Source organism: Haliotis rufescens, unplaced genomic scaffold (assembly GCF_023055435.1).
Source record: "Haliotis rufescens isolate VD_foot unplaced genomic scaffold, xgHalRufe1.0.p SCAF_12, whole genome shotgun sequence".
Classification (NCBI taxonomy): Eukaryota; Metazoa; Mollusca; class Gastropoda; order Lepetellida; family Haliotidae; genus Haliotis; species Haliotis rufescens.
This window is the reverse complement of record NW_025963802.1, coordinates 19,289,572-19,433,750: the sequence shown is the minus strand read 5'-3', so window position 1 is coordinate 19,433,750 and position 144,179 is coordinate 19,289,572. Positions and strand designations below refer to the sequence as shown.

Genomic DNA, 144,179 nt, shown 5'->3' with positions numbered 1-144,179 from the left:
CATATATACATCCATGTTATTGTATATTATTCTCGAACTTGGACAGATTGTTCGAGTTTTGTCAAACCTGACGGGTGCTCCTAACGCGTAATTACGCGAGTTGTATATTTTTGACAGTTTATTAATTTATTTTGTATTATCCCGACAAGCATGTTGGGTCTGGGTGTTTACTCTCCAAGCATAATGAACGTCCAATAAATAATTGCAAGTTACACCGCGTTGTGTTTTTTTGTCTTTTCCTTGTTTTGCAAACATTCAATGCCATGTTAAATGGTATCCGTCAGGGAGAATACCTCTCGCCTGTGTGCCTTGAAAATTTCTGAGTGAGTGTGGTTTTACGCCGCTTTTAGAAATATTGCAATAGTGAGGCACAACATAAAAAACGTAGACCCCTACAGGGAGACTATCTATGAGAAAAAAACCCTCTTTTTAGGAGGAAATACATTAGCATCTTTACATACATAAGATCTTACCATAAAGTGCATGGATGGTTGCCTATGATATGCAGTGCCACATCACAGATTCACTCATCTCCCCTTGTATAAGATGTAGTGGACACACACACACAGAGACGTGCAGCATGGCTGGTTGCCTATGATATGCAGTGCCACATCATAGATTCACTCATCTCCCCTTGTATAAGATGTAGTGGACACACACACACACACAGACGTGCAGCATGGATGGTTGCCTATGATATGCAGTGCCACATCACAGATTCACTCATCTCCCCTTGTATAAGATGTAGTGGACACACACACACAGAGACGTGCAGCATGGATGGTTGCCTATGATATGCAGTGCCACATCACAGATTCACCCATCTCCCCTTGTATAAGATGTAGTGGACACACACACACACACACACACACACACACACACACACACACACACACACACAGAGACGTGCAGCATGGATGGTTGCCTATGATATGCAGTGCCACATCACAGATTCACCCATCTCCCCTTGTATAAGATGTAGTGGACACACACACACACACACACACACACACACACACACACACACACACACACACACACAGAGACGTGCAGCATGGATGGTTGCCTATGATATGCAGTGCCACATCACAGATTCACCCATCTCCCCTTGTATAAGATGTAGTGGACACACACACACACACACACACACACACACACAGACGTGCAGCATGGCTGGTTGCCTATGATTTGCAGTGCCACATCACAGATTCACTCATCTCCCCTTGTATAAGATGTAGTGGACACACACACACACACACACACAGAGACGTGCAGCATGGATGGTTGCCTATGATATACAGTGCCACATCACAGATTCACTCATCTCCCCTTGTATAAGATGTAGTGGACACACACACACAGAGACGTGCAGCATGGCTGGTTGCCTATGATATGCAGTGCCACATCACAGATTCACCCATCTCCCCTTGTATAAGATGTAGTGGACACACACACAGAGAGACGTGCACACGCGTCGCTGTAGAAGTGCAATAATCTTGGAAGCGACGCTAAACCCTATTTTACCTCACCTAACAGCTAAACATGACATCAGGAGGAGCGAGGGGGGATTTACATCTTGATATTCCAGCAATAGGGATTCCAAAATAGCGAGTCGATCTCGGGTCTTTTTGCGTGACGAGCAAATGCTGTAACCGCGAGGCTAGTCTAGTTTCAAGAAGACTTGAGGAGTAAATTAAATTTACTATATTAATAAACGTTGTTCTGAACATTGTTGTTCACAAATATAAGGCGAAGGATAAGGTCAAAGGTCACATGTCTTGGTGCTTATATATTCCAACCATTGTCTAAGTGCTAATGTAAGATATCTGAAACTTTATTTAATCTACAGATTTTTTTATACACTGAGTCAAATGCGTTAAGGTCGCCTTCTACATTATTACTAGTCTGTCTTACAGACCCTGATACAAATATATATCAAATACAGCCCATGCAAGTCTATAATGTTTGGCAAGTCTAGATCACTGCAGTATCAATGAAAATGAAGAGAGTCACTGGGCTCCTTTTTATGTACGATATGTTCATTTCAGAGACTAGATGTCAGTCTGAAAATGAAGAGAGTCACTGGGCTCCTTTTTATTATATTTTTATTAAGATAACTGAACAACTGTTTTTATGTACGATATGTTCATTTCAGAGACTAGATGTTAGTCTACATTATTTCACTTCTATAGCGACGTACATGCACGTGTGGCTGCATGTACAAGCCCGGAATAATGCCGATTTTATAGTGCTAACCCACTGAGGGGAGATGAAATTTGGTTTAACATCGCCTCTAAGATGCTCATTGACTATACTGATACCGATTTATGGTGCTAGCCCACTGAGATACCATGCCGTACTGTAACATGAATACCCCATCAGACACAGTATACTGACTCCGAGCCGACAGTCCTTGTTTTATTCCCATAATGCCGACCGGGCAGGGTAACAACAAGTATAATCCTTTAACGTCTTCTGGTATGGCGTGGCCAGGGAATCGAACCACCCATCTTCCGCTCTCGAGTTGAGGTGAAATGGGGTTTAACGTCGCGTCCAAGATTATTGCACTTATATAGCGACGTGCATGCACGTGTATGTGTCTGTGTGCCTGCATAGTAGTCCGGACTGATGCCGATTTATAGTGCTAGCACACTGAGATACCATGCCGCAGTTTAACATGAATACCCAACTCAGACACAGTATACTGACTCCGAGCCAACCAGTCCTTGTTTTAGCCCCTTAATGCCGAGCGCCAGACAGGGTAACAACAAGTACCATCTTCTAACGTCTTTTGGTATGACGCGGCTGGGGTCGAACCCCGGACCTTCCTCTCTCCGGGCGGACGCTCTACCATTAGACCACGGAGGCGGTCTTTTCCACTCGAAGAGGTTATCCACAATCACGGACTGGGATCAGTTACTCTCTGTGGGCTCCTGTTAGACTAAAATCTAGTCCCTGAAATGAGCATATCGTACAGAAAACAACAACAGTTGTTCAATTGTCTTAATAAAAATAGGGGGCACGGGTGGCCCAGTCGTCTAAGGCGCCGCGATTCGCTGTGCAGAGTTGCGTCCCTTGGGCACGCCAGAGACCTATGATTGTGGGTTCGAATCCCGGTTCGCCCCAATTATGTTTCTAGGTTTGTCAGCACCATACCCGTGCTCGTGGGTTTCACCGAAGTGGTAAACGTCTGAGACCTGCATCACTTCGGGCTTTCCTCCCACATTAAGCTGACACGCCGTGATATAACTGGAATAATGTTAAAAGCGGCGTTAAACCCAACTCACTCACTCACTTAATAAAAATATAATAAAAGAGACTCTCTTATAGACTTGCATGGGCTGTATTTGATATATATTTGTATCAGGGTCTGTACGACAGTCTAGGCCCCTGTTGGCGACCAGTGAAGATCCGGGGTAGAATAGGTCTTCAGCAACCCATGCTTGCTGTAAAAGGCGACCTTGTTTGTCGTAAAAGGCGACTAACGGGATCGGGTGGTCAGGCTCGCTGAATTGGTTGATGCATGTCATCGATCCCAATTGCGTGAAGCGATGCTCATGATATTAATCACTGGATTGTCTCGTCCAGACTCGATTATATACAGACCGCCGTCATATAGCTGGAATATTGCTGAGTGCGGCGTTAAACAAAAAAAACAAAAAACAAACTAGTAACACAAATTTACTGCAGTAAAACAACATCCTATTTGAATCTGCCATTCTGTATAATAAATTTATTTTATTTTATTGCAATTCAGATGAATTTATTGTTTAGACTGTGGCATATTAACATAACAATCCATTTTGTGTATCATGGAAAAATGGAAATTTGTGTAACATTGGTAGCTCACCATATCACGTCTTCAAACAATAAAATGTTTTAGACAGGACTGTTTTGTTTGAATTGGAGCATTTTTATAGAGCAAACTTTAATAGCGTGTGATTGCCAGCGACCATATGTTATACACCAGGCCCGAAACAGCCGGCATATTGAAGCGAATAGTTGGCTACATGGCCCCATGTGATGATAGGAAGCGCTTTCGAACTTACGCAGGTGTATGTGTGAAATAAAAATATTTTGCTATTTTTGTTCCTCACTCCCCACCTTACTTGTTGTTGTTATTGATCCGTTTGCGTTGTTCACTATCACAAAGAACAACATTTCACCAAAAAAATAATATAAAAATAAGAAAGACAAGTTATTTTAACATTGACTGAAATGTGGATGAATGTTGACATCTGTCGCAAACGTGTTGAAGTGTTTCTCACAGATCTATTATATTTGTTCTATACATATTCAATCAATGAGCCATATATGGCCTGTAATGGCCATATCTTAGAGATTACGCAGTTTAGGTTCAGTGATATGATTTAAGAAAAATGCGGGGAAATGTCCCATGAGTATAAAACGTATATAATAATAAGTTTGTGATGTTTGTGACATATACAACAACGTTTATGGTTGGCAAAACGTTCACTGCGTGTACAACCTCTCTTCTTTGATAGACGCTCTTGAACGAATTGAACTCATGACAGCACAAGTTGGTGGTGTCCGCTCGCCGCCACGGTACACAACAGACAGTTGAGCGAACATGGGATCGGAGATGGAAGATGCATCACCTGTATGAGGCAATTGTCTGTCTGTGAGCATAATACCCGTCACGGTAACTAACGACCATCCTTGTCGAGGCGTGTTGGGAAAAGCATGTTATACATGAAACGACGACGTACTCCCCTGCCAGCTGTGGGCGCGACGGAGCGCCCAACTGTGACTGGTTCTATGTGTGGGCGCGTTGGGATGAAACCTTGGTGAGCAGGGATGGGGAATGGGGGTTTGTTCGGTTACCCTTATATTCCACGTACAGCTGAATAGATGAAAGGACCCAACAAGAATCTTTAATTAGAACATATTTGTCGTGATTTAATTTTTTCAAACCACCAATGATTAATCAACGCCAGACACAACCTTTCGTGCGTATGTGGGTTGATCGCACGAGGAGGCCATCTCACACGACTTTCTGGTTATCAAACGCAAAAACGTAAAAAAACAGAACTGGACCAATTATCACATTCATACAATATACACGTAACACTTACTGTATTCGCGTGTTCTGATAACATTTTGAACCACTGTAGCCTTTCCCACGCCCTGTTCAAATCATTTTTTATTACCGACAAGAGCAATACGTGTTTTACGATATGTGTTTTAGCATATTTTTTTTTATGATTATGGAAAGAGTTTTGTCGAAAAGGCCTAATAAAATGAGTGAGCGAATGTTGGTTTTCGCCGTCGTCGGCGGCATTACAGCTTTACCAAACAAATCCAGTGAGCATCGATCTACGCAATTGGAATCGATGACATGCATCAACCAAGGCAGCGAGCCTGACCAACCGATCCCGTTAGTCGCCTCTTACGACAAGCATAGTCGCCTTTACAGCAAGCATGAGTTGCTGGAGACCTATTCTACCCCGTATCTTCACGGGTAAGAGGACGGATACGTGCCCACGTAGACAACAACACAATTACTCGCTCATACATTAAAACTAACCTTGTCCTCCTTCAATGGCCTGGGATCTTAAGACAAGCATTGTGTACAGGGACCGATTCTGCCTAGAAGTCACATGCGTCACACGCAGAAGAACACTAGAAATACTAGATTAATATACTGATTCTAAAATACTAATATAAACGTGTAGGCCTCATCTGTGATCAAGTGGATATATATATATAATACTAATATAAACGTGTAGGCCTCCTTTGTGGTCAAGTGGATATATATATATATATATATATATATATATATATATATATATGTATGTATGTATGTATGTATGTATGTATGTATGTATATATATATATATGTATGTATGTATGTATATAAAGATATATAGATATATATTATGCAACTCCCTTGGGAGAGACAGAGGGCAGGTGTGGAAGTAATAGCGTTATAAACATCCCTTCTCTCCCAGGTTGAGGGCAGCCTCCCAGGTCTCCGACGTGACAAACACTTGCTTGATTCATGCTAAAAGCGTCCCGACTTCAGCACTTGGACATTTCTGTTTTCATTTTATCTTTCACATTTATAGGGAGTGGGTATGGTGTTGACAGATTAAGTGTCATAGTGATGGCGAACGCGATACGGCAGAATCTTGCACAAGTCAACACTATTAGCATTTTCTCTCCATTAACGTCAACAAAAAGTAAGGGGTGATACTTCATTGTGCCCTGGCCCCTTATGATTAACACCTTCATTAATGTATTGTGCATTAACAACAATATCCATCTGATGAATGTTAAAACTTAATTATCATTGACATCTGTAAATACCATTAGATGAATAATGTCAATACATAATTATATCGATTGACATTTAGAGTGGGGTTGTTAATTTAGGAAATTAACGACATAGTTGTTGTATTATAGAACTGTAATTAAAACACAAAACAATCTCAACATTTATCGGGCCGTATTTCCACATAGAACAGTGTCGGAATTCAACGTCACGTGCGCCAAAGTGGATGTATTTCTCCGCGCACGTGCGGCACGTGCTTAACTTTAGATGGCGTCGAAGAAGTCGATCCGATCGGCAAAATTAATCGCTATTCTGTTACAAGATCCGACTATTGGTATGACAACTACTTATGTCAACTGCATGGAGAAATATCAGCTGCCGCCCCCACAGTGAGTAGACATCTCTCGCCCTATTGTGTGTGGCGCACGTATTTGGAGGCGAACAATGTCGCCGGAAGTAACAAAGTAGGAGTAATGGTGGTACGTTACGAGCTGCTGAATAATGCACGTGACATGTCATTGTTTCTTCTTGTCTGTTCTCTGCGGTCACACCTGTGTAACGTCTTTATTGTAGCAGGCCCGACGACCGTAACAACAACTCGTGTTTCCGCCGTCGTTCTGATTGTAGACGTGGTCGCAAATGTAATAGCAAATAATATGAATGTATGGTATCCACATTTTCGTCATCATTTCGTTATCTTTGTACATTAATCCTATCCCATCGCTTCGTCAAAATATTGTTATCTTTGTGCATTATTCCTATGTCATTTGCTTTGTTATTATGTTGTTATCTTTGTACATTCACCTCATCTTGAGTTGTGTAAACATTATGATTTATATAATAGTACTCTATGCACTTACTAAGCGTTCGTGAAGGACCAAGACATACTACAAAGAATAAAAAGAAGTTACTCTCCATAAAAAGTGTCATGTATTCATGTTCTCCATACTTCTAAATGCCAATCAAAGAATTCAAATTTTCAGTGTTTATTTTCCATAATATCCATTTGATTTTATTATTTCTGTATACTTCAGCCTGAAACCAGTTCACTTAATCAGTTGATGATTTTATTTATAAAGAAATTAAGGGACGACGGGATAGCCTTGTTGTTAAAGCTTTCGCTCGTCACGCCGCCCAGGGTTCGATTCCCTTATGGGTAATTTGTGTGAAGACCATTCTTGGCATCCGCTAGTGTGATATATAGCCTGCAATACTAAAAGCCGGATTGAGTATGGGCCCTCAAAATCAGTAGGTCGAAATTATATTCATAAAAACCTCCCAATTTCAATTACTGCTTTACATATCAATCCTCAAAATGTTAAGCAGGTAGGAGAAATCAAAGGTGAGGTGAGGTGAAATTATATAGCGACGTGCCTGTACGTGTGTGTGTTTGTTTGTGTGGCTGCTTGTACTAGTCCGGACTGATGCCGATTTATAGTGCTAGCACACTGAGATACCATGCCGCAGTTAAACATGAATACCCCACTCAGACACAGTATACTGACTCCGAGCCGACCAGTCCTTGTTTTAGCCCCTTAATGCTGAGCGCCAGACAGGGTAACAACAAGTACCATCTTTTAACGTCTTTTGGTATGACGTGGTCGGGGATCGAACCCCGGACCTTCCGCTCACCGGGCTGACGCTCTACCACTAGACCACGGAGGCTGAAGAAATCAAAGAGTGTGGTCGGGAGGCGGAGGGAAAGAAAAACGTTTAGAGTTACCTACCGTTGTTTTGAAGTTTTCAACAGGTGTTTATTATACAGTAATTGAGGTCTGCGAAATGAACTAAAACACACCTTTTTGGAGGATTTTATAACCAAATTTAATAAAAGCGTGGCCTTAGTACTGTTGCGAGTCGTCGGGGCACGATGACACACAATCCACTAAATCGTCGATCATGACAAGACGATCCAGTTGATTCGCCCCTTACGACCGGGAACGGAGTGCCGCAACCTGTTTAAACCCTGGTCTTCACAAGGTACGTGTCAGCCGTTTCATATTAACTAAGTACAAATATGTCGTGTGTGCCCTAGACGACGGTTGCAGTTTCAAACTATTGAAATGTGCCTTGTGTTTAAAACTCAAGTTGGGGTATGGGTGGCTCTGTCACCTCAGGCGCTGCAATTCGCTGTGCAGAGTTACGTCCCTTGGGCACGCCAGGCACCTATAGATGAACGTGGGTTCGAATCCCGGTTCGTCCCGATTATGTTTCTAGGTTTGTCATTACTATACCCGGGGCGGTGGTGTACTGTGTCCGCTTGTTACACCGAAGACCCGCGCTCGATTCGCCACACGGGTACAATGTGTGAAGCCCATTTCTGGTGTTCCCCGCCGTGGTATTGCTGGTATATTGTAAGAAGCGGTTTAAACCCCTACTCACTCACTCATCACTATACCCGTGCTGGTGGGTTTCACCAAAATGGTAAACTCTGAGACATGCATCACTTTGGGTTTATTTCCCACATTAAGCTGCCACACGTTGATGTGAGTGGAATACTGTTCAAAGTGGCATTAAACCCAGATCACTCTCCAAAACTATGATAGACAGACGGATAGATATAATTTATGAAATAAGTGTTTAGACTCCAGGTGCATTTAGATATAATTATGAAGCACTCTCATTAAAATCAGATCTTAGTTCTCGCTACCCCTTAACAAAGATCTGAGGACATCCCATTGCGGGTCATGTCAGAACGGCCTTTCATCTGACCAATCAGAGCATCGCTTATCGGATCATGAAAGTTACGGTTAGAATGTGATTTTTGATCGAGCAACCTAAAAAAACAAACATACACACACACACAGGGTATTCCGAAAGACAGTTATGGGCTTTATGTCTGTATTCATACAATATAGACGATCTGTTAGCCATTCCAGAATGTTCTTTTGTTCAGTTTATATTTTTTTAATCGAGTATATGTCAGAATATGTTTCGAAGCGTAGTCGCTAGTTTGAAACTCGTGCCGTAAAGCTCGATTAAGCTGCCTTCTGATTGGCTATTGTCGACTTCTTGTCAGTCATTCAAATAGACGGTCAAAGTTCGCGAAAGGTCGATCTGACGTGACCCGTAATGGGATGTCCTCAGATCTTTGTTTTGCGGTCGCGAGAACTAAGATCTGATTTTAATGAGATTGAATTATGAAGGATAAAGGAGTAATGTACAGTGCTGTAAAACAACTTTGAGCCTTGAGTCCGGTTAACAGGGACTTTCATTTGCATTACGGCGTGAAAGATTATAGTGTGGGGGTAAGGCCCCAAACAACACGTTTACCACCGTGTTCGAACCAACGAACACGGGCATGGTGCTATCAAACCAAGAATCATATCGAGGGTGAATCAGGGCTCTTCGGCTTCTGGTCCGACAAAGGGAAGGAACTCTGCAAAACCAATTGCGTCGCTTTGATGACTGGCCATCAACATTATTTCAACAATGGTCGTAAGCAAACAAAGAAAGGAACACAATTACACGATCAAATAGGTCTGTAGAACGGACTGGCTATACGACCTTTGGGGTACCGAGATAACATGGAATCATCCTTATGTAGCCTAGTGGTTAAAGCGTTCGTCACGCCGATTCCCGACATGGGTACAATGTGTGAAGCCCATTTCAGGTCCTCGCCGTGATATTGCTGGAATATTGTTAAAAGCGGCGTAGCTCACTAACTCAAGCCCTCAATGAAGCAAGTCTAGATTTTTCACAAACTCCCATGTCACTAGGGCGCCTTTTCAATTTTAATGTTCTTGCTTGTACATTAGGTTTTCAGAGATTAAGTGAGTGAGTGAGTATGGTTTTACGCCGCTTTTAGCAATATTCCAGCAATATCACGACGGGGGACACCAGAAATGTGCTTCACACATTGATCCCATGTCGGGAATCGAACCCGGGTCTTCGGCGTGATGAGCGAACGCTTTAACCACCAGGCTACCCGACCGCCCTCAGAGATTAAGCGTTGGTCTAGTACAAATTACAAAATTACAAATACACCTTATCGAACAATCCCTGCAACTGAAATCACATTGTTGTCTTCTTTGAGAGGCATTTAGAAGTTGGAGTACTTAGTAAGGATGAGATATATGGATGAACTACTTCTTTATCATAATTAGGAGCGACGTTTCGGTGTAGGTTCTAACAATTATCACGTGCTTGATAACGGTGTTAGAACCTACACCGAAACGTCGCTTCTAATTGTGATAAAGAGGTTGTTCATCCATATATCTTATCCTTACTCACCCTGTTGTCGTTCAGGCTCCATCCCTAGGCTCCATCTGCCGTCATCATTTGTCACTCTGGTTGTTGGTTATGTTTATCTGTGTGTATGTGTAATCTCCGCAATATAATCATGTCCTACTCAGTTGTTGATCAACTGCTGTCGGACTTCCGACATGAACTGGGATGTAGGCGTCTCACTACATCAACAGTTTCAACAAACAACGAGTTGATTTTAAATGTGGCGAAAGTCATTTATCTTATTTAAGCTCAACGACGAGCTATTGTATGCATGACTTTTAAAATGTTTACCACTGTTTTAAACGCTGTATATGGACTCTCGTGACTCAATAATGAGTGAGTATGGTTTTACGCCGCTTTTAGCAATTTCCATCAGTATCACAGCGGAAGACACCAGAACTGGATTCAATAATGAATGGCTCATTTACATTCACTATTTCAACAGGGGGCACGGGTGGCCCAGTCGACTAAGGCGCCGCGATTCGCTGTGCAGAGTTGCGTCCCTTAGGCACGCCAGAAACCTATGATTGTGGGTTCGAATCCCGGTTCGCCCCGATTATGTTTCTAGGTTTGTCAGCACCATTCCCGTGGGTTTCACCGAAGTGGTAAACGTCTGAGACCTGCATCACTTCGGGCTTTCCTCCCACATTAAGCTGACACGCCGTGATATAACTGGAATACTGTTAAAAGCGGCGTTAAACCCAACTCACTCACTCACTCACTATTTCAACAATTGTATATTTAAATACTGTACATAGGGTGAGACCTTAGAAAACAATATGTCTGTTTTATAAAGGTACTAGCATCCATACAATAACGTCACATGGAAAGAATAAATAAGTTTAAATCCATACATCAAGTCCGTTTTCATTGATACTACAGCTTTGTTTGTTTGTATGTTTAACGCCGCACTTAACAATATTCCAGCTATATGACGGCAGTCTGTAAATAACTGAATCTGGACCAGACAATCTAGTAATTGACATCATGAGCATCGATCTACGCAATTGGGATACGATGACATGCATCAACCAAGTCAGCGAGACTGACCACCCGATCCCGTTAGTCGCCTCTTAAGACAAGCAGAGTCGCCTTTTACGGCAAGCATGGGTTGCTGAAGACCTATTCTATCCCGGAATCTTCACGGGTCGATACTACAGCTATTAACAAGCCAACGTAGTTGATTGTATGTACGTTATGCATATTTTATAAACGTAAAATTATGTTTTCGGGCCAATGCCTTAATTTCAAAATAAAAACATGTGTACTGCAGAATATTCTCATGATATTAACTGACCGAATAAGCCTGGTTATTTTCGTTGCCGTGCACCGATGGCGTGGAGCGTTCCTGATGTAGACTTGCACATATCTTTAAGGTAATAATTATTGGTATAAATAATAATTTCTATCTAGATTATATAAATAATAAGAACAAGTTGTCCCTATAAATTACTGGCGTGCGGTAAAGTCCGCTTTTCTAGACTTGCCTATTATTAGGATATAATTACTATACACCACTGGACTTATAATTCAGCACAGCCTTGGAGCAAGGCTTGGCTGATGTCACAACTTACCACTTGTTTGTCAGATCGTGAGCTCGCCATGCATGTAACCAGATGGAATATTGCCGGCTATGGCGTAAAACAATAAACGAACGACAACGGCTCATCGACATGCATGGTGTATTAGGGATATATGATACTGTAAGTTATATGTCTTTACATTATATTTGAAACATGTACAATAAATAATATGGTTGAGGGCTAGACTAACATTTAGTCTCTGAAATGAACATATCGTACAGAAAAAAAAAGTTGTTTAATTATCTTAATACAAAATTAATAAAAAGGAGCCCAGAGACTCTCTTCATTTTCAGACTGCAGAAATCTAGACTTGCCAAACATTATAGACTTGCATGGGCTGTATCTGATATATTTGTATCCGGGTCTCTAAGACAGACCAGGTTGAGGGCCTTTGAGGCAGATTGTCATTGAATCTAAAGGGGCGTTTGATCAGACTTTGTTGATGCAAGTCATCGTATCCCAACTGCGTAGATCGATGCTCATAATATCAATCACTGGCTTGTCTGGTCCAGATTCGATTATTTTGCAGACTGCAGTCGTATAGCTTGAATATTGCGGCGTTAAGCAACAAACAAACAAACAACAATGGGCGAAACCCATTTCTAGTGTCCCTTCAGTAGTCTTGCTGGAATTTTGCAAAACGCGGAGTAAAACCAAACTCACTCACTCACATTGAATTTAAACGTCTTGCAATAAGTTTCAAGTGAAGAATTGAGACATTTATCCCGGTCCATTGAAACGGTGAATGTTTAACAAGCCCTTGTGTTAAATGTAAATGAGTCATACAAGCCTAAATCATCTCTAACGAACTTTACACGGCTTATTTACAATCGTAAACAGGAGAAGACGGCGCTCCGGTTACCGGGACACATATTATCTGTGGAAGGAATGTTTTTCCGACACAAACGACGTGTTAATCTGGGCCGACATGACCCCAGGGTCATTTAAAGACGCGCTACCGTGTCACGTGACACCTGGGTCTTTTCTTGGCCCTGTGTCTTGTCACATGACCTCTGGGTCATCTTCAGCCGCCCCGCCGTGTCAGTGACAGGAAGCGGGAGACTTTAGTCTCGTGTTACGCCCTTGACATTCATGAGATATGTAGGTTTTGTCTACCTACGCCCTGTGACGTCAGAAGTTACCACATCCCAATGCTTACAAAAGAATTACGAAAGTTTGACGTACAATGTGATATTTGGTTATATTCATGCTTGATGAATCAGTTATCTGGTTTTAAAAAACCCTTGATATTTCAAAACCCGACAATGAAGACATACCTTATAAGATTATGAATACCATAGACTCACTGCCTTTAACTTAAGCATCTATTCTTTCGTCAATATTGTGTAACATAGATTCTCGACAAATCTACACACTTTTGCTGTATAAATGTTATCCCGTGGCAATATATGTATAATTATATCTTCGAGTTTTTGTTTGTTTGTTTGTTGTTCATCACCGCACTCAATAAATTCACCTGAATTGCAATAAAATAAAATAAATTTATTTGACAGAATGGCAGATTCAAATAGGATGTTGTTTTACCGCAGTAAATTTGTGTTACTAGTTTTTTTTGGTTTTTTTTGTTTAACGCCACACTCAGCAATATTCCAGCTATATGACGACGGTCTGTAAATAATCAAGTCAGGACCAGACAATCCAGTGATTAATTTCATGAGCATCGATCCATGTAATTGGGATCGATGACATGCATCAACCAAGTCAGCGAGCCTGATCACCTGAACCCGTCAGTCGCCTTTTACGACAAGCATGGGACGGCTATTTTTAGCGTCATTTATTTTTATTTCGGCTTAAAACCAAGCTATTGTAGCGAATGGGTCAGGGTATTGATATAAAAGAATTGAAATATAATACCCTGGATAATCGAAGATGATCTTTGACGGAATCGTCATAATTCTAATCCACTAAACATAGGCCTGGTTGTGTATTCTTTCTGCAGTCGAGATTTGTAGTTTTATATAAGTCGTAGATTTCATTAGCAAAATTACGAACCATTCATGACAGACCGTACATTTCCTAAAACGCCATTGCACCCATCTTTGTCGTTAAATCAATGATTATATGCTTTACGCACCCTGCATTTACTAATGGTTAATCACGGCAGGGGCATCGGAAAAGGCTGAGGCGTTATATCCATGAAGCGGTTCTTCAGCTGGAGAATCGAACACTTGAACCACACGGCTACCCAACGCGTCCCAGTTACTGTACGGTAGATCTTGTGAAGTTTCACGGTTTCGATATCTACTCGAGTGTTGGATTTGAGGCTTGAGACGATTATGTCACTTATAGCAAGTCGTGGCTCCTTAGGCGGTGAGCGAATGCTGTAAGCATTCTGCTATATTCCAGCTCCACCGATAAACTGGGTCAGGCAAGCCAGTGGTCGACAGCATGAGCAATAATCCACGCCATCTTGGCACGATGACGCACAAGAAGCCAGGTCTAAAGCACCGGGAACCGAGAAGCTATTTCCTCCATGGGGACTGCAGTTTAAATGTGAGATGAAAGCCGAGTTGGTAAATCGAATAAATCGATATCGGATGTGTAAGCATGCACAGTGAGAAGATACAACTGCATGTCGATTATGGAGCACTTCAAAAGTACGAAATCTAATAATTAATAAATTATGACCAAAAAGACTCATCATGTCAACATTTTCATAATTAATCTTTTTGAGTGTTTTGGTTGTGTCTCAAAACTCAACGTTTGTTATCTACATTGATCATTTGAACAGACCCCTAAAGGGAGGGCACTCTGTTGATTGGGTCGTAGAAAAAGTACACGCCTAATTTGATGGATGATAGTTTATTACTAAAGACGGTAAAGGTGATTGAAAGGCTCGAACGGAGGTTCCGGCCCTAGTAATTAATATATCCGTATCTACATGAATAAGTTAACAGTCTAAGGAAACGTTTCCAGGCCTGGTCAATTCCAGTGAACAGTATACAAGCACGTTAAAAAACCCTTTCTGAACACAAATCCAAGATGATTAGAGGGGATACGCCGAGTGTTCGCTGAATATATTAAAGGAGATAGAATTTCGGCGCACTTTCTAAACATATTAAGACAATTAGGTATTATTTATTAGGGATAAATGAAGTCTAGTACTGAAAACAAAGAAAGGAATTGAAATAGTTTGCACTATTACAATATATACATATATGGACGTTTGGACAGCGTTTCAATGTGGACATGTAAACCAACTAAACTGTGAATAAAGACATGAACAAACTTGGGATAATCTACCCAACGTTTGAACTTAACTGCTTCTTTTGTTTCGGAAAATATGTTCATAAAAGCTTGCATTTGTGTTTTTGTCAGGAGGCATACTCAAGTTTCAGTTCAAACCACCAACCAAGTTGATTGCCGATCATGACGCTTTGGGCAAACCAAAAATTACATGCACTTGATAGTTTGATTAGAATAAGATCTTTAAACATGTATTATAGTTTAATATTTATCAACAAACAACACTTATTCAAGGTCAATCCAACAACCGAGAGTTAATCGTTTCATGATGTCGGTGGTCGTTTTTAAGCACATATCGCGTGAATGAGGTCAAAAATGGATAGTCACCCTCATCATCATGAAGGCATGGTCCCTTATACTTTGGGAATGTCCTCTTTCTGCTAGTAGGTTAGACACTCTGAGAAATACATTTGTAGGGTGATCATAACTCATATTTATACATAACTACTGTTACGCACTATTTACTTTCAGATTTGATCAGGCCTATCATCCTTTCGCGCGGGTCTCTTTTGACCCTTAATTACCATTAGCATGCATACATAATTATATGTTACAAATATAATATTATAGGCATACGTTATATTTGAGGTATGTTGAAACTTTGTGCCCTGTCCCATTCTTGAATATTGACTCTAACATGGTTAAAGGGGAATAACTCTGAGATAGTTGCAGCGCACAGTGACCACGAATTTTGCATGTCGACAGGCAGGAAATAATTCCGCAGGGACAAGTTAATATCTCTGGGTTTTTTAAGGTTTTGAACTATATTTCTATCTATCTTTAGTATCAATGTATATAAGAAATGTGTTACAAAATATACCTAGCATTGCCATTATTGGAAAAATGGAAACCGACCTGTTTCTCAGACATTCCACTCAGAACATCCATTCTGCTCTTTGCAGTTACGGAAACGGACGAGGTTTACCGATTGCAAAACTGATCCCGGAATTACCCGAATGGGCACGAATTTTTCCAACTTTCGCTTTCGATTTGACGAGTCACGTGAAATTCTATCAAATCAAAAGCGAAAATAAGATTCCGAGAGAGGGCCAAACAGATATCAAATCTTGTTATGCGAACTTTGTCTGGAAGATTTTGGATGAATGTGGTAAGAGTAATGGCTTACAGACTGTTTTACTGAATCTACAAAGTAATGCACGTCTGTAAATGTAAATTGTTTGATAGGCATTACTTAGAAGTTGACGGATGACAAGATAGACACAGTTTTATGGATAACAACTTCGTTTCGGTATAGATCCTTATACCGTTGTCAAGCCGTTTATACCGTTTCATCCCACCCGCCTACTATGAACTCATCAAACAATAATCACTTATCCTGTTTATTAGCTTCATGTCCCTATTGGCTTCCACCTATGTGTTTTCTGTCCATCGTGTTGTGACAGCAGCATCCCTTTGTTGTCAACACCTACCAATGTTATCCCACTCATGTTTGCTATTGTTGTTACTGTTAATCTTCTACTGTTAATCCTCCACCTACTATATACACTATTATTGTATATTCTGCACTATGTCCCTCATTCAGTCTTGCTTGACAACGGTATAAGGATCTATACCGAAACGTCGCTTTTCACAGTATTAAAGAAGTTGTTATCCATAAAATTGTGTCTATCTTCTCTTTAAATGTAAAGTTTCATATATATCTTATGTTGACCAGAAAGTAGTACGAAGATATACACGTACCAGAAAGCCAACACATTTCTTCGCCATTCTTTTAAACAGGAAGTAAGTAATCAGCTTGGCAATATCTAAAGTGTGTAGAAAGATGATAGTTGTGAAAAAATATACCTTAATTAACAGATTATGGATGGGTTGGACGGTTCCATATTAAAATTTTATTTTTATCAATAATTAATTTTAAAAAAGTTTTTTCTGTTATATGTTTTTGTTATATCATTAACTCAAATCTTGATCATAATAAGATCATTTTCAGCTTGTCTGAAAGTGTAAGTAAACTAATGCCGTTGATGTGGTCCAGTGCTGCAATATTCACTGCGCATTTACGTCCATTTGATGTCCCAGGATCTGCTGATTGTGTTCAAGTCCCAGATTAGTCCTGATTATGAGTCTTAGTTTGTCAGCATCATACTCGTGGTGGTTGCTTTCAACAAAGTGGGCATTCTTCCCACAATCACTTGAGACTCTGATAGTCCTGAAAAATTGTCTTAAAGTGTCATTAAGTCAAAGTCCCCCTCTCCAATCTTTACAACATGACCACAGTTACCATATTGTTATTTGTAAAATGTCAACTTGTTCACTTCTGTCCCCTGCGTGTGTACCTCCTGTAACCATGGTAACACTTTTTGTGACTTCCCAGACTGGAACCTGAGGAGGCTTGTGAAAAGTGGACAAAGTATTTGTGGTCTAAGGATTATGAAAAAGGTATATTATGCAGTTTACTCAATGAATCATTATGCAATTTAAATCATCTTTTGCATGAGGTTTGGAACTCTGTTTCATGATGCAGATGCTCCTACCTAGACATAAACATGCTATTGAGCAGGATCAGCAGTCTCCACAGTGGCTCCAGGAATGAGCGGAGATAAAACAAGAAAGAGGGCTTAGAAATTGTTTTCGGGACATAAGACCTAATAGACAGCTACGGAATTATTTAAAAATACATTTAGAATTAAGAATGAACAGTATTTCAGTGCACAATAATTATATATTAGCAGCTAGTAAGAGCTAAACTTTTCTGGAGAAAATTTAAACAATGTAATTCAAAGGGACCACTAATTTTAGTGCGTAATAACCGTAGTGATAGCATATATACAGCATTTATCATATAATGGGTAGGTTTCTCGGCAGGATAAAGCCAACAGATAAAAACGATATCCGTTGGGGTCAAATGCGGATAGAGATGCAAATATCAAAGGTCAAGTAGGGACTACTTTCACTGTTTATTAACAAACATGGCGTCACCCTCATCATTCGGCGATCGAATCAGAATTAACCATCGGGAATCTGGATAAACTACAGGGATAATTGCTATCATTATCAAAAGAACAGTCTAATAAACTGAAAATCAATGTCTAACTGTAATGTAGCCAAGGCATTTTATAAGTTTTGGCAAAGTGGGAGATATAAATTCCGCGAACAATTTTGCGAGGGCACATCTGTGCTTGTAGACCTCTGCGGCTTGAAACGTCTCCTCAAATGCAAATAGTTGGATTTGGCCGAAATATGTTTGAATTGTTACCTTGTTTCGTTTTGTCGCTTTGTGTACATCTGACTACACTTCTTAACTATGAGAGGACAGACCAATGTCAACATCGTCTGACCATGGCCGTGACGTCTCATAGACTAGGGTTAGAGTAGCTTCCCTTTGACAAAGGGCAGTTACTCTAGCGGACAGACCGATGGATTGCCGCGAAAGGCAATTAAAAACAATAGTTGTTTTGCGTATATGTTGCTTCGCCACTGTATAAGAAACAGATTTCAGTTGGAACTATATTGGCTACTGTCACTGTCCGACTGACACATCACTTACCCTGTGACGTAATAAATATTAATGCGCGCATTCCAGGAAAACTCGCAATGTTTCGGTAATGTTTGTGAAAGAGGGAAAGCGATTTTGAAGCACAGAATTAAAGAATGACATTATATGATAAAGAGGTTATCACGCTTGTATGTTTGGGGATGGTAAATATCCTGTATTAGGAATAAACACTATGTATTTAGCTCGCCAAGGCTCGCTAAATACAATGTTTATTCCTAATGCAGGAAGTTCATTATAAGCATGTTTGTTATAAACATAGTTTACTGTATGTCTGGTTGTATTTCACAGTCAATATCTAGCCAGCAGTGGGCGGATCACTTAATATCACCCTCTTGTTGAACCAGTCAATGTATTTCATGATGATTTGGTTCCTCTTCCAGAAAGACCTACTGGAGAACTTAGTCAACTATCAAGATGTTTTATTTTAAATATATACCAAATAATATATATGCAAATAACAAATCACCAGCACCAGATGGTGTGGCTGCTGAATATGTGAAAGTTTCTAGGCATCTTACTGTACCTTATCTTATTCAACTTTTTCTCACATTTTTGATAGTAGTACATTCACAAGTTGCTAAGAGTTATAATTTGTCCTCTCTTACAGTCTGGATGTAAAATGACCCAACAACTATAGAAGTATTTCTCTCATAGACTAAACCTGTTAAGTATTTCCTTCAATTTTGAACAACTGTTTACAGAATTGGTGTGGAAGGCATAATATTATAATTGAATCACAAGCTGAAGGGAGATTACTCCACTAGTGACAATATGTTTTCATTGCAGGCAGTAGTCTAGAAATACACTGGTAGGAAAAGAGGCGGATTTTACTGCCTCTTCATTGACTTTTAGCAGGCATTTGACACTTAAAGACATAATGTTCTCCTTATGTACCTGCCGTCATTGTGTGAAGTTGGTGTCATATCTTTGGATATAATCAAATCAATGTCTATTAGTTCATCTGCATGTGTTAGCAACACTTAAGGTATGAGTGTTTTACTTGTAACATCAGCACCCATCAAGTATCTGTTTATGGTCCAGAAATATTTGTTATATTTATAAATGTTATGTACGGTAATGGGAAGAGAAGGTGGCCAAGGTATTACTGTTACATCTTCTATTAATGATGTGTGTCCTCTCATGTTTGTTGATGATGTGAGAGCAATGTCTGTGAACGACAGAGAAAGATAACTGTAGTGGGAAGTTTTTGTGAAGGTATTGGCATGAACGTAAATCTGAATAAAAATAAGATTATTGTGTTTAGAAATGGTGGTCCCTTAAGGTAAATGAATAGAGTGAGTGAGTATGTTTTTATGCCACTTTTAGCAATATTCCAGCAATATCACAGCGGGGGACACAATAAATGGGCTTCACACATTCTACCCATGTGGGGAATCGAACCCGGGCCTTCGTTGTGACAGGCGAACACTTTAACAACAAGGCTACCCGAACGCCCCCATAAGAAAAGTGGTTTTATGATGGCGCACCTATAGAAACAGTATCTTTATATAAATACCACGGACTTGTATTCACCCCTAAGTTAATCTGAAGTAAATCTCAGACTTGTATCACAAGCAAAGAAGATGATATATTTGTTTATGATTTCTAAAAGAACTTGGTAATATTTGTTTTCCAGATCTATTTGAGATATTTGATTGTATGATAGCACCTATACTATGTTAGGGTTTTGAAATATGGGGTGCCACATATTGTTATATTGTTGAATCTGTGCATGTTAAATTTTGTAAAGCTTGTTTAAAGGTTGATATATCTTCTTCTCATATTATGGTTCCAGGGGAATTTGGAAGAGTGTTTGACAATTTGTGTATACATATGACAGAGGCCATTAAGTATTGGTGCAGACTGTTACTTTCAGCAAACACTAGGCTACCAACACAATGTTATATTATGTTAAAATCTTTGGAAGATGTAGGCCATAATATTTGAGCAACACAAATAGAAAATATTGTTTTAATTTGGATTTGTCTGGATTAGTCAGAAAAAAATAATCCAAGCAGCCTTCATTGTACTTATTAAGCAAAGACTACATGATAATCTCTTTCAGTCATGCCAAGCATGCTTACACACAAATGTTAAGTGTTTTTTATACATGTACAGGTAGTTAGTTTAAAACCCTTCCCAATATCAAAAAGTATTTCAGCATAGGTGACCGTCCTCAACATTTCAAAACATCCTGTTCTAGACTTAGATGTTGTAATTTCAAGATGTTTTGGGTTTGTTTTTTTATTGATGTAATTTCAAGCTTGCTGTTGAGACTGGCAGATATGTACACATCATTTATGATGAAAGATATTGTATGTCATGCAGGTTGGAAAATACATTTACAAATAGCCTGTTTTTTATTAATAAAAAGTCTTCTTCTTGTTGCCACACTAAAGTTTGATAGTGCAAAATTCAATAGTGCCTTGCGGCAAACTTGAAAGAAATCTGGGTTTTTTTAATCACCAACCATGAACTGAACTGTAAATATGATCAATGAAGAAATTGTCTTATTATATTTATTGCATGGGCCCAGCAAGGTAAATGATTTGTTCCTAATTTAATTTCCATGAAAGCGACTTGGGGAACCACTGATTCTGATTTAGTGTGGAAGAACCTGTAAGGCACTGCAATTTGCTGTGCAGTGTTGAGCCCTTTTGGTTCGCCAGAAGCCTTTGAGTGCAGCCCCAATTATGTTTTCTTGGTTGGTCAGCACCATACCTGTGCTTGTGGGTTTCACCAAAGTCGTAAATGTCATAATTTCTGGCTTTCCCCACAGATTAAGCTGTAATGCCGTGTATAAATGGAATAATGGTAAAAGCGGTGTTTAACCTCAGTCATTCTTTTGTCAAGGAATACCTCTTTGATATATTTTGTTTCTATGTATATTTCTTTTGTATCTGAAAATATACCGAAGTGACAGTCACTTATGGTGTTTAACCATACTCAGTATAATATAAAATACCTAGAGGCTTAAAATGGCAAGTGTACCTTTCAGAAGGTATCCATGTAAACTTACACAGCAGTAGTGCATGCAGGAAAGTTGACTTGTTCTGTTTTGCTGGTTTTGTGATAAGTTGGAATCCAGTTGATAAATGGGCATAGGCGGGGCACAGGTCATCTTTCAGATTGACATGGGTGGTCACAAAGAGAAGGCTATATATGGTTCTACAACTTTATTAAATACATGAAGCTGATAAAAAAGAGATAAGTGTTTTCCATCATCATGGTCATGTCAAGAGAAAAGAATGAGTAAAAAATATCAAATGAATACCTTATTTTACACATTGATTTATGGTATTTTACATTTCAGAGGTCGAAGTGAGGGTTGTAATATGTGACAGCACCATTGCGTAATGGATAGAAGTAAAGAGATTCCTTCCTCTCAGTCGGTATCATCTAGACCACCAACAGAACTAAACCCTAGCTATGGAGCACCAGCTGGATCAAACCCTAGCTACGGAACACCAGGTGGACAAAACCTAAACTATGGAGCACCAGCTGGACAAAACTCAAACTATGGAACACCAGCTGGACAGAGCCCTGGTTATGGAGCACCAGGTGGACAAAACCCAAACTATGGACCAACAGCTGGACAAAACCCAAACTATGGACCAACAGCTGGACAAAGCCCTTGTTATGGAGCACCAACTGAACAAAATGTTCGTCTTGGAGCACCAGCTGAACAGAACCCTGGGAAGGAACATACCAAATCTCTCACATCAAGTCGATCTGAGATGATGAGCCCCCAAAAGGATGATGTGGAAGAAGTATCTAATATGTTGCATTCACCAACCATTTCAAGCAACACATTAAACTGTCAAGATCCTGAGCTGGAAAGTGTGAAACAGGTAGGTTCATTTGTTTGTTTGCTTTTTTACAATTTAAGAAATCCCTTTCGTTTTGCATTACTTGAACCACAGTTTGTGTACAGAAAATAAAATTCAGCAGACTTCAGGAGCCGAATACATCTTCCAGAGGATAATTGTAACCAGTAGAAATGGATTTTGATAAAAGGACAACAAAAATATTTTGTTAAAAAGATTTCAGGGAGATGTCCTCCACCAATATGGATGGTTTTGATTCATTTGTTAGACCATCTTCCAGAGGCAAAAGAGTTAACTGACTTTAAAAGTCCAGTTTCCACCCTTGCCGAACTCGGCTGGAATAACTGGACCCGATTGTAGCGCCACCAGTGGTTATTACGAGTTATGTCCCTTCTAAACCTCTCCTATGGACTCCACCATGATATTGCTGGAATATTGCTAAAATCGGTGTATAAGCGTACTCACTCACTCACTCACTCTCCTATGGACCAATCAGAACCCACCTGTCATATCATTTGCATTTGTTTTAAACAAAATGGCGACACCATGTCAAGACGATCTGATCGATAATCAAGATCTATAAAACTATAAAACGGGTCTTACACCACGAAGTGCATTACATCACGTGAGCACTTGATTAAGAACATGAAAAGTTATGGACATAATCTGTTGATGCCAAGTTGGCAGTACACATGCTTTACGAATCTTGTATTCAACTGAAATCTCCACAACAGTTTACGAACTGGATTTCGATTTTGTTGCGCAACTTTCATTGGACTAGGCATAGACTCGTTAGTCCAGCCATGTAACTCCATAATACCAGCCTGGTTCAGCAAGGGTGGAAACTTGACTATTATAGTCAGTTAACTCACTTGCCTTCGGAAGATGTTGTTAGACATGTCATCATGCAAATGTATATAGAGTTTTGATAATAGTCAAATTGGTTGCTTATAAAGACATCAAAAGTCAATCAAGTTTGGTTTAAAGGTTGTCAATATCTGTCAATATTAAAGTCAAGGTGACGTGATATTTACTAATTACTATAATCAACATGGTAATAAACTTGTGCATGGTTATTATACCCCGCCACTGAGTGGAAGGGGGATATAGGAATGGGTGCCGTCCGTCCGTCCTTCTGTCCGTCCATCCGTCACATTTCGTTTCCGGAGCAGAACACAAAATCCATGAGAGATATCTTAACCAAACTTGGCACATTGATAGGTCTAGTGGTGAACTGGTGTCTTTTGATAGTTTGGGATTTTGAAAAAAAATAGTTTTTCAAGTTTCCATGGCAACGACTTTGACTTAAACTGAAAATGGTGGCATTCCTTGTTTCCGTAGCAGATCTTGAAAAACGTATGATATTTCTTCACCAAACTTGGCACATAATGTCATCTCGCAGTATTGAATACATTTCCTTTCTTGTTGGCAAGTTCTGCATTGCTTGTGTGTATGTTCCTCCAAAAGTGGGGCGGTCGGGTAGCCTAGTGGTTAAAGTGTCCGCTCGTCACGCCGAAGACCCGGGTTCGATTCCCGACATGGGTAAAATGTGTGAAGCCCATTTGTGGTGTCCCCCGCCGTGATATTGCTGGAATATTGCTAAAAGCGGCGTAAAACGATACTCACTCACTCACTCACTCCTCCAAAAGTGTCATGAACACGGTTGTCGCTTTCACTTACTAACTTCATGCAGAAACTTCAAGATCTCTCCAAACAGCATGAATGTGAACATGTCCTAGTAACTGGGGATTTCAACTGTGATCTGAGTGAAAAACTGAAACTTGAAGATTTCTTTAATGTGCGGAAAATGACTCAACTCATTCACTCTCCAACTGGTTGTTTACTGATCATTACCAGTGCTGTAGCATTCCAGACTCCAGTCTACTACTCAGATCATCAGATGGTTGCGGCTGTACTTCTCAGTACACCACATGGTGACCCCTGCTCTCAATGTTCTCTAAGTAAATTAAGAATTCCCTTGCTTCCCTCATTATTGTTTCAGTAATAACACAACTCATTACAAATTCAACAATGTAACTGATCTTAAACCTACTCAACTGTATAAACACTACCTCCTATCCTGTATATATTCTTAACAACCATACTCTGTACTTCACTTGCTTGATAACGGTGTTAGAACCTACATCGAAATGTCGCTCCTAATTGTAATAAAGATGTTGTTCGTCCATATGTCTCAACCTTACTCATTACAAATACAGTTACGTATTCTATCATAAACTGCAGATGGCAAAACAACACCAGTAATAACTATTGTTAGTGCTGCAATTAGGACATTTGCAAAAAGGTCCAGTGAACATAGATCACAGGTGCTAATGCATTGCACACAACAGGACATGTCTTATTGGCGGGGGATATGAGTATTTCATGCTTGTTTTTAACAAGTTTATTTCATCCAATAACATCAAAATTAAAAGGCGACTGACTATATTTGTTATGATTAAAGAGATCAAATTTACATGACTTACATTGGCTTTGGATCTTTGGTGAAGGTGTGTGTGCATAAGATAGTATACATACAGTTAGTAGGCCATTAATGACTCCAGTAGGTCTGGGTCAATAATACATTCTCGTAATTTGTATGTTAAACTAATCTTTTGAAGACATGATGTAATACAAATAGTAACGGAATTGGATCAGATTCACTTTGTAGGAGGTCAGAATGACTTGTCGTGAGTGAGTGAGTGAGTTAGGTTTAACGCCGTTTTTAACCGTATTCCAGTTATATCATGGTGTGTCAGCTTAATGTGGGAGGAAAGCCCGAAGTGATGCAGGTCTCAGACATTAACCACTTCAGTGAAACCCACAGAATGGCTTTTGAAACATTTTACATTCTATGGGCTATTGTCAGTGTTGACTATTCACAAAATATCTGGACTGACAGCCAGATTGGCAACTCAAAAAATCTTTTCACATTTAGAAAATTGCCAGTCCAGATTTTGTTAGTTTAATCAGAGACCATATAATATATTATATGGTCTCTGGTTGAATGAATAAAATCTTTGCAAATGAGGATAAAGTCAGTTAAATGGTTAAATATCAACAAACCAGTTTGTCAGCCGCACATTGTTATGCCACATGCGTACAGTGCACTATTGCGGTGGTTGGAGAACATGCCAAAGCTTCATGCATTTCTCATTGGCTACAGTAAGATTTCGTGCAGTCACAAATGAGTCAATTAGCAGTATTGATATATCATCATGGCAGCGAATATAAGTTTTAAATAATTTTTAATTTATATATTTTACATAGATGGTTTAAAATATCGACATGACAATAGGGCCTGCATTTTTATCCCCCCGGCTTATAATGCCGGGGGATATAGCGATCAGCCAGTCTGTCTGTCCATCCGTCCGTCTGTGTGTCCGTAATCATTTCCTTTTCCGAGGCAGAGCTAGAAAACAGTTCAGTGTATTTGATAAAACTTTGCAAATTTATCAGTCACATACTGAAGTTGTGCCTTTTGCTATGTAGGAATTTTAGAATTTTTTATTTTTTTGTTTCCATGGCAACAAGTTGGACTTAGGTTCTATAAGAGTGGTGTTCATTTCCGGAGTGTAACTAAAAAAACGTTAAATACTTTCCAACAAAACTTTGCATGTCTACCAGGCACATACTGAACTGGTGTCTTTTGCTATTTAGGAATTTTAACAAGTTTTTTTTGGTTACATTTCCATGGCAACAAGTTGGACTTAGGTTCTATAGGGTAGAGTTCATTTCCGGAGCATAACTCAAAACCCATTCAAAACTTTCTAACAAAACTTTGCATGTCTATCAGACTCATGCTGAACTGGTGCCTTTTGCTATTAAGGAATTTTATACATTTATATTTGTTACGTTTCCATGGCAACAAGTTTGACTTAGGTTCTATAGGGTAGAGTTCGTTTCCGGGGCATAACTCAAAAACTGTTAAATACATTCTTACAAATCTTTGCATGTCTACCAGGCACATACTGAACTGGGGCCTTTTGCTATTTAGGAATTTGAAATTATTTTATTTTTTACGTTTCCATGGCAACAAGTTGGACTTAGGTTCTATAGGGTAGAGTTCATTTCCGGAGCATAACTCAAAACCCATTCAAAACTTTCTAACAAAACTTTTCATGTCTATCAGACTCATGCTGAACTGGTGCCTTTTGCTATATAAGGAATTTTATACATTTTTATTTTTTACATTTACATGGCAACAAGTTGGAATAAGGTTCTGTAGGGTAGAGTTTGTTTCCGGAGCATAACTCAAAACCCATTCAAAACTTTCTAGTAAAACTTTGTATGTCTATCAGATTCATGCTGAACTGGAGCCTTTTTCTATTTAGGAATTTGATAAATTTATATTTTTTACTTTTCCATGGCAACTAGTTGGACTTAAGTTCTGTAAGGGTGGTGTTCATTTCCGAAGTGTAACTCAAAAAACGTTAAGTACTTTCCAACAAAACTTTGCATGTGTACCAGGCACATGCTGAACTGGTGTCTTTTGCTATTTTGGGATTTTAACAAGTTTTTGTTTGTTACATTTCCATGTCAACAAGTTGGACTTAGGTTCTATAGGGTAGAGTTCGTTTCCGGAGCATCACTTAAAACCCAATCAAAACTTTCTTACAAAACTTTGCATGTCTACCAGGCACATACTGATCTGGTACCTTTTGCTATTTAGGAATGTTAGAAATTTTTATTTATTACATTTACATGGTAATAAGTTGGACTTCGGTTCCATAAGGGTGGTGTTCGTTTCCGGAGCATAACTCAAAAACTGTTAAATACTTTCTTACAAAACTTTGCATGTCTACTAGGCACACACTGAACTGGTGCCTTTTGCTATTTAGGAATTTTAAACTTTTATATTTGTTACGTTTCCATGGCAAAGAGTTGGATTTAAGTTTTAATATAGGGTGGGTTCACTTATTGAGTATAACAAATAAACTGTTAAATATTTCCTTGCCAAACATTGCAAACAAAGCACATACTTAAATGGTGCCATTTGATATTAAGGACTCTTGTTAAACACTGCTATTGAACCACATTTGGAATTTGTGTCTTGGTGAGATTTATCAATATTTAATGAAATTGAATCATTTCATTGAGAAGATGTGTGTAATGTCTCAGGATGATCCTACAGAACAGACATTTCCAGCTGATCACAAATTGATATGAATGGATATCTTATTATCCTCCGCCCAACAAAGTTGGCGGGGGATATAGAAACGGGCTCCCTCCGTCTGTCCGTCTATCCGTCTGTCACGTTTCGTTTCCGGAGCATAACTCAGAAACCGTTCAATATTTCATGAAACTTTGCAGGTCTGTCAAGTATATGCTGAACTGGTGCCTTTTGCTATTAAGAAATTTTTATTTTTTACGTTTCCATGGCAACAACATGGACTTAGGTTCTTTGAGGGTAGGGTTCGTTTCCGGAGCATAACTCATAAACCGTTCAATATTTTTTCATCAAACTTTGCAGGTTTGTCAGGTACATGGCAACAAGATGGACTTAGGTTCCAAACTCTTCTCTTTTTTACAATTTCCATGACAAGTTCCAAGTTGAAAGGTTAGGGTTTGTTTAGATTTAATTATGTCATAAATTCTGCAGCAGGGGCGGGGGATATAGCCAGGTTAGTGGCAAACTCTTGTATGTTATACGTTATTACCAAAGTCATCAGATATTTTGTTCTGTATTTTCTGGTATTTCTTGCATTTAGAAAGTTCATAAGTTGGATAAACTCAGCCTTTTCCCTCGCTCGCAGTTTTTTGTTTTCAACCAAATCAGTTTCCAAACAGTGAGATGTTCTTTCTAAAACTTGACATTTGATGGTCAGATGGTCATATAATGTTTGGTGCAAATTCAAATCAAAGTGCCTCTGATGCGAGGCAGTTTGTTATTGTTGCTAGCCACCCAACATGATGACATTTATATTTTCAGATTGGTAGTGGAGGCGGTGGCGGAGGTGGTGGTGGTGGTGGTGGGGGAGGCTCCATGAGCAAGCAAGGCAGCCAGCAACGTAACCATAGTGACGTACGGGGCACCAAGAACGTTTCCAACCAACTGGACGTTAAGCTCCATCACTCAGAAAATGCCTGGAAACCTGGCAATCAGAAGACAGATGACAAGGAGAAGACGGATGAATCCAAGACCACGGTATGATTCCATTGTACTGGGCTGGGATCAGTCTGAAGAAACAGGGTCAAATATATATCATGTTATCCGTAATAAGTTGGGGTGGTAATGTTCTTCAGGGATTTGAAGGTTGATAAGTCTTTTTTAGATTAAGCATGAATGTCATCGGATCCTTGTCACAGCCCTAGTGCTAACAGCGCTTCAGATGCGTATTTGCCTAATATATTCACATTATATAATTAATTTTTAGCTGCTTCCGTGCAAATTAACATGGAGCCCAAGGCTAAATTTTCAGAACAAGATGCTGTGCTTGGGCAGCCTCTGTTCAGTGAACAAAACATTGCCATATTCAATGCTTGTTTGAATGATCTATCAGACTGCCTATCAGTAACCTTGTCATTTTCACATGAACACGTGTATGCTTTGTTTTTCAGGATTTGTACCGCAAAGTGCGAAGTATATTGAACAAGTTGACCCCACAGAAGTTCCAGACATTGATTAAACAAGTTCAGGGCCTGGTTATTGACACTGAGGACAGACTGAAGGGGGTAACAGATATTATATTTGAAATGGTGAGACATTTGTCCAACAGCACTGTTCTAAATGCAAGGTAGCATCTGCGTGCAGGTGTCAGTTCACAGGGGGATCTTAGTCATATTACTGGAGGATGTAGTTGTCAAAAGGACAGCAATTCCGTTGGTGGCATCTCAGATTCTCCTCAGTGACAATCCTGGAATGATGACACCATAGCTATGAAGAAAATCTTTGGTGACCTGCATCACTCTAAGCTTTCCTTCCTCCCATGTTAAGTTTGTGTACTTTGTGTAACTAAGATAATGTTGAATGCCGTGTTCAATCCAAGCCACTTGCTTTTGGTTTTACTTTTACGCAAGTGTAAAGAAGCCACAGAACGTTTAAAGAAGTAGGTTGGTAAGTTTGTTGTTTTACCCCGCACTCAGCAATATTCTGGCTATATGACAGCGGTCTGTAAATTATCAAGTCTGGACCAGACAATCCAGTGATTGACATAATGAGCATCGATCCACGCAATTGGATGGATGGTTGGATGGTTTGTTGTTTAACGCCGCACTCAGCAATATTCCAACTTTATGACAACGGTCAGTAAATAATCAAGTCAGGACCAGACAATCCAGTGATTAATTTCATGAGCATCGATCCACGCAATTGGATGGATGGTTGGATGGTTTGTTGTTTAACGCCGCACTCAGCAATATTCCGGCTATATGACAGCGGTCTGTAAATAATCAAGTCTGGACCAGACAATCCAGTGATTGACATAATGAATCAACCAAGTTAGCGAGCCTGACCACCCGATCCCATTAGTTGCCTTTTACGACAAGCATAGTTGCCTTTTTCGGCAAGCATGGGTTGATCGCTGCTGGTATGTCTTGAATATTGCTGAGTGTCTCTCACGGTCACATGTGTACTTGTGTTTTAAATGCACTGTTTTCTCAGGAAAAAGTGTTTTCTGTCCCCCTTATTGGCTACTTTGATATTAATAAAGATTTAAGACATGCACTTGTTTTCTCTATTTCAGGCTATCAGAGAGCCTGCCTTCAGTGTGGTTCATGCAAACATGTGCAGATATTTATTAAACGTAAGTACCACGTTCTTGTTCATCATGAAATGCATACCAGAAGAAATACTACTCATACCTACTAAATGTATTGTTTTGAAAATGATAAAATTTTCAAAGAACTGGTTAATAAAAGTGTCATTGTATTTCTCAGGAATAATTTCCTGTCACTTTTACGGAGGAAGTTAATGTGTGCATAATTTCATTCCAGCTTAAAGTGCCCTCCGACAGCAAACAAGGGGAAACAATTGGTTTCCGTGTGATATTATTAACAAGATGTCAGCGGGAATTCGAAAAAGTTAATGACGCCCAAGTTGATCTCGACCGGAGGAAGAAGGCTATAGAAGAAGCTGACCCGGTACTTACTTTGTTTTGGGTTTATGAGGAAGTGGTCATACAGATTGAGACATTTGGTATCGGTTGAAGTTTCTTAACTTCCTGTTCAAAGGAACACATTCAATTTTCAACATCATTTGGTGTGTGCCAAAATATGTTCATAGAAGTAGCGTTAACATTTTATTTAATTTCAAGTGAGAAATTTAAAAAAATTCAAATTAATAAATTGTAAATTGATATTTCTTGAAAGTTTAAATCTACATTGTATGATGTTGTGTACAACAGGCAAACAAGAAGAAGTTGAAGGAAGAACTGGCGATTGCTGCCACCACTGCAAGGTGGAGATCTATAGGGAACATAAGGTAAGACAGGAACTTTGTCCCACATGGTGCTGCAACACATATATCACGTCTTGTGGGCTTCAATAAATCTGCTACCCTGCATGTCAAGTAGCCTACGTCCAGGCCACCATTAATCACATAGCTGTAATGTACTGTAGACCAGAAGAACGTAACAAATCCTGATTTTTACTTTTGGAAAGATGGCAGCTGGGGTTAGCACAAACTGCACTAAAAGCTAACAGCGCATTGAATATGATGCTGGAATAAAGTATGGAGGTTTTGTCTCATGATGAAAGTGGTAACCAATGCATATAATGTATGAAATGATCTAATGACCTTTCTTTTTTGTTTTTCAGATTTATAGGCGAGTTATTCAAGTTGAAAATGTTGACAGAAAATATTATGAATGTCTGGGTTTTCAAGTTGTTACGATCTAGAGATGAGGAGAACCTGGAATGTGTGTGTCATCTCCTTTCCACCATCGGGAAAGAACTCGAGTCAGACAAAGCCAAGGTAACCAAAGGAACCATGTATGGGGGGTGGGGGAACTCTAAAACATGAGAGCTGCATTGCAGTTTTAATGATAATGGCTGGGGTCAAAGGATATGTCTCCCATTTGAGTCATTTAAGCTCACGCTCACACACAAAACATTGAATAGCTCTTCAGCAAGCAATGCTTGCCGTAAAAGGCGACCATGCTTGTCGTAAGAGGCGACTAACGTGATCGGGTGGTCAGGCTCGCTGACTTGGTTGATGCATGTCATCGATCCCAAATGCGTGGATCAATGCTCATGATGTTAATCACTGGATTGTCTGGTCCAGACTCGATTATTTACAGACTGCCGTCATATAGCTGGAACATTGCTGAGTGCAGCCTTAAACAATAATCTACCTTTGTAAATTCTGATGTGATTTTTATATTTGTTGTAGACATCTGATAAGCACTCCTTTGTTTCCGGAACCATCACTAAATCAATCGGGTTAGCAACTCAACAATCTCAATTATTTTTATCAAGCAAATAACAAAAACAGATACATGTCAACATCTTTTTATGGTTGTGATGTTGTTTTCCAGCCAAGAATGGACCAATATTTCCAACAGATGAAGGAGATAGTTGCTGAGAAGAAAGTGTCCTCAAGATGCCGATTCATGCTGCAGGATGTTGTAGAATTACGAGATGTGAGTGTTTTAGTCTGGGGAAGCAATTACATGTGGTCAGGTAGCCTTGTGGTTAAGATGTTCAATTGTCATGCTGCAAACCCATGGGGATTCCAGGTTAGAATTGGTCCCTAGCAACCTATGCTGGTTGTGAGAGGCGACTTAGTGGTTTGGGTGGTCAGACTTTGTTGAAAGTGCCTTACTGTACTGCGACAACATGGATCTTTGCACACAAAAACAATTACTTGATTGTCTGGTACAAACTTGAGTGTTAACAGGGATATTGCCGGGTTCAGTGTAAAGTAACAAAAACTTTATCTTGATCTCAAACTTTTTGTCAGAAGAGACTACATGATGATTAATTCCCATCTTAAGATACACGTGGATTTCATGAATTCCTCGTTTCTGATGGTTTCTTTTCTGACAAAATCGTACATACATCAGCTTTAAGAGGCAAGTAAAGTGAAAAAAATGATTGGAGTTTAATGAATCAATTTTTGAATATACATTTTATAGGCAATAATCCCATCCCAATTAACAATCGGTTCTAGCATGTTTATTGCTGACATCCTGTTTCTTCAGTATTGTTACTTAGGTGACATCGGGTGTGGATGCTGTAATCAAATGGATGAGCAGCATAATGTATAACAAAATCAGAGGCAGATTGGGCAATGGTCATCAAGATCATTGCAATCAAAGGACTCCTCAAACACAGGAAACATATTTTAATTTGTTTGTTTGGGGTGATAATTTCGTCAGTTGGTGTTTTTTTTTATTGTTTTATGGTTTTTCCGTTTTTCAAATTTATCTTTGGACAAGCATTTGTAAATTAAGTATTAAAATCTGCAAAGGTTTTTAGTTGACTTTATTTGCCCTTTAGACCACTCACTGATGATATCATGAGGCTATTGGTACACTTGTGTTCTGACCATTCCTTCCCTGCTTCAGTGTAACTGGAAGCCCAGGCGAAGAGATGACAACCCCAAAACCATCGACCAGATCCACAAGGACGCCAAGCGAGAAGCTGTGGAACAGAACATGTTGGCAGCATTGCACATGGCAAATCAGCAACCACAGCAGCAGCATCAACCAAGACACAATAAGCGTAATTACATCTTGGGCAATCCTTGGTCAAAAACCGATAGCAGCAAACATGAGAATAAGTAATGAACAAAGGGAATCAGATACTTAGTTTCAAACACTGTCCAATAATGATATTGCTTCAGTTTTGCGAGCTTAAATATATTGTAATGTAGAGTCCTAAAATGTTGTTTTGACCAACTGCATGGTTTAGTGGACAGAGCATCAGCCCAGAGAGCTGAAAGTCGTGGATTGGTCCCCAGCAACTTCACTTCAAAAGACATTAAAAGATGGTGCTTGTTGTAACCATGCCTGGTGCTCTCGAGGTGGTAAAACTTGGTCAGTACACTGGGGTGTCGGTGTTAACTGCAGCATCGTGTCTCAGTGGGCTAGCACTATTAAACCAGCATTTGTCCAAAATAGAAAGTGCAGTAATCTTAACGCAGCATTAAGTCCCACTTTACCTGTTGCAGGTACCCGAGGCCGACCAGGACAGGGTGGTGGAGGAGGCGGCGGCGGCAGTGGTGGCAACATGGAGGAGGTTTGGAACACAGTCAGCAGCAAGGCCATTAGGAACATCGACAGAAACATTGATGTGTCCAAACTCAGGATAGAAAAGGTTATATTAGTGGCTTTGTCTTTTGGATCAGGTTGTGTGACCTTGTAGTAAAACATCACATCATTCACTTGCCGGATATTAAGGGCAGGTGGCCACTGGTTTGCCTGTTCAGGCTTGATCACTGCAGTCAACAGTGATACCGATAATACATTGAAATGGAAAGTTGTGATCAAAGTTTTGTCAGAACAGACTACATGATGATTAATTCCCATCTTAAGATTCATGTGGATTTCATGAATTCCTCGTTTCTGATCGTCTGTTTCATGACAAATGTGTTTTGGTCTGGTTGATTATCTGAAGGAACGACTGGTTAACATACCACCTTGTGTATGTAACAGAGAATATATAGCAAGTAATTGACTCTATGCAGAATGCTGATGAAAACATCCAACTGGGTCCAGCCAGGAGTTTCGGCGGCTGGGGAAGAGGCAGTAGTGGTGGAGGTAGCAGAGCTTCAAAGGAGGGTGACAAGCCAAACGCTCCTGGAAACAGGTGAGAAGAAAATAATACTATGAAATATTGCAACTATCTAACTTTTGTAGACAGACTAAGTGATGATTAATTCCCTTCTGAAATTTGATGTGGATTTCATGAATTCCTCATTTCTGATAGTCTGTATACGAACATTTAGGATATAATCTTCATGTCCGAACTACACTTCTTGTCAATGTTGGTCATCAGAATGCAGTCAATTATTTGTTTCATGGCATAAATCAATGTATGATTTCCAACTGCATTAGTTCTGGGGAATAAAACATCGTCCTCATGACATGTTTAAACTATGTTTGGAGTACTTCGGCTGAAGCTCAACATGAGTTCTCCTAGTGTTTTCATGAGACCTGAATTGCCTGTAACAAACTTTGCTGAAACATAGAACACCATTGTGTGTTTGAATAGTCATGAATCACCAGAACAAGTACCTGGTTGGTGTTCATGAGGTTGTTCCATTGTTGCAGGAGCATAGTGAGTGGCCGGGCCACCCCTCCATCCGGAAATGCAAGTAGAGAGGGAAGTCGAACACGGTCGTCACAGAAGGTGGAGAGACCAGCACCATCTATGAAGGAACTGACGGAGTATGAGATGGAAAAGAAGACCTACTCAATAGTAGATGAATATTTGCATATGCAGGATCGAAAGGTCAGCATGTTATCTGATTATTATGAAACTTGGTCAGGACCTCTACAGATATGTAAGACCGCCTTCGTGGCTCTTGTGGTAGAGCGTCCGCCCAGAGAGGAGAAGGTCCGGGGTTCGATCCCCGGCCGTGTCATACCAAAAGACGGTCAAAGATGGTACTTGTTGTTACCCTGTCCGGCGCTTGGCATTAAGGGGCTAAAACAAGGACTGGTCAGCTCGGAGTCAGTATATTGTGTCTGAGTGGGGTATTCATGTTAAACTGCGGCATGGTATCTCAGTGGGCTAGCACTATATATCGGCATCAGTCCGGACTAGTACAAGCAGCCACACGCACACACATGCATGCACATCGCTATGTAAGTGCAATAATCTTGGACGCGACGTTAAACCCAATTTCACCTCACCTCACCTGTACAGATATGTTATAAATGATCTTACATTGCTCTTTCCATTTGGCACAACAACAAACACTAGTTGCATCTCATTGAAATTTCTGGTCAAAAGAAAGAGGCTTATTGGGAAAACTATTTGACCAAATGGTTCTTTTATAACTATTCATTGTGCTTTCGACTCTTGGCTAACATGACAATTACAGTGTTTTTTCAGGAGGCTATCCAGTGTGTACAGGAGTTGAACTCGCCCAAAACCATCCATTTCTTTGTGTGTTTTGCAATTAACCATGTGCTGGAGAGGTCAAAGCAAGCTCGCCAACAGACAGGGCACCTGCTTCATGATTTGATCAACCGGAAAATCATCTCTGTCGACACCTACTTACTGGGGTGAGTGTTCTGAACCAAGCCAGATTAACATTTTTTTAAATTCTTGGAGCATAGATACATATGTACAAGTATGTTATTAGATGTAAATTGTTAAATTCAACAACTGAGCAGTTGTCAATCCACTGTAGATAGAAAATGAAATCACAATCAGTTCTCAAAACTGATATAATTATTCCCCGCCCAACAAAGTTGGCGGGGGATATAGAAACGGGCTCCGTCTGTCCGTCCGTCCGTCACGTTTCGTTTCCGGAGCATAACTCAGAAACCTTTCAATATTTTTTCATGGAGATTTGCAGGTCTGTCAAGTACATGCTGAACTGGTGCCTTTTGCTGTTAAGAAATTTTAGAAATTTTAATTTTTTACGTTTCCATGGCAACAAGATGGACTTAGGTCCCAAACTCTTCTTTCTTTTACAGTTTCCATGACAAGTTCCACCTTGGTTAAAAAAGGTTAGGGTTTGTTTATATTCAATTATGTCATAAATTCTGCAGCAGGGGCTATAGGCACGTTAGTGGCAAACTCTTGTTATGTATTAGCAGGTTCCTTTGCATATTGATGTAACCGTAACCTGTTTCAGATTGACGGAGATTCTTCTGTCAGCTGAGGACATGGAGATTGACATCCCCAAGATTTGGCAGTATCTGGGTGAGCTGATCGGACCCATGATCCAAGATGGCAGTGTTCCTCTTAGCTTCCTCAACAAGGCCTGTGAGCCACTGAAGGCGTCCGGCAAGGCGGGCAACCTCATGGCAGAGATCTTGCACGATGCCAGTCAGAGACTTGTAAGTTGCTTCAAGCAGTTGTATTTTTATGAATTTGGCTTTACATTTGGTTGAGTAAATTGGAATATGTGTAGAACGGGTCCAGATTGATTATTTCTCTGAATTATCCCACCTTGAGTCCGAAAGAACCTTTCATAAGCTTGGAATCTTTGGCAATTTCAAGTAAAACAAATTGTAAATTTGCATGTAAAAAATACTGGTGTGTATGTTTCTGAATGTGATCGAGTTATGATGATGTGCAGAGTGATGAGTTACTGTTGTGTTGTTGTTTTAGCTTATATTAAATTCAATTTCAGGGACACAAGATCGTCACACATTTATGGCGAACCAACTGCATGGACTGGAGTTTCTTTGTACCTCAGTAAAAAATCCAGCAGTTTTTGAAAGAAAAAGTAAAATACTTGATCCAGAAAACCAACACTGACCATGAGTGACCTTAATTTCATGTATTTGGATTTATGATGCTGATAACTCCCATCTTTAAATTAATGCAAAATCTGTGGAATATAATAATATGGAATGCTAATTTTCCATGACACTACTTTGAAACATATGAAGCAGAAATATTTGAGTGAGGCTGCAATAAAGGGACATAATCCAGTAGTCAAGTGTTTACCTCCCTTGTTACAGAGCCTGGAGTTCACCGTGGGCCCAGACTCGGCACCCAGCACACCTACCAGTAAAGTGTCCATAGAATGGATCAAACAGAACCTTGCAGAGCTCTTGCTCAAGCCCAAATGTGATGATGAACAGATATTTGACTGGATTGAGGTAAGGAGGACTTGTTTCAGGGTCTGTTGCCCACTTTCGGTTGTGTAGATGTCGTGAATTGTTGCAATGTGTGAAGGAGGCCATTGTGGACTTTTACAGAGAGACAAATAGTGTTCAATTGAATAAATATGCCTGCTTGGACAGTCAATTTGCCTGAGCCTCAAGCCCTTGTTCCTGCATATCTGATCACAAAGTTTTCAGTGATATTGAGCTGAGTAAAGCATTTTCTTTTAACAAAGGTTTCAATGTTATGTACCTAACTGCCTCAGATGTCTTTTTGTGTCATCTTTCTGAATCACATTATTATTTTACCAGGCCAATGTCCCTGATGAGATTACCAAAGAAAATAGATTTATCAGGGCCTTAATGACTACCGTCTGCTCCAGTGCAATATTAGGTGAGTATCCTTGAAACATCCTTAACCAATTCAAATCAAAGATTAACAAGTTCTTGTAACGTGTATAGGCATCTAAAAGGTTTCAGTTCCTTGTATAATTTTTTAAAGGCTACCAAATAATTGCAAGCTTTTGACAGGTATAATTGTTATCACATCCTGATCAATGCCCATGTTAATCACTCATTTTCCTCGTCCGTCAGCAATCTCATATTACATTCAACCATAGTCATTGACTCTTAATAACCATTACTCTTTCCCATAAACTTTTCAGGTACTGGCAACATGGCAAAAGTTGACCAAGAACATATAAAGAAGTGGCGATCCCTCCTGCAGAAGTACCTGGATCACCAGCCTGTATTTGAGTTGCAGGCTCTGTATGCTGTGCAGGCACTCGTCCACTCACTGGAATATCCATCAGGTATGTTCAAGTCTATACTGTATGGACGTCAACTTCTGACCCATAACAAGGCATGACCTTGGTCGCAATATGATGTTTAGCTAAAACATGGAAAAAGGTAGAAAGTTTATTAAATTAACAATGCATTTTCAATTATTTTTCTTCTCATAACCTTAAGTTGTTATCCATAAGTTATCTCTACTTTGTCATCTTCTAAGTAATGCGGGGTGGCCGGGTAGCCTGGTGGTTAAAGTGTTCGCTTGTCACGCCGAAGATCCGGGTTCTATTCCCAACATTGGTACAATGTGTGAAGCCCATTTGTAGTGTCCCCTGCCATGATATACCTGGAATATTGCTGAAAGCGGCGGAAAACCAAACTCACTCACTCAGTAATGCCTATCAAACAATTCTCATGACATTTGCTCAATAAATATACCTGTAATATCTTCTATGGGCATGACCACAGCATCTGGTCTATATATAGCGTTGTGAACCAGTTCTTGAATGGTGAGTGTAATTATTGCCCAAGTATTAGAGTGAACACCTGCATACATTTGTTACTGCTCCATGTTTCAGGTGTCCTGCGGACATTCTTTGATACACTTTATGATGAGGAAATCATCTCAGAAGATGCATTTAATCAATGGGAAACCAGTAAAGAAGAGCAGGAAGGGAAGGGAGTTGCGCTCAAGCAAGTTGTTCAGTTCTTTGCGTGGCTACGTGAAGGGGAGGAAGAGGAGGCTGACAGCTAAGAATAGGCTTATTATTAGGACAAACTTGGATCACAAACTGCAGTATGAAATTACAAATATGATTGTCATTGCTGTTTAAATGTGTGCACCAGAGGATGAAAGAAATGATTAATTTATGAGCTTGCTGTATAAATGTGCTTTCTACTTGTTGGAGAAAACAAAGGATCTTCTGACAGCCAAATATAACCATGGATGTGTTTTTGTTTTTTTGTTGCCATGGTCTTCGTTGATGCAGATGTTTGTTAATGCATATATCAATTATATGCATTTAAAAAATTGCCTACACGGCTGTGCATTTGTATGTATATCGAGGGAGATGTTGACAAGCCAAGGAACGAGGGAGTCTGAAGAATATTTAGAATACCTTGTTGATCTACTGTGAGGTGCTAGGCTTGTTTGAGAATGGATATGTAACACTTTAACCAGAAGCCCTGCAAGGGAATTTCAGATGTTTTTGTTTTTTTTCTTGGTGAATTCTCTGGATCATGTTTTGTTTTTTGATAATCATTCATAAATTATATACATATATCCATATTATATATAAACTGCATAATTTCATATGCAAAGTTGTGTTGGTTGAACTGTATGAATGACCGATATAAACTATCTTGTGGAAGATGATCGACGAAAGAAAAGAATATGAAATGTGCATTCTCTACAGACTATAGACAGTGAGCCTGATGAGTCAGGTAGTGTCCATCAACTTTGGATAATACAAACACTTCGAAGCCAGGACTTCGTGAACTACAGGTTATGAAACTTCCCAGCTCAACCAACTAAATGCCTCTCCAAGCTATGATGGAGGGACCCATTTGAAGAAGTATGGCTACAGCAGGCAAGGATCCTACTTCATAGGGCTAAAACCTGCTTCTTTATTTTGCATGAGCAACTTGTACAGTTTGTCACCATTACTGATGCCTGTTCTACCCTTCAAAACCATTACGGGTAAACGTTTCCCACAAGTGACTGGAGTTTATTGAATGTGGATGCCTTTGGTTATGTTTGTGTATATATTGACTACAAGAATATTGGTATGCTGATAATGGAGTTGGTTGGAATTCTTATTCATGGAAATATGGCCCATTTCCATTGAAAAGGGAAAACATAAAAAGCTATTATTCTGTCATGTTATGTTGACAATGTTCCACATGCAAAATATCTGTGAAAAAAATATTGATTATGTGAATGATACCTCAGATATATAGTCAAGAGGTATCAAATATTACAAGTTACAAATACTGAGAAATGTGAAACTTGCCTTTATTTATATTTGTAGGATTTGATAATTTAAGCTTCGTGTACTGAGTTGATAAATTGAGTTGATTGTGTGTATGTGCTCAGTGGCTCCTGAGTAATGACGAACTCATGGCTCTCCTACCAGTATCGTTGGTTGAGCTGGGCACACCTCCCTTCCCTAATGCTGTCTGTGATCACTACGAGCTGACAGGCAGCCTGCTGTGTGTGACCACCATATATGAATACAATGTAAGCAATGACAAAACGCAAACAGATGTTAATAAAACATGCCAATGACAGACTTACAAAACATGTCTTAGTTGTCTTTCATCTTTAATTTGTGCTTGTGTCTGGAGAGCAGGGGTTGCTCCCGACATGGGTGCAGTGTATATGAAGTCCTGATTGTCACTCACTTCAATAGGTTGTTTTGGGAACTGGTGGCCAAGTTGTCTAAGAGGTTCCATTTAATATCCCCGTTACGTGGTTTGTGGGGTATTAAAATGGAATCGATCCATCAAGATGTGGTTTCCGGAGCAGATGTTGAAAACCGTTCATCATTTCGTCACGAAACTATTTGAACTGGTACCTTTTGATAGTTTGGGGTTATTTTAAATAAACTAGTTATCGAGTTTCTATAGCAACAAGTTTAATCTATTTATTCACAGGTATTTACCATTGTGGGGATATCAGTTGGGCCCAGTTGAGTCGCCTAATGTGCAAGGATCTGATTGTTGTGGATCGATCACATAAACAGTTTTACAAGTTTCTTTCCTATCGAAAGTCTTGATGACCGCCTCACTAGATTGGTGAATTGAGCCGCCAGAATTGTGTGGTAGTGGGTTCGGATTCCCCACAATTATGGTTCTTGGTATTTTGGATCCATACACGAGTTAGGTTTCGTCAAAGTTGTAAACGTCTAAAACATTGATTTCCTCCCACATCAAGCCGGCAAGCTGTGATATGAATGACACACTGTTTCTGATTCAAACCAAACTCACTCTTGAAAGTGGCAGTTTACAAATATACTGCACTCACACCTGCTTGAACATATCCTTTATTTGAATGTTTTAGTACCAATGACGCTTGTGGTTGTCCAGCCTTTACAGGCTAAGGTCGATGTAAGGCGGTTGAAATTAAGAATTTGTGTCTCTGAAATACTGGGAACGGGTAGCAAAGTCGCATGAGGCGCCGCAATTTGCTGTTTCGATTTGCGCCCCTTGGGCACGCCAGAAAGCTTTGATTGTGGGTTTGAAACCCCCTTCGCGCCGATAATGTTCCCAGGTTATCAGCACCATAACCGTTCACATCTCACCGGCATTATTTCGGGCGTTCTCCCACATCAAGCTGATGCCGTGATTTAACCGGAATATTGTTCAAAGCGGCATTAAACCCAACACGCTTATCTGTGGAATACCACAAATATATTTATGCGTGGCATCTCGGGAGGGAGTCGAAATAACATTTGGTCGATTTTTGCTCTACCACAAGACCACAGAGGCGGTCTAACTATGATAGGATCATTTTAGCGATATAAAGATTTCTCTGTGGAACGGGACCCTTGACTTGGGCAGCGGACCACGGAGCATGTTACCACCTCAACAAGGTGACGGGGACATGCTTAAGTGTATTGACACCGAGCCGTATAAGTAGTTGTAATGTTCGCTAGTAGTTGTGTGCATGACTCTGGAACCGCTCCTGGCTTCTGATTGGTCGGTTTCTGTGATTACGTCACTACCGGTTTCGGCCCTGCGCAGGTCAAGTGACCTGATGACGTCATCAGAGGTCACGTGACCTGCGCAGGGCATTGTGGGTCATGCGTGACGCCACCATGACATCGCTTCCTGTTCCGATGGCGCACGCATCCAAGATGGCGGCACTTCCGGTTCCGGTTGCGCACGCATCCAAGATGGCGGCACGTCCGTTCTCAAAGTCAGCGATCTGACCCACACAAAACTGGAAGTGCGACAACTTGTAGTCTAGATCACATACTCTGTGTACCCCTCTGACAGGTGTTAATGGCATTGTGTATTTCTAGCTTTCGGCCATGGGAGCCGTGCCAATTTACCCTGGTCAGAGGGAGGCACAAAATATGTGATCAAGACTACCAGTTAACAGACTCCATTTTCGTGGAAGCCTCGGTGGCTGAGTGGGACTCATGTTGCATTCTTATAGTTTAATTTAAAGAGGGGACACGGGTGGCCAAGTCGTCTTAGGTGCCACGATTCGCTGTGCAGAGTTGAGTCCCTTGGGCACGCCAGAAACCTATGATTGTGGGTTCGAATTCCGGTTCACCCTAATTATGTTTCTAGGTTTGTTAGCACCATACCCGTGCTCGTGGGTTTCACCGAAGTGGTAAACGTCTGAGACCTGCATCACTTCGGGCTTTCCTCCGACATTAAACTGACATGCCGTGATATAAATGGAATACTGTTAAAAGCGGCGTTAAACCCAACTCACTCACTCACTCACTCACTCATTTATCATCTTTTAGTTGTAGAGAAAGTCTTGATGAAGACGGAGCATGTACTGGATGGGAAGACTATCAGAGTAAGGGAGCATTACAAGGAAACAAGGAGTCTAACTTATGACAAAACTGAGAGGACTGATAAATTGACGAAGGTTTTGGGTTTAGAGTTGGTAGAAGCAAGACTATTAATGGTTTTGAAATAACCTGAAAGCTGTGTTAAAAGTGGAAAGGATTTAGTGCCATCTGTGATGGTCAGAGCAGCATTGTATTTGAAGGTTCTAAGCGCGTCATTAAGTCTGCTGTGGAGGAGCTAAGTGATTTAAAAATGACCATATCTCATATCACATGCAGCATACAGTATTTCAAGTGTAATATACAGTATGCCACATGCAGTAATATACAGTGGTCCTCGAGCAGCGTGCGCTGGGCAGTAGCACACATTTCCTCCCCCTCTTCCCTCAAGCAAACCTCCCGTGGGGGAGTAACCAGATCACAGGTCAGGCGTGCACTGGTCAGCTGTTTCATTGGTGGCTAGTGAGGGGTAAGGGAGGCCGGCCATACATACTCTTGGGAGTTATGGGACTGCAACTTGATGAGTTATATGAGTCTTATAAGGCCAAGAGTAAGATCATCCGGATGACCACTGCACGAGAGGCATGTGGGTTGTGGACGAGATACTACGTAGCATAGCTGTATTACCTTATAAAGAATAGTATGAATGTTAGAACGAGTAATATGCAGCTAGACCGGCGCGAGCTGGCAGTTGAGATCTGGGAGCTGAACACGAAACAACTAGTAAAGCTCCCATGCACAATAAAACGTTGTGGACCCGCAGACGGAGTTGTGTTGTATAATGAAGAGTGAGTGAGTGAGTTTGGTTTTACGCCGCTTTTAGCAATATTCGAGCAATATCACGGCGGGGGACACCAGAAATAGGCTTCACACATTGTACCCATGTCGGGAATCGAACCCGGGTCTTCGGTGTGACGAGCTAACGCTTTAACCACTAGGCTACGACCGCCCCTGTATAATGAAGTGTCCCCTGGAACAACATACATTTTCTACGGCGGATAGTTATTCCGTCGCAATTTATGTTTAATTACATCCACGACTTTTGTTCGTTTGTTGTTTAACGCCGCACTCAGCAATATTCCAGCTATATGACGACGGTCTGTAAATAATCGAGTCTGGGCCAGACAATTAAGTGATTGATATCATGAGCATCGACCCACGCAATTGGGATACGATGACGTGCATCAACCAAGTCAACGAACCTTGACAACCCAATCCCGTTAGTCGCCTCTCACGACGAGCATAGTCTATTCTACTCCGGATCGTCTCCGGTCGGTTATCCGCCTCCATTATATTATTACATTTACCCTGGACCCATTCGCCACTGACGCTTTAATTCGAATGTGACGTCACCACTCTAGCTTTTTTATCACAAATTTAGCACAGCATTTACCTCGCAAATGAGTGTAATTGGATTGGACGGCTATTTTCAGCGTCATTTATTTATATTTCGGCATAAAACCAAGCTATAGTAGCGAATGGGTCAGGGTATTGATATAACAGAATTGAAATATAATACCCTGGATAATCGAGGATTATCTCTGGCGGAATCGTCATAATTCTAATCCACTAAACATAGGCCTGGTGGTGTATTCTTTCTGCAGTCGAGATTTGCAGGGTTTTTTATAAGTCCTAGATTTCATTAGCAAAATTACGAACCATTCATGGCAGACCGTACATTTCCTAAAACGCCATTGCACCCATCTTTGTCGTTAAATCAATGATTATATGCTTTACGCACCCTGCATTTACTAATGGTTAATCACGGCAGGGGCATCGGAAAAGGCTGAGGCGTTATATCCATGAAGCGGTTCTTAAGCTGGAGAATCGAACACTTGAACCACACGGCTACCCCACCGCGTCCCAGTTACTGTACGGTAGATCTTGTGAAGCTTCACGGTTTCGATATCTACTCGAGTGTTGGATTTGAGGCTTGAGACGATTATGTCGGTTATAGCAAGTCGTGGCTGCTTAGGCGGTGAGCAAATGTTGTAAGCATTCTGCTATATTCCAGCTCCACCGATACACTGGGTCAGGCAAGCCAGTGGTCGACAGCATGAGCAATAATCCACGCCATCTTGGCACGATGATGCACAAGATGCCAGGTCTAAAGCACCGGGAACCGAGAGGCTATTTCCTCCACGGGGGACTGCAGTTGAAATGTGAGATGAAAGCCAAGGTGGTATATCGAATACAAAGATCGATATCGGATGTGTAAGCATGCACAGTGAGAAGATACAACTGCATGTAGATTATGGAGCACTTCAAAAGTACGAAATCTAATAATTGATTAATTATGACCAAAAAGACTCATCATGTCAACATTTTCATAATTAAGTTTTTTGAGTGTTTTGGTTGTGTCTCAAAACTCAACGTTTGTTATCTACATTGATCATTTGAACAGACCCCTTAACCGCAGACACTCTATTGTTGGGGTCGGAGGAAAAGTACTTAGTATATTTGGATCGATGATAACTAAATACGGTAAAGGTGATTTGAAGGGTTCGAACGGAGGTTCCGCCCCTATCAAGTAGTTTTGGGTTGGCTAAAAGCGTCGGCAATCAACTTGGGTGGTGGTTTGACCCCAAAAATGCAAGCTTTTAAGAACTTGTTTTCCGAAACTGAAGAAGCATTTAAGTTCAAACCTTTATGTGGATTATCCCAAGTTTGTTCAAGTCTTCATTCAAAGTTTATTTTGGTTTCCATGTCCACATTGAAACGCTGTCCAAGCGTCCATTTATGTTTTTTTGTTTGTTTTTTGTTTAACGCCGCATTCAGCAATATTCCAGCTATATGACGGCGGTCTGTAAATAATCGAGTCACGACCAGACAATCATTTGATTGACATCATGAGCATCGATCAAGGCAATTGGGATACGATGACATGCATGAACCAAAAAGTCAGCGAATCTGTCCACCCGATTCCGTTAGTCGCCTCTAATTACGACAAGCATAGTCCAGTGCCGTAGCAGTCGCCTCGTTAGCATATAAACATATGCTACCAATATACATGTAATATAATACGAATATGTTATATTTGTAGAATAGATACCCTGCCCCTTAAGAAGTGTTTTGTACAATAAAATATATTGAATCTTGAATCTTACATGGTTAAAGGGGGATAACTCTGTTATGTTTGCAGCAATTGACTACTGTGAACACGAATGTTGCGAGGCAGGAAATTGTTCCGGACAGGATTATAGTGTTTGAAAAATATGAACTCTATTTGAATATATTGTTAATTCATTATGTATGCAGACATTCCACTCGAAACATAAGCTGCCATTTCTCTTCGAGGTTTGCAGAATCCACACATTCGTCACCACTCGCCTCTTTCCGTAAACGGAGACTTGTTCCGGAATAACACGAGTTAGTCACGAATGGATTGCACACATTCGTCACCACTCGCACCTTTCCGTAAATTGATCTCGGAATAACACGAGCGTCACGTATTATTCCTACTTTCGCTTTCGATTTGGCGGGTCACGTGAAATTGTATGTTATCAAAAGTGAAAATAAGATTCCGAGAGTGGGCCAAACCCAGAGAGACAGATATCGAATTGTGTTATGCGACATTTGTCAAGAATATTTTGGACCTATGTGGTAAGTGTAATGGCATACAGATTGTCCCGTATGTTTAACTGAATGTACATAGCAGTAATTTAATCTAGGTCTTCCAATGTGAAGTATTATATATATCTTACGTTGACCAGCAATGCGGATATAACTAGGTCAACATATTTCTTCGCCATTGTTGTAACAGGTAGTGATATCTAATTCGTGATTGTTTCGGTATATTATATCACTAACTCAAATTTAGTCGTGATAGATCATTTTAAATGATTTAAATCTGAACTTACAGTGTAAGTGAACTAATGCCATTGTGGGTGGCTCAGATGTAACGTGCTGCAATATTTACTTCGCAGTTACGTCCATTTGGTGTGGCGGGATCTGCTGCTTGTGTTCAAGTCCCAGATTTGTCCTGATCATGATTCTTACTTTCTCAACATCATACTTGTGGTGTTATCTTTCACCAAAGTGGTGTAAGCCTCAACCACCTGCGTCACTTTGGATTTTCATCCCACAAAAAGCAAAAACTGAAAAATCTGAAATACGTACCGTTCAAAGTGATATTAATGCAAAGTCCCAATCTCGAAATATATTTACACAGTTCCCATATTGTAATTATTAAAATGTCAGTTTGAACTATTATGAGGACAGTCTGTAGTTGAATGTGTGTATAAGTGTTCAGCTGTTCAGAGGATAATTTTGACGGAATCAGTCGTATGGGCGGTAACTGTCGTTTGGAATACCCAATGTTAAGGTTATTCCCACTGTCACTATCAGGATCTGATAAGCGAAGCTTTGATTGGTCGGATGAAAGGTCGTTCTGACATGACCCGCAATAGGATGTCCTCAGATCTTTGTTTAGCAATAGGAGAACTAAGATGTGATTTTAATGAGATTGCTGGGGACCTATTATAGTCTTACATGGAATCCCCACTGGTAGAAAAGGATAGATTGCTGGGGACCTATAGTCTTACCTGGAATCTCCACTGGTAGAAAAGGATAGATTGCTGGGGACCTATAGTCTTAACTGGAATCTCCACTGGTAGAAAAGGATAGATTGCTGGGGACCTTTAGTCTTACCTGGAATCTCCACTGGTAGAAATGGATAGATTGCTGGGGACCTATAGTCTTACCTGGAATCTCCACTGGTAGAAAAGGATAGATTGCTGGGGACCTATATTCTTACCTGGAATCTCCACTGGTAGAAAAGCATAGATTGCTGGGGACCTATAGTCTTACCTGGAATCTCCACTGGTAGAAAAGCATAGATTACTGGGGACCTATATTCTTACCTGGAATCTCCACTGGTAGAAAAGCATAGATTGCTGGGGACCTATAGTCTTACCTGGAATCCCCTCTGCTAGAAAAGCATGCATTGCTTTGGACCTATATTCTTACCTGGAATCCCCACTCCTAGAAAAGCATAAATTGCCGGGGACCTATATTCTTACCTGGAATCTCCACTGGTAGAAAAGCATAAATTGCTGGGGACCTATATTCTTACCTGGAATCTCCACTGGTAGAAAAGGATAGATTGCTTGGGACCTATATTCTTACCTGGAATCCCCATTCCTAGAAAAGCATAAATTGCTGGGGACCTATATTCTTACCTGGAATCTCCACTGGTAAAAAAGCATAGATTGCTGGGGACCTATATTCTTACCTGGAATCTCCACTGGTAGAAAAGCATAGATTGCTGGGGCCTACTATTCTTACCTGGAATCTCCACTGGTAGAAAAGCATAGATTGCTTGGGACCTATATTCTTACCTGGAATCCCCACTGGTAGAAAAGCATAGATTGCTGGGGACCTATATTCTTACCTGGAATCCCCTCTGCTAGAAAAGCATGCATTGCTTGGGACCTATATTCTTACCTGGAATCCCCACTCCTAGAAAAGCATAGGTTGCTTGGGACCTATATTCTTACCTGGAATCTCCACTGGTAGAAAAGCACAGATTGCTGGGGACCTATATTCTTACCTGGAATCTCCACTGGTAGAAAAGCATAGATTGCTGGGGACCTATATTCTTACCTGGAATCTCCACTGGTAGAAAAGCACAGATTGCTGGGGACCTATATTCTTACCTGGAATCTCCACTGGTAGAAAAGCATAGATTGCTGGGGACCTATAGTCTTACCTGGAATCCCCTCTGCTAGAAAAGCATGCATTGCTTGGGACCTATATTCTTACCTGGAATCCCCACTCCTAGAAAAGCATAAATTGCTGGGGACCTATATTCTTACCTGGAATCTCCACTGGTAGAAAAGCATAGATTGCTGGGGACCTATAGTCTTACATGGAATCCCCTCTGCTAGAAAAGCACAGATTGGTGGGGACCTATATTCTTACCTGGAATCTCCACTGGTAGAAAAGGATAGATTGCTGGGGACCTATATTCTTACCTGGAATCTCCACTGGTAGAAAAGCACAGATTGCTGGGGACCTATATTCTTACCTGGAATCTCCACTGGTAGAAAAGCACAGATTGCTGGGGACCTATATTCTTACCTGGAATCTCCACTGGTAGAAAAGGATAGATTGCTGGGGACCTATATTCTTACCTGGAATCCCCACTGGTAGAAAAGCACAGATTGCTGGGGACCTATATTCTTACCTGGAATCTCCACTGGTAGAAAAGCATAGATTGCTGGGGACCTATAGTCTTACCTGGAATCCCCTCTGCTAGAAAAGCATGCATTGCTTGGGACCTATATTCTTACCTGGAATCCCCACTCCTAGAAAAGCATAAATTGCTGGGGACCTATATTCTTACCTGGAATCTCCACTGGTAGAAAAGCATAGATTGCTGGGGACCTATAGTCTTACCTGGAATCCCCTCTGCTAGAAAAGCACAGATTGGTGGGGACCTATATTCTTACCTGGAATCTCCACTGGTAGAAAAGGATAGATTGGTGGGGACCTATATTCTTACCTGGAATCTCCACTGGTAGAAAAGCACAGATTGCTGGGGACCTATATTCTTACCTGGAATCTCCACTGGTAGAAAAGCATAGATTGCTGGGGACCTATAGTCTTACCTGGAATCTCCACTGGTAGAAAAGCACAGATTGCTGGGGACCTATATTCTTACCTGGAATCTCCACTGGTAGAAAAGGATAGATTGCTGGGGACCTATATTCTTACCTGGAATCCCCACTGGTAGAAAAGCACAGATTGCTGGGGACCTATATTCTTACCTGGAATCTCCACTGGTAGAAAAGCATAGATTGCTGGGGACCTATAGTCTTACCTGGAATCCCCTCTGCTAGAAAAGCATCCATTGCTTGGGACCTATATTCTTACCTGGAATCCCCACTCCTAGAAAAGCATAAATTGCTGGGGACCTATATTCTTACCTGGAATCTCCACTGGTAGAAAAGCATAGATTGCTGGGGACCTATAGTCTTACCTGGAATCCCCTCTGCTAGAAAAGCATGCATTGCTTGGGACCTATATTCTTACCTGGAATCCCCACTCCTAGAAAAGCATAAATTGCTGGGGACCTATATTCTTACCTGGAATCTCCACTGGTAGAAAAGCATAGATTGCTGGGGACCTATAGTCTTACCTGGAATCCCCTCTGCTAGAAAAGCACAGATTGGTGGGGACCTATATTCTTACCTGGAATCTCCACTGGTAGAAAAGGATAGATTGGTGGGGACCTATATTCTTACCTGGAATCTCCACTGGTAGAAAAGCACAGATTGCTGGGGACCTATATTCTTACCTGGAATCTCCACTGGTAGAAAAGCATAGATTGCTGGGGACCTATAGTCTTACCTGGAATCCCCTCTGCTAGAAAAGCATGCATTGCTTGGGACCTATATTCTTACCTGGAATCCCCACTCCTAGAAAAGCATAAATTGCTGGGGACCTATATTCTTACCTGGAATCTCCACTGGTAGAAAAGCATAGATTGCTGGGGACCTATAGTCTTACCTGGAATCCCCTCTGCTAGAAAAGCATGCATTGCTTGGGACCTATATTCTTACCTGGAATCCCCACTCCTAGAAAAGCATAAATTGCCGGGGACCTATATTCTTACCTGGAATCTCCACTGGTAGAAAAGCATAAATTGCTGGGGACCTATATTCTTACCTGGAATCTCCACTGGTAGAAAAGCATAGATTGCTGGGGACCTATAGTCTTACCTGGAATCCCCTCTGCTAGAAAAGCACAGATTGGTGGGGACCTATATTCTTACCTGGAATCTCCACTGGTAGAAAAGGATAGATTGGTGGGGACCTATATTCTTACCTGGAATCTCCACTGGTAGAAAAGCACAGATTGCTGGGGACCTATATTCTTACCTGGAATCTCCACTGGTAGAAAAGGATAGATTGCTGGGGACCTATATTCTTACCTGGAATCCCCACTGGTAGAAAAGCACAGATTGCTGGGGACCTATATTCTTACCTGGAATCTCCACTGGTAGAAAAGCATAGATTGCTGGGGACCTATAGTCTTACCTGGAATCCCCTCTGCTAGAAAAGCATGCATTGCTTGGGACCTATATTCTTACCTGGAATCCCCACTCCTAGAAAAGCATAAATTGCTGGGGACCTATATTCTTACCTGGAATCTCCACTGGTAGAAAAGCATAGATTGCTGGGGACCTATAGTCTTACCTGGAATCCCCTCTGCTAGAAAAGCATGCATTGCTTGGGACCTATATTCTTACCTGGAATCCCCACTCCTAGAAAAGCATAAATTGCTGGGGACCTATATTCTTACCTGGAATCTCCACTGGTAGAAAAGCATAGATTGCTGGGGACCTATAGTCTTACCTGGAATCCCCTCTGCTAGAAAAGCATGCATTGCTTGGGACCTATATTCTTACCTGGAATCCCCACTCCTAGAAAAGCATAAATTGCTGGGGACCTATATTCTTACCTGGAATCTCCACTGGTAGAAAAGCATAAATTGCTGGGGACCTATATTCTTACCTGGAATCTCCACTGGTAGAAAAGCACAGATTGGTGGGGACCTATATTCTTACCTGGAATCTCCACTGGTAGAAAAGCATAGATTGCTGGGGACCTATATTCTTACCTGGAATCTCCACTGGTAGAAAAGCACAGATTGGTGGGGACCTATATTCTTACCTGGAATCTCCACTGGTAGAAAAAGCATAGATTGCTGGGGCCTACTATTCTTACCTGGAATCTCCACTGGTAGAAAAGCATAGATTGCTTGGGACCTATATTCTTACCTGGAATCCCCACTGGTAGAAAAGCATAGATTGCTGGGGACCTATATTCTTACCTGGAATCCCCTCTGCTAGAAAAGCATGCATTGCTTGGGACCTATATTCTTACCTGGAATCCCCACTCCTAGAAAAGCATAGGTTGCTTGGGACCTATATTCTTACCTGGAATCTCCACTGGTAGAAAAGCACAGATTGCTGGGGACCTATATTCTTACCTGGAATCTCCACTGGTAGAAAAGCATAGATTGCTGGGGACCTATATTCTTACCTGGAATCTCCACTGGTAGAAAAGCACAGATTGCTGGGGACCTATATTCTTACCTGGAATCTCCACTGGTAGAAAAGCATAGATTGCTGGGGACCTATAGTCTTACCTGGAATCCCCTCTGCTAGAAAAGCATGCATTGCTTGGGACCTATATTCTTACCTGGAATCCCCACTCCTAGAAAAGCATAAATTGCTGGGGACCTATATTCTTACCTGGAATCTCCACTGGTAGAAAAGCATAGATTGCTGGGGACCTATAGTCTTACCTGGAATCCCCTCTGCTAGAAAAGCACAGATTGGTGGGGACCTATATTCTTACCTGGAATCTCCACTGGTAGAAAAGGATAGATTGCTGGGGACCTATATTCTTACCTGGAATCTCCACTGGTAGAAAAGCACAGATTGCTGGGGACCTATATTCTTACCTGGAATCTCCACTGGTAGAAAAGCACAGATTGCTGGGGACCTATATTCTTACCTGGAATCTCCACTGGTAGAAAAGGATAGATTGCTGGGGACCTATATTCTTACCTGGAATCCCCACTCCTAGAAAAGCACAGATTGCTGGGGACCTATATTCTTACCTGGATTCTCCACTGGTAGAAAAGCATAGATTGCTGGGGACCTATAGTCTTACCTGGAAACCCCTCTGCTAGAAAAGCATGCATTGCTTGGGACCTATATTCTTACCTGGAATCCCCACTCCTAGAAAAGCATAAATTGCTGGGGACCTATATTCTTACCTGGAATCTCCACTGGTAGAAAAGCATAGATTGCTGGGGACCTATAGTCTTACCTGGAATCCCCTCTGCTAGAAAAGCACAGATTGGTGGGGACCTATATTCTTACCTGGAATCTCCACTGGTAGAAAAGGATAGATTGGTGGGGACCTATATTCTTACCTGGAATCTCCACTGGTAGAAAAGCACAGATTGCTGGGGACCTATATTCTTACCTGGAATCTCCACTGGTAGAAAAGGATAGATTGCTGGGGACCTATATTCTTACCTGGAATCCCCACTGGTAGAAAAGCACAGATTGCTGGGGACCTATATTCTTACCTGGAATCTCCACTGGTAGAAAAGCATAGATTGCTGGGGACCTATAGTCTTACCTGGAATCCCCTCTGCTAGAAAAGCATGCATTGCTTGGGACCTATATTCTTACCTGGAATCCCCACTCCTAGAAAAGCATAAATTGCTGGGGACCTATATTCTTACCTGGAATCTCCACTGGTAGAAAAGCATAGATTGCTGGGGACCTATAGTCTTACCTGGAATCCCCTCTGTTAGAAAAGCATGCATTGCTTGGGACCTATATTCTTACCTGGAATCCCCACTCCTAGAAAAGCATAAATTGCCGGGGACCTATATTCTTACCTGGAATCTCCACTGGTAGAAAAGCATAAATTGCTGGGGACCTATATTCTTACCTGGAATCTCCACTGGTAGAAAAGCATAGATTGCTGGGGACCTATAGTCTTACCTGGAATCCCCTCTGCTAGAAAAGCACAGATTGGTGGGGACCTATATTCTTACCTGGAATCTCCACTGGTAGAAAAGGATAGATTGGTGGGGACCTATATTCTTACCTGGAATCTCCACTGGTAGAAAAGCACAGATTGCTGGGGACCTATATTCTTACCTGGAATCTCCACTGGTAGAAAAGGATAGATTGCTGGGGACCTATATTCTTACCTGGAATCCCCACTTGTAGAAAAGCACAGATTGCTGGGGACCTATATTCTTACCTGGAATCTCCACTGGTAGAAAAGCATAGATTGCTGGGGACCTATAGTCTTACCTGGAATCCCCTCTGCTAGAAAAGCATGCATTGCTTGGGACCTATATTCTTACCTGGAATCCCCACTCCTAGAAAAGCATAAATTGCTGGGGACCTATATTCTTACCTGGAATCTCCACTGGTAGAAAAGCATAGATTGCTGGGGACCTATAGTCTTACCTGGAATCCCCTCTGCTAGAAAAGCATGCATTGCTTGGGACCTATATTCTTACCTGGAATCCCCACTCCTAGAAAAGCATAAATTGCTGGGGACCTATATTCTTACCTGGAATCTCCACTGGTAGAAAAGCATAGATTGCTGGGGACCTATAGTCTTACCTGGAATCCCCTCTGCTAGAAAAGCATGCATTGCTTGGGACCTATATTCTTACCTGGAATCCCCACTCCTAGAAAAGCATAAATTGCTGGGGACCTATATTCTTACCTGGAATCTCCACTGGTAGAAAAGCATAAATTGCTGGGGACCTATATTCTTACCTGGAATCTCCACTGGTAGAAAAGCACAGATTGGTGGGGACCTATATTCTTACCTGGAATCTCCACTGGTAGAAAAGCATAGATTGCTGGGGACCTATATTCTTACCTGGAATCTCCACTGGTAGAAAAGCACAGATTGGTGGGGACCTATATTCTTACCTGGAATCTCCACTGGTAGAAAAAGCATAGATTGCTGGGGACCTATATTCTTACCTGGAATCTCCACTGGTAGAAAAGCATAGATTGCTGGGGACCTATATTCTTACCTGGAATCTCCACTGGTAGAAAAGCATAGATTGCTGGGGACCTATAGTCTTACCTGGAATCCCCTCTGCTAGAAAAGCATGCATTGCTTGGGACCTATATTCTTACCTGGAATCCCCACTCCTAGAAAAGCATAAATTGCTGGGGACCTATATTCTTACCTGGAATCTCCACTGGTAGAAAAGCATAGATTGCTGGGGACCTATAGTCTTACCTGGAATCCCCTCTGCTAGAAAAGCATGCATTGCTTGGGACCTATATTCTTACCTGGAATCCCCACTCCTAGAAAAGCATAAATTGCTGGGGACCTATATTCTTACCTGGAATCTCCACTGGTAGAAAAGCATAGATTGCTGGGGACCTATAGTCTTACCTGGAATCCCCTCTGCTAGAAAAGCATGCATTGCTTGGGACCTATATTCTTACCTGGAATCCCCACTCCTAGAAAAGCATAAATTGCTGGGGACCTATATTCTTACCTGGAATCTCCACTGGTAGAAAAGCATAAATTGCTGGGGACCTATATTCTTACCTGGAATCTCCACTGGTAGAAAAGCACAGATTGGTGGGGACCTATATTCTTACCTGGAATCTCCACTGGTAGAAAAGCATAGATTGCTGGGGACCTATATTCTTACCTGGAATCTCCACTGGTAGAAAAGCACAGATTGGTGGGGACCTATATTCTTACCTGGAATCTCCACTGGTAGAAAAAGCATAGATTGCTGGGGACCTATATTCTTACCTGGAATCTCCACTGGTAGAAAAGCATAGATTGCTGGGGACCTATATTCTTACCTGGAATCCCCTCTGCTAGAAAAGCATGCATTGCTTGGGACCTATATTCTTACCTGGAATCCCCACTCCTAGAAAAGCATAGGTTGCTTGGGACCTATATTCTTACCTGGAATCTCCACTGGTAGAAAAGCACAGATTGCTGGGGACCTATATTCTTACCTGGAATCTCCACTGGTAGAAAAGCATAGATTGCTGGGGACCTATATTCTTACCTGGAATCTCCACTGGTAGAAAAGCACAGATTGCTGGGGACCTATATTCTTACCTGGAATCTCCACTGGTAGAAAAGCATAGATTGCTGGGGACCTATAGTCTTACCTGGAATCCCCTCTGCTAGAAAAGCATGCATTGCTTGGGACCTATATTCTTACCTGGAATCCCCACTCCTAGAAAAGCATAAATTGCTGGGGACCTATATTCTTACCTGGAATCTCCACTGGTAGAAAAGCATAGATTGCTGGGGACCTATAGTCTTACATGGAATCCCCTCTGCTAGAAAAGCACAGATTGGTGGGGACCTATATTCTTACCTGGAATCTCCACTGGTAGAAAAGGATAGATTGCTGGGGACCTATATTCTTACCTGGAATCTCCACTGGTAGAAAAGCACAGATTGCTGGGGACCTATATTCTTACCTGGAATCTCCACTGGTAGAAAAGCACAGATTGCTGGGGACCTATATTCTTACCTGGAATCTCCACTGGTAGAAAAGGATAGATTGCTGGGGACCTATATTCTTACCTGGAATCCCCACTCCTAGAAAAGCACAGATTGCTGGGGACCTATATTCTTACCTGGATTCTCCACTGGTAGAAAAGCATAGATTGCTGGGGACCTATAGTCTTACCTGGAATCCCCTCTGCTAGAAAAGCATGCATTGCTTGGGACCTATATTCTTACCTGGAATCCCCACTCCTAGAAAAGCATAAATTGCTGGGGACCTATATTCTTACCTGGAATCTCCACTGGTAGAAAAGCATAGATTGCTGGGGACCTATAGTCTTACCTGGAATCCCCTCTGCTAGAAAAGCACAGATTGGTGGGGACCTATATTCTTACCTGGAATCTCCACTGGTAGAAAAGGATAGATTGGTGGGGACCTATATTCTTACCTGGAATCTCCACTGGTAGAAAAGCACAGATTGCTGGGGACCTATATTCTTACCTGGAATCTCCACTGGTAGAAAAGGATAGATTGCTGGGGACCTATATTCTTACCTGGAATCCCCACTGGTAGAAAAGCACAGATTGCTGGGGACCTATATTCTTACCTGGAATCTCCACTGGTAGAAAAGCATAGATTGCTGGGGACCTATAGTCTTACCTGGAATCCCCTCTGCTAGAAAAGCATGCATTGCTTGGGACCTATATTCTTACCTGGAATCCCCACTCCTAGAAAAGCATAAATTGCTGGGGACCTATATTCTTACCTGGAATCTCCACTGGTAGAAAAGCATAGATTGCTGGGGACCTATAGTCTTACCTGGAATCCCCTCTGCTAGAAAAGCATGCATTGCTTGGGACCTATATTCTTACCTGGAATCCCCACTCCTAGAAAAGCATAAATTGCCGGGGACCTATATTCTTACCTGGAATCTCCACTGGTAGAAAAGCATAAATTGCTGGGGACCTATATTCTTACCTGGAATCTCCACTGGTAGAAAAGCATAGATTGCTGGGGACCTATAGTCTTACCTGGAATCCCCTCTGCTAGAAAAGCACAGATTGGTGGGGACCTATATTCTTACCTGGAATCTCCACTGGTAGAAAAGGATAGATTGGTGGGGACCTATATTCTTACCTGGAATCTCCACTGGTAGAAAAGCACAGATTGCTGGGGACCTATATTCTTACCTGGAATCTCCACTGGTAGAAAAGGATAGATTGCTGGGGACCTATATTCTTACCTGGAATCCCCACTGGTAGAAAAGCACAGATTGCTGGGGACCTATATTCTTACCTGGAATCTCCACTGGTAGAAAAGCATAGATTGCTGGGGACCTATAGTCTTACCTGGAATCCCCTCTGCTAGAAAAGCATGCATTGCTTGGGACCTATATTCTTACCTGGAATCCCCACTCCTAGAAAAGCATAAATTGCTGGGGACCTATATTCTTACCTGGAATCTCCACTGGTAGAAAAGCATAGATTGCTGGGGACCTATAGTCTTACCTGGAATCCCCTCTGCTAGAAAAGCATGCATTGCTTGGGACCTATATTCTTACCTGGAATCCCCACTCCTAGAAAAGCATAAATTGCTGGGGACCTATATTCTTACCTGGAATCTCCACTGGTAGAAAAGCATAGATTGCTGGGGACCTATAGTCTTACCTGGAATCCCCTCTGCTAGAAAAGCATGCATTGCTTGGGACCTATATTCTTACCTGGAATCCCCACTCCTAGAAAAGCATAAATTGCTGGGGACCTATATTCTTACCTGGAATCTCCACTGGTAGAAAAGCATAACTTGCTGGGGACCTATATTCTTACCTGGAATCTCCACTGGTAGAAAAGCACAGATTGGTGGGGACCTATATTCTTACCTGGAATCTCCACTGGTAGAAAAGCATAGATTGCTGGGGACCTATATTCTTACCTGGAATCTCCACTGGTAGAAAAGGATAGATTGCTGGGGACCTATATTCTTACCTGGAATCTCCACTGGTAGAAAAAGCATAGATTGCTGGGGACCTATATTCTTACCTGGAATCTCCACTGGTAGAAAAGCATAGATTGCTGGGGACCTATAGTCTTACCTGGAATCCCCTCTGCTAGAAAAGCATGCATTGCTTGGGACCTATATTCTTACCTGGAATCTCCACTGGTAGAAAAGCATAAATTGCTGGGGACCTATATTCTTACCTGGAATCTCCACTGGTAGAAAAGCATAGATTGGTGGGGACCTATATTCTTACCTGGAATCTCCACTGGTAGAAAAGCATAGATTGCTGGGGACCTATATTCTTACCTGGAATCTCCACTGGTAGAAAAGCATAGATTGCTGGGGACCTATAGTCTTACCTGGAATCCCCTCTGCTAGAAAAGCATGCATTGCTTGGGACCTATATTCTTACCTGGAATCCCCACTCCTAGAAAAGCATAAATTGCCGGGGACCTATATTCTTACCTGGAATCTCCACTGGTAGAAAAGCATAAATTGCTGGGGACCTATATTCTTACCTGGAATCTCCACTGGTAGAAAAGGATAGATTGCTTGGGACCTATATTCTTACCTGGAATCCCCATTCCTAGAAAAGCATAAATTGCTGGGGACCTATATTCTTACCTGGAATCTCCACTGGTAAAAAAGCATAGATTGGTGGGGACCTATATTCTTACCTGGAATCTCCACTGGTAGAAAAGGATAGATTGGTGGGGACCTATATTCTTACCTGGAATCTCCACTGGTAGAAAAGCACAGATTGCTGGGGACCTATATTCTTACCTGGAATCTCCACTGGTAGAAAAGGATAGATTGCTGGGGACCTATATTCTTACCTGGAATCCCCACTGGTAGAAAAGCACAGATTGCTGGGGACCTATATTCTTACCTGGAATCTCCACTGGTAGAAAAGCATAGATTGCTGGGGACCTATAGTCTTACCTGGAATCCCCTCTGCTAGAAAAGCATGCATTGCTTGGGACCTATATTCTTACCTGGAATCCCCACTCCTAGAAAAGCATAAATTGCTGGGGACCTATATTCTTACCTGGAATCTCCACTGGTAGAAAAGCATAGATTGCTGGGGACCTATATTCTTACCTGGAATCTCCACTGGTAGAAAAGCACAGATTGCTGGGGACCTATATTCTTACCTGGAATCTCCACTGGTAGAAAAGGATAGATTGCTGGGGACCTATATTCTTACCTGGAATCCCCACTGGTAGAAAAGCACAGATTGCTGGGGACCTATATTCTTACCTGGAATCTCCACTGGTAGAAAAGCATAGATTGCTGGGGACCTATAGTCTTACCTGGAATCCCCTCTGCTAGAAAAGCATGCATTGCTTGGGACCTATATTCTTACCTGGAATCCCCACTCCTAGAAAAGCATAAATTGCTGGGGACCTATATTCTTACCTGGAATCTCCACTGGTAGAAAAGCATAGATTGCTGGGGACCTATAGTCTTACCTGGAATCCCCTCTGCTAGAAAAGCATGCATTGCTTGGGACCTATATTCTTACCTGGAATCCCCACTCCTAGAAAAGCATAAATTGCTGGGGACCTATATTCTTACCTGGAATCTCCACTGGTAGAAAAGCATAGATTGCTGGGGACCTATAGTCTTACCTGGAATCCCCTCTGCTAGAAAAGCATGCATTGCTTGGGACCTATATTCTTACCTGGAATCCCCACTCCTAGAAAAGCATAAATTGCTGGGGACCTATATTCTTACCTGGAATCTCCACTGGTAGAAAAGCATAAATTGCTGGGGACCTATATTCTTACCTGGAATCTCCACTGGTAGAAAAGCACAGATTGGTGGGGACCTATATTCTTACCTGGAATCTCCACTGGTAGAAAAGCATAGATTGCTGGGGACCTATATTCTTACCTGGAATCTCCACTGGTAGAAAAGCACAGATTGGTGGGGACCTATATTCTTACCTGGAATCTCCACTGGTAGAAAAAGCATAAATTGCTGGGGCCTACTATTCTTACCTGGAATCTCCACTGGTAGAAAAGCATAGATTGCTTGGGACCTATATTCTTACCTGGAATCCCCACTGGTAGAAAAGCATAGATTGCTGGGGACCTATATTCTTACCTGGAATCCCCTCTGCTAGAAAAGCATGCATTGCTTGGGACCTATATTCTTACCTGGAATCCCCACTCCTAGAAAAGCATAGGTTGCTTGGGACCTATATTCTTACCTGGAATCTCCACTGGTAGAAAAGCACAGATTGCTGGGGACCTATATTCTTACCTGGAATCTCCACTGGTAGAAAAGCATAGATTGCTGGGGACCTATATTCTTACCTGGAATCTCCACTGGTAGAAAAGCACAGATTGCTGGGGACCTATATTCTTACCTGGAATCTCCACTGGTAGAAAAGCATAGATTGCTGGGGACCTATAGTCTTACCTGGAATCCCCTCTGCTAGAAAAGCATGCATTGCTTGGGACCTATATTCTTACCTGGAATCCCCACTCCTAGAAAAGCATAAATTGCTGGGGACCTATATTCTTACCTGGAATCTCCACTGGTAGAAAAGCATAGATTGCTGGGGACCTATAGTCTTACCTGGAATCCCCTCTGCTAGAAAAGCACAGATTGGTGGGGACCTATATTCTTACCTGGAATCTCCACTGGTAGAAAAGGATAGATTGCTGGGGACCTATATTCTTACCTGGAATCTCCACTGGTAGAAAAGCACAGATTGCTGGGGACCTATATTCTTACCTGGAATCTCCACTGGTAGAAAAGCACAGATTGCTGGGGACCTATATTCTTACCTGGAATCTCCACTGGTAGAAAAGGATAGATTGCTGGGGACCTATATTCTTACCTGGAATCCCCACTGGTAGAAAAGCACAGATTGCTGGGGACCTATATTCTTACCTGGAATCTCCACTGGTAGAAAAGCATAGATTGCTGGGGACCTATAGTCTTACCTGGAATCCCCTCTGCTAGAAAAGCATGCATTGCTTGGGACCTATATTCTTACCTGGAATCCCCACTCCTAGAAAAGCATAAATTGCTGGGGACCTATATTCTTACCTGGAATCTCCACTGGTAGAAAAGCATAAATTGCTGGGGACCTATAGTCTTACCTGGAATCCCCTCTGCTAGAAAAGCACAGATTGGTGGGGACCTATATTCTTACCTGGAATCTCCACTGGTAGAAAAGGATAGATTGGTGGGGACCTATATTCTTACCTGGAATCTCCACTGGTAGAAAAGCACAGATTGCTGGGGACCTATATTCTTACCTGGAATCTCCACTGGTAGAAAAGGATAGATTGCTGGGGACCTATATTCTTACCTGGAATCCCCACTGGTAGAAAAGCACAGATTGCTGGGGACCTATATTCTTACCTGGAATCTCCACTGGTAGAAAAGCATAGATTGCTGGGGACCTATAGTCTTACCTGGAATCCCCTCTGCTAGAAAAGCATGCATTGCTTGGGACCTATATTCTTACCTGGAATCCCCACTCCTAGAAAAGCATAAATTGCTGGGGACCTATATTCTTACCTGGAATCTCCACTGGTAGAAAAGCATAGATTGCTGGGGACCTATAGTCTTACCTGGAATCCCCTCTGCTAGAAAAGCATGCATTGCTTGGGACCTATATTCTTACCTGGAATCCCCACTCCTAGAAAAGCATAAATTGCCGGGGACCTATATTCTTACCTGGAATCTCCACTGGTAGAAAAGCATAAATTGCTGGGGACCTATATTCTTACCTGGAATCTCCACTGGTAGAAAAGCATAGATTGCTGGGGACCTATAGTCTTACCTGGAATCCCCTCTGCTAGAAAAGCACAGATTGGTGGGGACCTATATTCTTACCTGGAATCTCCACTGGTAGAAAAGGATAGATTGGTGGGGACCTATATTCTTACCTGGAATCTCCACTGGTAGAAAAGCACAGATTGCTGGGGACCTATATTCTTACCTGGAATCTCCACTGGTAGAAAAGGATAGATTGCTGGGGACCTATATTCTTACCTGGAATCCCCACTGGTAGAAAAGCACAGATTGCTGGGGACCTATATTCTTACCTGGAATCTCCACTGGTAGAAAAGCATAGATTGCTGGGGACCTATAGTCTTACCTGGAATCCCCTCTGCTAGAAAAGCATGCATTGCTTGGGACCTATATTCTTACCTGGAATCCCCACTCCTAGAAAAGCATAAATTGCTGGGGACCTATATTCTTACCTGGAATCTCCACTGGTAGAAAAGCATAGATTGCTGGGGACCTATAGTCTTACCTGGAATCCCCTCTGCTAGAAAAGCATGCATTGCTTGGGACCTATATTCTTACCTGGAATCCCCACTCCTAGAAAAGCATAAATTGCTGGGGACCTATATTCTTACCTGGAATCTCCACTGGTAGAAAAGCATAGATTGCTGGGGACCTATATTCTTACCTGGAATCCCCTCTGCTAGAAAAGCATGCATTGCTTGGGACCTATATTCTTACCTGGAATCCCCACTCCTAGAAAAGCATAAATTGCTGGGGACCTATATTCTTACCTGGAATCTCCACTGGTAGAAAAGCATAAATTGCTGGGGACCTATATTCTTACCTGGAATCTCCACTGGTAGAAAAGCACAGATTGGTGGGGACCTATATTCTTACCTGGAATCTCCACTGGTAGAAAAGCATAGATTGCTGGGGACCTATATTCTTACCTGGAATCTCCACTGGTAGAAAAGCACAGATTGGTGGGGACCTATATTCTTACCTGGAATCTCCACTGGTAGAAAAAGCATAGATTGCTGGGGACCTATATTCTTACCTGGAATCTCCACTGGTAGAAAAGCATAGATTGCTGGGGACCTATAGTCTTACCTGGAATCCCCTCTGCTAGAAAAGCATGCATTGCTTGGGACCTATATTCTTACCTGGAATCTCCACTGGTAGAAAAGCATAAATTGCTGGGGACCTATATTCTTACCTGGAATCTCCACTGGTAGAAAAGCATAGATTGGTGGGGACCTATATTCTTACCTGGAATCTCCACTGGTAGAAAAGCATAGATTGGTGGGGACCTATATTCTTACCTGGAATCTCCACTGGTAGAAAAGCATAGATTGCTGGGGACCTATAGTCTTACCTGGAATCCCCTCTGCTAGAAAAGCATGCATTGCTTTGGACCTATATTCTTACCTGGAATCCCCACTCCTAGAAAAGCATAAATTGCCGGGGACCTATATTCTTACCTGGAATCTCCACTGGTAGAAAAGCATAAATTGCTGGGGACCTATATTCTTACCTGGAATCTCCACTGGTAGAAAAGGATAGATTGCTTGGGACCTATATTCTTACCTGGAATCCCCATTCCTAGAAAAGCATAAATTGCTGGGGACCTATATTCTTACCTGGAATCTCCACTGGTAAAAAAGCATAGATTGCTGGGGACCTATATTCTTACCTGGAATCTCCACTGGTAGAAAAGCATAGATTGCTGGGGCCTACTATTCTTACCTGGAATCTCCACTGGTAGAAAAGCATAGATTGCTTGGGACCTATATTCTTACCTGGAATCCCCACTGGTAGAAAAGCATAGATTGCTGGGGACCTATATTCTTACCTGGAATCCCCTCTGCTAGAAAAGCATGCATTGCTTGGGACCTATATTCTTACCTGGAATCCCCACTCCTAGAAAAGCATAGGTTGCTTGGGACCTATATTCTTACCTGGAATCTCCACTGGTAGAAAAGCACAGATTGCTGGGGACCTATATTCTTACCTGGAATCTCCACTGGTAGAAAAGCATAGATTGCTGGGGACCTATATTCTTACCTGGAATCTCCACTGGTAGAAAAGCACAGATTGCTGGGGACCTATATTCTTACCTGGAATCTCCACTGGTAGAAAAGCATAGATTGCTGGGGACCTATAGTCTTACCTGGAATCCCCTCTGCTAGAAAAGCATGCATTGCTTGGGACCTATATTCTTACCTGGAATCCCCACTCCTAGAAAAGCATAAATTGCTGGGGACCTATATTCTTACCTGGAATCTCCACTGGTAGAAAAGCATAGATTGCTGGGGACCTATAGTCTTACCTGGAATCCCCTCTGCTAGAAAAGCACAGATTGGTGGGGACCTATATTCTTACCTGGAATCTCCACTGGTAGAAAAGGATAGATTGCTGGGGACCTATATTCTTACCTGGAATCTCCACTGGTAGAAAAGCACAGATTGCTGGGGACCTATATTCTTACCTGGAATCTCCACTGGTAGAAAAGCACAGATTGCTGGGGACCTATATTCTTACCTGGAATCTCCACTGGTAGAAAAGGATAGATTGCTGGGGACCTATATTCTTACCTGGAATCCCCACTGGTAGAAAAGCACAGATTGCTGGGGACCTATATTCTTACCTGGAATCTCCACTGGTAGAAAAGCATAGATTGCTGGGGACCTATAGTCTTACCTGGAATCCCCACTCCTAGAAAAGCATAAATTGCTGGGGACCTATATTCTTACCTGGAATCTCCACTGGTAGAAAAGCATAGATTGCTGGGGACCTATAGTCTTACCTGGAATCCCCTCTGCTAGAAAAGCACAGATTGGTGGGGACCTATATTCTTACCTGGAATCTCCACTGGTAGAAAAGGATAGATTGGTGGGGACCTATATTCTTACCTGGAATCTCCACTGGTAGAAAAGCACAGATTGCTGGGGACCTATATTCTTACCTGGAATCTCCACTGGTAGAAAAGGATAGATTGCTGGGGACCTATATTCTTACCTGGAATCCCCACTGGTAGAAAAGCACAGATTGCTGGGGACCTATATTCTTACCTGGAATCTCCACTGGTAGAAAAGCATAGATTGCTGGGGACCTATAGTCTTACCTGGAATCCCCTCTGCTAGAAAAGCATGCATTGCTTGGGACCTATATTCTTACCTGGAATCCCCACTCCTAGAAAAGCATAAATTGCTGGGGACCTATATTCTTACCTGGAATCTCCACTGGTAGAAAAGCATAGATTGCTGGGGACCTATAGTCTTACCTGGAATCCCCTCTGCTAGAAAAGCATGCATTGCTTGGGACCTATATTCTTACCTGGAATCCCCACTCCTAGAAAAGCATAAATTGCTGGGGACCTATATTCTTACCTGGAATCTCCACTGGTAGAAAAGCATAGATTGCTGGGGACCTATAGTCTTACCTGGAATCCCCTCTGCTAGAAAAGCATGCATTGCTTGGGACCTATATTCTTACCTGGAATCCCCACTCCTAGAAAAGCATAAATTGCTGGGGACCTATATTCTTACCTGGAATCTCCACTGGTAGAAAAGCATAAATTGCTGGGGACCTATATTCTTACCTGGAATCTCCACTGGTAGAAAAGCACAGATTGGTGGGGACCTATATTCTTACCTGGAATCTCCACTGGTAGAAAAGCATAGATTGCTGGGGACCTATAGTCTTACCTGGAATCTCCACTGGTAGAAAAGCACAGATTGGTGGGGACCTATATTCTTACCTGGAATCTCCACTGGTAGAAAAGCACAGATTGGTGGGGACCTATATTCTTACCTGGAATCTCCACTGGTAGAAAAGCATAGATTGCTGGGGACCTATATTCTTACCTGGAATCCCCACTGGTAGAAAAGCACAGATTGCTGGGGACCTATATTCTTACCTGGAATCTCCACTGGTAGAAAAGCACAGATTGCTGGGGACCTATATTCTTACCTGGAATCTCCACTGGTAGAAAAGCACAGATTGCTGGGGACCTATATTCTTACCTGGAATCTCCACTGGTAGAAAAGCATAGATTGCTGGGGACCTATATTCTTACCTGGAATCCCCACTGGTAGAAAAGCACAGATTGCTGGGGACCTATATTCTTACCTGGAATCTCCACTGGTAGAAAAGCATAGATTGCTGGGGACCTATAGTCTTACCTGGAATCCCCACTCCTAGAAAAGCATAAATTGCTGGGGACCTATATTCTTACCTGGAATCTCCACTGGTAGAAAAGCATAGATTGCTGGGGACCTATAGTCTTACCTGGAATCCCCTCTGCTAGAAAAGCACAGATTGGTGGGGACCTATATTCTTACCTGGAATCTCCACTGGTAGAAAAGGATAGATTGGTGGGGACCTATATTCTTACCTGGAATCTCCACTGGTAGAAAAGCACAGATTGCTGGGGACCTATATTCTTACCTGGAATCTCCACTGGTAGAAAAGGATAGATTGCTGGGGACCTATATTCTTACCTGGAATCCCCACTGGTAGAAAAGCACAGATTGCTGGGGACCTATATTCTTACCTGGAATCTCCACTGGTAGAAAAGCATAGATTGCTGGGGACCTATAGTCTTACCTGAAATCCCCTCTGCTAGAAAAGCATGCATTGCTTGGGACCTATATTCTTACCTGGAATCCCCACTCCTAGAAAAGCATAAATTGCTGGGGACCTATATTCTTACCTGGAATCTCCACTGGTAGAAAAGCATAGATTGCTGGGGACCTATAGTCTTACCTGGAATCCCCTCTGCTAGAAAAGCATGCATTGCTTGGGACCTATATTCTTACCTGGAATCCCCACTCCTAGAAAAGCATAAATTGCTGGGGACCTATATTCTTACCTGGAATCTCCACTGGTAGAAAAGCATAGATTGCTGGGGACCTATAGTCTTACCTGGAATCCCCTCTGCTAGAAAAGCATGCATTGCTTGGGACCTATATTCTTACCTGGAATCCCCACTCCTAGAAAAGCATAAATTGCTGGGGACCTATATTCTTACCTGGAATCTCCACTGGTAGAAAAGCATAAATTGCTGGGGACCTATATTCTTACCTGGAATCTCCACTGGTAGAAAAGCACAGATTGGTGGGGACCTATATTCTTACCTGGAATCTCCACTGGTAGAAAAGCATAGATTGCTGGGGACCTATATTCTTACCTGGAATCTCCTCTGGTAGAAAAGCACAGATTGGTGGGGACCTATATTCTTACCTGGAATCTCCACTGGTAGAAAAAGCATAGATTGCTGGGGACCTATATTCTTACCTGGAATCTCCACTGGTAGAAAAGCATAGATTGCTGGGGACCTATAGTCTTACCTGGAATCCCCTCTGCTAGAAAAGCATGCATTGCTTGGGACCTATATTCTTACCTGGAATCTCCACTGGTAGAAAAGCATAAATTGCTGGGGACCTATATTCTTACCTGGAATCTCCACTGGTAGAAAAGCATAGATTGGTGGGGACCTATATTCTTACCTGGAATCTCCACTGGTAGAAAAGCATAGATTGCTGGGGACCTATATTCTTACCTGGAATCCCCACTGGTAGAAAAGGATAGGTTGCTGGTACCTATATTCTTACCTGGCATCCCCACTGGTAGAAAAGCATAGATTGTTGAGATGTACATTTTAGAGTTGTTCTGGTGATTAGCGAGAAAACAATGTTTTGTATATCTATTTTTGGCTTGGTTTGCTTAATTTTATATTAATCAGCACTCAAAGAATACTTCTACATGGTTTTTATTTAAAAAAATATTTATCTTAATTTGATTTGAAACATTTTGAAAAGATTAAAAAATACACAGTTTGCTGATGGGTATCTCAGACATCTTATCTTTGTTTTCCTATATCCTGTCTTTTTATCTTTTCTATTTTATCATTTGTCATAAACTTGAAAATATTTTGTTTAGCAATATGATGAAATCATTTGTAGGTTGGGGGGAAGGGGTTTTAGAAGTATTATATTCATGTACAATGCAAATATATATTTTGTCATGATCGCGTAAATATCCAGGTGAGTGATACAGGCCCTATGGGCCTCTTGTTTATTGTTGTTAATTCTGATCATGCATCTCTCAGCTATGAGCAGGAAGAGATAAGGTGATAATGCAAGTTACATCTTTGTCACCTGCAATTTACTTCACTTTCACCTGCAATTTACATCACTTTCACCTGCAATTTACATCAGTTTCACCAACAATTTACATCAGTTTACCTACAATTTACATTAGTTTCACTCACAATATACATCCACCCATTTGAGTGACATTCCGTACAATACTATATATGTCCTACATGTAGATGTTTTGTTCTTTTGATAAAAGATGACTACCCAAACACAAATAGCATTCATGTGCCATGCAAAGGCATTTTTCAAACCCAATAAATGTTATTAGCAATAAGTGTAGTGTTACCACAATATAGCTATTTGAATTGAAATAATGTGCAAAAAAGATACTTCACTATTTTCCCTTCAAATGATCTTCTTGCAAGCGCGCAAAACTTTATGTAAACACATCGCATACAAAGTCAAGGACGAAAGTAAGGAACATTATTCTAAATGTCGAAATTGTCGAAAAGGTATGTCGTTTCACACTTCTTCAGCATGGTTGATTGGTTGGTTGGTTTGTTGTTTAATGCCGCACTCAGCAATATTCCAGCTATATGATGGTGGTCTGTAAATAATCAAGTCTTGACCAGACAATCCAGTGATTAATATCATGAGCATCGATCCACGCAATTGGGATCGATGACATGCATCAACCAAGTCAGCGAGCCTGACCACCCGATAACATAAGTCACCTTTTACGACAAGCATAGTCGCCTTATACGGCAAGCATGGGTTGCTGAAGACCTCTTCTACCCCGGAATCTTCACGGGTCTCTTCAGCATGGACTTGGATAGAAATATATTGTAAGCTATCGACTCCATAGTTATGTGGATCACTGTCAGTGTCACGATTTAGAACATTTCTGACATGAAATCTATGATGCATTCTTCGTTTTTTCGAAGTGTCAATTTGAATCACATGTTTAACAAATGAAATGTCAATGTTTGAACGTAAAGCAGATTATTTGTTTGAAAAATATTCATGGCAGAGTATGCTGCCATCTTGGAAGAAGATAAAGTAAACTTGCAACAGGTATAGGGCTATCTTAGATTTCTGACAATCTTATGATATCTTAGGGTTACGATAGTTTTGAAAATAGGCTTCTTACGATAACTTTACGATCATTTTAATTTTAGGACTACAATCTTTTAAAAAATGTAGGCCCTGGCTCAGAGCTGTTTGCAGCATCCCAAGATCATGTGTAACAGGGTGACTCCTGTCAACATGGTGCTCCGCTTCATCCAGATATGTTCGATTGGGCTAAAGTATGGCACCAATTGTGCTCCCCTTCTTGCTGATTTGTTTCTTTATGCGTATGAATCAGAATTTCTGCTCGGACTGGCAAAGTCAAAACAAGGCAATTTGGCCAAGAAATTTACTTAGGTTTCAGGTATATCGATGATCTGATATCATACATTTACCAACAAATAGCCAATTCCTGTTTATTGATTTTCCCACCTGAATTAGAAATAAAGGAGACTTGTGATACCACCTCCTCTGTTTCATATTTAGATCTATGCATAAAGATTCAGTGTGACAAAACACTCTCCACAAGACTGTATGACAAGAGGGATGACTTCAACTTTCCAATTGTCAACTTTCCCTTTATTTCGAGCAACATTCCAGCAGCTCCAGCCTTTGGAGTCTACATTTCACAACTTTTCTGGTACAATCTAGCATTCCCTTTCTCTGAAGATTTCAAAAAGCATCCTTTGACTCTTTCTCCAAAGTTGTTTTATCAACGTTACAACATTCAAGGCCTCAGTAAAGCTTAAAAATGTTTTATTTGAGACATGTGGATGACATTTCCAAATTTGATGCTTCAGTGACAAAAATGATGTCCAGTGCAATTCCCTATTTTAACTTGTACCATACATTCTTGTATCTTATCATTTGAACAATTGACTTGCCCTTGAATGCATTTGTGATGGGTGCTAACCGTGGGGCAGGAAACACTCATCTTTTCACGAACACCTTGTATCATCAGTATTTGATGGGGCTTCATAAACACATGCTCATATATAGTCGGAATCATTCACTTGACTCTGCTGTAAGCAGAGATTTCTTATGAATATGGAAAGGGTTTTGTCGCTTTTACTCATTGAAGAATATCTTCTTGAAATGTTATGTTGCTCTATGTCTGGTTGAGTCGCTTTGAACAGTATTTCAGTTATATCACAGAAACCTGTATCAAAATGTTGGGTAGTGCGTGCTTTATACAAAATAGCTGTAACTTCTCTGAGCTAAATAAAATGAGAAGGTAGTCTTATATGTTGGATTTGAAACACTGTCTAGTCCAGTAGGTAAATATTCATCAGCATAAGTTACCATGAAAACTTGTTAAGAATCAACCCACCCCCCCACCCCCAAACAAAGTAATATTTAGCAGCTTGCATTCATCTGGTATTTTATTTCATTGTACATTTCAGAGGTAGCAGTGAGGTTTTTGTGTTAGCGGGACATCACAACAGTAATGGATCAGTATAATGGGCCTCAGCCTCATCTGGGGCCACCAGGTGCACAACCTGCCATTCAGGCACAACCCAATTGGTCATATCCTCTTTCTGTGCAACCAGTTGGACAAAATTATGGTCAGGCACCATCAGCTGAACAGTATCCTTATCCTGTGCAACCAGTTGGACCATATTATCAGGTACCGCCGGCATACTATTCTTGTCAGCTACCGAACCAACACCATGGTCCCTGTGGGTATCAGGGATATGAAACCTTTAGTCCTGGGGTTAATCCTTGCCCTGGTGTATATTCAGTTTCCCAGCACCATTATCCCCAACACATGGGCTATCCTGCCTTAACATGTCCTCCCCCTCCAGGATTTCATAGTCAAGCTTCACACATGCACACAAATCCACACCAGATGCATACAGGTGCATATCCACAACAGAGAAATGATTTGCAAGTATCTTCTGAAGGAACTGCCCCACCACCAGGATTTCAAGAATATCAAGTTTCAGGACAGGTCAGGACAGGACACCATCAGAAAGTCTTCACTCCAGTCATCCACCAGCAGAGTGGCTCAGCTCCAGCTGATTTGATCAATCAGCCTCACATTTCTGGCACTCAAGATCTAGAAAAATTTGGTAATCCTCCAAATACCCAAGGCATAATAGGTCCAGATTCTTTAAAGTGCCAAGAGCCATTCAAGGAACCTACCAAACATGTCCAGACTGACCCGGAACCACAGAGCGAAAAGAATGTCAGTGCAGACATGACAGATATAATTGAAAACATGTCTTCAATGACCATTTCCCTTGAAGCCTCTGGCATGGGTGGCTCTGGGACCAGTTCAGAGGCTGCACTAAACCAAGGGGAGGCAAGTCAAGATGCTCCTCTTCAGCAGAAATCAGATCAAGAAGACTTCAAACAGACAGATTACCATCAACAGCAGGTTTGTGAATTGTGTTCATGCCATACATCATTCAGTGATCAATCTCATTAAAATCAGATCTTAGTTCTTGCTGCCACTAAACAAAGATTTGAGGACATCCCATTACGGGTCACATCAGACCGACCTTTCGCGAACCGAACTCTGACCGACCAATGGAACTACTGACAAGAAATTGATATCAGCCAATCAGAAGGCAGCTTTCTCGTGCTTTACGGCACTAATTTCAAATTGGCGACTACGCTTCGAAACATATTTTGACAAATTCTCGCTTACAAATTTGAAACCTGAACAAAAGAACATTCTCGAATGGCTAATATATGGTCTAGATTGTATAGATTCAGTCGTTAAGCCCATAACTATCGTTCGGAATACCCCGTTTTAAAGTTTTCGAGGCTGCATGATTAGAAATCACATTCTGAAGTCACTTTCATGATCTGGTAAGCGATGCTCTGATTGGTCGGATGAAAGGTCGTTCTGACGTGAACCCTAATGGGATGTCCTCAGATCTGTGTTCAGCGGTAGCGAGAAGGTCTGATTTTAATGAGATTGTTCAGTGATAGGTGTCCAGTCATAATAACATTCCTCCAATTTGAACAATCTGTTCACTGCAGAAATAAATAGTCATATGAATATTAAGTCAGTCCATTTCAGTAAGCAGCATCAACTCTGAAAACAGCAAGTAAAGGGTACAAAATGCAAAGCGAAAAAGCATGTTTTACCATTAGCTGCAGTAACCGCCTCTCTGTCCTGCTCCCTTTAACGAATTTGATACTGACTTGTTGCTACACAGATATGGAAGTTGATATATAAAAAAATTACTGGTGTAAATATTGTTTGTTCCATAATTCTAATCAGAACATATTCAAAATATTACACTTGACCAGCCCAAGACACCACTAGATCCAATTTTAGTCTACTCTTATGACAAGAATGAGATACAGAATCCCCACTGTGCTGTCATGAAGTTAGTCACCTCTGGTATTTGTAAAAAATAATGTTACTCTGATAACACTACTCACAAAACATGCAAAATGCTGTTGTTGTGTGAATCTGTTAACTTATTGTTGCTCATAACACAGCCATCCATCCTTAATTGAAATTTGATGCATGTTATTGTTTGCATTTACTGGGAACTATAGCCTCTTTGTCATGTAAATTCATTGATAATATAATTATGATTGTTTTGTTGTCATCTACTCTATAAAAAAATTGCTATAGTAATGACAATATGATTATTATTGTAATATATATTTTTATCTTTCAGGTACAGAAAACACTAGGCCATAATGTCTTGTCAGAAGAGAAAAAATGTAAGTCTAGACTTTAATCAATCTGTTGAATATATAATACTCAGAAGAAGTTAAAGAACACACACATTTTTTTCTATGACTATAGTTAATCTGTCACGGCTGGTGATATTGGAACACATAGCCTTCTAATTGGGGGTGTTCTTTAAATTGTTTTGAGTAGTACATATCACATCTTCCCGAGGCAAGAGAGTTAACTGACTTTAAAAGTCCAGTTTCCACCCTTTCCGAACTAGGCTGGAATTCCTGGGCTTGATCGTAGCGCCACCAGTGGTTATTACGAGTTATGTCCATTCTATGCCTCTCCCATATGGACCAATCAGATTCCACCTCTCGTATCACATGCATTTACTTCAAACAATATGGCGGTGCCCAGTCAAGACGATCTGATCGACCATCAAGGTCTATTTTGTGATAAACGGTTCTTACTTTGCGAAGTACATCAAATCATGTGATCACAGTGATTAAAAACATGAAAAGATTTGGAAAATATCTGTTGACGAGTTTGCGATGCACATGCTTTGCAAATTTTGCAATCGACCGAACTCTGTATGACAGTTTATGAACCAGATTTCGATTTGCGGTTCGCGAATTTGATTGGACTATGCATAGAATCGTTAGTCCAGCCAAAACCTTACTCCATAATCCCAGCCTAGTTCGGCAAGGGTGGAAACTGGACTTTTATAGTCAGTTAACTCACTTGCCTTGGGAAGATGTATATATCAAGGCAACAGTGTACTATGTTCAACTTAGGCCTTTTCTCTTTTTTCTTATTTACGGTTCTCCAATAAGAAACTCATTTTAAAAGGGGAAAGAAATAAAACAATAAAACACCTCTGACATGACAAAGGCCAGGTACCTGGATGTGTCTGGATTTACTACCCCTTTCTGTCAACACAGCATCGTCTGGTAAATCAATGCACAAGCAAGCTCTGATGGCAAATTCTTCTTGTAACTGCAGTGCAATATTCCAGAAATATATTCTTTTATTCTGATACAAAATTCTTTCAGGTCGGCAGTGTTAATTATTTTTTAATTAAATGACAATTATTATTTTTCATTTTTATTTTTGTCTCCATTTCATCAGAATTTTTTTTATATTTTCAACTAAAAACATTGTTTAGCTCACCTTGATGTATCGTTTAGCTCACCTTAATATATCATCGCTGTGAGATCATGTTCTGTGGCATTGCTGTCAACTCGGCATAGCCACCCCAATAAGCTTACTTAAATAGTCCATATCGCAGGACATCGATCTCCTGCATTTCCAACCACTGATAATCTCTTGACAAATCTTATCCTTACGAAATGGCTACCATGAGTGGATGCAGAAAGACATTTTACTTGTTTGAGTCACATGTGTGAGTTATCTTTACTTCGAAGAGTATATTTGAGCGTAAATGTGGTCCCCCTGAATATTTATTCTGTTTGAATCGATATAACAGGAGTTTTGTTCCTGTGGTCATTTACGCTCAAATATACAGATATAACTAGTGAAGACCCAGCTGGAGATAACGTAACTGTGGTAACCAGGGAATGGAATGTTATGTAACATGTGAAATAAGACAAACATATCTTGTAGTTCCACATACAGTGTTTGTATGCTATTGCATAAGGGTGTGTTGTATTACCGGTATACCAGTATATTGTGGTGCAAATCTTCAGCAATACGTATTGCGATACGTTTGTAAATGTAGCAATATATTGGGGCAGAAATAAATAAGTATATTGATGTGTTCCTTATCAATATGGAGATAGAAAATAGTATCTTTCTGATACAACTTGCCTCTGACGATCTTTCTATCAATTAACGTGTACACATTGATGATTGGGCAAGATGGCGGACTGGGTAGTCGACTCACTCATGTGTTTGAAGTGAAAGTGTATTTCAAAGAGAATTTGAGGTCAGTGATATATAAACTATTGAAATACAACGATGGGAATGTGTCTGGAACAATATCGGGTGGCTGTAGGAGGATTTGCTTCAGTCATCATCAAGATATTGACGAGAAAAGCAAATAAGGACAGACGTGGACACATCCCTCGTTTTTACGCGCTGGTTGGTATACATACCCGCTTGATTGTGCTGAACCTCATTCTCATGCTGTTACTGATGGGAGGTGTCGAACCCAACCCAGGTCCGGATTCTAATGATGGCGTACAAACTAGATCTACTGCTGGAGGTAAAGGTGGAGAGAAGCAACTTACATTAACCTCAAAGGCAAGTGAAAAAACTTTACAAACTGTGTTGGATGAACTGAGAGAAGTGTCATGTAAGATAGACAAAATTCAGCGTTCTAATGATGATATGAATCTGAAACTTCAGACTGTTGAGAGTACACTGAAGGTGGTTTTAGAGCAGATTTCTGAGACTAATAACCGATGTCAAGCCCTAGAAGAGGAAAATTTTCGTTTGAAAGATCAGATGAAAGCAATGGATGACAAACTTGATTACCTTGAGAATATGAGCAGGCGTAACAATCTGATATTTCACGGTGTACCGAGAGGTAATGAAACAGAGTCATGGACTGATTGTGAACTGATTGTTAAAGATGTCCTCAGGAACGACCTGCAGTTATTAGATGATGTGAACATTCAAAGGGCACATCGCATTATGAAGGGGAAGGCTATTATTGTTAAGCTAGCAGACGACAAGAACAAACACGCTTTTCTGAGGGCATCTAAAGCTTTGAAGGACACTGGTATGTTTATTACTGAGGACTTCTCCCCATTGGTGCGACAGAAGAGAAAGAAACTTCTCCCGAAGATGTTTCAGGCGCGTGAATCAGGTTTGAAGGCATTTTTGCGGTTTGATAAGCTGTATACTGAGGATAATATTTATTCCTATGACCTGGGTTTAGACTGTGTCACAACTGTCAAATCAGGTCACAAGCCAGGACTTTCACGTGCAGTGAGTGCGTCTGATGATGTCATCAGCTCGCCCGGCATAAGCTAGGAAGATGGCCCGGTCCACCAGTTGCCGCCAGAGATTGATGCGAGTACTTGGTTTGAAATAGTAACATGGAATGTTCATGGTTTGAAACAGAAACTAGCTGACTCTGACTTTACACAGTATTGTCTGAAGTTTGATGTCATTGGATTTGTTGAAATATGGAACAATGTAAATAAAGATGACATTTCTTCTATATTTACAAACCATACTGTTTATATTAACCAACGGGACTTTAATAACAGAGGCGGTGTTGCCATTTTGCAAGTCAATACATCAAGAAGATCTGGTCTGACTTTACTGATTGTATTTTCGTGCTTTTGGATAAGAAACTTTTTGGTTACACATACGATATTTTATATGGGTGTGTGTATATTCACCCTGTATATTCATCCTCCCGGAGCGATCCAAGACTGCAGAAAGGGATTGATTATTTAGAAAACTGTTTGCTCTCGTGCATCACAGATGCTGATATTGAAGACTTTGTATTTGTGATTATGGGTGATATGAATGCTAGAACAGGCAACTTAAAGGATTATATTTTACAGGATGGCAGCAAATACATTCCTTCACTGGAAGATTTGAATTATAAAACTGACAGTTTTAGCATATCTAGAAAGTGGACAGATGATCATGTAAACTCCTATGGTTGTGATTTAATAGATTTATGCTGTTCTCTTGATATACATATGATGAATGGGAGAACAATATCAGATCCCCGCGGGGATTTTACATGCTTTGCTGGTGGGGGTGCCAGCATGGTTGATTATTGTTTATGTTCATCTGAATTATTTAGTACTTATTATGATTTCAGTGTAGCCACAAGATGTGAGTCAGATCATTTTCCCATTGTGTTTAAGTTTCCTGTTACAGATACAGAGAATGTTATCAGTAACATGAATGCTGATAATGCAGAATCTATTTGTAGATACCGATGGTGTGCTGGTAAGGCTGAAACGTTTTCTGAGTTACTTCGGGACTCGCTATCATCATATAGTTTTGATGATTTCATGGGTGATATTTCTAACGGTGTTGATTGTGCTGTTACAAAATAGACATCATTGATCATTACTTGTGCTTCTGTCAGTGATATGAAGGTAATTACAAGCTCAAACATATGTACATTTTCAGTAGCAAGATGGCATGATAGCGAATGTAAAGAGTTGAAACATGAGAAATATCGTATTCTTAATATGTTTAGAATAACTGGTGATCTGAACTATTTACAACAGTTTAGACAGTTAAGAAATGCGTATCGAAATATGTGTAGACAAAAGAAATTGATTTATGAAGAGCGATTACTTGAGGATTTAATGTCTCATACTTGTAGCCCTAAGATCTTCTGGAACCAAGTGAAGGGACTTGTATCAAAAAACAGTAATGCAACTCAGTTTATAGCTCCATCAGAATGGGTCTCCTACTTTAAAAATATTTTGAATATAACTGATTATGATTTTGATCATGATAATCTTGCTTCCGCTGAGAGTTTTGTTTATGAACACGAGGAATCTAACTGTTTTGTCTGCAATGATGAAGAATTAAATGATATTTTGAATTGTGAAATCACTGAACCAGAAATTTTACATGCTATTAATCATTTGAAAGATGGTAAGGCGGCTGGTCCCGATGGAGTTCTACCAGAAATGATAAAGTGTTGCAAGGGTAATCTTCTTCCTTATCTAGTTATATTATATAACGCTATTTTGCAGAGTGGTAATTTTCCTGAGGATTGGGCTCAAGGTTTACTTACTCCCCTTCATAAGAAAGGCAGCAAATTTGATGTTAACAATTATAGGGGTATTACACTTAGTGATGTATTGGGTAAAATATTTACTTTTATTCTTAATAAACGGCTTACTATGTTTTGTGACATTTACGATAAGATACCAGAGTCTCAGGCAGGTTTTAGGGCTGGATACAGCACCATTGATAATATATTTGTGTTGCAAAGTCTAATACAGAAATACTTATCTAAAGCTAATGGCAGATTTTACTGTTTATTTGTTGATTTTAGAAAAGCCTTTGATTGTGTAAATAGAAAATTGTTGTGGTATGTCATGTTAAATAAGGGTATACATGGAAAGTTATTTTATGTCATTAAAGATATGTATTTAAAAGTGAAATCGGCTGTAAAGTTATCAAATAGCACAGCAACTTGCTACTTTGAAACGCTAAGTGGTGTACGCCAAGGCTGCACCCTTAGCCCTATATTGTTCTCTTTGCTTATTGTTGAATTAGAATCAATGTTGCAGTCCTCCGGCGAGAGGGGAATATTTGTGAGTCAAGAATCTCTAGACATTTGGTTGTTATTATATGCCGATGATTTGTGCATAATTGATGATACTGTAGTTGGTCTGTAGTTAACCATAGTAAGACTGAAATCTTAGTTTTCCGAAATGGTGGAAAACTTAGGAGTACTGAGAAATGGAGGTTTGGAGAGGTTAATGTCAATGTATCTACCTATTATAATTATCTAGGTTTGTTATTTTCAAATCGGCTGTGTTGGACGACTGGCATCAACTCTCTTGGTCAGAAGGCAAATAAGGCTCTGTTCGTTGTTTAGAAATTACAGCATTGTTTGAAGAACATACCCGTACATATACTTTTTAAAATATTTGACATTCAAATTAAGCCTGTATTATTATACACTTGAGAAATATGGGGCTATTCCCAAATTGCAGCAATTGAAAAAATTCAGATTAAATTCTGTAAATTTACTATTGGAATTGGAAGTCATGTTACAAATGTTGCTGCCCTTGGCGAATGTGGTAGATATGGATTATTTATTGATTATCATAAGAGATGTATTAAATATTGGTTGAAATTGTTATCTTTACCCAGTTATAGATACCCAAAGCAATGTTATTTAATGCTGAAATCTTTAGATGAAGTTAATCGCACTACATGGGTAACTTGTGTCAAAAGATTATTATTCAGTTATGGATTTGGCCACGTGTGGATTTCGCAGGAAGTTGGTAATGAGACCCTCTTTATTAATGCATTTATTCAAAGGTTAAAAGACTGTAACCAACAGGACTGGTATTGTAAAGTTTGTGAAATACGTAAATTATCAATGTATAAGGAATATAAGTCATTGCTAACAGTTGAAAAGTATCTCTGTGAAATCACAAGCCGTCATTATAGACGTATGTTTTGTTTGTTAAGAATTGGCGAGTTGCCATTGATGGTAAATGTAGGTAGAAGATGCGGTATAGAGTACTGTTATAGGCAGTGCAGATTTCGTAATTTACAGGAAATTGAAGATGAGTTTCATTTTATGCTTGTCTGCCCATGTTACAGATATTTAAGAAATAAGTATTTACCTATTTATTACTCTTCCAATCCTACTTTATTTAAATATAATACACTATTATCTTGTAACCGCACTAGTATTGTAACTAATTGTGTTAAGTTTATACTGGAAGCACTTGCAATCCGAAATACTGTCACTTATACCCTCTGTCATCTGCCTCATACTGTATTTTTCAATGAGTATTTGTACGTGGGCCTATGGCCTTTATACTGAAATAAAGAATTGAATTGCGTACACATCGTGACTATCAAGCTCCCTTTAATTTGTTTTCATTTTTTAATCTCTTTATCATACATTCATTCACTGAAAAGGAAAAATAGTGAAGGACACTTACTGACAGAATCTGACATTTATACAGGGTATAACTCTGATTAACTCATGAAAATGTAAATTGGCAATATATTGCAATACGTATTGCAATACAGGTTAAAGTATGGCAACATATTGCAATACAAAATACAGGTCAATACACAGCCCTTCTATTGCATTCTTCAATATAGCACTAACTCAGTTATAGCAGGGGGTAAAGCATGGAATGCATTGCTGAGGTTTTATTGCGATTCCATGGACCATTAACATGATTAATATACAATGATAGTTTACATATGAGGTTACAATACACCTCCCTCTTAGTTGGATGTTACTTGGAACTTTTAACTTTTAAGAACTTGAAGTGATAAGAACATTAACATAAAATCATCTATCCTTGTGGAATAATGTTCAACTTAAAGTGCAGAATAGTCTAGGGATTATAAATCAAGTCTATTCGGTATCTTTCGGAGTTGATCGGAACGACGTAGTTCGATTACTGCAACAACTGCTTCTCTGTCCTTGGAGACAACTGTTTGGTTCCACAGGCTGGTCGATCACTACTGGCTGTGATATTTGTGGTAATGTATTGTTCATTCCTTCAGGTGACCCAGATGTCTTCAGTCTAAGTGATGCAGGAACAATTATGGGTGGTTATGGACGATCTTCACTGACATCAGATTTGTTCCGGATGTGATCTGTCTACATACCACACGTTCGTTGTCAAGACAAACTTGAACCACATCCTAAATTTAGAACGTACACATTTTCAGCCACTTGAATGTCTCTGTCCAAAGCATGTTGATTGTGATTTTATACCTGTTTCTGTTTGTTACTCATGTACTCTTCTACTGAGATCTGGATGCAAATTATCCAGGTGAGATTGGGGTCGTTGACCGAAAGCTCGGCAAGTGATTTCCCTGCTGTGCCCTGTGTTTGTTCCTGTATCTGAATAAGAACCTGGAAATGCGTGTGTCTGTTGTACCTTCAGAGATTCATGCAATCCCTGCTTTGAAAGTCTGTATTGCACATCCAGAGAGACCATTTGTAGCAGGATGATAAGGTGCTATGCATGCTGTTCTTGTCCATACATTCCTTGAATTCATCCCAGGTGAAGCACGCTCCATTATCTGTAACAACAGTTTCTGGCAGACGATGTATCATGAACAAACTTCTCAAACAAGCCAATGTTGCTGTAATTGTAGACACATTTAGTTGTAAAACATCCATCCATTTGGAATGCGCATCCATCCTGATGCAGACAATCTACCCTTGAATGGCCCTGCAAAGTCCAGATGTAACCAGCTCCATGGCTTTTCCCGCCAGTCCCAAGGATGTAGTCTTGCCTCAGCTGGAACAGGTCTGCTCTGCTGATACACATTACAGATCTTCACTTTCTTTTCTAGAGCTGTGTCCATTTTGGGCCCACACAATAGCCCTCTAGCTATAGATTTCATCTCTGAAATTCCTGGATGAGCTTCATGAAGCCCATCTATGACTCTCAATTGACCTTGTAACGATATGATCACACAGTTACCCCACAACACTACTCCATTCTGAACTCTAAGGTCATCTTTCCTTTGCACATATGTTCTCAAACTAATATAAAGTAGAGTCCTTTCCACACCATGTCCACATCTCTAAAACATTCATGGAAAATGCTTCCATACTTTCCAACAACATAATGGTCTCTCCCGGAAGAGGTTTGACTGACACTGTCTGATCTGGGGGCAGCCCAGCAAACAATTCTACGTTGTGACAACGTTGTGACAACGTTGACTTTTCGTTGCTACAACGTTGTGATGTAACGTTGTCACAACGTAAATCTGTAGACTCCCAGATTGGTTGCTACAACGTTGTGCGTAAACCAAAATACAACCAAATCAAGACGTTGTCACAACATCCATTTTTTACGTTGCTACAACGTTGTGATGTAACGTTGTCACAACGTAAATCTGTAGACTCCCAGATTGGTTGCTACAACGTTGTGCGTAAACCAAAATACAACCAAATCAAGACGTTGTCACAACATCCATTTTTTACGTTGCTACAACGTTTATCCAAAACGTCGCGACAACATAGGTATCGCATACATATGGCGACACTACAGCCATTGCAGCACGTTGTTGCAATGTCCATGTAGATTAACGCCTGTCTTATTCCTCGATACCTCCCAGGCAGCCTGAAAAGTTTGTACCAATCTAGTTAAGACATCAGGTACCAATCTTGTTAAGACATCAGGTACCAATCTAGTTAAGACATCAGGTACCAAGCAATACATTCTGCAAACTGAATTCGCTTTAACCCTATCCGTGAAACAGCAAGTCAATGAAATGCACTCTCTTTTGGCAGAGTTTGAAATACGGCCAAGATAAAATCTAAATGTTTTAAATTACATGTACAATTTGGTTATATAATATTTATTTTCCCAAACAGTTTTCAAGGCTATGTGCAAATTGTTCACAAATGTTTCAACACAATTAAAAGATATTTGATTTTCCCACGAATTTGTAAATTAAAAGCCATCAAACAATAAGCCCTTCACAAATTGAAACATGTAAATTTTCTTGGCCTTACCCCATACATTCAGCATTGAGAGCAACACTGTGACAAACAGAATAGTCTATGCATCTGATGTCCTAAGATCCATTTCCCAGCAACGAAATGACAATAGAATTCTGGTTGAGGTGACCTTTATTTATTTATTAAATGACAAGTCAGAACTTGGGCTGAGTGGCTGAGGAGCCTTTTCAGTCCTCAAATGAAAAGTCACGGGGATGATCTTCAACTGTATCCATAGTCTCTCCTTAAGCCTTGGTAACTGAATAAAAAATGACACAAATGTTATAAAATGGCAAGGCAAGGGACATATTTCTGACATAACAAAATAATGGTTGCATTCCCTAAAATAATATTTTGATGTCTGATGTCAGTCTTTAAACAGTTAAAAACTGTTGAAAGTGGGAAGAAGGCGCTGAGAGTAATACCATAATGCTCTTGGATCATACATAGGCAGAAAAGCTTTTAGCACTGAATCATTGGTGTAACTTTATACCCCCGCCCTTTTAGATTGTTGGTATAATTAAATAAGAATCATCTAAATTTTAATTCTTGAAGATGTTTGTATATATTATTGCATCATACATACCTTTCTGTCAGTGATGTACTTTAAACAAATATGCTCCCACAATACTGTTTTCTCCACCTGAAAGAAAAACAGAAACCACAAAGTATCACATTTTTAAATAAACCAGTACTGTATAGATAAATCACATTTACTGAGAGTATGATGTAACTGGTGGTAGTATTGGCAAATAGTTTTATCAGTCAATAGATCAACTGTAGTTATTAAAAAGCAGTGACTTTACCTTTCTGCTGTACATAACAAACTAGTGATTCAAGTGAATATGTTGGCAGAGTTTCTAAAACCTTATTTGAAAAATATATACATAAATGAAAAATTTATATTGCCAAATAAAATAAATAGTTCCCATATTTGAAGCATGAATGTTGAATATGAATTATGAATAGAAGTGTTAACACTTTGGGGTATTTATCCTAATTACAATTGTGATTATTTTTTTTAATACTAACCTTAATATTTTCCATATTAATATGCCAGGATATTTATATAGAATCTATGTTCTAATATTTACAAAGATAGAAACATGGGAAAATTAACAAAATGCAATAGCTTATACAATACCAGACGAAGTTGAAACAGCTCTGTAAATATCTATTGAAATTTATTTGTTACTACGTTTATTAACATAATACAGTTCAATATCGTTCAATATAATTCTGTAGTATGGTAGCCTACGTGGCAACATATGGAGATCGAAAACCGAACGAATAGGGTTGCTATCAATTCCATTGTTTTTTTCATTGGTGCACATTGGCTACACCTATCTCATCTAATAATCAACAAACGATGACCAACTCACAGACAAGATATGGTGATATTTAACTTTTGACTATCGACTAGCTTATCATCACCAATATGACAATACTGCAAACACCCCGTTATGGCGCGCGACGAGAGACTCGTTTTACTTTTGCTCGTTTTTATTAGAAGGGAGTCGGACATAGATCTAGTTATCGGAAAATGATGAATTGATTCTTTTTGGGAAATAATAAAAATACACCATGATAAGAGCCTTGCTAAAATAAAATGTATAGACAGCACCAACAACCTGATGGTCCACATTTAGGCTACTTCAGTCAGTGCTAATTAGGCCTTTTCGGAAACAACAAGTATGTTTCTATCTCTTCCCGAAAATACAATTTTTCATAACATCATTGAGCGCATTAAGACTAAGGCTATAACTAGTAGCCTACAGAGTGTCGATCTGAAAATACTTCCATTGTTTTGATTCCCTCTCTTCGCTGCATAAGAGAAATCTACTAAACCTTTCCCATGGCCTGAATGAGCCACATTGTTTCACAAAAATCAAAGTCCGAAGATTAGTACAAGTAAACTTTGAAAAGTAATGATTTCCGAAAATAACACGGAAGAAATGACGATAACTGTCAGTGGTCAGTAGGCGATGCATAAGTTAGGCCTATTTACAGACCTACACGTTTACGATCGAAACCCGAACATAATATGACGGCCACAAAACGCCGCCAGACTGAATTCTGGTCAAACATATACTGCTTGCCCTTGGTAATTACCCTTGGTATCCATAAAATAATAATATGGAAAAAAGTCTTGAGCCTCCTTCACCTCTATATACATTATGTTCTGTGTATCACATATTAATATCAACACTGACGCTCATGATCAGTGAAAGTGACCGGCAAACTGCATTCTAAACCCTGCCACTGCTGAATAATACGATACATTTAGGCTAAATCATTTGACGATCTGCATGTACAGAAACATATCAACAAGCGGAGGCTGCTTCTGAAAAATTAACTTACCTCATCCGAATTCACAGATCATCTGTCCAGTTCCAGTTGCTGCACAATCTCTTGGTTGTAGACTTCTAATATGTCTAGAGTGAGCTTGAACTAAGATGGCTGGTGACAACAAATCTTCCGCGACAATGTGACGTCATTCTGACGTCACTTCACGAGGCAACAGGCTAAACTTTTCAGCAGTCGCTCTCACGCCGCATAAAATGGGCGCAATTGTTTTTTACTGTAATATTGCTTGTGGCAACATTTAGTAGACAGATAACTTCGTTATAGATATATATGTTTAAAAAAAATAAAACTAAGAGATGGTAGATCTACAAGTGGTTTCCTAAACATCATTTACCAAAAGTGTTGTAATGTCCAAAGCACAACGTTATCACAACGTTAATTTGCAACGTTGTTGTTACGTTGTGGAATAACGTTGTCATAGAGATACGCAATTACGTTCTGGAAATTGTAGTATTAAGAGATGAAAATTTAAATGCCGAATATATAGAAAGGTAATGTATTACTGCCTTGGTATTCTGACAAATTCATGTTGATTTTGATAAAGCAGTTCTATTCCTTTATGACGTTCGAGAAGCAAACTCTATAACGTTTCACCGACGTTTCAGAAACGTAGCTACAAAACGTTGTGTGATGTCCAATGCACAACGTTTTCACAACGTGAATGTGCAACGTTGTTATAACGTTGTGAAATAACGTTGCACGTTGACTTTATAACAACGTTGTGACAACATAATATCACGACGTTACCAATCCACAACCTTTCCACAACGTTGTGACAACGTCGTGTGTTAGCTGGGAGTCGGCTTAAACAATCTGGATTTGCAAGTTTTGAGCCTGGCTGGTATACGTTTTAGTTGGTTGGTTGGTTGGTTGGTTTGTTGTTTAATGCCGCATTCAGCATATTCCAACTATATGACAGCAGTCTGTAAATAATCGAATCTGGACCAGACAATTCAGTGATTGATATCATGAGCATCGATCCACGCAATTGGGATCGATGACATGCATCAACCAAGTCAGCAAGTCTGACCACCTGATCCCGTTAGTCGCCTTTTACGACAAGCATAGTCACCTTTTACGGCAAGCATGGGTTGCTGAAGACCTATTCTACCCCGGAATCTTTACGTTTTAGTCATAACAAGACAACATCAATGCCCGTCGCTGAAGTTGCGCTGATGCCATGGGAGGTATGGCCTTCTGTGGGTCTAGCAAACCCATGAGAGGTTGGTGGTCCTATTCAATCTGAAACTTCCGACCAAATTGATACTGATGGAACTTTTTCGTCCCAAATATAATCACATGGATTTCCAAGTCCAAATGTGAGTAGTTCCTTTCAGCTGCAGATAGTGATCTAGAAGTGTACACTATTGCCTTTTCCATCCCATCTTCCATGACATGGGATAGCACTGCACCTACCCCGTAGGGAGGGGCATCACATGCTAGTGTCAGGCGCTCTTTGGGGTTATAGCTATAGTGAACTAGTAACTTACAAGATGACAGGTGTAACTTGACCTTCTGGAAAGCCTCCTGTTCTATCCTGGTCCATTTCCATGGTGTATCGTACCTGAGGAGGCAATGCAATGGAGCAAGCGTTGCTACCAGGTTTGGTAGAAATCTTTTGTGATACTAGACCCTGCCCAAGAAATGACAGGTCATTCACATTTTTCAGCACCATGCTTTCCCTTTGTCATCAAGGGGATATAATCCCTCAGCATCTATTCTGTGTCCCAGATACTCTACAGACAAACTCTGGAATGTGCACTTAGTAGCCTTGAGCCTGAGCCCAGCCTTACTGAATCTAGCACAGTCTTGAGATTTTTTGCAATACTCTATTTCATCTACCCCTGTCATGAGAATGTCATCTAAGTAGACACATACATGTGGAATGTCATGAAGCAGATCCATAGTATGCTGAGGATTTCAAATGGTAACAGATGGTATTGGAACAACCCTCGATGTGTGTTTATGTTGTCAGCTTCCTAAATTCCCCATCAAGAACAAGTTGCGGATATGAATTGCTCATGTCAAGCTTGGTGAAGGTCTTTCCATCAAAGGGGTGGTCAGGTAGCCTAGTGGTTAAAGCATTTGCTCGTCACGCTGAAGACCCAGGTTCGATTCCCGACATGGGTACAATGTGTGAAGCTCATTTCTGGTGTCCCCGCCATGATATTGCTGGAATATTGCTGAAAGCAGCATAAAACCATACTCACTCACTCACTCACTCTTTCCACCAGACAATGATGCGAACAGGTCTTGTATCCTGGGAATTTGGTAGATATCAGGTTTTGCCACTTGAATGACGATCAGTTTATAGACCCACATATCAGAATTGACAAGTCAGTCTTTACTACCGGTACAATTGGAGCAGCCCAGTCTGACTGTTTAACTTGCACATTTCCTCTTGCCTTTTCCAATCTGTCAAGTTCATTTCCAACCTTCTTTCTCAATACATAAGCAACCTTTGGATGCCAATAAAAATCTTTGCATACACAACATAGAGCAGTTTATTTTCACTTTACATCCTTGAAACTTGCCTAGTTTCCCGCTGAACACATCTGAGTAATCAGAGAGCAAATCTTTCATTTCCTCATTCTTCACCCTGAGGACATTTCCCCAATCCAGTTTAAAGTGTGAAAGCCAGTCTCTAACAAATAAATTCTGCTCATGTCCTTCCACAACTAGAATCAGAATCTCCAGTGTCTGTTTCCCATATGTTGCTTCCACATCCACATAGCCTAGGATCGGGATCTTAGCACCTCTATACGCTCTCAATATAATTTCTGATGGAAGTACTACCCAACAGCAATAAGTCCATATATTCATTGAAGGAATGTGTTGCTCCTGTGTCGCTTTCAATTTCTTCCTTTTGTCCATCTATGGATATGTTCACCAAGAATGGATCCAACTTGTAAAGTAGGGTCAAATAGGTATCAAAATGAATCACACGCCTTTTATTTGCCCTTTATTCGTCTAAAAATAGGATTTACAAAAACTTGGAATCAACAGGAATCAGGTAATCACGAAACAGAATGGTAATCAAAGCGCTTCAAACATACATTTTCTCACAACACTTTCTCAAAAAAACAACTGACTGTACACGGAATATCTGGTATTCTTCATGGTTGTTGATCGCTGACCCGTTGGTGTTTGTTGGTTGCTTAGTTGAACTAGTTTGGCCTCTTCCATAGCCACAGCTTTTATGTTCTCTGTTACCATGGTAACTGTTACGAATTAGCCACTTTAGCCTTATGACACACTCTTTCAGTATGTCCAATCAGACCGCAGAAATGGTATTTAACATGCCTATAATGGCACTCAGGTTGAACGATGATTTGTTCCCCCAGATTACAAGGGACCATTAATTTACAATAATTTACATACGAGGTTACAACAGCAACCCATCTGCACATCACTTGATACCTATTCTCTGTCAGTAACCAGGGGATGTGGACTTCGTATAGAGATGGAGATGTCACTACGATATGAGAAATTGTGATTACGACAGTCAGTTTGACATCAGCCATTTTGAACTTCAGTGTGTAGTGCACATGATGACAAAATGTAGCAGAAAGTCTAGAATTGAAAATTAGAGACTTTGCAATAACTTCTTTTCCACTGTAAGCTGTTTTTAAATGTTCAGAAGATTCATCTTTTCAGGGAAACTTGGATTTCATTTTGCAAAATCCAAAACAGCAGTCATGGCATTTGTCTAACATCCTGTGCTTGTAGTCAGCTGAATACCAAAGTGTGTGTAACTCATGCTCATTGTACTTTTTAAGTTTATATACAGTAAGATATGATTATTACAAAAACATTATTTGTTATCTTCATGCTTTGTAACTCACAAGGGTGGCCCAGTTGCCTAAGGCGTCGCAATTCGCTGTGCAGAGTTGCGTCCCTTGGGCACGCCAGAAACCTATGATTGTCGGTTCGAATCCTGGTTCTCCCCGATTATGTTTCTAGATTTGTCAGCAAATTATCCGTGCTCATGAGTTTCACCGAAGTAGTAAATGTCTTAGACCATCATCACTTTGGGCTTTCCTCCCACATTAAGCTGACACGCCATGATATAACTGGAATACTGTTATAAGTGGCATTAAACCCAACTCACTCACTCACTCACTCACTGTTACTCACAAAACCTTGAAGGTGATTTTGGATACCAGTGCTATATATTTTAATACAAGAATGCGAAAAACATGGATTGAGCATCATGAATATGTCCACCATATGTCATTGAAAAAATGTAAATAACCGTTGAAGTTCACCATATTCTGAGCATGGACATATTTGGTACTCTTCTTGGTATTTATAAGTATACAAGTGGAACTTCTGTTCCCTCTTCATAAAGTTTTTTATGGAGCTCCTGGCATTTTCACCTTTCCATTTCTTTCAAGTTTTATATATCATCTTACAAAGGGGAGCTCCTGTATCTGTCTTTTGCCAGGTTTCTTACGATATATTTAGTAGTTTTAGGTCAACGTTTGGTCATAAGTGTGCATAATAATTGTAAGATTATTTATTAACTTGATCTCTTTCATTTTAGCCACTGAAGATTGAATGTTATTGCTTGTTTAGTTGCAGGAACTGCAAGTGATGGCCAATATACCAGTCCCATTGACCAAGAGGATTCCCAACTGGGTGTCACACTGAAGGTGTCCAATATAAACCCTGAAACCCCCAAGGAAGACCTCATAAACTTTCTAGAAGCCCTTTGCAATGTTGAAGTGGAGCAGATCAAATACACTGAAGAGAAAGACATTGCTGTTGTCACCTTTCCATCCAGTGTTGGTGCGTGGAGATTGTCATTCTACGATTACATCAATGATAATTATATCATGACCCTATGGAGTATCATGCTCGGTTTCATCCCGAGACTCCAATATCAGACAGAGCCCAACAGGTCGAGGTCGGATATGGGCATAGGGATGATGCTGGATGATGATATGGAAATCTATGGGGAAATAAATTTTTATCGCTAATGCTGACTGCACCTTTGACATTTTCAGGTTTTATTTCTTTATGCACACAGCGGTATATATTTTAGTTTGCCACTATTAAGTAGATGCCAATGCACACTGTATATGAATAGAGATGTCTCTCGTACTCTCTTCATCTGTCAGTCTTCCTTTTTCTTAAATTAATTGGTCTAGTTCCATTATCCTGTTGGAAAGGGAAGGTGAGATATTGCATGAAAGGTATTGCTGCCACTGATGTGACATCATTTCAAGGATGTAATAATCCAAACTATCGTAGTATCGACTCGACCCGTGTCTAGGTTGACAGTGACAGTCTACAGCAATCTATGAATTTACCTTGGTGTCTATTTGACACATCTCTAATAACCTTTCAATAATTGATAATGATGACCAACACATGTAACCACCACAGGTTCATTAACAATTTCCGAAATCTCTCCTGTCATGTTTATCGTATCGGCCATTTTGACATCTTGTACTTGATGTAAATGTATTATGACCGGCTGTCATTGTGACTGACTTACTGAGGTAGTTCTTAACAGACCTTTCTCATCTAATGGTGATATTATTTGAATACATGTGTTCCATAAGATGTTTCTAAAGAGCAAGTTGTGCATACATACGCTCATATCACATCCCTTATTGAGGAACTATTTTATTCTGTGATATACCTTGTTGTTGTCAGTGTAAACATGAAATCACACGTACTAAATAAAATTGTGCATACATCTTGGATTACATCCTTGGCGGTAAGAAATTGTGATAAAAATTTATAAGAATTGACTTTCACTTTGTTTGAGTTCATAGGAGTATTAAAAAGTATTAGCTTTTCAGATTTAATCATTTCTTTTCTCAGGCCGTAGATGATGTAATTATTAATGAGACAGGAAGTGCATGCATATGGGTCCTTTTTAGGCTAGTAAAATGCAAGTTCCTTTCGATCAGGAATTAGGTAGTATTGTATGTACTATACCGGTACATGCTTCTCAAACAGAAGGTAATTCAATCAGACTAGAAATTACTGCTGGTATGTTTAATGCTTACTGGAACCACTTGCACAAAGCGATCTTAGCACTACGGCTATTGTAAGCCTAATGGTATGTTAAAGTATGGGAGTTACAATCATCTTAGCGCTAAGATCACTTTGTACAAGTGGGCCCTAGGGCTTTGAGGAGTGTTTGTAGGGGAATATTCTGTTTTTACAGGGACTTGCAACTTGACTTCATGTCCCCTCAAAGTACCTTTTTCAAACACTTGATATGAATCAGTGTAAAGTGTATTGATGACAGTCCACTGTGCAGACAGTGACACATTCATGTCTGCAATTGTGTTTGAAAGATGTCAATCATTTGCTTCAGATTTTCAACAAGTGAAAGGTCAGCACAGTAAAAAGAAGAGGCGTTTGAATGGTCATCTGGTTGAATTGGCACCATTAGGATCTACTCACAAGCTATCCGTGCAAGGCCATAGTAGAGAACTAACACCAGCCTCACTACAGAAGTACTTTGAGAGTCCAGACTCTGGAAATGACCTTAAAGTACCAATTGAAGATGTATATGAACGACAGGATGAGGACTATTTTGTTGTCACTTTCAAGGATTCAGAAGGTACAGTATGCAGTATCCATCCTTTGGACCCCAAGAAACACGATCACATTGGCTGTATGATCAATTGTGCTAGCATGAAAGCGAAAATATAAGATCACCTGAATGAAAGTTATTGGTCTTCATCTATTGACCATGTGTCCGTTCATGTGCACTGATACTTAAACCCCCTTCTTTACATGCCTCCATTGCATGGCAGGAGTAATGCTGTGCAGTGCCAGGCAACAATCACATAAATTTTTCTGCAAATTGTGTGGGTGGTAGGGCAGGACCATCTTCCCGAGGCAAGGGAGTTAACTGACAACAAAAGTCCAGTTTCCACCCTTGCTGAACTAGGCAGGTATTATGGAGTTACATTTTGGCTGGGCTAACGAGTCTATGCATAGTCCAATCAAAATCACTGAACTAAATCAAAATCTGGTTCGTAAACTGTCATGCAGTATTTACAAAGCATGTGCACTGCCAACTCGTTGTCAACAGACATTTTCCAAATCTTTCCATATTTTTAATCAAGGTACTCATGTGATTTGATGCACTTCGTGATGTAAGACCCATTTTATCACAAAATAGATCTTGATTATCGATCAGATCGTCTTGACTGGGTGCAACCATTTTGTTTGAAGCAAATGCAACTGATACGAGAGGTGGAATCTCATTGGTCAATAGGAGAAGCATGGAAGGGACATAACTCGTAATAGCCACTGGTGGCACAGGAGTTTCAGCCGAGTTCGGCAAGGGTGGAAACTGGACTTTTAAAGTCAGTTACCTCTCTTGCCTCGTGAAGATGGGGCAGGATATGCTTACCCAAACACCAGGTGTCATCACTAAAGTACTCACGGAAATGAAAAAAAAACCTGTTTTTCTCAATTTAAAAATCGACACAAAGTGTTACGTAGCTGTAAATACGAAATAACAAAACAACTTGAAAAGTCCTAGTCTGGATTTGCTAGTTTGATCTCAGTGAACAATACAAACTGTACTTTACAGGAGGTAATTTGTCGGCACTTTCAACATTCAAAAATAAAACTAAGTCCAAATTGACATAGCAGAAACAGACTATAGGCATTATGCACCTGTTCTCACCTGTCGTCAAGGTGTCATAGGTCACCTTGATCTACTTACACCTGGTTATGCCCTGTTTCACAATAGTCTGTTTTATTCACATTTTTACACACTTTTACGTGTAAAAAGCCATAAAAACATTTGATACGCTGTATTTGTGCCACGGCCCAATTAGTACTAATTTAGTTGTTTGAATATTTACATATTTTGTATATTAACTGCATTTATTTAAGAACTGTGGTAAAAAAAACAGTTTTTTTTCATTTCAGTGAGCAATTTATATAATTTTTACTGCTATTTTATCTTTTACGCAAATGGAATCTGATTCATTGGATAATCAAGAATGGGTATTTTGTGGCATTGACATGTTATATTTCCAAGTCTAATGAGCATTTTAATTATTTTCACATAACATGTTGTACATGTTCCGAGCTACAACACAGTGAATTTTTAATTTTGAAAACTTTAAATTGCCACCGCAGCAGCTTATGTTATAGTTAAGACACTCCTCCTTGGTTTTGGTTGAAAATGTAAAACTTTAAGTGAGGGAAAAGGCTTTTCCCGAGTTAAACCCAAAACTGAGAAGGATTGTTTTAACAAACTTAGGAACCGTCCAAATGCAAGACATCATGTAATATTGAACATTCTTTGATCACCTGCCCTAGGCTTTGGTTTTTGGTTTGGTTTGTTGTTTTACGCCGCACTCAGCAATATTTCAGCTATATGATGGCGGTCTGTAAATAATCGAGTCAGGACCAGAGAATCCAGTGATTGATATCACGTGCATTGATCCACGCAATTTGGATTGATGACATGCTTCAACCAAGTCAGCAAGACTGACCTGCACCAGTGTCTCAGTGGGAAATCAGTGGGTTACAATACTTAACATGATGTTTAAGGTTGCAGGTTCGATTCAGCTCATGGAATTGCCATGTCAAAAGAATTTTGACTTTTATCAAGTCAAAGATCAACATTAGATGCATATCAAAAGGCTGCTTATACAATTCATCTGCAAAAATTGTTCATCTTTTCAATATTTCTTGATCAAATTGTGCACGAATACCAGATTTACCAAGAACTGGTGCCTTTTGCTATTTAGGAATTTTGTATTTTTTAATATTTTGTTTGTTTTCATGAACCATTAATGAACCATTGTTTTTCCATATGAATCAAGTGGTCAATTGCCTTTTACTTTTTTCACTTTTTAAAACAAATGGAAGATCATATTGTGTTATTGTCTGAAGGTACCATTCTTTATTGGTGTCATCGACTCTTTAGAACAAGTTTAAGGCAGCCTCTGAGGTCATGGGCTGAATTCTTGCACTCATTAGAACATACCATTAACAGAGGATATGAGTATTTTATGTTTGTTAATTTTTTGTGAGAATTGTGTTTTTATTTCCTTGGATTTTTTATGAAATGACAAATGTTTTGTCAATGGATGACCTGAGGGTTCTTAAGGGGCATTCACATGGTACAACTAGTTGTTAACAATTTGTTACTTGCAACACATTGCATGGTGTGAACATGCAAGTTGGACCAACTTTTGACGTATGCAACTTGTTGGGTGTGGGTTTTACGAAATAGGACATGCTCTATTTTCATGTGACAATTTGTGTGCACACAGATGCCATTAACAACTATTTTAGGACATGAAATATGTACTGCAAAAATGTTGTAATTTTCACATTTTACCAAATCCTTATTCTCAATGTAATTCTGTGTTCGAATAACGGATACCTACATGGGAAATTCACTTACAAAATCATCAGATGTCTGCTGTTTGTCCAAAACACTGATAATCATTCCGAAAAGACTCCAATAACCCTATGGGAGGAGGGGAACACAAAGTATGTGATCCGGACTACCAAGTTGTCAGACTTCAAATTTTGTGGAAGCCTTGGTGGCTGAGTGGGTTAATTAGATCTCTGACTTTGTGTGCCTCACTTTGATTATGTGGGTTCGAATCCCGGATTGGACTCAAGCCCAAAAGTACTAGAATCTGTACTTTACTAAGAAAGTGTTATCCCAAATATCACATTTTTTACCTTTGACCTCTTTCCAAATAGCATTGTGTGTTCATAAGGCGACTTTTTTTTTTTTATTACTTGGTTAACGGATGCGCCCCTCTTCAAAGTCCAAATGATGAAAAAAAAAAGAAAAAAAAAATTACTCCTTTTTTTATTACCTCCGATCTTCACTTTAAAAATTGCATAAAATGTTTAAACAAAAGAAATGATTTCATTTGCTTCGCAAGAGTAAAGCAAAGGGAAGTCACACTGATATTTCTAGCTGGGATCTTTCTCTAATAAATGCATCTCTAATACAATCAAAGCTTGTTAACTCAAAAGCACAGTGGTGACCAGTTTAACTCTTTCAGCACTGTTGGCTGGTACACCGGCCAATAAGCCACGAGTCACCAGACACTTCAGGGTAGACTGGCCAAGTCACTTCAAAATAGTTTATAATTCTATTAATATTATTACCTGTCATATCATTCATTTATTAAATCTTATCACATTTCGCAATGTCTGAAACGCGTATTCCATTTGATTTTATCATTTTTTATCAAATTTTTATTTATGAAAATTATCATACACGAGGACAGTACCATTGCTGTAATTTGATTGGCTGCCTTAGGTCAAGTGCTTAAATTTGACCAATCACGAACCTTGTAGCAGATAATGTCTGTGAAACAATATAAGTTTTTTTAATGTATACCGACAAGGCAGCCTTCGACGTATGTGTTATTCATTTAAAGCTCATGTTAGTGAGCGGACAGCCACTATCATTGGGAAATGGGTGTTGACAGATATTATTTGTAATTCTTTTTAAAATAATGTTCCAACTACGTAAACCAATAAAAATAATATAGAAATAGGTAAGTGGATTTTATGAAATCTTATATTTGCTGAAAATCATTAAATTTTTGCTTCATTGGTCCTTAATCTGGACGTTATGAAAGTTTTAGCTTACATTATTTTGATTTAAACAAACTTAATTAAGTTATTAATGAATTATATAAATAATGTAATACACATAATTTTCATATTTATAAACAATAGGATTACTTAGATCTTTCAAATAATGTATGGCCAAACATGCAGTAGCAAAGATGTTTTACAAGCAGATAATTTCCTTGATAAATATTGGCTTCATCTATCACACAAGAGTCTCTGGGAACTTGGTGTCACTGCATTTATCTTCTGGTTGGCTGGTGCTGAAAGAGTTAAACATCGCCCATGCTGCTAAAATAGCAGCGTCTTTCATGCATTTCCACCCAAGACATGATTGTTGTTATATTGCCATTTGTGCACAAGCTGACTGCCAGGGATATGATATAGAAACGGGCTCTGTCCGTCCATCCATCATGTTTCGTTTCCGGAGCATAACTGAATATTTTTAAAGAAAATTTGAAAATGTTAGAATTATATTATTTTTTTTACATTTCCATGGCAACAAGATAGACTAAGGTTCTGTGAGGGTAGGGTTTGTTTCCGGAGCATAATTCATAAACCGTTCAATATCTTTTCGTGAAACTTTGAGGGTCTGTCAGGTACATGCTCAACTGGTGCCTTTTACTATTTAGAAATGTTAGAATTTTTTATTTTTATATTTTTCCATGGCAACAAGTTGAACTTTTAGAAATTAATGAATTCTTCTTTTAAATGCCAAAAAATTCAACTTGATACGCATTAAATCTGTTAGTAAGTAGTCAGTAGTAAATGTAGTAACTGGTTTTGTCAGTTTGTACTTTGATCATGTTTTTTGTGAAGAAGGTTTCATTTTTTTCTTGAACTTCATAGAAATTGTGTTTTGCAGAATTTATTTTGTTTCTTCAGGATATTTTGCATTTACATCAAGTAGATGCTCCCCTGCTGCCTTTTACACCTTACAAAATTTTGAATATTTTCAAATGTATGTATGTGATCAAATTTCACTATTGTTGACATAATATACACTTCATTTGCTGGGTAATTCCATGACAACAACCTCGGTGAAAAAGGTTAGGGTTTGTTTAGATTTAATTATGTCATAAATTCTGCAACAGGGGCGGGGTATATAGCCACATTACTGGCAAACTCTTGTTAAATGGCCCTACCTCACTTTTGAAATGAGTTCGAAATCCGTAAACCAAGAAGTAAAAAAAGTGTCGCTTAAGCCTATATTCGATTTTGAAACATCGTAAACATTCTAGAGCTGAAGCAAACCATGTTGGATAGGTTGTGTTTTCAAAATCATGATGTTTTTCCCGTATGCAGAAATGCCTATCACATCACATATATTTCACTCTGCTATGACACATAAAATCCATGAATTAGGCCTACCCTTTTAAAAATGTGAACAAAGCAAAGATCTAGTTTTACATGTTAAATTTTTCTACTATTTTGAGAGATCCAGTTGTCAGATTGTTGCATACATTTGCACAGGTTTTTGCAAATATGGATGGGATGATAATCGTTGCAAGGATTGAGGAATTAACAATTAGATACTTTGAGGATGATTTGGAAAAGTCAACAGAAATCATTCCACATGACGCCATGACTGATTGCAAAATCATTCACACTGACTGTGGTATTCGTCTAGAAACGTGTTGATTTCAGATTGATTCTGAAAACTTAACTCAAATGACTGATTTATGTATATATGTGATCCTTGCTTCAAAGAAAATCCTACTCTGAACATATCTTTTCACCTTGTAAATTTCTCTGATGCTGTTTAAGTACATGACTTTGTATTTAATTTAATGCCATAGAATGTATACATTTTTTAATAATTTGCAGTTTGTTTGAACATTAAAATTGACATTCCTCGTCTCGTGTAACACATATCCGATATGATGCTTTGTGAATGTAACACACTGTAGACATGTTTTGGAGTACTGTGAAATATTCATTATGGCAAATTCATATAAATAGGTTAAATGAAAAAGCCACTTCAAAGTAAACGTTTTAAAGTAAATATATACCTGAAGAAAATATGTCATGTTATATTTTTATTAATATGGACAAAATTATTTGTTTTTCAAATGGATGAAAATATTTATGTTTTTACCACTTATGTTCACTATTAACTAGTGTTTGGTATGAAAGGTATTAAAGAAAACAGTTAAGATATGAATCGATATTTGTTACTTTGTGTATGACTGTGATCGATATTAATGTATTGAGAAGTAAAATATCGCAATCTACCGATGCATCGGTGTATCATCCCACTATTGTAATATATACATTTAAACTACAGTTATAACAAACACAAAGGGACCACTGATTTTAGTTCGTAATAACCGTAGTTCGTTATAAGCATATATATACGGCATACCGTATTTACAGCAATTGACCGGGACTAAAAAATAAGTTTGTTAAATCGGTCAGTTCATTATAATTGTGTTCATTATAAACGTAGTTAACTGTACTGTTACATTTTTTAAAACTGATTCAACGTTTTTTATAAATTGGGATAAAAACTTAAAGTACCATATTCGACGTAATAAGCACCCCACTCTAATAAGCGCCCCAGCGATATTTGTTAATATATTGGCTAGTGAACAATTCCAATTAGCACCCTTCCAATTAACAAATGTTCACAAGACTTATTTATCCACGTATAATACGCACTCGTGTTATATCCACCCTTAATTACGGGCAATATCATTCTGGGAAAATATATCTGTTATGTATAATACGCACAGACTTTTCTTTTGTATCATTTCAGGCTGTCAGCATAAACCACGAAATTTACGATCTTTAAACTCTTTCACCAAAATTATATTCTAATAAGAGCCCCGTTTCTAATTTTGAGACCGCCCTGGGTGCTTATTACGTCAAATACGGTATCTGGTTTCAATAACTTTGCAAGAGACAACTGACCATAGCACATTTTCTTGATTTTTATCGGACATTCTTCTGTATTATTACCAAATTTGAAATATATCTTCAGGATATTTTAGATGACAATCTGTCAGTGTTTATAAAAGGAAACAATGTGGAATCTGGTTATCAATATTGATAACTGTGTTGGAACATTGTGGGTACACTTGAACAAAAATAAATTGGAAGTATTGTCGTGACCTACATGTCGCTCACCATAGCAGAAAATTAGCAGAAAATTTAGTTTCACCACATAAAACAAGTAAGTTTTCAGATTGAATGTGTCACATTATACATAACAATACCATCCTGATATATATGTCAGTATGTCATTCAGATATAAGGCAGCATTTTGTTCGCTCACAGTCTGCATAAAGCTGTCAAATAAAACTTCATAACACAGTACTTTATCAATGTATGATAAAAAGTTGCTACATTCTAGAGTTTTTTTCAGTCCTTAATTTTACACGATTGAGTAGAAAATTCAATACCATGCAACTCCGTTAAATTACAATGTCAGAGGCTGGCCCAGGGCCAAATGACCTCAATTTTCACTCAGCTTTAATTTTTCAAACTGTGCTTCTGAAAATTAACTCAGTACCATGATTCTAGCGGTTAAGTAGTGAATCAAAAGCTGTTGGTCAATGAATTCGCCAGATTCAACTTGTATGCAACTCGATGCTGTGTGAATTCTTAGTTGTATACAACTTTAGTTCATACAACTAATTGCATACAAATCATAGTACAGTGTGAATACCCCATTAGTAACTTTTTCCATTAACTAAGTCAGACACTAAGGTTTATAACATGTTCTAACAATGAAAACTTGGTGAGCTGTAGTGCCATGTCACTATCTTTCCCCAGAAGCTAATATGACACATTCATCTATTCTTTCAGCTGTCCAAAGGATAGTATCAAAGGGAAGCCATCACCTTGGAGGTGCAAATATCCTAGTCCATGAGTTTTATGAGAGTGTAGGACGTCCTGTCAGACTGTGTGAAGATGATGAAAAGGAAACTTCTGCAATAATTGACCGTTTAGAACTTGCTGAGATCCGAGTTCTTGAGAAAGATTTTATTCCCACATGGGAGAAAAAAGGTCTGAAGATCACAACTGATGAGAAGACCTCAATTATGTTTGAAGGTCAAGCTCAGATGGTGATAGAAGCTAAGTCTAAACTTGAGAACCTGCGAAAAGATATGTCAAAACACAGACATAGTTTTAAATTTTCCCTATCAAAAATTTGTCTTTTGAGGAAGTTGGAAACAGAATTATATATTAGGGGTAAACTTCAGGCAAGCCAGTTTTGTGGTGGCTGGCAGCTTGACAAAGATAACAGAGTCACAATAATGGCACTCTCAGGGGTAGATGTATCATCAATGACTCGCCTTCTTGAAAAATGTCTTGTAGAAAAAGAAGTTGACCTGTTTGGTATTGATTACAAAAGCTTTGAAGATAGATTTACGGCCCAAAAGACTGGTACATGTTTTGAGTTGAGTCCTAAAAGCTCAATGGTCCTGATCACAGCTACAGATAAGGATATTGTGAGTCTGAAGAAAGATGCTGATATTGTTGTGGCTGCATTGCGGAAAGAAAACCAACGGATGGGGAAGGCAGTCGTCACCAAGAAAAGTGTCACAATATGCCCACTTGTTATGAGATTTGTCCTGAAGCAAAGTCAGAAATTCAATGAACATGATGTCAAGGTTTATCCCACATCTGAAAATCAGCTTTGCATCGAAGGTTCAGAGAATTTCTGTTCAACTGTGTCCAAGCATGTGAAGCACATTCAAGACAGAGTAATGACAAAAACTTTGGAAGTTGAAAATGACCATGTCAAAAAACTTGAAAAAGCACAGTTAATTTCAAGTCTGGTGAAGTATGTTGAGAAGGCCACCCAATGTGTTGTTGATGTTGATGTCAAAACAGGTATCCATGAAGTGAAACAGGAGAGATGGGCAATTGGTAAGGGTCGTACCTTACATGTCGTCCAAGCTGACTGGAGACATTTGGACGTGGATGCACTTGTGATTGCAGTTGACAGTCAGTACCAACCCCTTGATGAAGTATCAAGACAAGTACTCAAAGAAGGTAGTAAAACAAGTTCTGTCACAATGTCATTTTGTTTTTGTTAATTTAGGTCCATCACCTAGTTTACCTTGAAACATGTAATTGACAGAGCAACCCACACAGAAGCAGCTCATCAGCATAAATTTCATTATTTGGTATATGTGTAGTTAGCAGTGGGGCTCATCAACACATATGTTCTGTTTTTCGTTCAATATTAAATTTTGTTCTTTGCACTTTGACCAAGGTACATGTACTAACTTCTCTCAAAATACATTTTCTCATGATGTTAACATCCCCTTAGAAACCCCTTGGCCAATGATGCTGAAACTTCATATGCTTGCTCCCACCACTGATGTCGGGCGGTCGGGTAGCCTAGTGGTAAAAAGCGTTTGCTCGTCACGCCGAAGACCCGGGTTCGATTCCCGACATGGGTACAATGTGTGAAGCCCATTTCCGGTGTCCCCCGCCGTGATATTGCTGGAATATTGCTAAAAGCGGCGTAAAACCATACTCACTCACTCACTCACTCACCACTGATGTCAATTGAATTTGATCCAGAAGTTTGAATCCGATTTTCCATTTGGCCACCATTTGGCTATATTAAAAACAATTTTGTATGGCCATTGTCGGCCATTTTGTTTGGAGATGTGTAGTTACCAGTTAGTAGTTTGGCTCAACACATATGTTCCATTATTTGTGATGTTTTTAAGTTTGACCTTGATTTGACGTTTACCCTTTGATCATAGTGAATTCTGAATATTTTCATTGCCACTACTCAGCTGTTATGTTTCAAAACATAAAGAAATTTGATATTTGTGAAGTGGGCCTCAAGGCACATGCTCAATATCATCTCTTCAGAAACGAGTTGACCAATTAAGACTTCACATATACTTGTTCCCACCAAGAAAGATGACATCTGAATTTTTTCAAGAGGTTTAAATATGTGATTTTCGATATGGCCAGCATGTCAGCATGTGGCCATTGTGCTGACTTTTCTCATAAAAATGTACTGAAAATCTTTTTCCTCTGTAAATAAAGCGACAAAACCCTTTCCATATCCAATAGTAATATCTGCCTAAAGCAGAGTCGATTGTACAATTAATCATCCTTTCTGGTATTAGCAGACTGAGAAAGCTGAAATTTGACTTCACATCCAGGTGAGCTACAGTGCCAGGGCACTATTTTTCCTTTTGGCATGGAATTTTTTATTCAAGAATTGACTTTCACTTTGTGTGAGTCCATTGGAGTATGAAACTTCATAGAGTGAGGGCCAAACTGTATGAATGTCGCAGCTTAAAAAATAAAATAAAATATAAAATATTATGGCAACAAGTTAGACTTTGACTCTGTTGATAGTGGTGTGTTTGTGTGTTAATGTGTACTAGTGAGAGGGGTACACAAAGTACATGATCTAGACTACCAGATGTCAGACTTTCATTTTGTGGAAGCCTCGGTAGATGAGTGGGTTAGATCGCTGACTTTGTGTGCTCGTGATTAAGTGCCTCAATCTGGCAGTATGGGTTTGAATCCCGGGTGGGACGCAACTACCAAAAGGACTGAGAAAGTGTTATCTGAAATATAACATTTGTTGCCATGGTTGAGTTCTCCCACTATCCGGAGTTCTGATCTTACCCCATTTGTCAGACACCTCATGAGAATATAGGAAAAATAAATTAAATGACTTTCATTGTGTTTCATGGGCTTTAATAGCCATATAAACAATTCAACAAGGTGTTATGTATTACTATATCATTTTGCACTTTGTTTCCGCTCAATAGTGTCAATGCAATTTCTGTACATGTCTTAATGACAAATCTCAAGTGAACACATAATTTCATAATCAGGTCATTCTGCAGACTAAAACATGCTATTCTCTTGTGTTTATGACACAATCAATACTATATACGTATATTAAATCATAAAAGTACTTTTTTGAATGTTGATTCTGCTTCTCATTTTGGATGCTATTAGATCATATTGATGCAAAATTTTATTCTTTTTATTAATTTTATATAAAACAAAACACTTTAAAAATCTATACATTACAAAATTGGAGACGTATTCACATTGGTTTGCCTTTTATGTTGACTATATAATCAAGCTCTATACCAGTAAACTTTAAAAAACCACACTGCAACATACATCAGAACTAATTCTGAGAATGATTCTCACTCGTTAAGATTTATATGGTAAAAAAATTTCATGTTCTTTTCTTACGTTTTTTTATGAATTAATATTGTGCAAACTAAGTTGCTGAGTGACATGTTTGTGACAAATTCAGATATCTCTGACAGTATATGCACAATTTAATTGGTAAAAATATATAAATTAACATAAAATGTTTTATTCATTTGATCTTAATTATACAGAGGATTAGGACTGGTACATTACAACAAGAGGTGGACCCGTGAAGATCCAGGGTAGAAAAGGTCTTTAGCAAAAGGCGCCTATGCTTGTTATAAGAGGCGACTAACTTGATCAGGTGGTCAGACTCACTGATTTGCTTGACTGCATGTCATCGCATCCCAATTGCATGGATCGATGCTCATGATGTCAATCATTAGATTGTCGGGTCCAGACTTGACTATTTACCGCTGTCATATAGTTGGAATATTGCTGAGTGTGGCGTAAAACAACAAACAAACAAACCAAACAAGAGGTAAATCTTATATGTTTTGACGAGTCATCTCTATTCCACTGTCTAACAACTCATTCAAATCAGATCTAAGTTCTTGCTGATGCTGAACAAAGATCTGAGGACATCCCATTAGGGGTTACGTCAGAAAAACCTTTCGCAAACTTTGACCGACTACTGTAATGACTAACAAGAAGTCGACATCAGTCAATTAGAAAGCAGCATTCTTGAGCTTTACGGCACTTGTTTCAACCTGGTGACTTCCATATCAGACTACACTTGAAAAATATGTTGACACAGTTCTCAATTAAAATTTTGAAAACTGAACAAACGAACATTCGTGGATGTCTAATATATGGTTGCTATTGTATGGCAGTGCTTCCCACGTACTGTGCAACGCCTCCTGTGTTCAAATGTTTATCCCACAGAAGCAAGAGATAGATGATAATTTTGACGGAATCAGTCTATGGGCCGAAACTGTTGTTCAGAATATCCCATGTTAATGTTTTCGAGGTTGCATGATCAGAAAATGCATTCTGACTCTCACTTTCATGATCTGGTAAGCGATGCTTTGATTAGTCAGATGAAAGGTCATTCTGACATGACCCGTAATGGGATATCCTCAGATCTCTGTTTAGATAAAGCGAGAACTAAGATCTTATTTTAATGAGATAACAACTAGGATATCTGACAAATGGGGTAAGACCTTATCTGGTTGATAGGTTAATTCACCAGTGGTACTGATGGTGGTCGAATGATCTGTGCATTCAGTAAAATCATGTTAATATTTGATATTAGGTGTGGCTCTTGGTGTGTAAATGTATGATGATGGTGATAATGTTTGGTTGTTTTTTTTAAAGCTGGAAGACACACAAGAGATGAGATTGCACAGAATAAGATCGAAAGATCAGCAATATTGTCACATGGAGACACAGTGTCAACATCTTATGGATCTCCAGGTTGTGTGAAAGCCCTACTGCTTCTGTGCATATCAATCAAAGGCCATGATGAGGATGCTGACAGAATGTCATTTTCAAAAGCAATCCAAAATTGTCTTGTGACTTGTGACCTGAAACAGTTTTGTTCCTTGGCTATTCCAGCATTCAAATTGTCTATAGGACTGAATGATCATAATATGGCACAAGACATTTTGAAATCTCTGCAATCCTATTTTAGTGATGGTACATCACAGTCCATCAAGAATGTGGTACTGCTCAGTGAAGATAAATATGCTTACACTGCATGTCTTGAAACTGCTAAAATATTCCTGCCTGATACCAAGAAAACAATTTCAAGCAGAAGAAATAGAGGTAGGTGTGAAAAATAGTTGGATCATATTTTGTTGTGACAAATTCTGATAGTTTTGTATATTTGCATATTAGTTCAAGTTAATACAGTTATTATGTGAAGTCATTAGATTAGACGCATCAGTCATTGTCGCCCGTCACACACACACACACACACACACACACACACACACACACACACACACACACACACCCTCTCACACACACACACACACACACACACACACACACACACACACACACACACACACACACACACACACACAGATATGCTTATAAGTATGGAAAGGGTTTTGTCACTTGTATTTAAATGTTACCATTTTTTCTCCAAAAGAATTTTGCAACACAAAGAACATCGTTGAATGTATCATATATTCAGTGATCCACAAAGCCATCAAATGAAGATACATTAGTAAAGTTAAGAAAAGTTGAGTGAGCTTGTGTCATGGCCTGTTTTTTCTGTCGTCCATTGTAAGCATCTTCACGTCAGAAACCACTGTACCAACGAAGTTGAAACTTCACATACCAATCATGGCACCCCAATTTGTGAGGTGTGAAGCCCATTTTCAATATGGCCACCACATCAGCCATATTCGGAAACCTATACATAGCTATTATTCAGCCATTTTAGTTCAATGTGTGCAATGCAATTTGGCATGTGTGTAGTTGGTAGTGGGGCTCAAATATGTGTTCCGTTATTTGCAATATTTTAAATTTTAACCTTGATTTGACCTTTGACCTTCGACCATAGTGCAAGCTTAAACTGCTTAAGGCCACTACACGGCCATTTGTTTTCAAAATTTTATCAAATTTGGTGCATATGTGCTATTTTTTCGATATAGCTATTAGCATTTCCATCCGCCGTCCGTTTTCCAGTGAAGAAATCCTAAACGAGTGAATATTTCTCAATGCAATTTGCTATACAGATCTATCTAGTGGTGAACTGGTGCCTTTTGATGATTTAGATTTTCATTTTAAAATTTTTATATTGTTTTCATGCCAACAAGCTGGACTTCATTAAAAATGAGAGTGGTGCATGTTTACGGAGCAGAACTCCAAACCAGTTGAATATTTGTAGATGAAACTTGTTCTACCGATCAGTCTCGTGGTGAACCGGTGCCTTTAAATGATTTGGGATGTTGAAAAATACTGATAAACATTATTTCTTTATTCACTGAAGATATCCAATGGCAATGAACCAATCGTGGGTATAAGTAGGCAAATTCGATTTCTGTATTCCACCAGAACAGGGGATATGTCATCTCCTGATGATTCATTTAACCTTTTCTTTAATGACTGGCAGAGTTTAACTTTGGCTTATGTGTGTTTCCTGAAGGTGATGTCATATTTCGAACTATTAGATGTTTGTGTTAGGTTCAAGTCCTCAGCGTTTATGCAGAAAATATCTGAAAATCAGTGCTGACAGCAACTTTGTGTCTATCTTTCTTGATATTTAAAGTGTTGTCATAGCACTATTTTTTTCATCTCTGACACCTGACTCAAAGTCTAATGGGGCCAGGGCTGGCCCTGTCGTCTAAGGCCCCGCGGTTGATGTGCAGAGTTACGTCCCTTGGGCACGCCAGAAACCAATGATTGTGGGTTCGAATCCTGGTTCGCCGCAATTATGTTTCTAGGTTTGTCAGCACCATACCCGTGCTCATGGGTTTCACCGAAGTGGTAAACGTCTGAGACCTGCATCACTTCAGGCTTTCCTCCCACATTAAGCTGACAAGCTGTGATATAACTGGAATAATGTCACTCACTCACTCAAAGTCTAAGTCATGCTGAATTGTCTATCATCTGATTTTCCATTTGGCATCAAAGTATATTCCTTACGACATCACCTCTGAAACCATAGGGGCGGTGGAGTAGCTAAGTGGTTAAAGCGTTTTGCTCGTCATGTCGAAGACCCAGGTTTGATATTGCAGGAATATTGCTTAAAGCGGTGTGCAATCATACTCACTCGCTCACTCACTCACTTTAAAACCATAACGTCCATATGAAGCTCAAACTGTCCATGGATGATTAGACGTATTGATTCTTTTCGCACAGAATTTCCATCCAATTTGAAAAATAATTCAGTATGTAATGCAGGCTGACATAGTTACAATTATCCATCTTCCACAAAGGAAAATATGAAATAATACATTTAAAAGTATATTAAAAGAAGCACAATATAGATGTTTGTTTTTTGGGAGCATGATACTCACACGCATTGTTTTTTAATGTGAACAGCACACAATGATGGTTCAACTATCAGGTGTTCATAAAAACACTTTTGTAAAGCTAAAAAAAATAATAGTCTTGGTTCTCAGGTACCGCCCGCCTTATTATAAAGTCTGCATGCAGTTACTTCCCTTTACATGCACGCTGCTTTACTGCACACTCATGTTATGGTCATGGTGGCAATAGGAGTTTGTATCCTTGTTTATGTAGGGAGGCCCTTTCCCGGGTTGATGGTACACAACTGTTTTGTTTGGTTACATACTAGTTTGAACCAGCAAAAAAAAGACACTGCACCCCTGCACTATATTTTAAAAAGTCATTGCCTGGGAACCAATTCTTTGATTTTTTTTATCCTAAGGGTAAATAATGCTTGTTATTAACGCAGGTTGTTTTCAATCATTTTGTGTCTCCAATGTGCCACTGCTGCCTCTCCTGTATCAATGCAAATGGTAGTCACACCTGATATTGATATTGTTAATTGAGTTGTTACACCATCCCTCTTTTAGGGCATGTCTCTGTCTCCTGTTGTATGTATAGGTTTTGTCCATGCATTTCCATGATAACACATTGTTCAGACAATGACAAAATATTATGTTTAAATTTTTAAAGCACCATTACTTTTTTCTGCTACTATATTATTATTATTAGGTGAGTTTCAATAGATTCCATATAAAATATACTAATACCTACTGTCTCTGTCTATTAAAGGCTTTTCTTGTTGCTGTTTTCCACATGTTCCACCTTCACTTTTCATTACTAACAGCAACACACTGTCCTGTACATCTTGTTAAGGTCACACAGTAAAAGACAAGTCCCTGGACAGTTATTTGTTGGATTTTCTTTCCTCATAATATTTATTTTGTATACAAATGCATTATCAAAATGTTAATCAAATATAATGTTGCTAATTTTCAGTGTTTGCAAAAGAGAACGAACAGATGGCAGAAAGAGATGCTATTAGTGTTTCAGTTATCAAGGGAGAACTTGTGAAACAAGAGGTAAATGTGACTCCTTAAAATCATGTTATGTCATGTGCATGTGCATGTGTTTGTGATGGGTGCCACCGGTGGGGCAGGATACGCTCACCTTTTTGCGAACACCTGGTATCATTACTATTTGATAGTGATTCATAAATACATGCTCATGTGATAGTCGGAATCGTACAATCGACTCTGCTGTAAGCAAAGGTTTCTGTTAGATATAGAAAGGGTTTTATTTATATTCTTCTATAGAGAATGTGTCAAGAATGTACGAAGATGCACCCTATAGGTTTCAGATTATGGGTTTCTCCAAAGTTTTAATGTCTTGAAACGATCTTGTTCAATATTCTTCCTTTTAGGATCACATATTGGGTAACTCAAAACACATCACATTTTCTGGCATTTATTAAGGGGTGTGGCCGGGAGCATTTGCCAAGTCTTAATATGTATTACTGACTGTGTCAAAAAAAGTCTGTTTACCCTCGCTTGTTGATGGAATCTCAAACAACAAAACACTTGCACTTACAACTATCCAAGTGCTAACTACCTTGATGGGTCTAATTTAAGAAAATGAAATAAATTTGTTTTTTAAAAAAAACAAATCTATAGTGTCTCTTGTGATAACCTCAAGGTCTCTTTAAAATGGCTTGTTGCTTCTGACAGGAGCCCAAAACAAATCAAGTATAAAACTTATTTCAGTTTACAATTTAAAATCAAACATCATTAACCAGCACAAATACTACTCATGACATTTGTAACATCAGATTCTGATTTGGACTAGTTTCAATGATGAGAATGTGTGAAACAATCCATTTCAAATGCATCCAACCATCAATCAACCATGATCTAGGCTATTACATATAAACTTTTCAAAGATTCCAATCAGTCATTATTCTTTTGTTTATATACTTTTGGTATCACTTTTTTGGATTTTTTACCTTATAACATTATTTACAAAACAAACTCCTCCACTCTATTTCAACCACACACCAATCTACTCAACTGTATTTCATAAACACTGCCTCATACTTGTATATACATGCTTCTCGGGGCGGTGGGGTAGCCTGGTGGTTAAAGCGTTCGCTCGTCACGCCAAAGACCCGGGTTTGATTCCCCACATGGGTATATGGAATATTACTGAAAGCGGTGTAAAACCATACTCACTCACTCACTCACGACATGCTTCTGAACCATACTCTGTACATTACTTGCTTGATGACTGTGTTTGAACCTTCACCGAAACGTCACTCCTAATTGTAATGAAAAAGTTGTTCATCCATATATCGTATCCCTACTTAGTACTCCAACTTCGAAATGCCTCTCAAAGAACTCATTCAGCTTGTTTAAACAATAAGATAATAATAATAATACATGACAGTAAGAATGACTAACAGCCAGTTTTCCTTGACAGGTTGATGTCATAGTGAACACAGTCAGTCCAACTTTGAAACTTGATGAGGGTGCCATTTCCAAGTCAATCTTTGCAGCAGGAGGCAATGAGCTTCAAATACTCTGTTACCAAGCCTGCCCAGCAGTCTTTCTGAGAGGACAATTTGTAGCCACTAAAGCTGTAGGAAAGTTAACTTGCAAAGAAGTTTTCCACTGCTGTCTCCCATCCAAACACTTACAAAACAGTGGAGCGGTAAGAATCTAGGATAGTCATTTAAGTTCAATATATTCATGACTATTTACAGGTAAGTACTGTGGGTAAATATTTATGTGAGGTCAATTGTTATTATTCAGTGAAGTTGCACTGTTCATTTTCCTTTGATCTGTCTGTTTCTATAAGATTTACGTAAAACATTAAGTAAGAATATATTTTACCTCAACAGGAGCAAGGTCCAAGTTGACCTTACATAATTGCATGTTGCAAATCAAGTACAAGATTCAAAATATAGGAAAGACACATCGCAAAATAATAAAATATGTATGTTTCGAGTTTTTGTTTTGGTTCTGAAATAATAACAAGATAGATGAATGTTTATCAATTTATGTGAAGGTTTTGATTAAGATAAGTGAAAGGTCAAGGTTCGTCTTCAGTATTTATGAAGGAAATTTTTGAATATCAGTGCTGGAAGTGTCTGACTTTGTTGACATGTCTAACTGTTGACTACATATCCATCCATGGCATCACAAGTCCAGATAAATTCAGGTGATCTACAGAATCTTTTACCTCTATTTCTTTTGTTATGGAACTGCTTGTCTCTAGTTTTAATCATTTTTGACTAATAATTTCAGGTCTTTTTGCAATTGATGAAGGACATGCTGGATGCAGCTGCAAGCAAACAATTTCACAGTATTGCTCTACCAGCTCTTGGCACAGGCAACTTGGGCTATGACGCAAGTAAAGTTGCTGGGTGGCTGTATGAAGCAATTCGGACACACAGGGAAGTCAATCCCAGCTCAAGTCTGAAAAAAGTATTGATGGTGATCTTTCACAAGGATAACAAATCATTTGATGTAAGTAAACCAGAATGTATGTGGGCACTTTCAGCGATTCAATTTCTTTCTTTGAAAACATAAACTGTATAAATGGTGCATTATAAACATTAATACTTTATATTCATGAACCATTAAAAAGTGTATTAGGACAAAAACAAATTTGCAATACCAATATAAAGATGCCAACCCAATATTCACCCATTTTGGCCTCAGACTGGTACAAAGCCAAGACAAAAACATTGTTGATTACAGTAGGAACAGTACATACTTTTTATGGAATAATTAAATTCTATATGTTGTCTGTTTGAATAATAATGCATGGTAAGTTTGAATGATCATGTAATGTAGGGTGAGAGTGTCTTTGGATGTTGATCAATTCAAGGAAAAATGACATTTTGTCTGTTGAATGAACATGTGGGTTGCTTTTCAGGCATTTCAAACTCAACAGAAAATGTTTGAAGAAAAACCTGACACTGCAGGATATAAAAAAGGTAAGACTATCTAAAATATGTTGATTTCCATTCCTCATTTTCATCTCTTTTATTCCATCTTCCCGAGGCAAGGGCATTAACTGACTATAAAAGTCCAGTTTTCACCCTTTGCTGAACTCAGCTGGAATTCTGGAGTTACAGTTTGGCTTAACTAACGAGTCTATGCTTAGTCCAATCAAAATTGCGCAATGAACAAGACATCTGGTTAGGGCTCAGTCACACATTCAGGATTTTTACTGCTGTCCTTGATAGGACCATTCCAGATTAAAATTGGTCGAAAGTCTGATCAAGATCCTGTGATTCATGGTGGGAAATTCACAAATTGGTAAAAACATTTATTTAATCATGACAACAATCAGATATTGTTCTGGAAGTGTCCTGATTCACCCATTTCCAGCCAAATTCGTCTCCGACTCTCCCGTTCTCAATCTGAATCTGATCCGATTTATATCTTCCGCATGGTAAGAAACGACCAAATCTCTCCCGACAGCATCCCAAATTCTCCCGAATGCGATCCGACAAAGATCAGACAGTGACCGGACAGTGAACCCACAAAGATGGTTTGCATTCAATATGATCTGGACGCAATCTGGACAATGAACAATCATATGGAGATGCCAATTAAACTGCGACAGTGAGGTGCACGACAATATGGTAAAATGTTTTTACCATGTTTGAACACCATGCAAAGTGACGCCAATTATTTGATAGTTTTGATTTTAAATTGTTTGATAACAGTCAATAACTACGTATGTTTGTTTTTATGGACATCTGTAATCTATCGATGTTGACCAGGCAGTCACGCCTACAAGTGACTCTCTCTCAGGCCGTCTTTCACTCGCTTGTTCGGAGAGCCGTCTCTCGTATGCGTAACGGGGCTGTGGGACGACTTGTTTACCATTTGCGAGCAGTTTGAGGAATGTAGACATGTTTAAACGCGCTGGCACACAGGTGTGCGTTCGTGTGCCCGAAAAAAGTATATATATGTTGTTACACTATGACGAATAAGCTTTAAGAAAATACTGAAATAATGTTTCTGAAAAATATGCACAAAGGAGAAAATCGCTGTCCAAAATCGGCAAATTTGGCTCCAATTTCGTACATTTCTCTCCAAAATTTGACTCTTTTAATTGATTTTTCTACATTTTATATCTTCCACCATATAATATATTACCCATTTCAAAATTGTTGTCCTTATACGTGATCAAAATACATTTCTTCCTTGTTCTAACCACGAAACTACACGCTAAATAAATATCGTGGATATTATACGCACCATTCTGATTCAGACACATTTAGTGTAACAAGTGGGATGATCCGATTCAACATTTTAGTCATGCATCAGTTACCTCCCTTTATTGGCTTGTCGACCAGTCACTTGTACGCGAGACGGTTCTCGCAGTTTCAAAGAAAGTAAACATGTTTCAACGCGATGGAAAATGGGTGTGTGTTGGTGTGCATAAAATAATTCATATATTTTGTAACTCTACGATGAATAAGCTTTTAGAAAATACTACATGTTAGTTTCTGAAAAATATGTACATAGGAGAAAATCGCTGTCAAAAACAGAACATTTTGCTCAATTTTTTCACATTTTTCTCCGAATTTGACCGTTTATTATATTTCTTATGACATTTTTTTCATGTCATACGATAACTAGTATGATTAACAATGACTCTACGTAATTTTGTGTTATGTTCAAAAATAACACTTGTAGAGACATTTATGTACAACGTGCAGAAATCCATGGTTCACTGACAGACCGTCACGCATACGAGTGACCCCTCTCAGGTGGTCACTTGTACGCGAGACAGGAGAGCCGTCTCGCGTACACGTTACGTCCTCTACTGATGAACAATTTCCCCACACCATCCCGACAACACAGGACATTGTGATGAGTTTGATCCAACACAGCAGAATCTGTCATGACATAGTCACGATTGTAATCCGACTAGACAAAATCGGCTTAGTTTCCAGAATGTTATGGGATTTGGCCGAACTCTATGGACTTTTCCTGATCCGTAGGACTTGGTAATGAACGTATACGACTGCATTTAGATAATGATAGGACATACCAGATCGGTGAGGATTGTAATCCGACTTTTTCACTTTTTGTGTCGTAGTGCGATCTGATCTCAAACGTGAGCCATAATCGGCACTATGTTAACGCAACCTTAGTAAAGACATTGATTTCAATGTCGACTGAAGGTTATGCAAAGTGTGTGTACCGCAAACTTGGCGTCCACAGATATTTTCCAAATCTTTTCAGGTTTTTAATCAAGGTGCTCAAGTAGTTTGATGCATTTTGCAATGTAAGGCCCGTTTTGTTACAATATAGATCTTGATTATCGATCAGATCAACTTGACTGGCCTCTGCCAATTGTTTGAAACAAATGCAAGTGATATGAGAGGTGGAATCTGATTAGTCAGTGGAAGGGACATAGAAGGGACATAACTTATAATAGCCACTGGAAATTCCAGCAAGGGAGGAAACTTGACATTTATAGTCAGTTAAGGACCTTGCCTCGGGAAGATGCTTTCATTTAAACCTAAATCAAACTTTGTAGGGATTTTTATTTGGCAGTCAGATTAGCCATAGGTCGTTGAAAGCATATATTATATACTGATTATGAAAGAGATAAGACTCCAAAGTAGTTGTTGAAGAAAATTGTTATATTAACAAGAGTAGTGGCTGCTATTTTACCAGAACATATGCTCAGAAAGGGGTATTCTCCTGTGACTTCTTCGCTGGAACGATTGTAAACTCTAGATATATAATGGAGGATATTGATATGTTTCGTATTGGAGAAAATGTATTGTTATTAACCTGTGCATTGATATGTGCTACTTTTTCCCTCAATGTGTTTGCTTGAACTTGTTAAGTGGGCACAATACCTTGAGTATTTATGATTAGATTTTGACTACATTTCTTAATTCATGAGTAGTAATTATAAGGTTTAATAATATATCAACATATTCACCTGTACCTGTACCATGTGTAAAAATCATTGAGCTCAGGTTCAACCAATGTTTCTTCAATTTCCTTGATTACGTAGAAGTCTTACGTCTTATTGCAGGAAAGAATACTTATTATATCTGGTTGTCTTTGTTCACGTTTTAGACTCTTGATTACATATCCAGGTGAACTTTTATGCCATGGCCCTCTTTCTTTACCAGACAAAAACGAAATTTGTTTATTTCCCTTAAAACAAATCATTCACACAGCATATTTTAAATGACCTGCAGGGAGTAACACTTAGTGTGATGAACCAAGTGTTTGTTTGCTGCAAGAATGAAGAGAACTACAGAAAAATGTCACATTGTCTGTAACTTCTAACACTCCTTCTTCATAGAACCAACTTATGCAGATGTTGCTGCACCCAAGACAAATAAAGGCAGACGTGACAGAAGAAAAATTGAAATCATCTTGACAGAGGGCCAAATTGCAAAGCAGCAGGTAACCTTTCAAATTTTCACTTGCTAACATCACCGGTATTAGGTAATATCTAGGTTGTTTTTTTTTAGGCCTCTGGCAACTACTTCCAGAGAATCAGGGGCATGGGTGGCTCAGTCGTCTAAGGCGCCGCGATTCGCTGTGCAGAGGAGCATCCCTTGGGCACTCCAGAAACCTATGATTGTGGGTTCGCCCCGATTATGTTTCTGGGTTTGTCAGCACCATACCCGTGCTCATGGGTTTCACCGAAGGGGTAAACGTCTGAGACCTGCATCACTTCGGGCTTTCCTCCCACATTAAGCTGACACACCGCGATATAACTGGAATAATGTTAAAAGCGACGTTAAACCCAATTCACTCACTCACTTCCAGAGAATCAATTAAGTAGGAGTATGAAACATAAAAACAAGAATTTGGAAATGGTAAGTGAAGTACTATGATGATATTTATAAAATTCGGTTTGTGATTCAGTTTCCTTCAATATACTGCCAGCTGTTGAAGGGTTAAGTTTACAAAGTATCCAACGTGCATTTTGATAAGACAAAACACATAGACAGTGACTTGATGGCAAACTGGCTCTTTGATTAGCTATATTTCATAATTTGCAATAAAATGTTCGATCAAGAGCAGTATGAAATCCATTGTTAAACAAGCTGAAACTATAGACCAGGAACTACGAATGCTTAATGACTTCATCATCAAGCTATGACATTAGTTTTATGATGAAACATGATATATGTAACTGTTAAAATGGAAAATGCCAGAGAACAATCTGTCTTGATCATCAGCAGCATAAAATTTGAATTTGACCACCGCCTCTGCCTTTTGTTTTTGAAACTATGCAGTGCTTAGACATCTCAGGGATATCAGCCCTGGGCCAAATTCATCAAAGCGATCTTTCCGCTAAGGTGATCGCAAGTCCCATACTTTAACATGGGCTTACGATCTTCGTAGTGCTAAGATCGCTTTGAGGAAATGGGCCCCCGGGGATTTTGTTTTAACACATTGATCAGTCATGTCAAGGGTCAAGGGTCAAGGTATTCCTAATGCTATTTTTTCATTGATACTTTCTAGGTAACCTGAATTTTTGTTTGTTTGTTGTTTAACACCGCACTCAGCAATATTCCAGCTATATGACTGTGGTCACTATATAATCAAATCTGGACCAGACAATCCAGTGATTGACTTCATGAGCATCAATCTACGCAAATGGGATACAATGCCATGCATGTTAATCAGCCATCTTTTTTCTATATGTATTGAAATTTGACATGGGTGTAGTTTGTAGTAGGGCCTAACACATATTTTCCACTTTTTGCTGTTATGAAATTTGACCCTTTATTCAACTTTTACAGCATAAGAATTAAAGTCACCAAACTGAAATGTTATCATGGGCAATCACACAATCAAAGTAGGTGCAAAGTTTGGGGAAAGATATCTTCAAATCCACTGTATTCTAGTCTGCCACCTGATAATGTTTGAACAAATTATCTGCATACATTGGGGTGCAATGGCAAAAGGTTGGTATTCACATGCAGATGCCAGGGAAACCAAACTTGACTTCGAAGAGAAAGGTTCTTTAATCTGGTGTGAAGTTGTAGTAGGCAATAATTTCACCAAACTAAAGTTTTCACACTGGAATGTGTGGTGGTATAAAGTGGTCGTGAAGAGGTTGCTACTGTTTTTTAAATGTTTTGTTTCAGACTGACGTCATTGTGAACACAGCAGACAATTGGCTGGATTTAAGCAAAGGAGCAGTGTCACAGTCGATTTTAAAGGAAGCAGGAAGTTCTATTCAAGACGAATGCAACAAAAAGTATAAGTGGCAAACACCCATTCTTGATGGGACATTTGTTGTCACAAAAGCAGGGAAGTTGAAAAGCCACTATATTTATCATGTGTGCTTGCCAAGGTTTTCTTACCCAGGAAGCGACGCAAAGGTAAGTACATTGAAAAAGGGTTACTTTTCAAAAGAAGGTAAATTACTGTAAATCATGGACTTAATTCAAGGATGAATGTAATGCGAAAGAGGACATAGGATCAGATTGATTGTTCCCTATTTTAACTATTAGTGATCTGATTTGCAGGAAGCTGTATATGAAGTTTGCCATGTTCTACTCCATTTTGTGCTAGTTTGAGTCTGTCATGCCATACCATGTCAAAGGCTTTGCTCAAATTCCAGAATACTGCGTCTAGGTATTGTCTGTTTTTAATAATTGGGCTTTTTAAAATTTTATTTTCCATTTTAAGTATATGATCTCAACATGAGTGTCACTTTCCTGAAGCCGTTATGATCAGGTTTGATGTGGTTGCCAGTTTCAAGATGATGCATCGGACTTTATGTAACCGTGGCTTCCATAGCTTTGAACATGTTTGAAGTGAGTGAGATCGGTCAATAAGAGTTTGGTAGAGCTTGTCTCTCCCTTGCTTTAGAAGCAGGACAACTGCAGTATGTTTCCATGCCTTTTGGACTTCGTGTTGTACAACTCAGTGAGAAAGCTCTTGGTTTTTATCATGGTTTTTTTCAATATCTCGTAACACATGGTGCAGTGCCTTTTCTATGTTGTATTGCATCATCAAACTCTCACAGTAAATGGTATATCGTAAACCAGACGCTTGCTTTGCGGCTGTTTTGATATCTTAGGCATAAGCACTTTTTCCTGTTGGTATTCTTTGCTGCAAGTTTTGTTGCTGCTGACAGATAAGAAGTGCTCAGTTAGAATGTTGGCCTTTTCTTTGACTGTATGGGCGTTGGCCAACTTAGAATGTTTTTAGGTTTATGCTTGCTCCTGATTGTGTGTATTTTGCTCTGTTTTAGCATTTGTATTTCATTTGGAGATTTGCAGAAGGTCTGCGATGACTCTTTTTTAGAATCGTCTATGAGTTGTCTTACTTTTGTCCTGGCTGCTCGGACCTGGGTGATGGATGATATATCACTTATTGACCTGTTAAGGGCTTTCTTACTCACTCTCCCAGCTTTCACTATTTCCCTGTTACCATGGTACCTGAGTTTTGTCGGTTTGGTGGGATTTAAAAAAAAATTGATGTTTAAGCTGCTGTAATAATTGCTGAGGTGTGGTTTTTGTAAAAAAGATCAGGATTATCCAATATTTCTGAGGATTTAAATGATGTACATTCCTTCCTGATTTTGGGCCAATCAGCCTTGGCATAGTCCCATGTGGGCCAAGGATTGGGCTGTTCCTCTAATTGTGGTGGATTACCTATGGAGATGAGTATGGGAAGGTGGTCGCTTCCCCTAGTGTCATCATGGACTTGCCATTGGCAATGTGAGGCGAGGTTGTTGGTGGCAATTGTGAGGTCAATTGAACTCCATGTATTGTGGACATGGTTATAACATGTGGGACTGTTTGAAGTTATGAGGTTCTTGTCTTCAACCCATTTCTCTATGTTTTTGCCATATTTGCACGAATCGTTCCTCTCTCCCCATAAAGTACCGTGGGCATTAAAGTCACCAAGGATTATCCCATTTTGCCTACTATACTGACATCTTCCCAAGGCAAGAGAGTTAACTGACTATACAAGTCCAGTTTCCACCCTTGCCGAACTAGGCTGGCATTATGGAGTTACAATTTGGCTAACAAGTCTATGCATAGTCCAATCAAAATCGCGCACTGAAATCGAAATCCAGTTCGTAAACTGTCGTGCAGATTTCGGTTGATGGCAGGATTTGCAAAGCATGTACACCGCCAATTCGTTGTCAGCAGGTATTTTCCAAATCTTTTCATGTTGTTAATCAAGGTGCTCACGTGATTTGATGCATTTCGCGATGTAAGACCCGCTTAATCACGGTATAGAACTTGATTATCGATCAGATCGTCCTAACTGGGCGCCACCATTTTGTTGGAAGCAAGTGATAAGAGAGGTGGAATCTGATTGGTCCATAAGAGAGGTTTAGAAGGGACATAACTGGTAATAGCCACTGGTGGCGCTACGATCAAGCCAAGGAATTCCAGCCTAGTTCGGCAAGGGTCGAAACTGGACTTTTAAAGTCAGTTAACTCTCTTGCCTCGGGAATATGACTACTGATTGTTACGTGCAGATCCTATTTTGTTCATACTTAAGTATATATTTCTCAACGTGGTCAGACAAGGCATCCGACCTCTGATCAGTAGGTCCGTGGTTCGAATCCCAACACGGGACTCGGAAATTTTATGGCCACTACATTGGCGCCCAACGTGGGGCTGAGCACATAGTAACTTTGAGCAAAATAAATCTCTGTCCCCTACTATGCGGCCCAGGATGTGCCTTCTGTTGATGGGGAAGTATGTAGGAGGACGTGGAGTCATCCCACAGATGACATTCTTACCTTGTCAGCTTGCTTCGGTTATGTGGACAGGGCGTCCGACCTCTGATCAAAAGGTCCGTGGTTCAGATCCCATCATGGGACTCGGAAATGTTATGGCCGCTACATAGATTTTAGGTTAATTGATACAAATAATGGCAAAACTTGTTAAAAATTATTATCCAATATAGCAGAACACAGAAAAAATTATTACAATATTGTTTTACAGTAAAGGAGTGTACAGGTAATACTTTGCGGTCCAATTTATGATTCTTGAAGATCACTGTTGTTTATTAACTAGTTATAATTACCTTGCCTTAATAGTTTTTCTGGAAATTAGGCAGACAAAAAACTAAGACAGAAAATATTTCTCATATTTCTCATATCCCAACAGTCCCAACAGCAGGTAGTCAAAGACAAATCAGCTGGAGGGAAGGTACCTATTGTTTTTTTCAAAACTGGAATGGCAATAAAGTTTGACAAAATAGTTTCAAAATCATGATCATAAACATAAACATTTCAAGTGTCATTTAAAGAGAACTCCATTAAAAGAAATTAGGGGGCACGGGTGGCCCAGTCGTCTAAGGCGCCGGATTCGCTGTGCAGAGTTGTGTCCCTTGGGCGCACCAGAAACCTATGATTGTGGGTTCGAATCCCGGATCGCCCCGATTATGTTTCTAGGTTTGTCAGCACCATACCCGTGCTCATGGGTTTCAAAATTTGCATGCTTCAAAATAACATTTCTTGGGGGACAAATATCAATTTTGTCTCAACCATAACATAATACACCCAGTATCCAATCACTCATTTCACCTAAACAATATTCATATAATTTCTTTTGAGTGAGTATGAGTGAGTCGGGTTTAACGCCGCTTTTAACAGTATTCCAGTTATATCACGGCGTGTCAGCTTAATGTGGGAGGAAAGCCCGAAGTAATGCAGGTCTCAGACATTTACCACTTCGGTGAAACCCATGAGCACCGAAGTGGTAAGTGGTAAATGTCTGAGAACTGCATTACTTCTCCTAAGCAACTGTTGTATATTGGGTATATGAAATATGAACATTTGTGCAGATTTATGTCAAATCATCTAAGATCAAGGTTATTGTGTGCTGTTGGGGTATAATCACGCAATCCACCAAGTCACTGAACCTGACCACCCGATCCATTAAATTACCAGAATAGGTTGCCTGGGACCAATTCTAACCTGGAATGTATCAGGATTGTGGGATGCCAAAGGGAAGCCTAAAGGAATTGTAATGGACCTGCTTTTGTTTCTCATGACATGAAATCATCTCCCTGGTTTTCCTCACTGGTGATAACATTTTTTTCAGTTCAAATTGTCCGATGTGATCTTACAATGCTTAAAGACTGCATCAGACCACAACAGCCAGAAGATAGCTTTCCCAGCACTTGGTACAGGATCACTAGCATATCCTCCTGAAATGACTGCCAAAGTCATGTATGAAATGGTGAAGAAATTTGAAGAGGCAGTACCTCAAACTTCAATTGAGAAAGTAGTATTCGTTGTTTATCCCAAAGATAAGCATACAGTTTGGGTAAGTTTCAGGTAGAAGAATTAGGTTCTAAGATGCAACTTCCTCAAGTAAAGTAGCAACCTCCTTAGAATCAGATCTTTTGCTCCGATATGAAATGTCTGCATGAAGAGATGAAGACACTTACAAAGCACATTGTAGGTGTTTGTGTTCTCTTCAGCCAATCATTGTCAAGGCTTCCAAATTCATGGTATGTCATGGTAAGAGCGAAGCATTCAGACCTTCTTATCTCATTTTTGCTTCTCGAAAACAAACTTAAATGACCAGTTCCGAATGTAAATGATTAATGCCATCCTATGGGTCTGTTATACATCCTGAGTGTCATGTATTCACACCAAGGATTATTTGTAATCTCTGGGGGCAGAGATATTTTTGGTTGACATTGAAATTTCCAAATCAAGACATGTACAGTAAAGAAATGGAAGCAGTATTAGGGAAAAATCCTTGAACACATTATCATTGTCTTGAGCTTGCAAGGAGGAAGTGGGAGGGATGATACAAGGGCAGGTAACTCATGTTGGTAAATGCAAACCAATCAAGAATTTTTACTATTAACATTTGGGGGCAGTCGTGTATCCTGGTTAAAGCGTTCACTCGTCACGCCTTAGACCCGGGTTCGATTCCCGACATGGGTACACTGTGTGAAGCCCATTTCTGATGTCCCCTGCCGTGATATTGCTGGGATATGGCTAAAAGCGGCATAAAACCAGACTCACTCACTCTATTAACATTTTGCAAATCTGTTCTTTCTTACAGTTTGTGAACAGTAATAACAGTTTCTTCAGTGTGTACAGCTAACCAGCTTCAGTAGCAGAGATATTAGTCATGTCATTTGATTGTGACAATGGTTGAAAAGCATTGTGATGCAATTTAATCCCTTTGGTGATTTGTTTGAACTCACCCAAAGCGATATCGCCAGTTGAGGCCATTTTTGGATGATAAATCAAAATCATGTCATTATCTTTTTATTCACTTCTCAATGTTTCTGTCTTTAAAGTCATTCAAGTGTGCTGATGAACAGTATAAAATGCATCATGGAAGAGGGGCTACCCACGGGGGAGGAGGAGCTACACATGGAGGAGGAAGGGCTACACATGGAGGAGGACGAGCTACACATGGAGGTGGAGGGGCAATGGGAGGACAAGGTGAGATGTCAGATGTTTTTCAACAAATGTGGACAATGTAAACAAAGGATAAATACACAAATAGATATAGTTTTTCATGTTTTAGTATATTTTCGCAAAAAAAAGTTAACCATTTGATGACATATGTTATCCAAATGTGTAGACTTTAATGATACAGATGAAAGATATATGTAATTTGTTGAATTGACTGTAAGGTGTGACGAATAAGGGCAGAGTTGTTTTGTCTGTATGGAAGAGTTTTGTCTGTATGAAGGGGTTTTGTCTGCATGGAAGGGTTTTGTCTGTATGGAGGGGTTTTGTCTGTATGGAGGGGTTTTGTCTGTATGGAAGGGTTTTGTCTGTATGGAGGGGTTTTGTCTGTATGGAGGGGTTTTGTCAGCTGTATATCAAATCTGAGTAAAGATCTAATTTGAATGAGATCTGAACAAAATGAAGGGTTATGTTCACATGGAATTTTTGTTGTTCTTCTTTTATTCCCTGGAGACATCACACAAGTTATTTAGACATTTGAATAATCAGTGCTCTTCACGGCATTGTCGATTACTCAGTGTATGAATCTCTTTTCTATTATGATAAATACCCGAGACCTATTCATCACCCGACCTTTGCTTTGCATGACATAAGGCAAATATTATATGTCAGCAAATCAAATATCACTAGTGCAAATGTTTTGTAGCGTAAGGACTTCTCTCTCCTTGTCTTTATAGTCAAGAAAACATTAGCTTATGTATATCTCCCTTTATAGCCCTGGTAATCAATAATGTCAAGGATCAAGGTCATCATCAAGGCCTGAATAAGAGTTTTATAGAACATAAGGCCATATACCGGTACTTTCATTGTTACATTTAGTGACATTTAGTTCCAACTAGGGACATCATATCTGGCTGATGTGTCCCATTGTACATGTTCTTATAACATAGATAGCTTAAGACATTGGACTTTAGGTTGTTCATTGGGTAGGTGTTTTCCTAATTCAATCCCATTGTGCCTACATCTGAGTTTGCCTACATCCCAATGTGCCTACATTCCAATGTTCCTACAGCCCTTCATCCCATTGTGCCTACATCCCAGTTTGCCTACATCCATATATTCATACATCCCAGTTTGCCTACATTCCATTGTGCAAACATTCCATTGTGCCTACATCCCAATGTGCCTACATCCCAGTTTGCCTACATTCCATTGTGCATACATTCCATTGTGCCTACATCCAAATGTGCCTACATCCCAGTTTGCCTACATCCTATTGTGCCTACATCCCATTGTGTCTACATCCCATTGTGCCTACATCCCAATGTGCCTTTATCACATTGTGCCTACATCCCATTGTGCCTACATCCCATTGTGCCTTTATCCCATCATGCCTACATCCCATTGTGCCTACATCCCAATGTGCCTTTATCCCATTGTGCCTACATCCCATTGTGCCTTTATCCCATTGTGCCTTTATCCCATCGTGCCTACATCCCATTGTGTCTACATCCCAATGTGCCTACATCCCATTGTGCCTACATCCCATTGTGCCTACATCCCATTGTGCCTTTATCCCATCATGCCTACATCCCATTGTGCCTACATCCCAATGTGCCTTTATCCCATTGTGCCTACATCCCATTGTGCCTACATCCCATTGTGTCTACATCCCATTGTGTCTACATCCCAATGTGCCTACATCCCAATGTGCCTTTATCCCATTATGTCTACTTCCCATTGTGCCTACATCCCATTGTGTCTACATCCCATTGTGTCTACATCCCATTGTGCCTACATCCCATTGTGCCTACATCCCATTGTGCCTCCATCTCATTGTGCCTCCATTTCATTGTGCCTACATCCCATTGTGCCTACATCCCATTGTGACTTTATCCCTATTGTGTCTACATCCCAATGTGCCTACATCCCATTGTGCCTACATCAATGTGTGTCTACATCCATGTGTGTCTACATCCCAATGTACCTACATCCCAATGTGCCTTTATCCCATTGTGTCTACATCCCATTGTGTCTACATCCCAATGTGCCTACATCCCAGTGTGCCTTTATCCCATTATGTCTACTTCCAAATGTGCCTACATCCCATTGTGTCTACATCCCATTGTGCCTACATCCCATTGTGCCTACATCCCAATGTGCCTACACCCCATTGTGTCTACATCCCATTGTGCCTACATCCCAATTTGCCTTTATCCCATTGTGTCTACATCCCATTGTGTCTACATCCCATTGTGTCTACGTCCCATTGTGCCTACATCCCAATTTGCCTTTATCCCCATTGTGTCTACATCCCGTTGTGTCTACATCCCAGTGTGCCTACATCCCATTGTGCCTACATCCCAATGTGCCTACATCCCAATGTGCCTACATCCCAATGTGCCTACACTGCTCTTACATATTAAGGAAGCTTGAGGCATTGGGATTTATGAAGTTGTCCCTCATTAGATGATGTAAGGGATGGTAGATGCACATGGATACATATGGGCAAGTTTAGGTGTCACCTGATTTAGTAAATATTAATTTTCAATGCAAGAGAATAAACACTAGTGAAGATTCATGTTTCTGGAAAGGTTTGGGGCATGAAAAGGACCCAGTGGAATGAGCTTTCGTTTCTGCATTTAATGCCAACACTTTTCTTGTTCATGTGGGTGCATTTAAGACTGATTGAATAAGATTCACACAAGGTCTCTGATAAAGTACTCTACTGTGTAGGTTGAGTTGATATATTCTTGTCAAATGAGGACATAAAATATTATCATATTTTTGACACAGAAAATAGAACAATGGACAATTTAGTTTTGAATTGGAGACATTTTTGGTCACAGTAGTTCTTTCGTTATTTCAGCTGCTTCCACCGGAAAACCAGTGGATTATAAGTATCACAACATGCATGTGACTATCAAGTCAGGAGACATCTTGAATGAGACTTGTGATTGTATTGCTATCACTGCTGATCCAACACTCAACTTATGGAAAGGTAAATGTTTCTTATTCTCTTGAAAAGATTGAGACATGCATATCTCCCAAACAATAATTTATATGTTAAATCGTGTTGGTCTGACACACTCCATTGCCTATTGTGGTGGCACCTGGTCCTCTGCCCAGGTCACAAATCAGGTGAAGTAAAGCTACTTTTGTCGTGAACAGTTTTTGGATGGGAGACCGCATTCGACAGCTTGAATCCTGAGTGTTTCTGGTGCTCTGGTCCTGCCCCACACTGAAGAACGTTACTCTTGTGGTGCTTCCTCTGACAAGAGACTTTGTTTGAAGTATGCCTCTGTTCATCCAGCAGTGAATGGGTACCTGGTAGGATGAAATGGCAACTATTAACCTTCTAGCATCTCACAGGCAGCCTGGATTGTATACCCCCCAGAGAGCATCTTCCCGAGGCAAGAGAGTTAACTGACTTTAAAAGTCCAGTTTCCATCCTTGCCGAACTAGGCTGGAATTCCTGGGCTCGATCGTAGCGCCACCAGTGGCTATTGTGCGTTATGTCCTTTCTATGCCTCTCCTATTGACCAATCAGATTCAACCTCTCGTATCACTTGCATTTGCTTCAAACAAAACAGTGGCGCCCAGTCAAGACTATCTGATTGATAATCAAGATCTATATTGTGATAAAACGAGTCTTACATCGCGAAGTGCATCAAATCATGTGAGCACCTTGATTAAAAGCATGGAAAGATTTAGAAAATATCTGTAGACAACTAGTTAGCGGTGCACATGCTTTACAAATCCGAAATTTTCATGACACTTTACCAACCGGATTTTGATTTCGGTGCAAGATTTTGATTGGACTATGCATAGACTCGTTAGTCCAGACAAAATGTAACTCCATAATACCAGCCTAGTTCAGCAAGGGTGGAAACTGGACTTTTATAGTCAGTTAACTCACTTGCCTTGGGAAGATGCCCAGAGAGCTGAAAATGAAATCACATGCAGACTGATCCACTGACTGCATGTGATTTCATTTTCAGCTCTTGACATAAAGTGCAATATGAATGGATGAATGAAATGGTCAAACTCTAGAAGTTGATTGGACACCAAATTGGCACCTTCTAATAACTGTGTCATGATGTTAATTTGCAAAAATATGCAAAACATGATTCAAACATAAAATTGTGATCATTAATATATACAAGTGATAAATATATCATGGACACAGACAGTTATCATGAATATAATATGACATGAGAGGAAGCTTGTACTCTGAATTCTGTTTCATCAGGGACCATATAATAGTCTCTGGTTTCATATGGTATATGTTCAGTCATACAAGACTAACATGACAGATTGACTGCTGTAGTTCAGATTTATTTTTTGAGGCAACATGTGACTACATTGTAGTTACTTCGGGCAAGTAATCAGCAACTGAGGAGAGTTTTAAAAGCCATATGTAAACAGATAATTAGGATAGTACAGTGCAATGACTAACAAGAAATCAGCATTAGCCAATCAGAAAGCAGATTTCTTGAGCTATACAGCACTAATTTCCAAAAGGTGACTTCATCCAGAATATGCTTTAGAATAATATTTTGATCAAGTTCCTGATTAAAAATTTGAAAATTAATCAAAAGAACATTCAGAAATATCTAATACTGGTAGATGGCCGAGTATGTATGGCACTTCTTACCACGGTCCCTACAATTCAAATGTTTATCCCACTGAAGTAAGAGATAGACGATGATTATGACGGATTCAGCTATACAGTCCGTAACTGTGCTTCGGAATACGTACCCCATGTTAACCTTTTCAAGGTTAAATGACCAGAGTGAGTGAGCGAGTATGGTTTTACACCGCTTTTAGCATTATTCCAGCAATATCACGGCGGGGGACACTAGAAATGGGCTTCACACATTGTACCCATACCGGGAATCGAACCCAGGTCTTCGGCGTGACAAGCGAACGCTTTAACCACTAGGCTACCTGACCGCCTATTGAATGACTAGAAATCACAATGGGATTGTCACTTTCCTGATCAGGTAAGCAATGCTCTGATTGGTCGGACGAAAGGTTGTTATTCCATGACATGTAATGGGATGTCTTCAGTTCTTTGTTTAGCGGTAGCTAGAAGTAAGATCTGATTTTAATGAGAATGTAAGAAAAGAGAAACACATATAAGCAGTCAAGCCAGAATCTGATAAAATGTGCCGTTAAATATGTTGGCTTTTTTGTCAGAGCTGCAAATGAAATGTTCCATATTATTTTGTTTCAGGAACCATAACCAAGAATCTACTACAAAAGGATAGAGGAAATCTCCTTGAAAAAAATTGTAAAGAACCATCTCAAAGTATGTTTCATTTGTCACTTTGGGTGCTGTGTAGTATAACCTCACTGAACACTTTACATGGTAGTTTGTAAATTGAGACTTTTAATCCTGGTAACAACAGGTAAAACAGAGTATCAGAGACCATATACCAGATATGGATTCTGAGAGTATATATGATTATAGGTAAGCCCCCATGAATGGAGCTGCTTTATAATGTTGCTGCAAGATGGCCAAAGCTGTGGAGCTTCTCTTGGAATATTCAAAGCTTACTGACATTTGAGGATATCCTTAGAAGTCTTCGCCATGGACCACAAAACACGTCACTGGAAGGTCAAGGTCACTTTATGAAAGTAATTCATGTTCCATGTTGTTGTTACACTTTCTCAAAACGTATTTGTGTTTTTACCACTATACATTGTCAATATCTTGTCCTGGACTTGCGGAGAAGATGTTTTCAGTGAGCAGATTAATGGAAACGTTTTGGTATCATTGTCAGTTTCTGAAGCATCATTACCTCTGCATACCTGAAACTTGATGTGAAAGGTCGTCATTGTCAGTTACAGATACACATTCGCTTGTATGCACCTAATATTTGGTAGTTTGGTGTATTCTACAGTCAAGGTGAAGGTCACATAAAGGCCTGATTAATTAAAAAGTGCATATAGATTATGTCTATTATAAAACTTAAATAATATGGAAGATGAATTCCACGTTTTTCTTTGGTGTACAAAATATTCAGCTTTCAGAAGTAAATATATAGAACAGTATTTCTTCATTAATCCAAATATTCCAAAGTTTCAAGCTTTAATATTCACTGATAAAATAAGTACACTTAGTAACAGTACAGTGATCATCCACCATGCAGTGCTGCTAAGGAAGAAATGTACTGTAAAATAGTCTCTCTCAACCACTTGTAACTGATTGCTGTTGTACATGAAGAGCCAGAGGCCATTTAGTATTCTAATTAAACAAAGATGGATTGATGAAGAGACCTTCATTGAAGAGCTGGGGGCACGGGTGGCCCAGTCGTCTAAGGTGCCACGATACGCTGTGCAGAGTTGCGTCCCTTGGGCTCGCCAGAAACCTATGATTGTGGGTTCGAATCCCGGTTCGCCCCGATTATGTTTCTAGGTTTGTCACCACCATACCCGTGCTCGTGGGTTTCACCGAAGTGGTAAACGTCTGAGACCTGCATCACTTTGGGCTTTCCTCCCACATTCCTTCATTTTCCTCCAAAGCTGACACGCTGTGATATAACTGGAATACTGTTAAAAATTGCGTTAAACCCGACTCACTCACTCACTCATTGAAGAGCAAGCTCACAGAATGGTCATTCATAAGAAAGGTCTCGGCTTCTTGGTGTTCTGAATACAGACTTTTTGTTGGCATGACATGTTTGTAAGAATTAGTTACATAGCATTCTTCATAAATAAATAGTCAAGCATATGATTGGGTGAAAGTGAGGGTCAAACAAAGTGCATATTACTTAAGAAATAAACGATGAGTGGGAGTTGTTTATCACACAATAAAACACTGCAGGGAATAAACCATGAGGGGCGCAGCTTTTGGGTGCGATCGTTTGGCCACTGCGTTCACCTGGGCTGTCCAGCTTCGTCTATAGGGAACAACTCAAAATACACTTCCATCTCAAAACTGACATCGTCCAATTTACCAATGTGCGAGCGCATGTTCTAATCTCCAGAAATGAAGTCGTGACAGAACAATGTTTTATCGTGAAATACGCCACGATTCGTTCTTCATTGTTCTTTGCGAATTATAGTTATCTTATATAATCTTATTAGGGTAGCTGGAAGCATAATACTTTCTGGTTTAAAAAACTGTACTGCATTGGGCATGTGTTGAGCTTTGTGTAACAAAAACACAGGGTACTTCAATGTTCACTTAAATAAAAATGGTTTGTTTTCATTTGATCAAATTATGGCAGTTATGACAGTGGTGTCACATGCATAATCTGAATTCCATGATAACATACTTATACTAGATGTTATATGTCAGCTTATTTTTAGTCTTTCAGGCTTAGGGTAGGAACAACTCAAGAAGATCTTTAATCTTGATGGAGTGAAACAATTTGTTCATTTATTAAAATGCTTCTACAGGGTTTATCTGTAATGACTTGGATTGTGTGAGTATGTAATAATTTTGTGTGTTGAATCCTATGGTTCTCCTGTTATCTCCCACCTAAGTGAAGTATGCCGGGGATGTAGAAATGGGCTCCATCTGTCTGTCTATCCTATTGTTTCCAGAGCACAACTCATTAACTTTTCCTTCTTTCTTTGTGAAACTTGTATGCACTGAAATACTGCCTTTAGCTATTCAAGAACTTTTGAATTTACATTTTTTTGCTTAGGGTAGGGTTCATTTCCAGAACATAATTCGTAAGCTGTTGAATAGTTCTTTGTGAAAGTTTTTATGCACTGAATTTGTGCCTTTGTCTTTATTTCAGTTTGTGTTTGCATGATTTCTAAATACAGTTCATGATCGCTTTCTTTTCATTTATCATTCTTTTTCAGGAAAGGAATATGACTCAAAAGGAATGCTGATGATATCCAGTTTTCATTGCTGCTCAGCAAACATGCTGCTTCTGTTGAACAGAGATATGGTAAAAAGGGATCAACAACAGGCAATTTTGAAAAGTCTCGAATTTGCAAACCTCAGAGAAAACATCAGTTTGGCATTTCCAATCTTTGCCCGTGGTTAGTTTCCCTCATGTTTGCTCATATGATTCAAAGTTACAAACATTTTATGATATATTATAACTTTGGAGAATGTAATTATAACCAATTGGATATATTTTTAATCTTTAAAAATGAAAAATACACAGTATGCATATTTAAAATGAGCTGTGAAGTTCGACAACTACACAAACTGCCCAAACTGGTTTATGGCCATAGGCAGCGAAGTGGTGATACCCCTGTTTGTCTTTGGTCGACATGGATATTATGACTGGTCACGTGCAAGGGAAAAGATAGAAACTTGGACTGACACTGAATAATGTCTTGAAACATCTCAGGTAGATGCAGTTGAATATCATAAATATAGTTCCAAAGACAGCACTTGAGATTATTAGCTGAAACTTTGGACAAACTGTTGGATTCAGAACACTGGTTTTCTAAATTATTACTGATGCTGTCGAAATTGATATCAAACAGTCCTTGGTTATCTTACCTGACTAATGTCATGACCTGCTTGCCTGTCATCCATGTGTAATAATCATTTAATCACTTGCCCAATGGCACATAATGCATGTTAACATCATAAATACACCCTTTTTGAGTTTACTTTGTTAAAAATAGCTATATTGTATGTAAAATGACTGGAAAGCATAAAAAACTGTTTTGCCCAGTGATCATCCACATTTGGGTAGGTCATGCCCCTGAAGATTAGGTATTTATACCGAAGGTTAGATGGATCAGTGTATGGATGTTTGTTATTGACCAAGGAGTGATCATGGAATGGAGAACGTCCTGAAGTCATGCGTCTTTGCAAACTGAAAGAAAATATTCACTTCAAGAAGTCAAATAACAAGTCAATGAATGGCATTTACAACAAATCTGTTTCTTCCCTGACAAATGTAATTTGTTTCAAAGCACCACTAGTGGTAATATGAAAAGGTTTCAGTTCAAGTTTCAATATGACCAATTTTGAAAATTGTTTTGACCATGCTTTTATATTCTCTCAAAATGCATACCTTATTCGACGTAATAAGCACCCTGCTCTAATAAGCGCACACGGCGATATTTGCTAATATATTGGCTCGTGAACAATTCCAATTCCTTCCGATTGATCAATGTTCACAAGACCTATTTATTCGTGTAAAGTACACACTCGTGTGTTATATGCACCCTTAATTATGGGCAATTAAATTCTTGAAAAATAATATCTGTCGTGTATATTACACACAGACTATTCTTTTGTATCATTTCAGGCTGTCAGCATAAACCATGAAATTTATGACTATGTTGTTTTTCACCAAAATTTTATTCTAATAAGAGCCCCCTATTTCTAATTTTGAGAGCGCCCTGGGCGCTTATTATGTCGAATACGGTATTTGGCTCTGTAAACTTCTCTGAAATTGTCAGACTGAGTGAGGTGAACTTTGCTTTTTATGTTTCTACTTATGATTTGATTACATATATATTTTTTTTAATCATGACATTTTAGTCTCAGTATCTAGTCCTCAGTATTTATGGAGAAAATAGTTGTTGCAAATTGACATCAAGATTTGTGAGGTGTCAGGCTTTGTTGACATTTTAAACTGTTTGGTACCAGTACATATCCAGGTGAGCTGCATTGCAGTGGCACTATTTTTTAACTCATTCAACTGAAAGTCAAGTGAGCTGGTCATGGCCTGCTTGTCTGTAAACACTTTGCATATGTATTTAGAAAAAATTGGACCAAAGAACATCAATAAGAAAACATACAACTTTTTGATTAACTACTTCTGGTTTATTGCAAATGGCGATGTTTCGATGTAGATTCTGACATGTTATCAAGACAGAGTGATAACAGTGCCCTGCTTCTGTCTTGTTTTCTAATTCTGGAGCAGAACTCTAAAACCGTTGAAAATGTCTAGATGCAACTTCCTATACAGATCAGTCTAGTGGTGAACTGATGCCTTTTGATGATTTGGGATTTAATTTTTTCACATTTTTTGTTAGTTTTCATGACAAATTGGACTGAAAATAGGGGAAGTGCTTGTTTCCACTGCAGAACTGCCAAACTGTTGAATATTTATGGATGCACCTTGCTATACAGATCAGTCTAGTGGTGAACTGATGCCTTTTGATATGGGATTTTGAACAGCATTATTCTTTTCTTCACTGAACTGAAGATATCCCATGGCAATGAACCCAAGTGGGCTATAAGTACCGTCATTCCATTTCTCAATTGCACCAGATCAGAGGGATATGTCATCTCCTGATGACTGTTGTTTGCTTGTGTGAGATTGAGGCCTAAGACTTGTTCTGTATATTTTTGCGATATTGTTTAACCTTGATTCTACCTTCACACTTTTACTGTTCTCTTAAATCCACTCAAATGGCATTCTTGGCTAAACATCCCTGTATAAGCATCTCTTATATTGTGAAACTTGTAATGATGTTTTGCATAATTGGTTTTAGATCACAGGAACGCTGTGGAAATGGCAAAAGATCTTCAAAAAGCTCTAAAAGCATATGACAATTCTGGGTCATGCCTATTTCACATCACTGTGGTTGTGTATGAAAATGATATGCTAGCAGCTTTCAAAAAGAAGTTTGCAGAACTGATGTCTGAGGAGACGAAACAAGTATTTGGTGCAAGTTTCCAACCAGTGGAGGGTAAGATATTCATCAAACAAATATGTACCAATGTTTTGAATCGGAATTTATTAGCTTAATACTACATACACCTGTCCATGCATTTTCCACTGCCTCATATGGCAAAATACCTGATCAGAGTTTTCTGAAGTTGAGAAAAGTATTATTTTCATTGAGGTGAACATTACACTTGATATTTCACTGCAGTGAACATAATGCTTTGACAGAACTATTGTCACACAAGAGTTACCTCCCCTAAATTGTCTCCCTTTATCATAAGTGTCTGACCTGTACAAAAACTGTTGACTTCCTATGTATGTTAGTTCCACTTTGACAAGGCAAAATAATGACAAATGGTCATTTGTGGAGTTAACATCACTTCTTGCCGTTTGTTATTCTCTCAAAATTATTTCGTTATAAACTGTACATTTCTCATTTAACTTAATTGTCAATCGAGACTGTTTGTTTCACTAAGCGCCGTTTTTGTTACTTGACCAGCGTGTATTCTTTCACTTTCAGCAGCTTTTTTTCGTAGTTTTCAAGAATTATGTTGCTAAAGTTGATTTTTTTTGTGTTCATATCTATATGTATGATACAGAATTTTCATGACCCTAAATATTTTTGGTTACTTTATGTTTATGTTTTTTTATGACAAACACGAAACTAATTTTTTAATCACAAATACAAGCAGTGGTGAATCGTCTCTGTGTGTTAGGTAGGGAGAATTTACGTTTCAAGGTTGTACATTTGTAATGAAATAATATAATTACATCTAAAGACATCTACTCAAAACGTAATAATAATAAATAGTATGCATAAAATATCTTCTATCATAAATTTCGTGGTTTATGCTGATAGCCTGAAATGATACAAAAGGAAAATCTGTGCGTATTATACACGACAGATATATACTCCAGAATTTAATAGTCCATAATTAAGGGTGCATATAACACATGAGTGTGTGTTATACATGAATAAATAAGTCTTGTGTACGTTGATCAATTAAGGGGTGCTTATTAGGATTGTTCACTAGCCAATATATTAGCAAACATCGCTGTGGGCGCTTTTTAGAGCGGGGAGCTTATTACGTCAAATTCGGTAACTGAAATATTATGCATATGTTGATGGAGCGTTCACAACAACTGGGACAACATCAGCGTCAGGTGGAGCTACACATCTCCATGATGACTCCTGTACCAAGAACACAAAACTACTGGTATGGTTTTGTCTCCTACAAATAATGACTAAAGAGACATTACAAAGTCAGATTGTAGTATAACTACCAGCTGACAAAGTAAAATAATTATGTTTATGTAAGCAGGGGTGATCATAAATAACATGGGTCGTTGTATGTGAAGAGGATTTATTGACATCAGAACAAACGCCCTGAAACATATACTTAAAAAAATAAAAATAAATAGACATAGACAGAAATATGTAAGGGTACATCACATTCACATGCAGTCATATCATATTATATTCATTCACATCGTCACACCGACGACAAAGAAATAAATAGAACTCATGTTTTTAACAAATACATTGAAGGAAGTGTTAAAAGTCACAATAACTATATGTACATTTGTTTTTCTTTACATTACATTAATCATTAATACACAAGAAAATACAAGCATACCCTGTAGGTGAAACTGGGGTGCGAACAAGCCTCCGAGTGTCACTTGAATATCACAGAATATTCCACATGTTTCTATAACGCTTGACACCCCTCCATGCAATTCCTGATGTTTACAGATAATACGAGCATCTAAATATAATAACTGCTTACATTAAAAATACTACATTCCTGACAAGTAATCTTTGTCCAAACACTATGAACTTCTACTAAATCTCAACAATGTAACACAGTCATAATCATTATTTCACAATAAATTACACTGCCAGATAACAATATACGTTATAAATATAAATGGTGATAAAAAACAATCTTTGGTAGCTCCAGTGTTTGTCAGAATACTGTGACTTTCATGTGCTGATATTGGTTTAGTACAAATCAGGTAATCCATCACATGAGGGTGTGGCTTACTTGGGGATTTGAAAGTTTTTATCCCCCGCCCCAACGAAGTTGGCGGGGGATATAGAAATGAGTTCCGTGCGTGTGTCCCGAAATCGTTTCCGGAGCATAACTCAGAAACCGTTAAATTTTTCTCTATGGAACTTTGCATGTCTATCAGACTCATGCAGAACTGGTGCCTTTTGGAATTTAGGAATTTTATAAAAAAAATTTTTTACGTTTCCATGGCAACAAGTTGGACTATTGTTCTATGAGGGTGCAGTTCGTTTCTGGAGCGTAACTAAAAAAACATTAAATACTTTCTCACAAAACTTTGCATGCCTACTAGGCACATACTAAACTGGTGCCTTTTGCTATTTAGGAATTTTATAAATTTTTATTTTTTATGTTTCCATGGCAACAAGTTGGACTTAGGTTCTATGAGGGTGCTGTTCGTTTCCGGAGCGTAACTCAAAAACCATTAAATACTTTCCAACAAAAACTGTGCATGTTTACCAGACACATACTGGACTGGTGCCTCTTGCTATTTAGGAATTTTAGAATTTTTTATTTTTCACGTTTCCATGGAAATAAGTTGGACTTAGGTCCTACAGGGGTGGTGTTCGTTTCCAGAGTGTAACTCAAAAAACATTAAATACTTTCTTACAAAACTTTGCATGTCTACCAGGCACATACTGAACTGGTGCCTTTTGATATATAGCACTTTTAGAAATTTTTATTGTTTATGTTTCCATGACAACAAGTTGGATTTAAGTTTTAATATAGGATTGGTTTACTTTTGTAGTATAACAAATAAACTGTTAAATATTTCCTTGCCAAACATTGCATGTCTATATATAAAGCGCATACTGAACTAGTGCCATTTTATATTAAGGAGTTTTAGAAATGTTTATTTTAGAATTTCCATTGCAGCTATTTTGACATGGGCTATGAGAAATGTTGGGTCAGTTACCTGGTTTGGGACCATAAAGTGTTAAAATGGGCGGGGGATATAGATGACTTTGTCAACTATACGCTTGTTTTCATCAGGGTAAGACGCTGAATAGTGTTTAATGCAGAGGAGAAATTTGTGAAGAGAACACTTATGCTAGCTGCTGGTTATCTTCTTGTTTGTAGATCTGATGTATAAATGTAGCAAATTGTTTAATATATGACATGTTCTTGACCAAGACTGTTTTGTATTAAAGAACCCTCTCGGTATGAAGACACGCCATCTTCTAACCCACGTGACGGAAACATGGTTGGGACCTTGCCTTCAGTTCTAATTCCCGAGTCAGCAATGTCCAAGATGACTAAAGTGGAATATAGTGTGGCCTCAGATCAGGAGAGTTGTATTGAAGAAGCCATTGGTATCCTCAAGAAACTGAGTCAACACAGTCCAACTGTCCAAGAAGACATAAAGGATGAGAAATTAAAGTGTATTGATTCTGGAAAGGTAAGAAGTAATGCAAAACTATACATATCTAATAGTTAGGTCTAAGTTTTGTCTTGCAGTTTCTGAATTAAGGCTTTATTGTGTTTGTCTGAATTTGACCTCAAACACCCTGTTGCTACAAGACAGATGAGGATCCTACTTAATCTATCATGTGACTGGGATATTTTTCTGGCTTATGATCAACTGGGATTGGAGATCAAGATTATTCATGATAAGATAAGCATAAGACTGTGGAATTGTTTAATTAGATTTTCGTCCTACCAGGCACCTGCATCACATCATGTTATCGACCCCTCTTACTTATGTCTTAAAGTAATTGCTACAATTTTTTGCATTGAATTTCATCTATCTACAGTTAACGTTCACAAAGGGGTTGGACAATTTATGCATGGTGCAGGTTGGTATGTAATGACTTGGGGGCCTAGAAATGATGGTAAAGGGACTGCAGGTTCTTGCAAACACTTTCTAGTTTATTAGATTTAATACATACAAAACTGATTAAAGTTTCGTAATTAAGCAGACAGGGCATCATCTATGTGATGCTTCAATTGCTGTGACAGTAATTCATAGATAAAAATCGGATGTTCACATGTCAGTCATGAACATGAGAACAAATCAACACTTGAGTGATTGATTTAGATTTTTCTGGCATTGTTAAAGAAGTGCCTGTTTAAATTTCCCTACTTTGCTATGTCAGTAAAGAGGTAAAAAGAACAACTCTTGCCTGTAACTGGTTCAGTGTAAAAAGAGTGCGTTTATTATTATTTTTACCTGTCATTCAAAGCGTTCATTAACAAGTTTGTGCAAAATCCTGGCTATGTGATGTCAGACAAAGCAGAAAAAATAAAATGTCACAGATTTATCATAAATATTATTCATGACAAACATGACTGTATTGATCAAAGTCCAAAAACACTCTCTGATCCCAACAGTGGTTTATCATTGGCCAGATCGATCTGTGGAAGGTTGCCAGTATTTGAGCTAAATGGTCTGTGCCAAAAAGAGATTTTTATTAAAATGTAAACAATATGTTGACGATGCCTTTCAAATAGTTTAGAACAGTTTTCACTTCGAAAATGTCCTAAGAAGTCAACATTCACGTTATTGCTTTGCCATAACATGCCATGATGAAGTGAGCAAAACGAAAACTGTGACATTAAATAGGTTCTCAGCTTCCCAGATGATGACAACCCAGAGACAACCAGTTTGATAAATGTGAAAATATGCTAAAATACAGACACTTCAGAACTGAAAATTAATGACTGGGTCAGTAGGTAACAAATTAACAACCAAAGCCTTATTGAATTGAATGAAAAGTGGAAATACTTGTTTGCTTATATACACTTATGTACTTATTTTCATTTCAGAAAGAAAGGTTGGAAGCTTTATCACAAAAGTTTGAGATTAATGTGAAAGTTGTCTCACCTGCTGGAATATTGACACTAAAAGGAAAGTCATTTCAAGTATGTAAAGCCCTGAAAGAGGTCCTCCAAATTATTTCATCATTTCCAAAAGTTTTGAACCTGGAGGACGATCAGGAGAGGATGAGGTCATTCTCTAGTCCTGCCACATTCAGACAGAACTCTCAAGAAGTGACACCCGCTTCTTTGTTACCCAGTGAAGGTCACAAGGACAGCAGAAGTCGTCCAAGTGTTGCTGATAATATCCTATTGTCAACTCAAGATGTGAAACCAAAGATAAACAATCTATGGTGTACTCCAGCCAAACAAGAAACACCTGTTAATAGCTTTGGTAATGAAGATGATGAACACTTTGAAGATGAGAAGCTGTATGGGGATGGCAACATGGACTCAGTTGACAGAACAAAAGCTGCATCAGCTTCTGCATCTGCGTTGTTTGACGATGATAAGGAAGTAGAATGGTTTGTGGTGGATGACACAGACGAAGGAAGAAGACTACAGTCATATGACAGTATGAACAGTAAAATAGAGACAGCGTACTTGAAGGGTGACAACAGTGTAGTGCTTCAAGGACAGGAAGAAGAGCAGTATGTGATCGACTTTGACAAAATGGAGGAATATTTGGAGGGAGAAGAGAAGGATCGAGTTCCAGTCATCAGACGACAGAAACTCACAGGTTTTATATATTATATATTCATCAGTCTAAGCAAAGGTTAAAGTAGTTGATTTGGTTTGAAATTTTGATTTGTAATTGAAAACATGCCCCTGACTGCCATTGGGAGCATGATGTTATACAAAACAGAGTGAGTGAGTTGGGTTTTGCGCCACTTTGAACAGTATTCTTGTTATATCATCAGCTTAATGTGAGAGTAAAACTGAAGTGATGCAGGTCTCAGACATTTATCACTTTTGTGAAACCCACAAGCATGGGTAAAGTACTGACAAACACCATTACACTAAACAGCAGTGAAGGTGGTTGCCTGCTTGGTGCTCTACATTTGTCTGACATTTGTGGTAATTCTTAGACATTCACACACATCGCTATATGTATATATCAGTGTACATCACAAACCAAGTTTTCTTCTGGTGTGTTTCCAATAAACAACAGACTTCTACAGACCTCTTTGACAAATTGACAATAGACTTATTTGATGATTCATAGAAATAAAAATGTATTGGCTGGAATTTTCAACTCAACAGTTGGGCCAATTTTATGGAAATGTTACAAGCCCAATTTTTAAGTCACTGGCATTTGGCTTGTGGGCAGCAGCTATTTCAAACACTGGTTTCAATCAAGACTATTGTATACTACTACACACAAGTGACTTAGCTTTGAATATTATTGACTACCGGTATATGCCTCTAGTGGTTTATTCTCCATGCAGTGTTATATTGCACAATACACAGCGACCACAAGTTTCTTTTGAATTTTTTCATAGGCTTTACTACACTTCTTATATAAAATATCAACAATTTTTACCTAATCTTTAAGGATGATGACAAAATGTACAAGCTTTAAAAATATTTACCGTATTTTAATAATTATGATTCCTTCAATAGAATCTGACCTTGGCAATGTTGGACAAATCCATTTCATGCACAGGAGGATATTTCCCGCATTCTCCCAATACCGATTGTAATATCTCTCCCGCTTTTGGCTGCAATAATTCGGCCATTGTGTTTATCTGTTTATCTGTTTATCTGCGCTGCCCAGGTACACCTAGATGACTCACTAGACACTCCCTTTAAAAAAACCTTTTTGATTTCACCAAGTTGCGAGTGTATGTTTGAATCTCCAGAAATGACTTCAGGATAGAACAATGTCTTATTGTTCTTTGCAATTCATCTCGTAGCTATCTTATATTTTGAAATTATAAATAATTGTCCCCCGCCGCGCGAAAGCGCGAAGCGGGGGATATAGTATTCACGACCGTCCGTACGTCCCACCTGTTTGTTGCCGCGATATCTCAAGAACTAAACACTGGATTGTCTTCATATTTGGAACTATGGTGTATATACAGACTCCGCAGACACCAGTCGGTTTTGGTGACCTTGACCCCATTTTCAAGGTCACAGCAGGCATATCTGCTTTTGGAGTTGGAAAACGATGTTGCCGCGATATCTCAAGAACTAATCTCTGGATTGTCTTCCTATTTGGTACTAGGGTGTATATACGGACTCCGCAGACACCAGTCAGTTTTGGTGACCTTGAGCCCATTTTCAAGGTCACAGCAGGTAAATCTGCTTTTGGAGTTGGAAAACGGTGTTGCCGCGATATCTCAAGAACTAATCTCAGGATTGTCTTCATGTTTGGAACTATGGTGTATATACAGACACCGCAGACACCAGTCGGTTTTGGTGACCTTGACCCCATTTTCAAGGTCACAGCAGGCAAATCTGCTTTTGGAGTTTGAAAACAGAGTTGCCGCGATATCTCAAGAACTAAACACTGGATTGTTTTCATATTTGGAACTATGGTGTATATTCAGACTCCGCAGTCACCAGTCGGTTTTGGTGACCTTGACCCCATTTTCAAGGTCACAGCAGGTAAATCTGCTTTTGGAGTTGGAAAACGGTGTTGCCGCGATATCTCAAGAACTAATCGCTGGATTGTCTTCATATTTGGTATTTTGGTGTATATACAGGCGGGGGACATTTCGTCACTTCTGTGACAAATACTTGTTATATACATAATTAGCATCCCTGTCAAACAAGACTGAGGATTTGTCAGTGTTTGACCACTGCCACTAAAATTGTCCATCCATTGTTAACTTTTACATTTTGACATCTCTAAATCCACAAGGGGGCACAGGTGGCCCAGTTGTCTAAGGCGCAGCGATTCGCTGTGAAGAGTTGCGACCCTTGGGCACGCCAGATACCTATGATTGTGGGTTCGAATCCCGGTTCGCCCCGATTATGTTTCCAGGTTTGTCAGCACCATCGTGGATTTCACCGAAGTGGTAAACATCTTAGACCTGCATCACTTCGGGCTTTCCTCCCACATTAAGCTGACACGCAGTGATATAACTGGAATACTGTTAAAAGCAGCGTTAAACCGAACTCACTCACTCACTCTCTTTGAAAACCACAAGGACTTTGAAGCTGAAACTTAGCATGATGTATCCAGGCTATAGAGTCTCTAAAAGCTGCTCTTTGATACAACCAATTTGATACATGGCCACCATTTCATCTCTTAATTAAGGTGAGCTACATGCGACCTTTTTTCTAATGTGTACTGCACAAAGATGATTTACATCAGAAATTATCCTTCCATCTTGCCACATGTCATGAGAGGGTTTGCGTTTGTTTTTACACTTTTCAAAAAGGATTAATCTTTGAGATTATTATGAAGTGTGGTTGTATGATTAATTAAGTGAGCTTTCTCAGAAAAATATGTTACCTGTTATGACTTTAGTTTCTTTGAATAAAATAATATACTTTCAATAATTATTAGATCAATCTCTATTTGACTGTGATTTATGAGAGTCAGTGTAAGCAATTAGCTTGATTAAGCCTGTGACTTTTTTTGTTTCATCAGATGCCGATGCAACTCTGCCTCAGAAGCTACAAGGAATTGACCCTGAAGGTATGAAGCTTGTGCAGTTGGTTCGGTCATCATCCGAGTTCCTGAAGGTCACGGAACAGTTCACCAAAGCATCCCAGTTACCCTCGTCATCAGTAGTCAAGGTATGGCATTCTTGATCTTGGTTTAAAGAGGGATAAGGGAAACTTTGTTACATATGTCCAAACTACAGGAGAGGACAGCTAAGAGTCATTTATGAGCACATCTCTACCCTCTGATTTTTGTTTGTTTTGTTTGTTGTTGAACGCCACACTCAGCAATATTAGAGCTATCTGGTCTGTAAATAATCGAGTCCAGTGATTGTCATCATGAGCATTGATCCATGCAGTTGGGATACGATGACATGCATCAAACCAAGTCAGTGGGACACATTCTGTGGTTATGGAGGGTATAGGGCAGAGGATGTTTATTTGGCTTCTGAATTTACCCTGGTACAATTCGAAAGTATTGGATTTAAATGTTTACCATTCTAGAAGGTAGCATGACACTTATTACAATGAGGGGCGGTCTGATAGCCTAGTGGTTAAAGCGTTTGCTCGTCATGCCGAAGATCCGGGTTCGATTCCCGACATGGGTACAATGTGTGAAGCCCATTCCTGTGTCCCCTGCCATGATATTGCTGGATTATTACTAAAAGCGGTATAAAACCATACTCACTCACTCACTTATTACAATGATAATGTGGTCTTACTCACAGTAGTAATTGAATTGCCTTTGTTGTTACAGGTTACGGTTTTCTTAATTGGCATTAAAATCCAGGTTAGAATTGGTTTTCAGCAAATCATGCTTGTTGTAAGAGGTGACTTACGGAATCGGGTGGTCAGACTCGCTGAATTGGTTGATTTCATGTCATTGTGTAGATCAATGGTTATGGTGTCAGTCCCTGGATTTTCTGGTTCAGACTTAATTATTTACAGACTGCTGTCATAATGCTGGAATATTGCTGACAAACTTGATAAACATACCTGGGTAGAGGAAATAAGGCAATGGATGGATAATGACTAAATGATGAATGCACTGGACTGCTCATGTGAGATTGATCAACATTGATGAACTCATGTATCATGTCTTAATCTAAATGGTAAAAATACAACCTTTGCACTCAGTTCTTGTCCATTTAGATAGTTCATGTCTAAATGGATGAAGTTGTTGAAGTAGGACTTCTCTTGAACTCTTATTTTCAGATTGAGGAAATACTGAATGTTACATTATTCAAGAATTATGAATCCAAGAAAGCACAAATGTTGACACAAGACATGAAGGAAGATGAGTTAAGGGAGAAGCAACTCTGGCATGGCCCTCTTGTCAATACTGATGTCATTGTCAGTGTCAGCAACTTTGGCTTCAACAGGAACTACTGCAACTACAGTGGAGGTACTAGCCATGTTTCCTGCTCAATAATGTATTTTGGTAGCTTTTAGAACTGGGTTTCTGCTGTGAAAATGAACAGTTTCTCAGCGTCAATCTTTTGGTAGCTTTTAGAACTGGGTTTCTGCTGTGAAAATGAACAGTTTCTCAGTGTCAATCTTTTGGTAGCTTTTAGAACTGAGTTTCTGCTGTGAAAATGAACAGTTTCTCAGCGTCAATCTTTTGGTAGCTTTTAGAACTGGGTTTCTGCTGTGAAAATGAACAGTTTCTCAGCGTCAATCTTTTGGTAGCTTTTAGAACTGGGTTTCTGCTGTGAAAATGAACAGTTTCTCAGCGTCAATCTTTTGGTAGCTTTTAGAACTGGGTTTCTGCTGTGAAAATGAACAGTTTCTCAGCGTCAATGTAGCTTCTTGGATAGTTACTGTGTTCACCATAATAAGCGCCTCAGATGCTTTGGAATAGACAATGGGGGCTGCTTATTCAAATCATTCACTTGTTAGATATGTCTTCAGGGATCGTGCGGTTGTGAAGAAAATGAGTTCAAATGTCAATGAAACTAAACTTTTTCGATAATGGTTACAAGGCAGTTATATTTCCTTCTGTGCATCTGTTTTCTGTAAATAATCAGCAATATACTTCAGGAGATATTGACTGGTCATGTAAATTTTAGATCTTACAAAGAGATGCTTGTAAAGACTACTTACAGATTGGTCAGGGGTATTTATTGGTGCTGGGCACTTAATACAGCGAATATGTGATAGAAGAATTCATACAATATTTCAAACCTGGTATCAGCTTATAAACTTGTACGTATGTTATGGCTTTATTTGAAAGAAACATGTTCATTACCTTAAAATTTACTTTTTCTGTTTCAAATACATCAACATTTGTAATTTTCAGAGGATGATCTTGGACGAGGTGTGTACTTCTACACTAACATTGGACCCATTCTTAAAACGTCACAACCAGACCGAAGTGGACACCACCATGTTTGTCTGTCCAAGGTGCTGACAGGGTGGGCATGTCCAGGAAGGTCGACCTTGAGAGATGCACCTGCTTCCTGCCACTCAGTGGTGGATATCGACTCCGCTCCATCCAAATTTGCCATCTTCTTCGACAATCAGGCTCTCCCCCTATACCTCCTCACCTTCACAGCAGAGCAGAAGTAAATGTGTTGAAGAAACTTGGTTAGATAACAGATTATTGAAACAAAGTGATCAATCATTGTTTAGTAATGATAATGAGGTACTGTTTACCAACACCGGCTCTCGATCATCAGCTTATGAGATCACCTTGATAAGTTCCTGCTGTCAATTTGAAATATTATTTCACTTATCAACAGTAGAACTAGACAAATCCCAGCTCTGTTGTCTGAATGGTGTTTGAAATTATATGTATGCTTTGTCTGATGGGATTTTATGATTACCGGTTTTATTCTTGGGGATTGATTTTTAATCAGGGACAATTGAAAAGTTAATCTTCACTTAACATGTAAACCTCTTTTAACCCCTGGTTCTAGCAGTGAGGCCTCCAATAGGCCACAATGTCCAGTGTGGAACTGGTCAAATGGAATTAGTTTAAATAAAGAACACCTGACTGATGTATTTTTTTAAGAGGATGTTCACAACAGGGGTGAGTGTCTTCAGCTGTTTATGGTTATAGCTCTGCTGTTCTATATGATGGCTCAATAATGCCCTGCATTTTCAGCAAGGAAATTGTTATAGTTATATAAAATATAGTTGTGCTAATGGAACTATTTCATATATGATGCTAATGTACAAACAGAATTATATACTGACTCTCTTTACAGCAATCATACAACTTTGTACTTTAACATTTGACTGTGTTTCTAAAGTCAACTTTTTATGTTTGTCTTATTGATATTTTATAACAAATATGCAATGCAAAGAAACATCATTTATATGCTTAGTTTAGTTTGTTTGAACATTTTATCCAATATGAAATGATCATGTACAAATTACCTCAAATTACAATTCCTTATCCCGAAAGGATGTACGATAACAAATTACATATACATTTGAGAAATGAGAGAGTAAGATTGATAGAAGGAAGAGGCAGATATCTATATCTATATTTTGTTATATTACAAAAATGTTTTGTCTGTTAGTCTCTAAATGCTTTGTAGTTTAAGTTTTAAATGAGTTTTGGTTTGTTCAAGTTACTTAATTAATCGGGTTACAGTGCTTCTTTCCTGATTTCTAGCTGTTTGACTTGTCAATATTTCTGTGAGTAATATTCTATGGCTGTCAATGATGTAAATTTCAGGAACTGACTTATATCAGTTCTTCAAGTTTTTTACAACAGTACACTTAGACAATAACCAACAAAGAAGCATGGTTTTTGTTTCCCCATGTACAAAAATTGTGACCTTCCAGAGCCTGAGGAAAGGGACTTATAATTTATGACAGATAATCTTTAATTCCTAGTTTAAATATGTTACCAATATAATATTATTACCATCTAAAGATATTATAATAATAGACCTCCTCCGTGGTCTAGTGGTAGAGCGTCCGCCCAGAGAGTGGAAGATCCGGGGTTCGATTCCCGACCGCGTCATACCAAAAGACGTTAAAAGATGGTACTTGTTGTAACCCTGTCTGGCGCTCGGCATTAAGGGGCTAAAACAAGGACTGGTCGGCTCGGAGTCAGTATACTGTGTCTGAGTGGGGTATTCATGTTCAACTGCGGCATGGTATCTCAGTGAGCCAGCACTATAAATTGGCATCAGTCCCGACTAGTACAAGCAGCCACACAAACACACACACATACATGCACGTCGCTATATAAGTGCAATAATCTTGGACGCGACGTTAAACCCCATTTCACCTCACCTCACCTTATAATAATATTACCCATTATAATATTAAGATAGAAGACATGGAGAATCATACCTACAAAGAAACCAACTGAAACTGAAGTCAACTATTACTAGTACAAGAGATGTAACATTGTGAAATAATTACGAAGTGTTCGTGATATCTTATTTTCAATGATTCTGATATGACTTTTGATAGAACTACATTTTAATAAGGGTGTTCCCATGACCTCAGACAAGTGCACTTAGAGCACTATTTGCAACAGTTTAAACAATATCTGAAAATAATATCAGGAACTCCATGTATGAAACTTGCAAAAAGATGAGAGAGCCTTAATGTGAGATGTCTGTAATTTAAAACAGACGTTTTGGTAGGAATTATTAGAAAGAATCATACAGAGATCACAAAGCCAGGATTTCTTCTAACATGGAATCTACTTTTCAAGGGTTCTGAAAATTACAGAATGATTCAATGTAATTGAATGTATCCATCATTCACTGTCATGACAATACATGTAATTAAACATGCTGAAGTACTCTATTATAATAAGATTGCAACACAGCAATAGCCAGATACCTTACACTGTAATACAATGACTGCTCCCTTGCTACCTGCAACTTTGAAAATGTTTTGTTTAAAAAAAATTATTAAAATACAGCATTAACACTGACCATGCGGGCAGTATGTCGTTTCTAACACAATTAATTATCTCAATAACACTGGTTTTGTGACATAAAACTTGCTATATATGAAGATTTTCCTGCGTTAGCACGCACCTCTACAACAATAGGATACACTATCGCACGTGGCTAAATAATTTAAACTTTCCAGTTAATGTAAGAAATTGACTGACAACAGCTTAT

At 39.4% G+C, this 144,179-nt stretch overlaps 2 protein-coding genes and 1 pseudogene across 3 annotated transcripts; all 3 read left to right on the top strand.

The window, feature by feature from the left end:
- LOC124138502 overlaps positions 1–212 on the top strand; it is a 9,392-nt pseudogene extending 9,180 nt beyond the window's left edge.
- A 17,498-nt stretch (positions 213–17,710) lies between these two features.
- On the top strand, positions 17,711–40,534 carry LOC124138503 (eukaryotic translation initiation factor 4 gamma 3-like). Of its 2 annotated transcripts, XM_048393433.1 has the most exons (19): positions 17,730–17,775; positions 22,206–22,743; positions 28,652–28,867; positions 29,281–29,418; positions 30,405–30,464; positions 30,655–30,801; positions 31,065–31,141; positions 31,477–31,633; positions 32,196–32,300; positions 33,228–33,384; positions 33,833–33,978; positions 34,349–34,470; positions 34,929–35,115; positions 35,722–35,894; positions 36,473–36,677; positions 37,308–37,448; positions 37,764–37,845; positions 38,117–38,263; positions 38,819–40,534. In XM_048393433.1, exons 2-19 carry the CDS (start codon positions 22,249–22,251, stop codon positions 38,992–38,994), a joined length of 2,931 nt encoding a protein of 976 aa, XP_048249390.1. In that variant the 5' UTR covers positions 17,730–17,775; positions 22,206–22,248; the 3' UTR covers positions 38,995–40,534. The 2 variants fall into 2 exon arrangements, with proteins under 2 accessions (XP_048249391.1, XP_048249390.1); XM_048393434.1 differs by lacking the exons at positions 37,764–37,845; positions 38,117–38,263; positions 38,819–40,534 and adding an exon at positions 36,974–37,069 and having other exon boundaries at positions 17,711–17,775.
- Positions 40,535–46,254: 5,720 nt separating this feature from the next.
- Positions 46,255–143,084, top strand: LOC124126402. Its single transcript, XM_046489834.2, has 24 exons — positions 46,255–46,372; positions 70,152–71,128; positions 72,393–72,438; positions 88,515–88,727; positions 90,274–90,522; positions 98,349–99,542; positions 103,017–103,466; positions 106,605–106,687; positions 108,081–108,311; positions 108,908–109,129; positions 109,542–109,602; positions 112,956–113,059; positions 114,760–114,996; positions 118,693–118,917; positions 119,912–120,059; positions 122,899–123,030; positions 125,269–125,343; positions 127,854–128,036; positions 130,464–130,661; positions 133,860–134,107; positions 135,475–136,204; positions 139,067–139,215; positions 140,296–140,485; positions 141,380–143,084. The coding sequence occupies exons 2-24, from the start codon at positions 70,196–70,198 to the stop codon at positions 141,646–141,648; spliced, it is 6,570 nt and encodes a 2,189-aa protein (XP_046345790.2). The 5' UTR covers positions 46,255–46,372; positions 70,152–70,195; the 3' UTR covers positions 141,649–143,084.
- Positions 143,085–144,179: the final 1,095 nt, after the last annotated feature.

Excerpts from the sequence above, each read along its gene's own strand:
- LOC124126402 (XM_046489834.2), top strand. The coding sequence starts at position 70,196 with ATGGATCAGTATAATGGGCCTCAGCCTCATCTGGGGCCACCAGGTGCA. Across the intron at positions 130,662-133,859 it reads AAGTTTCCAACCAGTGGAGG|AACCCTCTCGGTATGAAGAC; the intron begins GTAAGATATTCA and ends TTTGTATTAAAG. Across the intron at positions 140,486-141,379 it reads CTACTGCAACTACAGTGGAG|AGGATGATCTTGGACGAGGT; the intron begins GTACTAGCCATG and ends TGTAATTTTCAG.
- LOC124138503 (XM_048393433.1), top strand. The coding sequence starts at position 22,249 with ATGGATAGAAGTAAAGAGATTCCTTCCTCTCAGTCGGTATCATCTAGA. Across the intron at positions 34,471-34,928 it reads CCAAACGCTCCTGGAAACAG|TTGCAGGAGCATAGTGAGTG; the intron begins GTGAGAAGAAAA and ends GTTGTTCCATTG. Across the intron at positions 37,449-37,763 it reads AGATATTTGACTGGATTGAG|GCCAATGTCCCTGATGAGAT; the intron begins GTAAGGAGGACT and ends TTATTTTACCAG.